Below are 137,926 nucleotides of genomic sequence, written 5' to 3'. Positions count from 1 at the left end.
ATGCCCAACTAATTTTGTATTTTTAGTACAGACGGGGTTTCTCCATGTTGGTCAGGCTGATCTCGAACCTCCGACCTCAGGTGATCTGCCCACCTGGGCCTCCCAAAGTGCTGGGATGCTGGGATTACAGGCGTAAGCCACCGCACACGGCTTTTTCCTTTTTAAAAGATAGGGCTTATTCTGTCACCCAGGCTGTAGTGCAGTGATACCATCAGAGCTCATGCAGCCTCGAATTCCTGGGCTCAAGCAATCCTCCTGCCTAAGCCTCAGGAATAGCTGGGGTTTCAGGCGCCCACCACCATGCCCAGACAGGAGTCTCCCTAGTTGCCCAGGCTGGCCTCAAACTCCTGGCTTCAAGAGATCCTCCCACCTCAACCTCCTAAAGTGCTAGGATTACAGGTATGAGCCACCAAGCCTGGCAGAAGTCATGATTTATTATTATTATTTTTTTTGAGACAGAGTCTCACTCTGTTGCCCAAGTTGGAGTGCAGTGGTGTGATCTTGGCTCACTGAAACCTCCACCTCCCGAGTTCAAACGATTCTCCTGCCTCAGCCACCTGAGTAGCTGGGATTACAGGCATGCACTACCATGGCCCGGCTATTTTTTTTGTATTTTTTGTAGAGATGGGGTTTTGCCATGTTGGCCAGGCTGGTCTCAAACTCCTGGCTTCAAGAGATCCGCCCACCTTGGCCTTTCAAGTGCTGGGATTACAGGCGCAAGCCACCGCCCCTGGTCAGAAATCATGATTTTCTATCTTAGTGTTTCTAGATGAAAGCATGGGAACCATCACCCCTTTCTACTCCCCACTAGTTTGCCAGCTAGGGGTGAAAGCGCTTTGGAACTTGTAGGATATAAATCAGCTGTTTTATCATAAGAAAGTATTTCTCCAGGCTGGACACGGTGGCTCATGCCTGTAATCCCAGCACTTTGGGAGGCCAAGGCAGGTGGATCCCTTGAGGCCAGACGTTCAAGACTTTTTTTGGGACAGGGTCTCACTCTGTCGCCCAGGCTGGAGTGCAGTGGCGTGATCTCGGCTCACCACAGCCTCTGCCTTCTGAGTTCAAGAGATTCTCCTGCCTCAGCCTCCCAAGTAGCTGGGATTACAGGTGTGTGCCACTACTGCCCAGCTTTTTGTATTTTTAGTAGAGATGGGGTTTCACCATATTGGCCAGGCTGGTCTGGAACTCCTGACTTCAAATAATCCACCCACGTTGGCCTCCCAAAGTGCTGGGATTACAGGTGTGAGCCACCATGCCTGGCCAAAAGAAAGTATTTCTCCAGATGTAATCCCAAACCCTCCTACCCTATCTCTAAGCTTTAGTATAAAAAAAAAAAAACCCAACAGGCCAGGTGCAGATCCCCTAAGGTTGGGAGTTTGAGATCAGCCTGACCAACATGGAGAAACCCTGTCTCTAAAAAATACAAAATTAGCCGGGGGTGGTGGCGCATGCGTGTAATCCCAGCTACTTGGGAGGCTGAGGCAGAAGAATCGCTTGAAACCGGGAGCCAGAGGTTGCAGTGAGCTGAGATCATGCCATTGCACTCCAGCCTGGGCAACAAGAGTGAAACTCCGTCTCAAAAAAAAAAAAAGACTGATGTGCTGTGCAGGTAGGTGAACTAGTATAATTGCAGAAACTATGTGAGCTTGGAACTGGAAAGATTGGGTCCTGCTTCTAACTCTGTCTTTTACTATATAACTCTAAACATGTTACCTAACCTTTCCAACTCTGGTTAGTACCTACTGCATGGATTGTTGTCAGTCAGATGAGATAATTCATCTATAGCAGTTGGACTAAACCTTCCTAAAACTCCTTAGGTACATAATAACTGATAAGTGTTATTATGTTAATATGGGCCAGTACTTTTGATAGTAATTTACATAACTTATTCATTTATTCATAGACTATTTATGCAATATTTATGATTAATACATATCAATGACTGCTTTAAGTATTGGGAATACAGATGAACAAAACAGATAAAAATCTGTAGGGAAAAGAGATAGTAAATATTTACTTATTTACTTAGAGACAAAGTCTTGCTCTGTTGCCCAGGCTGGAGTGCAGTGGTGCAATCTTGGCTCACTGCAGCCTCCGCCTCCCAGGTTCAAGCAATTCTCGTCCCTCAGCCTCCTGAGTAGGTGGGATTACAAGCGTGCACCACCAGGCCCAGCTAATTTTTTTGTTTGTTTGCTTTGAGATGGAGTCTTGCTCTGTTGCCCAGGCTGGAGTGCAGTGGTGCGATCTCGGCTTACTGCAACCTCTGTCTCCCAGGTTGAAGCAATTCTCCTGCCTCAGCCTCCAGAGTAGCTGTGATTACAGATGCACGCCACCATGCCCAGCAAATTTTTTTGTATTTTTAGTAGAGACGGGGTTTTGCCATATTGGCCAGGCTGGTCTTGAACTCCTGACCTCATGATATGCCCGCCTCGGCCTCCCAAAGTGCGGGATTACAGGCGTGAGCCACCGCGCCCAGCAATTTTTTGTATTATTAGTAGGGATGGGGTTTCGACACGTTGGCCAGACTGGTCTTAAATTCCTGGCCTCAAGTGATTCACCCACCTTGGCCTCTCAAAGTGCTGAGATTACAGGTGTGAGCCACCACACCTGGCCAAGATAGTAAATAAATAAACAAGGAAAATACATAGTGTACTGTAGAGTAAAAGCAGCAGAGAGAATAGAGAATTTGAAGGAAAGTAGGTAGATTACTGTGCTGGAGGTGGTGGTGTTGCTATTTTAAACAGGAGGGCCATGGAAGGCCCCTCCGATCAGGTGACATTTTAAAAATTTTTATATTTTTTTTTGTGAGACAGAGTCTCACTCTGTCACCCAGGCTGGAGTGCAGTAGCGTGATCTTGGCTCACTGCAACCTCTGCCTCCCGGGTTCAAGCGATTCTCCTGCCTCAGCCTCCCGAGTAGGTGGGATTACAGGTGCCCACCACCATGCCTGGCTAATTTTTATACTTTTTTAGTAGAGACGGGGTTTCACCATGTTGGCCAGGCTGATCTTGAACTCCTGATCGGCCTGTCTCGGCCTCCTAAACTGCTGGGATTACAGGCATGAGCCACCAGGCCCAGCCAAGATCAGGTGACATTTGAGCAGAGAACTGGAGGAGGTGGGGAGGGGGGAACCACGTGGATATCTTGGAGAACTGTACAGGGAACAGTGTGCAAAAGCCCTGGTAGTAGCCAATATAGACGGAGTAGGAGGGAGAGGAGCAGGGGATGAAGTCAGAGGAGTGGCACAGGGTCAGAGGACAGAGGGTCTTGTAGGCCATTATAAAGATTTCGGCTTTTACCCTTAGTGAGATGGGAAGTCATTGGAGGCTCTTGAGGAGATAATACGGAAGCTGTAGAGAGGTTAAATAGTTTTTCCAAGGTTAAACAGCTTGTAAGTGGCAGAAGGTAGGGAGTTAAGCTCCAAGGCTGAAGTTCTTAACCCCATACTGCCACTGAACTTTAGCCTTCTTTATTTGGGCATTGCTCTCCTGTGACTTCAAAGAAACTGGGACACTGGGAAGTTATGCGGCTTGCCCAAGGCCACACAGCTGGTAAGTGACAGGGGCAGGATTGCGCCTTAGTCTGTCTGCAGCCCGACGCCAAGTTCTTTACACCACACCGCCTCCCTCAGGTGTCTGAACCATACTGGCTTCTCTTGCATGGAGGTCACTGTAGTGGGAGAGGAGGCAAACCGAGGAGACCGTCTCGTCTTCGGGCAGCGGTGCTGTTCTTTAGGAAGCTCCAATCCTTGGCTCTACCGGACTGCGGGCATCTTTCCCGAGCACTGCACGGAGGAAAAGAAAATTGGCCTTCATTTCAGGGTGGCCCCGCAGGCATCCAAGAGCCAGAGGAGCAGGTGTCACGGGAAGGCAGCGAGCGAGGCCAGGCCAGGAGGAGCAAACTCAGCTGCCTATTGTCGCCCCTTCCCGACCCACCCCAGGCGTCTGGAGTTCCGCGCCGGGGTAAGGGAAGGACTGCGGACGGGGCGGGGTTTTGGCGCCGCGCCCCCGTCACGTGACGAAGCAATCATGGCGGCGGCCAGAGGCCTGCCCGGCTCCCGGAAGCAGGCTGTGAGGGGCGGGAGCGCTGCTGGAACCCAAGCCGGAGCCGGAGCCACAGCGGGGAAGGTGGCCGGGCGGCCTGGAGCCGGACGTGACCGGGGCGTCCCCGCAGACCGGGGCAGCAGGTGAGACGGAGTCTGGGCGAGGTGCAAGTGGATGTGGCAGGGCTGGGCAGGGGCTAGGGGGCGCAGTGGGGTGCCAGTGACCTGGAGGAGTGGGCATCTGAGATGCACACGCATGAGCCTGAAGCAACTCGAGAGGCCTGCGCGGGTGGGAGGGATGCCCGGGACAGAGGATGAGACACTGAGGGCAAAAAGAGGCTCCGCAGCGAGGAGGGGAGGTAATAGAGGGAAGTGTGCGGGAGCTGCTGTGGGAAAGGGCAGTAGAAATTGCGGGAGAGGGATTATTGAAAGGGACTCCCTCTTCACAGGCAAGGATGGGGTGAGTGCTCAGTCCTCTCTCATCTTCTTACCCCTCCCTGCCCCACAGTGTCCTAGGAGACAGCTTTGGCATGGCCACTCCTCCCACCCACCCAACTGGTCCCTCCAGTCTGAGATCTTGGGGAGTGGAGTTGGCAGCGGGGTTGGGTGGAGCTGCCATCTGCTTAAGACAGTCGGCCCCTTGACCGTGCTGCCTGAAGGATGGATATGACTCTGACTCCCACCTCTCTTCCCAGGTCGTCCGGGGGCTCACCATGCTGGTGACTGCCTACCTTGCTTTTGTAGGCCTCCTGGCCTCCTGCCTGGGGCTGGAACTGTCAAGATGCCGGGCTAAACCCCCTGGAAGGGCCTGCAGCAATCCCTCCTTTCTTCGGTTTCAACTGGACTTCTATCAGGTCTACTTCCTGGCCCTGGCAGCTGACTGGCTCCAAGCCCCCTACCTCTATAAACTCTACCAGCATTACTACTTCCTGGAAGGTCAAATTGCCATCCTCTATGTCTGTGGCCTTGCCTCTACAGTCCTCTTTGGCCTAGTGGCCTCCTCCCTTGTGGATTGGCTGGGTCGCAAGAATTCTTGTGTCCTCTTCTCCCTCACTTACTCACTATGCTGCTTAACCAAACTCTCTCAAGACTACTTTGTGCTGCTAGTGGGCCGAGCACTTGGTGGGCTGTCCACAGCCCTGCTCTTCTCAGCCTTCGAGGCCTGGTATATCCATGAGCACGTGGAACGGCATGACTTCCCTGCCGAGTGGATCCCAGCTACCTTTGCTCGAGCTGCCTTCTGGAACCATGTGCTGGCTGTAGTGGCAGGTGTGGCAGCTGAGGCTGTAGCCAGCTGGATAGGGCTCGGGCCTGTAGCGCCCTTTGTGGCTGCCATCCCTTTCCTGGCTCTGGCAGGGGCCTTGGCCCTTCGAAACTGGGGGGAGAACTATGACCGGCAGCGTGCCTTCTCAAGGACCTGTGCTGGAGGCCTGCGCTGCCTCCTGTCGGACCGCCGCGTGCTGCTGTTGGGCACCATACAAGCTCTATTTGAGAGTGTCATCTTCATCTTTGTCTTCCTCTGGACACCTGTGCTGGACCCACATGGGGCCCCTCTGGGCATTGTCTTCTCCAGCTTCATGGCAGCCAGCCTGCTTGGCTCTTCCCTGTACCGTATCGCCACCTCCAAGAGGTACCACCTTCAGCCCATGCACCTGCTCTCCCTTGCTGTGCTCATCGTCGTCTTCTCTCTCTTCATGTTGACTTTCTCTACCAGCCCAGGCCAGGAGAGTCCAGTGGAGTCCTTCATAGCCTTTCTACTTATTGAGTTGGCTTGTGGACTATACTTTCCCAGCATGAGCTTCCTACGGAGAAAGGTGATCCCTGAGACAGAGCAGGCTGGTGTACTCAACTGGTTCCGGGTACCTCTGCACTTACTGGCTTGCCTAGGGCTCCTTGTCCTCCATGACAGTGATCGAAAAACAGGCACTCGGAATATGTTCAGCATTTGCTCTGCTGTCATGGTGATGGCTCTGCTGGCAGTGGTGGGACTCTTTACCGTGGTAAGGCATGATGCTGAGCTGCGGGTACCCTCACCTACTGAGGAGCCCTATGCCCCTGAGCTGTAACCCCACTCCGGGTCAAGATAGCTGGGACAGACTCTTGAATTCCAGCTATCCAGGATTGTACAGATCTCTCTGTGACTAACTTTGTGACTGTCCTGTGGTTTCTCCTGCCATTGCTTTGTGTTTGGGAGGACATGATGGGGGCGATGGACTGGAAAGAAGGTGCCAAAAGTTCCCTCTGTGTTACTCCCATTTAGAAAATAAACACTTTTAAATGATCATTGATTTGATTTACTCATCCTTACCTGTAGCCTTCTCAGTAGTTTCTGGTGAGTGGGCAGCCAGAGGTTTTTTTTTTTAATTTGTTTTGTTTTGTTTTGTTTTGTTTGTTTTTGTTTTGAGACGGAGTCTTGCTCTGTCGCCCATGCTGGAGTGCAATGGCGTGATCTTGGCTCACTGCAACCTCCGCCTCCCGGATTCAAGCAAGTCTCCTGCTTCAGCCTCCCAAGTAGCTGGGATTATATGTGCCTGCTACCACGCCCAGCTAATTTTTGTATTTTTAATAGAGATGGGGTTTCACCATGTTGACCAGGCTGGTCTCAGAACTCCTCACTTCAGGTGATCCACCCACCTCGGACTCCCAAAGTGTTGGGATTACAGGCCTGAGCCACCACGCCCAGCCCAGCTACAGGTTTTGAGGTGGGATTATCAGCAAAAGTTTTCTGTTTCTAACTTCTCCAAGGCTGTCTCCAGTTTAAACTGAGAACTATGGAATTGCTCTCAGCAGAGCTGTGTGGGAAGGGCCTGAGGCTTCTAGGTCCTCCACATTCCTCTGTTGTGGGACAGGCACTCCCCCAGTTGTCAAGCAGAACCCTTGCTTACATCCAGGGTAAGATGATCTCTGGAGCACATGGAGTAGATGCCCAATATGCCAGGCCACTGAGCAAAGATTTCAGGGGCTTGGGCTGCTGCTGTGACCACCCCTTGGGCAAAGCCAGGGCCTTTCCTACCAAAGTAAGCTTGCAGCTCAGCACAGGCCTGCTGCCTCCCTTTTGCCTCTGTGGCTATGAATGCACCATTTGTCCAGCATCATCTGGGTCTACCAGATCCTGTATCCCTGTGTGAAACCGAAGTGAAAGGCTGCCAAGGGGACAAAGTAGTGCATGGCTGAGGGACTAGGATGTCTTGTCTGTACCTGACTCTCCCCCACCCAGCCTGAATGAGGGTGAGGGAGCCATCAGGCCAGGAAACAGTGCTAGTGAGCCAGTTCTGTGGGTACCTCCCTGCCTCACCTCTGATTGTATCTGCCTTTCCTCCTCCCACCAAAACCTGGGCTTCTCAGGGGAAGCACAGCCAGCTTTAAGAAGGGTGGGGAGGGAAGGAGGGTAGGCTCAAGGATGTGTCCTGGAATGTGCTTGAGATGGGCACGGGGGACACCTACCCCTTCTGGAAAGGGGTTAATGACCTTTCCTTGGGTCCCAGACTACTCAGAAAGATGCAGGATGTTCCAAGACCTGCAGGTCCCAACCTGTGTGGAGAGATAGCATCAGCAGGTGCTGGTGGAATGCAGGGTGGAAGGGCTTCTACAGGGTGAGGCCAAGGGGAGGAATGGGTGGTGGTCTCAGATCCCTACTCAGACGAGGAAAAAACATGTTCCCCCACCCAGGCTTCAGGGAATAGAGGTTAAGTAAGAAAAACACGTATCAGCCAGGTGTGGTGGCTTACACCTGTAATCCCAGCATTTTGGGAGGCCAAGGCAGGCAGATCTTGAGCCCAGGTGTTTGAGACCAGCCTTGGCAACACGGCAAAACCCCATCTCTACAAAAAATACAAAAATTAGCTGTGCGTAGTGGCATGTGCCCATGGTCTGAGTTACTTGGGAGGCTGAGGTGGGAGGATCAATTGAGCCTGGGAGATCGAGGCTGCAGTGAGTGATGATTGAGCCACGCCACTGCGCTCCAGCCTGGGCAACAGAGTGAGACTGTCTCAAGCAAAAAAAAAGAAAAGGTGGCCGGGCGCGGTGGCTCACGCTTGTAATCCCAGCACTTTGGGAGGCCGAGGCGGGCGGATCACGAGGTCAGGAGATCGAGACCACAGTAAACCCCGTCTCTACTAAAAAATACAAAAAAAAATTAGCCGGGCGTGGTGGCGGGCGCCTGTAGTCCCAGCTACTCAGAGAGGCTGAGGCAGGAGAATGGCGTTAACCCGGGAGGCGGAGCTTGCAGTGAGCCGAGATTGCACCACTGCACTCCAGCCTGGACGAAAGAGCGAGACTCCGTCTCAAAAAAAAAAGAAAAGGTATCTTTTCTACTACCCCCCTACTCCTGCCACCCATCATCTCAAGACTAAAGACAGTCTTTTTTTTTTTTTTTTTTTTTTTTGAGACGGAGTCTTGCTCTGTCTCCCAGGCTGGAGTGCAGTGGCGCATCTCGGCTCACTGCAAGCTCCGCCTCCCAGGCTCACGCCATTCTCCTGCCTCAGCCTCCCGAGTAGCTGGGACTACAGGCGCCCGCCAACACGCCCGGCTAATTTTTTTTTTTTGTATTTTTTTTTAGTAGAGACGGGGTTTCACCGTGTTAGCCAGGATGGTCTCGATCTCCTGACCTCGTGATCCGCCCGCCTCGGCCTCCCAAAGTGCTGGGATTACAGGCTTGAGCCACCGCGCCCGACCAAGACAGTCTTGCAATAACTCCACTTCCTCTTTCTGCCCTGTTGGGCTAGACCTAGATATACTTTATAGTTATTTATAGACGTTCCGTCTCTATCATGCTATGATCTTGAGGGGAGGAGGAAACAGTCTTACTCACCTTTATCTCCTGCATATATACACACAATTGGATGCTTTTCCCATGGCTGTGCTCAGTACATATCTGGAGAGGAGAGAGGCTAGCTCACACCTGGCTTTTCAGGAGACACTTGGTGATTTGTTGTTTTGGATGACAATAATTATCATTATTATCGGTTTTTGTTTTATTTTGTTTTTGAGATAGGGTCTCGCTCTGTTGCCTAGGCCAGAGTGTAGTGGCAGGATCACGGCTCACTGCAGCCTCAACCTCCTGGGCTTCAGCAATCCTCCCACCTTAGCCTCCCAAGTAGTAGGGACTACAGGCAGCACCATCACACCCAGCTAATTTTTTAAAAATTTTTGTAGAGACAAGGGTCTCACTATGTTGCCCAGGCTCATCTGAAACTCCTGGGTTCAAGCCATGCTCCCTTCTCAGCCTCCCAAAGTGCTGGGATTACAGGTGTGAGCCACCACACCTGGCCTGACAGTAATTATTAGGGGCCCTCACATTCCTAAGTGATATGGAAATAGAGGAGTAGGGGAGACTAATGAGATTCCTTTAGCTTTGTCCCTGATGAGCTTGCTTCAAAGGGGCTGGTGGCAAATAGAGTGGAGAGGGTTCTTTCCTGTCAGACTCACAGCATGTTAAGAGCTGGAAGGCATCTTAGAGATTATCCATTTGGCCTTAAACATTTTTTATTGAGCACCTGCTATGCCATGTGTTTTACCGCTAGGTACTGGTGATATTTTTATTTATTATTTTATTTTATTTTATTTTTTAAGATGGAGTTTCGCTGTTGTCACCCAGGCTGGAGTGCAGTGGCACAATCTCGGCTCACCACAGCCTCTGCCTCCCAGGTTCAAGCAATTCTCCTGCCTCAGCCTCTCAAGTAGCTGGGACTACAGGCGTGCACCACCACGCCTAGCTAATTTTTGTATTTTTAGTAAAGACAGGGTTTCACCATCTTGGCCAGGCTGGTCTCAAACTCCTGACCTCATGATCCACCCACCTTGGCCTCCCAAAATGCTGGGATTACAGGCATGAGTGACCGCGCCTGGCCTATTTATTTTTTTGAGATGGAGTCTCACTGTATTGCCAGGCTGGAGTGCAGTGGCACCATCTCGGCTCCGGGGTTCAATGATTCTCCTGCCTCAGCCTCCCGAGTAGCTGGGACTATAGGCACGCCCCACCACACCCAGCTAATTTTTAGTAGAGACGGGATTTCACCATGTTGGCCAGAATGGTCTTGATCTCTTGACCTCGTGATCCACCCGCCTCAGGCTCCCAAAGTGCTGGGATTACAGGCGTGAGGCACCACACCTGGCCTTATTTATTTATTTATTTTACCCAAGAGGAAAATCCACTTAAAGAAAGCAAATAACTTGCCTAAGGGCATGTAGCAAGTGAGTGATAAAACTAAGACTAAACCTTGCCTCTTGTTGCCAACCCAGTGCCCCCTCTATGACACATGCTGCCTCTGTCCCATGGGCCTTCACTTATCTGTTTTTTAGCCTCCAGCCCTGCTTCCCCACCTGAAGCTCTGTCCCTGGAGAACAGCAAGAGAGTAGGAGCATTTGGCTGTCTGATCCACTTAGGGGTATCTGTCCAGATTATTCAAATGAGGGGCTGGTTCACCAGGTGCATACTCCCTGCAAAATGCTGCTCATGATGCTCCACCAAGAGGCCCCATAGGGAAGTGATTAAAAATGTGGATCTGAGGGCAGGGTGCAGTGGCTCACGCCTGTAATCCCAGCACTTTGGGAGGCCAAGGCGGGCCGATCATGAGTTCAGGAGATCAAGACCATCCTGGCTAACACGGTGAAACCCCATCTTTACTAAAAATACAAAAAATTAGCCAGGAGTGATGGTGGGTGCCTGTAGTCCCAGCTACTCGGGAGGCTGAGGGAGAAGAATGGCATGAACCCAGGAGGCAGAGCTTGCAGCGAGCCAAGGTTGCGCCACTGCACTCCAGCCTGGGCAACAGAGGGAGACTCCATCTGGAAAAAAAATGTGGATCTGGCTGGGCACAGTGGCTCACTCCTGTAATCCCAGCACTCTGGGAGGCCAAGGCAGGTGGATCACCAGAGGTCAGGAGTCGAGACCAGCCTGGCCAACATGGTGAAATCTGTCTCTATGATAATACAAAAATTAGCCAGGCATAGTGGTGGGCGCCTGTAATCCCAGTTACTCAGGAGGCTGAGGCAGGAGAATTGCTTGAACCCTGGAGGCGGAGGTTGCAGTGATCCGAGATCATGCCATCATGCCATTCATTGCACTCCAGCCTGGGCAACAAGAGTGAAACTCCACCTCAAAAAAAAAAAAAAAAAAAAAGCCCAACTGCCTGGTTTGAATCTGGCTCCACAACTCTGTGCCTCAGTTTCCTCATCTGTGAAATGGGGAGGATAGTATAGTTTCAACCCCTAACGATTCTTGTGAGGATTAAATGCATCATTGTACTTAAGTGCTTAGAACAAGGCCGGGCGCGGTGGCTCAAGCCTGTAATCCCAGCACTTTGGGAGGCCGAGGCGGGCGGATCACGAGGTCAGGAGATCGAGACCATCCTGGCTAACACGGTGAAACCCCGTCTCTACTAAAAATACAAAAAATTAGCCGGGCGTGTTGGCGGGCGCCTGTAGTCCCAGCTCCTCGGGAGGCTGAGGCAGGAGAATGGCCTGAACCCGGGAGGCGGAGCTTGCAGTGAGCCGAGATCGCGCCACTGCACTCCAGCCTGGGTGACACAGCAAGACTCTGTCTCAAAAAAAAAAAAAAAAAAGTGCTTAGAACAGTATTTGGCTCACAGTATAAGCACTACATAAGTGTTTGCTTTTATATTTTATTTTTTAACTTCTCCAATCCAGCTGAGCCTATCTGGATTTGAGTGTGGGAATGAGTGGACAGGACCGTAATGGGGTGTAGAACTTTCCAATGCATCTCAGTGACTGAGGGATTCCCAGCAGCGTTTATCCTCAGTACTGGCCCAGATGGAATTATTGAGCTATTTGAGAAGGCTTCTACTCTGGGATATGTGAGCATCTGAGCTGGGTGTCAGTGTGTTCCACTTGGACTTATTTCCTCTTCCTCTAGTGGGAAGGTCAGCTTGGGGTTAGACTGGATACAACCACCATCTTTCACTAAGAGGCTCCTGATTTTCTGAATTTCCATCCAGCTGGAAACATGATTATTTGATCTGGAGCTTTTAAGCAATCCTGAGGAGAAAAGAGAAACATCCCGGGGACCCAGGAGCCAATGGACGAGGAGGCAGGAGGACTGGGGCAGGAAGACAGTACAGGGTTCTGAGGCCTGGAGGATGACCTCTTCCTGGAAATTCAGTCCCTGCCCTGGGAGGGAGGGGGCTGTTCCCAGCTAATGGTCAGCTGAGTCTAGGTCCTCTCCTCATTGCTCTTCCCCTAACCCCAATCCTGTGGTTTTCTCTGCCCTTTTTATTATTTTCTGTCACCACCTCCCCATAGAACCACAGATTGGAAATGTAACACAAACAAATGTCATGCTTGAGATCAGATCTGATATAAAAATACCTCACATTTACTTTAACTGTTTTTTTTCATAAAGTTATATGGTCTCATTGTAAAATGGTCAAATGCAAATACAGAAATGCATATTTAATATACATATGTGAACATCAGTATGTGCTAATTATGTTATAGTAGTATATTAAAATACATATATTTATATTGCTATATAAATATACAGTTGACACTTGAACAACAGCAAGCCACTGACCCACAGCACAGTTCAAAACCTGAGTATGACTTTTTCTTTTTTTTTTTTTTTTTTTTGAGACAAGGCCTCCCTCTTTCACCCAGGCTGGAGTGCAGTGGCAAGATTTTGGCTCACTGCAGCCTCAGCCTCCTGGATTCAAGCAATTCTCCTACCTCTGCCTCCCCAGTAGCTGGGACTACAGGGTGTGCGCCATCATGCCTGACTAATTTTTGCATTTTAGTAGAGACGGGGTTTCACCATGTTGGCCAGGCTGGTCTCAAACTCCTGATCTCAAGTGAGCCGCCCACCTTGGCCTCCCAAAGTGCTGGGGTTACAGGAGTGAGCCACCATGCCCGGCTTTTTCTTGAGACTGAATCTTGCTATGTCACCCAGGCTGGCCTCCAACTCCTGAGCTCAAGCGATCCTCCCACCTCCACCTCAGCCTCCAGACTAGCTGGGACGACTTGAATACCACCGTGCTTGGCTTTTTTTTTTTCACCTTCTGTTACTGCCTCTGAAAATAATTCATTTTTTTCTTTTTCTTTTTAAGACAAGGTCTTATATCACCCAGGCTAGAGTGCAGTGGCACGATAACAGTTCACTGCAGCCTCGACCTCCTCGGCTCAAGCAGTCCTCCCACCTCTGAGTAGTTGGGACTACAGGTGCACACCACCACACCTAGCTAATTTTTTTTTTTTTTTTTTTTTTGAGACGGAGTCTTGCTCTGTCACCCAGGCTGGAGTGCAGTGGCGCAATCTCGGCTCACTGCAAGCTCCGCCTCCCGGGTTCACGCCATTCTCCTGCCTCAGCCTCTCCGAGTAGCTGGGACTACAGGCGCCCGCCACCACGCCCGGCTAATTTTTTTGTATTTTTAGTAGAGACGGGGTTTCACCGTGGTCTCGATCTCCTGACCTCGTGATCCACCCGCCTCAGCCTCCCAAAGTGCTGGGATTACAGGCGTGAGCCACCGCGCCCGGCTTAATTTTTTTTTTTTTTTGGTAGAGAAGATGGTCTCACTATGTGTCCCAGGCTAGTCTCGAACCCTTGAGCTCAAGCAGTCCTCCCACCTCAGCCTCCCAAAGTGTTGGGATTACAGGTGTGAGCCACTGTGCCTGGCCTGAAGATAATTCTTTAAACTTACTTTAATTTTTCTTTTTTTTTTTTTTTTTTGAGACGGAGTCTCGCTCTGTCACCCAGGCTGGAGTGCAGTGGCGCGATCTCGGCTCACTGCAAGCTCCGCCTCCCGGGTTCACGCCATTCTCCTGCCTCAGCCTCTCCGAGTAGCTGGGACTACAGGCGCCCGCCACCACGCCCGGCTAATTTTTTTTTTTTTTTTTGTATTTTTAGTACAGACGGGGTTTCACCGTGGTCTCGATCTCCTGACCTCGTGATCCGCCCGCCTCGGCCTCCCAAAGTGCTGGGATTACAAGCGTGAGCCACCGCGCCCGGCTAACTTTTGTATTTTTTTTTCTAATAAACAATTTTTTTTATTAATTTTTTTTGCATACAAAAACAATAAACATTTTCTAAAAATACATACAAACAAAAAGATGCGTATCAAACATATTAGGAAGGTTGCACATGGGAAGTCGGGGAATAGAAATGGGGGGTGGGAGTTAAAATAAATGAGAGAGGGACTTTATATGGATCAGTGATAATAACTCAATCCTCTATTTGACAAAGAAGAGGGAGAAGGAAGAGGAAGAAAAAGAAAGTGGGATAAAGGATCAGAAAGGGAGGAAAATAGAAAAAATTAGAGTATGACTCCAGGGTAGACCTGTTTTGTTGTCACTGAGTTGGTTGGTTGGTTTGTCTGTTGTATTCTTCATGTTTCGCCAAGTTGGCCAGACTGGTCTTGAACTCCTAGCCCGAAGTGATCAACCCGCCTCGCCCCCCAGAGTGCCGGGACCACAGGCGTGAGCCACCACGTCCAGCCCCCACATTGCTTCTGGCCTCCGTGGTAGACCTCCCAGACGGAGCGGCCAGGCAGAGGAGCCCCTCACTTCTACCCAGACACGGGGTGGCCGGGCAGAGGAGCTCCTCACTTCCCAGACGGGGCGGCCAGGCAGAGACGCTCCTCACTTCTTCCCAGACGATAGGTGGCCGGGCAGAGGTGCTCCTCACTTCCCAGACGGTGGGCGGCCGGGCAGAGGCGCTCCTCACTTCCCAGACGGGGCGGCCGGGCAGAGGCGCTCCTCACTTCCCAGATGGGGCAGCCGGGCAGAGGCTCTCCTCACTTTCCAGACGATGGGTGGCCAGGCAGAGGCGCTCCTCACCCCCAGACGATGGGTGGCCAGGCAGAGGCGCTCCTCACCTCCCAGACGATAGGTGGCCGGGCAGAGGCGCTCCTCACTTCCCAGACGGTGGGCGGCCGGGCAGAGGCGCTCCTCACTTCCCAGATGGGGCAGCCGGGCAGAGGCTCTCCTCACTTCTACCCAGACACGGGGCGGCCGGGCAGAGGCGCTCCTCACCCCCAGACGATGGGTGGCCGGGCAGAGGCGCTCCTCACCTCCCAGACGATGGGTGGCCAGGCAGAGGCGCTCCTCACCTCCCAGACGATGGGTGGCCAGGCAGAGGTGCTCCTCACCTCCCAGACGATGGGTGGCCGGGCAGAGGCGCTCCTCACCTCCCAGACGGGGCGGCCGGGCAGAGGCGCTCCTCACTTCTTCCCGGACGGGGCGGCCGGGCAGAGGCGCTCCTCACTTCTTCCCGGACGGGGCGGCCGGGCAGAGGCGCTCCTCACTTCTTCCCGGACGGGGCGGCCGGGCAGAGGCTCTCCTCACTTCTTCCCGGACGGGGCGGCCGGGCAGAGGCGCTCCTCACTTCTTCCCGGACGGGGCGGCCGGGCAGAGGCGCTCCTCACTTCCCAGACGGGGCGGCCGGGCAGAGGCGCTCCTCACTTCCCAGACGGGGCGGCTGGGCAGAGGCGCTCCTCACTTCCCAGACGATGGGTGGCCGGGCAGAGGCGCTCCTCACTTCTTCCCGGATGGGGCGGCCGGGTAGAGGCGCTCCTCACTTCTTCCCGGACGGGGCGGCCGGGCAGAGGCGCTCCTCATTTCTTCCCGGACGGGGCGGCCGGGCAGAGGCGCTCCTCATTTCTTCCCGGACGGGGCGGCCGGGCAGAGGCGCTCCTCACCTCCCAGACGATGGGAGGCCGGGCAGAGGCGCTCCTCACTTCCCAGACGATGGGTGGCCGGGCAGAGGCACTCCTCACTTCTTCCCAGACGGGGCGGCCGGGCAGAGGCGCTCCTCACTTCTTCCCGGACGGGGCGGCCGGGCAGAGGCTCTTCTCACTTCTTCCCGGATGGGGCGGCCGTGCAGAGGCGCTCCTCACTTCTTCCCGGACGGGGCGGCCGGGCAGAGGCGCTCCTCACTTCCCAGACGGGGCGGCCGGGCACAGGCGCTCCTCACTTCCCAGACGAGGCAGCTGGGCAGAGGCGCTCCTCACTTCCCAGACGGTGGGTGGCCGGGCAGAGGCGCTCCTCACTTCTTCCCGGATGGGGCGGCCGGGTAGAGGCGCTCCTCACTTCTTCCCGGACGGGGCGGCCGGGCAGAGGCGCTCCTCATTTCTTCCCGGACGGGGCGGCCGGGCAGAGGCGCTCCTCATTTCTTCCCGGACGGGGCGGCCGGGCAGAGGCGCTCCTCACCTCCCAGACGATGGGAGGCCGGGCAGAGGCGCTCCTCACTTCCCAGACGATGGGTGGCCGGGCAGAGGCGCTCCTCACTTCTTCCCAGACGGGGCGGCCGGGCAGAGGCGCTCCTCACTTCTTCCCGGACGGGGCGGCCGGGCAGAGGCGCTCCTCATTTCTTCCCGGACGGGGCGGCCGGGCAGAGGCGCTCCTCACTTCTTCCCGGACGGGGCAGCCGGGCAGAGGCGCTCCTCACTTCCTCCCGGACGGGGCGGCCGGGCAGAGGCGCTCCTCACCTCCCAGACGATGGGAGGCCGGGCAGAGGCGCTCCTCACTTCCCAGACGATGGGTGGCCGGGCAGAGGCGCTCCTCACTTCCCAGACGGTGGGTGGCCGGGCAGAGGCGCTCCTCACTTCCCAGACGGTGGGTGGCCGGGCAGAGGCGCTCCTCACTTCCCAGACGGTGGGTGGCCGGGCAGAGGCGCTCCTCACTTCCCAGACGGTGGGTGGCCGGGCAGAGGCGCTCCTCACTTCCCAGACGGGGCGGCCGGGCAGAGGCGCTCCTCACTTCCCAGACGGGGCGGCCGGGCAGAGGCGCTCCCCACCTCCCAGATGGGGCGGCGGCCGGGCAGGGGCTGCAATCCCAGCACCCTGGTAGGCCAAGGCAGGCGGCTGGGGGGCAGAGGCTGCCGCGAGGCCAGACCACGCCACCGCACTCCAGCCCGGGCAACACCGAGCACTGGGTGAGCGAGACTCCGTCTGTAGTCCCAGTACCTCGGGAAGCTGAGGCGGGCATAACACTCGGCGTCAGGAGCTGGCGACCAGCGTGGCCAAGATGGCGAACGCGTGCCTGCAGCGAAAGGAGAAAAGGCAGGGAGTGGTCGCGCGCGCAGGCAGTCCGCGGCGCGGGCAGCAGCAAGCGGAGTAGATTGTAGCCTGGGCCAGAGAGGGAAAGAGAGAAAGAGAGAAAGAGAGGAAGGAAGGAAGGAAGGAAGGAAGGAAGGAAGGAAGGAAGGAAGGAAGGAAGGAAGGAAGGAAAAATTTTTGTATTTTTAGTAGAGATGGGGTTTTGGAAGGAAGGAAGGAAGGAAGGAAGGAAGGAAGGAAGGAAGGAAGGAAAATTTTTGTATTTTTAGTAGAGATGGGGTTTTGGCAAATTGGCCAAGTGATCCACCTGCCTCAGTTTCCCAAAGAGCTGGGATTACAGGCGTGAGCCACCGTGCCTGGCCTTTCTTTTTTTTTTTTTTGAGAGGGAGTTTCACTCTGTCGTCCAGGCTGGAGTGCAGTGGCACAATCTTGGCTCACTGCAACCTCCGCCTCCTGGGTTCAAGCGATTCTCCTGCCTCAGCCTCCCGAGTAGCTGGGATTACAGGCATGCTCCACCACACCTGGTTATTTTTGTATTTTTAGTTAGTAGAGATGGGGTTTTAGCATGTTGGCCAGGCTAGTCACGAACCCCTGACCTCAGGTGATCTGCCCACCTAGGCCTCCCAAAGTACCGGGATTACAGGCGTGAGCCACCATGCGCCTGACCACGTACTAACTTTTGACTCCCCAAAAACCTAGCTACTAATAGCCTACTGTTGACCTGAAGCCTTACCAATAAATAATATAAACAGCCAATTAATACATATTGCATAATATGTATGATATTCTATATCCTTACAATAAAGTAAACTAGAGAAAAGAACATATATATATATATATTTTTTTTTTTTTTTTTTTTTTTTTGAGACGGAGTCTTGCTGTCACCCAGGCTGGAGTGCAGTGGTGTGATCTCGGCTCACTGCAACCTCCGCCTCCCAGGTTCAAGCAATTCTCCTGCCTCAGCCTCCCGAGTAGCTGGGATTACAGGTGCCCACCACCAAGCCCAGCTAATTTTTGTATTTTTAGTAGAGATGGGTTTCACCATGTTGGCCAGGCTGGTCTCGAACTCCTAACCTCGTGATCCATCCACCTCGGCCTCCCAACATGCTGGGATTACAGGCGTGAGCCACTGCACCTGGCCAAGAACATGTTATTAAGAAAATCATATGCCAGGCAAGGTGGCTCACGCCTGTAATCCCAGCTCTTTGGGAGGCCAAGGTGAGCGGATCACTCAAGGGCAGGAGTTCGAGACTGGCCAACATGACAAAACTCCGTCTCTACAAAAAATTCCAAAAAAATTAGCTGGGCATGGTGGCTGACGCCTGTAATCCCAACTACTTGGGAGGCTGAGGCAGCCAAATTGCTTGAGCCCAGGAGGCAGAGGTTACAGTGTGCTGAGATCGTGTGTGCCACTGCCCTCGAGCCTGGAAAAAAGAGTGAGACTCTGTCTCAAAAAAGAAAAAAGAAAATCATAAAGACTCTTTTTTTTTTTTTTTTTTTTTGAGACGGAGTCTCGCTCTCTCACCCAGGCTGGAGTGCAGTGGCGCGATCTCGGCTCACTGCAAGCTCCGCCTCCCGGGTTCACGCCATTCTCCTGCCTCAGCCTCTCCGAGTAGCTGGGACTACAGGCGCCCGCCACCACGCCCGGCTAATTTTTTGTATTTTTAGTAGAGACAGGGTTTCACCGTGGTCTCGATCTCCTGACCTCATGATCCGCCTGCCTCGGCCTCCCAAAGTGCTGGGATTACAAGCGTGAGCCACCGCGCCCAGCCGTTTTTTGTTTTTGTTTTTGTTTTTGTTTTAAATAGCTTATGGCTTTTATTTATTTTTTATTTATTTTTATTTTTTTTATTTTTTTTTTTTTTGAGACGGAGTCTTGCTCTGTCGCCCAGGCTGGAGTGCAGTGGCACAATCTCGACTCACTGCAAGCTCCGCCTCCCGGATTCACGCCATTCTCCTGCCTCAGCCTCTCCGAGTAGCTGGGACTACAGGCGCCCGCGACCACGCCTGGCTAATTTTTTGTATTTTTTAGTAGAGACGGGGTTTCACCGTGGTCTTGATCTCCTGAACTCGTGATCCGCCCGCCTCGGCCTCCCAAAGTGCTGGGATTACAAGCGTGAGCCACCGCGCCCGGCCAAGACTCTTATCATAAGGAAAATATATTTACTACTCATTAAGTGGAAGCAGATCACCATCTTCGTTGTCTTCACATTGAGTAGAATGAGGAGGAGGAAGAGGAAGGTTGGTCTTATTATCTCGGCAGTGGCAGAAGTGGAAGAAAATCCTCACGTAGGTTCACCTGTGCAGTTCAAGCCCATATTGTTCAAGAGTCAACTGTACTTTAAATATACAGATATGCATGTAGAAATATAAAACGTAAAAAATGACAGACTCCCTTAATCCTGCCCATCAGAGATTACTACTATTAAATGTTTTGGGTCTAGACCAGCAGCAGATTTAATATCAAATCTTTTTTTTTAGACAGAATCTCACTCTACTCACTCTGTCACTCAGGCTGGAGTGCAGTGGTGTGTTCTCGGCTCACTGCAACCTCTGCCTCCCGGGTTGAAGAAATTCTTGTGCCTCGGCCTCCCAAATAGCTGGGATTACAGGCATAAGCTACCACACCCAGTTCATTTTTGTATTTTTAGTAGAGACAGGGTTTTGCCATCATGGCCAGGCTGGTCTTGAACTCCTGGCTTCCAGTGATCCGCTTGCCTTGGCCTCCCAAAGCCCTGAGATTACAGGTGCGAGCCACTACACCTGGCCAGTCTTTTTTCTTTTTTTTTTTTTTAAACAAAAATTGGATCATACCATTCATACTTTTCTGCAACTTGTTTTTTATATATCTTATTTTTGTTTCCTTAAAAGTCCACAGGAAGACTGTAACAGTCATTCATGCATCTCTGACATCTTTATATGATGATACGCTTGATATAGGACATGCTTTTTTATTTTATTATTATTTTATTGTACTTTAAGTTCTGGGATACACGTGCGGTTTTGTTACATAGGTATACACGTAACATGGTGGTTTGCTGCACCCATCAACCCGTCATTTACATTAGGTATTTCTCCTAATGCTATCCCTCCCTTAGCCCCCCATCCCTCAACAGGACCCCGTGTGTGATGCTCTCCTCCCTGTGTCCATGTGTTCATTGTTCAACTCCCACTGTGAGTGAGAACACGTGGTGTTTGTTTTTCTGTTCTTGTGTTAGTTTACTGAGAATGATCGGTTCCAGCTTCATCCATGTCCCTGCAAAGGATGTGAACTCATCCTTTTTTATGGCTGCAAAGTAGTCCATGGTGTATATTTGCTATTATTTATTTATTTATTTATTTTTGAGATGGAGTCTTGCTCTGTCGCCCAGGCTGGAGTGCAGTGGCGCGATGGCCCTCGGCTCACTGCAAGCTCTGCCTCCTGGGTTCACACCATTCTCCTGCCTCAGCCTCCCAAGTAGCTGGGACTACAGGCGCCCACCACCACGCCCAGCTAATTTTTTGTATTTTTAGTAGAGACGGGATTTCAACGTGTTAGCCAGGATGGTCTCGATCTCCTGACCTCGTGATCCACCCACCTTGGCCTCCCGAAGTGCTGGGATTACAGGCGTGAGCCACCGCGCCTGGCCAATTTCTTTTTTTTTTTTTGAGATGGAGTCTCACTCTTGTCACACAGGCTAGAGTGCAGTGGTGCAATCGCAACTCATTGCAAACTCCACCTCTGGGTTCAAGCAATTCTCCTGCATCAACCTCCCAAGTAGCTGGGATTACAGGTGCCCAGCACCATGCCTGACTAATTTTTTTTTTTTTGAAACAGGGTCTCACTCTGTTGCCCAGGCTGGAGTACAATGGCACGATCTCTGCTCACTGCAACCTCTGCCTCCTGGGTTCAAGCGATTCTCCTGCCTCAGCCTCCCAAGTAGCTGGGATTATAGGTGCCCACCACTGCACTGGCTAATTTTTTTGTATTTTTATTAGAGACCGGGTTTCACCATGTTAGTCAGGCAGGTCTCAAACTCCTGACCTCAGGTGATTCGCCTGCCTCGGCCTCCCAAAGTGCTGGGATTACAGACGTGAGCCATCGCACCCAGCAATTTTTATATTTTTAGTAGAGACGCGGTTTCACCATGTTGGCCAGGTTGGTCTCAAACTCCTGACCTCAGGTGATCTGCCCACCTCAGCCTCCCAAAGTGCTGGGATTACAGGCGTGAGCCACCGCCCTTGGCCTCATGCTTTATTTTTTTTGAGCTGGGCTCCTGCTATGTTGGCCAGCCTGGAGTGCAGTGGCTATTCTCAAGTGAGATCATAGCTCACTACATCCTTGAAGTCCTGAGCTCAAGCAATCCTCCTGCCTCAGCCTCCTCCCAGCCTCAGCCTCCTGAGTAGCTGGGATGTTAGGCATGCACCATCACATCCAGCTATTATTTATTTATTTATTTATTATTTATTTTTTTTTTTTTTTTTGAGGCGGAGTCTTGCTCTGCCGCCCAGGCTGGAGTGCAGTGGCGTGATCTCGGCTCACTGCAAGCTCCGCCTCCCGGGTTCACGCCATTCTCCTGCCTCAGCCTCTCCGAGTAGCTGGGACTACAGGCGCCCGCCACCACGCCCGGCTGATTTTTTTTTATATTTTTAGTAGAGACAGGGTTTCACCGTGGTCTCGATCTCCTGACCTCGTGATCCGCCTGCCTCGGCCTCCCAAAGTGCTGGGATTACAAGCGTGAGCCACCGCGCCCGGCGCATCCAGCTATTATTTATTTATTTATTTATTTATTTATTTTTGGTAGAGACAGGGTCTCACTATGTTGCCCAGGCTGCTCTCAAACTCCTGGGCTCAAGGGATCCTCTCACTTCGGCCTCCCAAAGCATTGGGATTATAGGTGTAAGCCACTATTCCTGGCCAAAACATGTTTTTTGTTTGTTTGTTTGTTTTTGAGAGGAGTCTCACTCTGTTGCCCCAGCTAGAGTACAGTGGTGCGATCTCGGCTCACTGCAACCTCTGCCTCCAGGGTTCAAGCGATTCTCCTGCATCAGCCTCCTGAGTAGCTAGGACTACAGGCACGTGCCACCATGCCTGGCTAATTTTTGTGTTTATGGTAGAGATGGGGTTTCACCATATTGGCCAGGCTGGTCTCGAACTCCTGACCTCGTGATCCACCCACCTCAGCCTCCCAGAGTGCTGGGATTGATTACAGGCGTGAGCCACCGCGCCTGGCTTTTTTTTTTTTTTTTTTTTTTTTAAGACGGAGTCTTGCTCTATCGCCCAGGCTGGAGTGCAGTGGCACGATCTTGGTTCATTGCAAACTCCGCCTCCTGGGTTCATTCCATTCTCCTGCCTCAGCCTCCTGAGTACCTGGGACTACAGGTGCCCACCACTGCGCCCAGCTAATTTTTTGTATTTTTAGTAGAGATGGGGTTTCACCGTGTTAGCCAGGATGGTCTCAATCTCCTGACCTCGTGATCCACCCGCCTTGGCCTCCCAAAGTGCTGGGATTACAGACCTGAGCCACCGCGCCACACGTTTTTTAATGACTGCCATGCATCCTTAGGGTCTTCAAGGCTATCTGAGGCCTTCTCCTTCTTTTGAGGCTAAAAGAACTCCTGGAGGTAGTGAGGCTTGATGTTACTGTCACCATTTCACTGAGAAGGAACAAATTAGAACTGGCATTAGAATCCGGCTCCTCTGTCCTGTCTCATTTTCAAAGCTCTTTCCACCATCCTGTGCTGCCTCTATAAGTTTGTGATTCACATGAGGAAATAATGTGACTTAAGTTCGTATTAGTCAGCATTTATTGATCTGTTGATACTTAAAGTACTTCTTGTAAGAAGTAGAAAAGAAATAAAAAAGGAAAAAGAAAACAAAAGCAAAACAAAAAACAAACAAACAAAGAAGAAATAAAAAATAATAAGCTCTCTGCCCTTGAGGAGTTTAGAATTAAGTAGGTATAATAGGCTGGGCGTGGCCAGGCACGGTGGCTTATGCCTGTAATCCCAGCATTTTGGGAGGCTGAGGTAGGTGGATCACTTGAGGTCAGGAGTTTGAGACCAGACTGGCCAACATGGTGAAACTCCGTCCCTACTAAAAATACAAAACATTAGCTCGGCATGGTGGTGAGTACCTGTAATCCCAGCTACTTGGGAGGCTGAGGCAGGAGAATCACTTGAACCCAGGAGGCAGAGGTTGCAGTGAGCCGAGATCACGCCATTGCACTCTAGCCTGGGTGACAAGAGCGAAACTCCGTCTCAAAAAAAAAAAAAAAAAAAAAGGGTGGGCATAGTGGCTCACACCTGTAATTGTGGCACATTGGGAGGCTAAGGCCGGAGGATCACTGGAGCTCAGGAGTTCGAGACCAACCTGGGCATCATTGTGAGACCTCATTTCTATCTTAAAAAAAGAAAAAAAAAGTAGGTATAATAAAATACATTGGGAAAAAGTCCTAGAATGCTTGCTAAACAACAGGTAAATGAACACTGATAGCTAAGGTGTAAGCAAGAGGAACTGAGTACTGTGATGAATAATTTTTTTTTGTTTTATTTTGAGACAGAGTCTTGCTCTGTCACCCAGACTGCAGTACAGTGGCGGGATCTCAGCTCACCGCAACCTCTGCTTCCCAGGTTCAAGTGATCCTCCCAAGTAGCTGGGACTACAGGCCCCCAATACCACACCGGCTAATTTTTGTATTTTTAGTAGAGACGGGGTTTCATCATATTGGCCAGGCTGGTCTCAACCAGCCTGACCTCAAGTGATCTACCCACCTCGGCCTCCTGAAGTGCTGGGATTACAGGCGTGAGCCACCGCGCCCGGCCTTCTTTTCTTTCTTTTTACAAAAATAATCTTCCCTGCTAGATTCTCAACTCATAAAAGAGCTCTATGATGATGGAAAAGGGTGAGTTATCCAGTAGAGTTCATCAGCGACAAGCTGATAACCACTTTTGAGCTGAATTCTTTGGTGGAGGAAGGAAAGAGACAGCTGAATCTGTGTTTGGGGAAGTGGTTAGTACTTAAAAACATAAGCCATTAAAGACTGAAATATCCCAGGGAATGAATTTGCATAGTTGTTCCTGCTACTCACAACTCCCACCCCACCCCACTACCCTCTCTCCCCCATCGAAGAGCACCAGATCTTGTCTTTCTCATACAACCAATGGAAGGAGTAAGGCTGGAAGGCAGAGAGAGAGCCGGAGGTCGCTACGGGTACTCATTTTAGTTCCCCTAGAAAACCATCTTTAAAATAATTTCATAGGAAGTTGGGCGTGGCGGTGCACGCCTGTAGTCTCAGCACTTTGGGAGGCCGAGGTGGGAGGATCACTTAAGCCTGGGAGTTCGAGGCTGCAGTGAGCTGTGATCGCGCCACTGCACTCCAGCCTGTGTGTCAGAGCAAGACCCTGTCCAAAAAAAAAAAATTCATAGAAGTCTAAGCCCTTTTTTTCTAGTAAGCCAAACCGCGTGAGTTCCTAAGTTCTTTTTGTTGTTACTTCTCTTCTCTGGAAACTTAAACTCTTGCCTGAGCTCTGAAGATAAAGGAGGAAAAGGGGTGGCATTACCGATAGCGACTAAGAGACGGGTAGCTGAGAGACTGAGCTCTGACTGGAAAAAAGGGAGAACCTGCACCCCCAAGAGGCCTTAACGCACAGAGCAGCAAGACCCCCCGGGGAGCCGCGGGAGGGCGCAGCGCAGCCGTCAAACTACAACTCCCAGCGTGCCGCGCGCCCGGCGTTGCGCCGCGCCCGCTGATTGGCAGCCGCGGATATTTGAAAGGAGGGGCTGGCGCGGAAAACGAAGGTTACATTTTGGATCCTCGCGGAGTACTGGTCAGGCGGGTAAGTTCTGTACCTAGGAAAGAGGGCGACCTCTGGGGCGGTAAGGCCGGAAGGGACTCGTGAGCGTGGGTACGTGCCGAAATGAAGGGGATCCCCAGCGCTGACGCAAGGAGAGGCGTGGGTGGCTCCTGGAGGGAGTGTCGGGAGGCCTTGGGACGGCCCCGGGCCGCTGAAGGGCTGGGCCGAGGCCTCTGGGGTAGCGCGGCGAGTGGTGTGGTAGTACGGTCGGGGATCTGCCCGGGGGAAGGAAGAGCGGAATCGTCCGTTTATAACGGGAGCACGGCGTCCTGGCGTGGGTTTTCTCCCCGATGAAATTTCTGATGTGATTCTTTGCCTCCTTCCACGACCTTCAGCCCTCTTCCCTTCCTCCAGTTAGCTTCATTAACGACCTTCTCTAATTGGTCTCCTTTTCCCTAGCTCTCCGGTGTCATGAGGAGCTTCAAAGGAGTCAACTTTGGGACTCTGCTAAGCAGCTGGAAGGAGGCTGAAGAGTTGCTGCCCGACTTGAAGGTGGGGGTGCTGCCTGGCTCAGGATACACCTGGCTTTCCAAACTGAGCTGTTTTGTGTTTGCCTTTTGAAGAGATAGATAAGTAGGGGACCCTCTCTGAGCAACCCTATTTCTAGTTACTTTCTCTAACTCTTTCCTGCCTTTGCTAGCCCCATTCATATCTTTCTCTACTCCTAGGAGTTCCTGTCCAACCCTCCAGCTGGTTTTCCCAGCAGCCGATCTGATGCTGAGAGGAGACAAGCTTGTGATGCCATCCTGAGGGCTTGCAACCAGCAGCTGACTGCTAAGCTAGCTTGCCCTAGGCATCTGGGGAGCCTGCTGGAGCTGGCAGAGCTGGCCTGTGATGGCTACTTGGTGTCCACCCCACAGCGTCCTCCCCTCTACCTGGAACGAATTCTCTTCGTCTTACTGCGGAATACTGCTGCACAAGGAAGCCCAGAGGCCACACTCCGCCTTGCTCAGCCCCTCCATGCCTGCTTGGTGCAGTGCTCTCGCGAGGCTGCTCCCCAGGACTATGAGGCTGTGGCTCGGGGCAGCTTTTCTCTGCTTTGGAAGGGGGCAGAAGCCCTGTTGGAACAGCGAGCTGCATTTGCAGCTCGGCTGAAGGCCTTGAGCTTCCTAGTACTGTTGGAGGATGAAAGTACCCCTTGTGAGCTTCCTCACTTTGCTTCTCCAACAGCCTGTCGAGCGGTAGCTGCCCATCAGCTATTCGATGCCAGTGGCCATGGTCTAAATGAAGCAGATGCTGATTTCCTAGATGACCTGCTCTCCAGGCACGTGATCAGAGCCTTGGTGGGTGAGAGAGGGAGCTCTTCTGGGCTTCTTTCTCCCCAGAGGGCCCTCTGCCTCTTGGAGCTCACCTTGGAACACTGCCGTCGCTTTTGCTGGAGCCGCCACCATGACAAAGCCATCAGCGCAGTGGAGAAGGCTCACAGTTACCTAAGGAACACCAATCTAGCCCCTAGCCTTCAGCTATGTCAGCTGGGGGTTAAGCTGCTGCAGGTTGGGGAGGAAGGACCTCAGGCAGTGGCCAAGCTTCTGATCAAGGCATCAGCTGTCCTGAGCAAGAGTATGGAGGCACCATCACCCCCACTTCGGGCATTGTATGAGAGCTGCCAGTTCTTCCTTTCAGGCCTGGAACGAGGCACCAAGAGGCGCTATAGACTTGATGCCATTCTGAGCCTCTTTGCTTTTCTTGGAGGGTACTGCTCTCTTCTGCAGCAGCTGCGGGATGATGATGTGAGTTAAGGACCTGGAGGTAGGGTGGGGACGTGTCTGTGGACTCACTACCAGCCTAGGGTATTTGGCAAGATCTGGAAGTCCTGGCTCCCTCCTTGTTAAGCTGCCCCTGGATGGTGCCTATCGAGCCAGCAAACAGCCTAGTCTATCCTGAGAGGGCAGTGGCCTTTCTGGATGTCCCTCCTCGTGCTCCCTGGGCTCTGTCAGCTCCCCAGGACTCCGGGTCAGTCTTCAGCTTGGAGCCCTCTTTATCTCTGCTCCTCATACCAACCTTCCGCTTCCTTCCTCAGGTGTATGGGGGCTCCTCCAAGCAACAGCAGTCTTTTCTTCAGATGTACTTTCAGGGACTTCACCTCTACACTGTGGTGGTTTATGACTTTGTCCAAGGCTGTCAGGTACTGTCTGGTAATCAAGGAACCTGGACTAGGCTCACAGGATTTGGGGTTGCTCCACTGCCCTCAAACAGCTTTGGGGTTGCTTGGCTTTGGGTGTGGAGTGGGTGGAGGTCATCTTGGACCCAGCATGACTCCTCACTCTCAAACCCTTCTTGTCCCTTCAGACGGTTGATTTGGCTGACCTGGCCCAACTAGTGGAGAGTTGTAAATCTACCGTTGTCTGGATGCTGGAGGCCTTAGAGGGCCTGTCGGGCCAAGAGCTCACGGACTACATGGGGATGACCGGTTAGTGCCCTGGGTCCCAGGCACAGAGTTCGTGGGAGGGTCATCACCCATTAGGCAGGTTAATAGTACTTGCTGCATGGTTCTGACCACTGTGAGGGTTCCTTATGGTTCAAGGAGGCAGTGAGAGAAATGTTGATAAGTATCAGCTACTCTATGTTTAACACCAGTAGAGAAGTGATGAGGCTAACTTATAACAGCAGACACTATTTCCTCGACTGGAATCTAACTTGGCATTAACAGTTATACCTCATATGCAGTCTTATGACCTTTCAATATATTTTTTATTTCCATTTTTTTAATGTTTTTTTTCTTTTTCTTCACTTATCAGAATCCAGAAATCATTACAAATGACCTTTTTGTATATTTAAGTGTTTTTGTTGTTGTTGTTTTTGAGACAAGGTCTTGCTCTGTCACCTAGGCTGGAGTGCACTGGCACAATCATGGCTCAACACAGTCTCAACCTCCTGGGCTCAAGCGATCCTCCCACCTCAGCACCCCCGAGCTCACCTTGCAGGTTCAAGCGACTCTCCTGTCTCACCCTCCCACGTAGCTGGGACTGCAGGCGCGCACCACTATGCCTGGCTAATTTTTGTATTTTTTGTAGAGATGATGTCTGGCCATATTGTCCAGGCTGGTCTTGAACTCCTGGACTCAAGTGATCTGCCCGCCTTGGCCTCCCTGAAACCCTGTCTCTACTAAAAATACAAAATTAGCCAGGCAAGGTGGTGCATGCCTGTAATCCCAGCTACTTGGTAGGCTGAGGCAGGAGAGTCGCTTGAACCTGCAAGGTGGAGGTTGCAGTGAGCCAAGATTGCGCCATTGCACTCCAGCCTGGGCAAGAGGGCACTCCAGCCTGGGCAACAAGAGCAAAACTCCATCTCAAAAAAAAGGAGAATTCTTCCCACAGAGTACTGAAGACTGACTTTATTTTCCCCTAGTCACTATGTTGATGGCCAAGAAGCTGCATAAATAAGTTATTATCATTTATTCAGCAAATATTTGTTGCCAGGCGCAGTGGCTCATGCCTGTAATCCCAGCACTTTGGGAGGCCGAGGCGGGCGGATCACAAGGTCAGGAGATCGAGACCATCCTGGCTAACATAGTGAAACCCCGTCTATACTAAAAATGCAAAAAATAAGCCGGGCGTGGTGGCGGGCGCCTGTACTCCCAGCTACTCAGGAGGCTGAGGCAGGAGAATGGTGTGAACCCGGGAGGTGGAGCTTGCAGTGAGCCGAGATCACGCCACTGCTCTCCAGCCTGAGCGACAGAGCAAGACTCTGTCTCAAAAAAAAAAAAAAAAATTTGTTGAGTACTCACTGTGTACAACGCACTGTTTTTAGTACTTGGATGTGTCAGTAAACAAAACAAAGATTCCTTCCCTCATGCAGCCACGTTCTAGTTTGCGGGGGAGAGATAAACAGATTCAGTAAATAAGTGAATTATCAACATATTAGAACGTGATAAGAAATGTGGGGGAAAGGAAAAGTAGAGCAGGATAAGAAAGGGAATTGGGAGTCTAAGGTGCATGATGGGGGGCAAGTTACCACCTTAAAGGTGGTCAGGGTAGACCTCATTGAGAGGGTGACGTGAGCAAAGGCTTGGAGGATGTGAGGGAGTCAGCCATGTGGGTTCCTGGAAAAGAACATCCCTGGCAGAAGAAACAGCCAGTGCTGAGGCAGGAGGGGTTCTGGTTTGTAAAACAAGTGCAGATGGGTTGAGTGGTGTGGGTTCATCATACTAGAATGAAGGGCATGGGCCTATTTGGGGCAGGAAGGGGAGAGCCGCCCCTTCCTTATTCCTAGCAGTAGGGGTTCCTGTCTGATCTGGAAGCTGCTGAACTGACCACAGATCCAGCTGATCTCTGCTGCCTCTCCAGGAGGAGAGGGTGGTGGGAGCCTTTCCTACGGTCAATTGTGCCTTTTCTCCCCTGCAGCTTCTTACACCAGTAATTTGGCCTACAGCTTCTATAGTCACAAGCTCTATGCCGAGGCCTGTGCCATCTCCGAGCCGCTCTGTCAGCACCTGGGTTTGGTGAAGCCAGGCACTTATCCTGAGGTGCCTCCTGAGAAGGTACAAGGGAATGAGAGGTGCAGGAAAGGAGCTTATGTGGTTGGGGAGTGGGGGGAGCAGGAAAGGGCCTAGCCAGCACCCTGCCTTGGAGTGGGGGGTTAGTGGCAACATGTTGGCACCAGTATCTGGAGCAGTGTTTCCCAAACCTCACTGTACTGTTACTTACTGTTTTTCTTTAGATTGACTCACTTTTTTTTTTTTTTTTTTTTTTTTTTTGAGACAAGTCTTGCTCTGTCGCCCAGGCTGGAGTGCAGTGGCACAATCTCGGCTCACTGCAACCTTTGCCTCCCAGGTTCAAGCAATTCTCCTGCCTCAGCCTCCCAGGTAGCTGGGATTACAGATGCCCACCACCACGCCCAGCTAATTTTTGTATTTTTTGTAGAGATGGGGTTTCACCATGTTTGTTGGCCAGGCTGGTCTCGAACTCCAGACCTCAGGTGATCCGCCTGCCTCGGCCTCCCAAAGTGCTGGGATTACAGGTGTGAGCCACCGCACCCGGCCTGACTCACTTTTTATATTTAGCCTGGTCCTAAGCTACTGGTTTCCAGCCAAGCTGCATATTAGAATCACCTGAGTGACCTTTAAGAAAATTCTAATGCCTGCCCCAAGTTAATTGCATCAGAATCTCTAGTGTTTGCCGGGCGTGATGGCTCACACCTATAATTCCAGCACTTTGGGAGGCTGAAGCAGGTGGATCACCTGAGGTCCGGAGTTTGAGACCAGCCTGTCCAACATGGTGAAACCCCATCTCTACTAAAAATACAAACATTAGCCAGGCGTGGTAGCACGTGCCTGTAATCCCAGCTACTTCAGAGGCTGAGGCAGGAGAATCGCCTGAACCCAGGAGGTGGAGTTTGCAGTGAGCCGAGGTTGTGCTACTGTACTCCAGCCTGGGCTACAGAGCAAGACTCCATCTCGCATCTGAATATTTTCAAAGATCCCCCAGATGGTCCTTTGAGCAAGGAGAGTGAGAACCTGGGTTCTTTTTTTTTTTTTTGAGACGGAGTCTTGCTCTTGCTTTGTCACCCAGGCTGGAGTGTAGTGGTACAATCTCGGCTCACTGCAACCTCTGCCTCCTGGGTTCAAGCAATTCTCTGGCTCAGCCTCCTGAGTAGCTGGAATTATAGGCATGCGCCACCATGCCCGGCTAATTTTTGTATTTTTAGTAGAGACAGGGTTTCATCATCTTGGCTGGGCTGGTCTTGAACTCCTGACCTCATGATCCACCCGCCTCGGCCTCCCAAAGTGCTGGGATTACCGGCGCAAGCCACCGCGCTGGGCAAGAACAAGTGTTCTTAAGCAAGAATACCTGTGAACTGATGCGTTGGCGGGATTGGCAAGCAAGATGGGTCATAGCGGGGCTTGGGTTTCATCTTAACTGAGATGATAAGCCTCTAAAGGATTTAAGTGGAGGCAAGACAGCAGACAGGCATTTTGGATTTCCCTGACTTCGCTGTGATGAATGGAGTGCAGGAGAAAAGACTGGGTAATCAGGCTGCTATAGTATCCTAGGCAGGGAAGAGTGGGCTGAACTGAAGCAGCTGCACGAGGGATGGAATGCAGTGGATGGGTGCAAGAAGCCAAGGATTAACCTGGTAGGTGACTGGCGGGAGGGACAGCGAGAGAAGGGAACATCAGAGATGGCCCCACATTTCTGACTCAGGAGAAGGCAGTGCCATTTGCTGAGAAGGATTACAGGAGAAGCAGGTTTTCAAGGGTGTGGATGATGAACATAGGGGTGGAGTGGATTGCAGCTTCTGAGTTGAAGGCACTCAGTATTTCATTCTTAGGTGTCTCCTGCCTTGGGTGGGGGTGGCTCAGGATGCCCACCTGCCAACCCCGCCCCCCCATGTGGTGTATGTACCTATGCATGCATATCCCCTTCCACCATACACACTTACTGGTTGCTCTCCAGTTTGGTCTGTTCTCTTTCTCTGGTCAGTTGCACAGGTGCTTCCGGCTACAAGTAGAGAGTTTGAAGAAACTGGGTAAACAGGCCCAGGGCTGCAAGATGGTGATTTTGTGGCTGGCAGCCCTGCAACCCTGTAGCCCTGAACACATGGCTGAGCCAGTCACTTTCTGGGTTCGGGTCAAGATGGATGCGGCCAGGGCTGGAGACAAGGAGCTACAGCTAAAGTGAGTTGAGGGCCAGACGCAGTGGCTCATGCTTGTAATCCCAGCACTTTGGGAAGCCGAGGAGGGTGGATCACTTGAGGTCAGAAGTTTGAGACCATGGCCAACATGGTGAAACCCCGTCTCTACTACAAATATAAAAATTAGCTGGGCATTGGCCGGGCACGGTGCCTCATGCCTGTAATCCCAGCACTTTGGGAGGCCGAGGCGGGCGGATCATGAGGTCAGGAGATCGAGACCATCCTGGCTAATACGGTGAAACTCCATCTCTACTAAAAATACAAAAATTAGCCGGACGTGGTGGCAGGCGCCTGTAGTCCCAGCTACTCGGGAGGCTGAGGCAGGAGAATGCCGTGAACCCGGGAGGCGGAGGTTGCAGTGAGCCGAGATCGCGCCACTGCACTCCAGCCTGGGTGACAGAGGAAGACTCTGTCTCAAAAAAAAAGTGAGTTGGGGAGGGGGTCAACCATGTTTCTCCCATGGATAGGGTGGCTTTTGGTACTCATGGTCATGTCCTTTCATCTTTATGTCTGAAAAAGACTAATTCCTTCATTCATTAGTTATTCATTGAGTGCTTACTATATGCTAGCCACTGTGCTACTTGGGGGGTATAGTGGTGACAGTGGTCTTGCTTTCATGGAGCTTATATTCTACTTGAGGAGATATTTTTAAAAAGTACATTTTGTGTCTGTTCTTTTTTTTTTTTAATAGAGACAAGGTCTCACTATGTTGCCTAGGCTCGTCTTAAACTCCTGAGCTCAAGTGATCCTTCCACTTTGGCCTCCCAAAGTGCTAGGATTACAGGCATGAGCCAATGCGCCCAGCCTTCATGTATGCTCTATGAAGACAATTAAACTGATTTGCTAAAAGAGTTAGCAACTTGAGGTGGGTTATTTAGGAAAGCCCTTTTTGAAGAAGTGATAGATGAGACCTGAGGATGTGAAGGAATCTACTCTGTAAAGATCTCAGGGAGCCTGAGCAACAAAGCGAGACCTTGTCTCTACTTGAAAATATTAGCCGAATGTGGTGGCATGAACCTATAGTCTATTTACACTTAGTTAGGAGGCTGAAGTGGGAGGATCACATGAGCCTGGAAGATCAAGGCTGTAGTGAACCGTGATCACGCTATTGCACTCCAGCCTGGGCAACAGAGTGAGACTGTCTTAAAAAAACAAACAAAAAACTCAGGGAAGAGAATTCCTTGCAGAGAGAGTAGTAAATACAAAGGTTGCAAGGTGGGAACAAACTTGGGACCATGCTTGAGAAAGCCAGCATGCTGGGGGTAGTAGAATAGGGGTATAGGATGGGGAACCATATGGAATGAAGGTGGTCAAGGTGGGCAGTGGCCAAGTCACACAGGGCCTTATAGGCCATGGTCAGGGCTTTGGAAATGATTCCTAGTGGGAGCCCACTGCCGTTTGTTAAACAGAGGAGCAGTGCAATCTGATTTAAATTTTTAAAGCCATGACTGGAAACTTACTGAGCAAGCCAAGGCTGGGGCTCCTCAGCATGGGAGCAGAGGCTTTATGCCTCCTGGGATCCACCCTGGTGTTCAGCATGCCCTCTCTCAGGACTCTGCGAGACAGCCTCAGTGGCTGGGACCCGGAGACCCTGGCCCTCCTGCTGAGGGAGGAGCTGCAGGCCTACAAGGCAGTGCGGGCCGACACTGGACAGGAACGCTTCAACGTCATCTGTGACCTCCTGGAGCTGAGCCCCGAGGAGACACCAGCCAGGGCCTGGGCACGAGCCACCCACCTGGTAGAACTGGCTCAGGTGCTCTGCTACCACGACTTTACGCAGCAGACCAACTGGTAAGGAGTAGTAGCTGCGGAGGCCACTCTTGCTCCTTGCCCTAGGTCCTCTCACCCTCTTGAGAACCAGTTTCCCTCTCCACATCCCTGAGTGCTCCCTTCATCTTGTGGCCATGGGAGTGCATGCAAAGGGCGAGGCCAGCTGTTCTGCAGCCAGCCCTTCCCAGGGCACCGTGGCAGATACTCATAGTAGGCCCAGCTAAGCACATCTTCTCCCTGCAGCTCTGCTCTGGATGCTATCCGGGAAGCCCTGCAGCTTCTGGAGTCTGTGAGGCCTGAGGCCCAGGCCAGAGATCAGCTTCTGGACGATAAAGCACAGGCCTTGCTGTGGCTTTACATCTGTACTCTGGAAGCCAAAATGCAGGAAGTGAGTGTGGCTGCTGTGGGGCTCAGCAGAACTGGGTGTGGGAATTATTGTCCTTGGGCCCCCAACAAGTTGGTATCAGCCCTTTTTTTGTTTTGTTTTTATTTTTAGAGATGGGGTCTCTCTGTTGCCCAGGCTGGTCTTGAACTCCTGGGCTCAAACAATCCTCCCACCTCAGCCTGCCGAGTAGCCAGGACGATAGGCCCGCACCACTGTGCCCTGTTTTATACCCCGATCCTCCCATCCAGGGTATCGAGCGGGATCGGAGAGCCCAGGCCCCTGGTAACTTGGAGGAATTTGAAGTCAATGACCTGAACTATGAAGATAAACTCCAGGAAGATCGTTTCCTATACAGTAACATTGCCTTCAACCTGGCTGCAGATGCTGGTGAGGGGTAAATGGAGTGTGGCATGGGCATCTCCATGGCTTCCTAAGAGTGGAACAGGGACCCCTGGTGAGGGAAACCCTGACCTTGTAGGGTAGGAGGTTGTGGAAGCAGTGGGAGGTTGGCGTAAAGGGCAGAGGATGTTATGGAGGAAGGCAAGTTCTCTCCAGATGGCCCATGCTGAGACAGCAGTCATTGTCTTCTGGCTTAACAGCTCAGTCCAAATGCCTGGACCAAGCCCTGGCCCTGTGGAAGGAGCTGCTTACAAAGGGGCAGGCCCCAGCTGTACGGTGTCTCCAGCAGACAGCAGCCTCACTGCAGATCCTAGCAGCCCTCTACCAGCTGGTGGCAAAGGTAATGGGGTGGGGCATTGAGGGGGACCCATATAAACAAGGACTAAACCAGAAACAGCTCCTTTGCCTTCTTTGGCCTGTGACCGTGCTGAGAAGCCATGAAAGCCAATGATGGAGGCGCAGGGCTGTATCACCAGTGTTATTTTAAATCCAAGCTCCCTCATTCATTAGTGTATGGCCTTGGGCAAGCTGCTTAACCTTCTAAGCCCAAGTTTCCTTATCTCTAAAATAGGGGCCATGCTACTGCCTCGTGGCGTTATTATTCAGTGCGGCAGTGCATGGAAGAGGTATTGTGTAAATTGTGTGCTCAAATATTAGCTTTAGTCTGGGCAACATGGTGAAACCCCGTCTCTACAATAAATAAAAAAAATATAGCCCGGTGCGGTGGCATGTGCCTGTAATCCCAGCTACTCAGGTGGCTGAGGCAGGAGAATCCCTTGAGCCAGGAGGTAGAGGTTGCAGTGAGCCAAGATCGCGCCACTGCACTCTAGCCTGGAGGACAGAGCAAGATGCTGTTTCACTCTATTTCATTAAAAAAAAAGTTAGCTTTAATTATTAGATGATTTGTTACCTATCAGAAAAATACATAGATGCCTTTAGACACAATTTTACATTCTTTTTTTTTTTTTTTTTTTTTTTTTTGAGACAGAGTCTTGCTCTGTCGCCCAGGCTGGAGTGCAGTGGCGCAGTCTCCGCTCACTGCAAGCTCCGCCTCCCAGGTTCCCACCATTCTCCTGCCTCAGCCTCTCCAAGTAGCTGGGACTACAGGCGCCCGCCACCACGCCCGGCTAATTTTTGTTTGTTTGTTTGTTTGTATTTTTAGTAGAGATTCACTGTGGTCTCGATCTCCGCCCGCCTCGGCCTCCCAAAGTGCTGGGATTACAAGCGTGAGCCACCGCGCCCGGCCCACAATTTTACATTCTTATGTGTGCCTTCTTTTTTTTTTTTCAAGATGGAGTCTCGCTCTGTCACCCAGGCTGGAGTGCAGTGGCACAATCTGGGCTCACTGCAACTTCCGCCACCTGGGTTCAAGTGATTCTCCTGCCTCAGCCTCCTGAGTAGCTGAGACTACAGGCGCGCAACCACACCTGGCTACTTTTTTGTATTTTTAGTATAGACAGGGTTTCACCATATTGGCCAGGCTGGTCTCGATCTCCTCAGGTGATCCACCCGCCTCAGCCTCCCAAAGTGCTGGGATTACAGGCGTGAGCCACCACACCCAGCTTTCCCCCCCGCCCCCTCCCCCAACCCCGAGATAGAGTCTTGCTCTTTCACCCAGGCTGGAGTGCAGTGGTGTGATCTCAGCTCACTGCAACCTCCACCTCCTGGGTTCAAGCGATTCTCCTGGCTCACTCAGCCTCCTGAGTAGCTGGGACTATAGGCACATACCACCACACCCTGCTAATTTTGTATTATTGGTAGAGATGGGGTTTCACTATGTTGGCCAGGCTGGTCTCGAACTCCTGATCTCAGGTGACCCGCCTGCCTCAGCCTCTCAAAGTGCTGGGGTTATAGGCATGAGCCACTGTGCCTGGCCTATAAGGCCATGTACATTCTTATTTCAGGGAGTTTCACAAACTTCCTGAAGCTCTACCCTAGACTCCACATTAGGAAACAAACAAACAAAAAAAGCCTTTATACATGCTGTTAACTACGAGCTATTAGACCATATTTCTAGCAGGGGAAGCTACCTCAGCCCTAGATTTGAGACTTGGTTCTGCCACATACCTTTTATGTGAACTTAGACAAGCAACTTAACCCATGTGAGTCTTAGCTTCCTGTACTGTAAAATTGGGATTAGACTTGTTATGAAGGTTAGATGGCACTGATGCATGTAAGCCTGGGCACAGTGCCTGGCACATAGTAAGAACTCAGAAAATCCTGGCTATTGATGATGAATGGCATCTAGGCTTTAAAACAGTAGGGGCAGGGTGATGATTGCTTCCTCTGGGTAACCACATTCCACCCAGGCCCTGAGGTCAAACTAAAGTCCAAGGTCCCAAAGGGCTGGGGAGCAGAGGGTAGAAATAGAGGCTTGAGCAGGGGTGGAGTAAACTTGGCTGCTTCTGCTGACCAGCCCATGCAAGCTCTGGAGGTCCTCCTGCTGCTACGGATTGTCTCTGAGAGACTGAAGGACCACTCGAAGGCAGCTGGCTCCTCCTGCCACATCACCCAGCTCCTCCTGACCCTCGGCTGTCCCAGCTATGCCCAGGTGAGTGCCCAACCAGCCTAGTCTGGGGACTGCAGGGGGCCTGTAGCTTTAGAGGCCCACCTCTTCTCCGAGAAGACAGGATATCAAAGGGGCAGCTTCTCGGCCTTTTACCACCACAACTGACTGGAGAATTGTGGAGTGTGGAGCAGTTGGAGGCAGCTGTAAGAAGGGGAGTCATCTTTGTCCTTCCTGCAAAACCAGTTGTTCATTAAGTTTACAGACTGCTGCAGGAACCTACCGCCAGTCTTGTATTTCCTAACTGGTTCTGTTGCCCCAGTTGATGCTTCATTGCTCATGTAAAGCTATCACGGTGTCTCCTTGTTGGTCTCCTTGCCTCCAGTTTCTCCCTTTTCTACTTCATCTTCTTAAGGACCACTGGTAGGCACAGGTGTGATCTAATCTCTTTCCTGCTTAACCCTGTTCCCTTTTGCCCCAATAATACTTGCCAGCGCTTACGGCTGCAGTGTTTACCCCTGGATAACTTTGCCACAAAGTATCTCACTCTTACTATTTTTGCATCACTCTAGTATATTGACTTTGGAAACAGAAGACATCATTCTGTTTATAGCATTCTGTTTTTAGTGGTGTCATTTCCATTTACAAAATATAGTAATTCTTTTCTTTTTTTTTTTTTGAGATGGAGTTTCGCTCTTGTTGCCCAGGCTGGAGTGCAATGGCGCGATCTCGGCTCACTGAAACTTCCACCTCCTGAGTTCAAATGATTCTCCTGCCTCAGCCTCCCGAGTAGCTGGGATTACAAGCACCTGCCATCATGCCTGGCTAATTTTTGTATTTTTAGTAGAGACGCAGTTTCACTACGTTGGCCACGCTGGTCTCGAACCCCTGAGCTCAGGTGATCCGCCCGCCTTGGCCTCCCAAAGTGCTGAGATTACAGGCGTGAGCCACCACATCTGGCCAAAATATAGTAATTTTTTTTTTTTTGTGATGGAGTCTCTCTCTGTCGCCCAGGCTGGAGTGCAGTGGCTCAATCTCGGCTCACTGCATCCTCCGCCTCCCGGGTTCAAGCAATTCTCCTGCCTCGGCCTCCCAAAGTGCTGGGATTACAGGCATGAGCCACTGTGCCTAGCAGCCTGCTTATTTTTTAAAATTTATTTTATTCATTTTTTGAGACAGGGTCTCACTGTGTTGCCCAGGCCAGAGTGCAGTAGTATGATCATGGCTCACGGCAGCTTTGACCTTCTGTGCTCCAGTGATCCTCCCACATCACCCTCCCGAGTAACTGGGACTACAGGTACATGCCACCACACCTGGCTAATTTTTAAATGTTTTGTAAAGACAGAGTCTCACTATGTTGCCCAGGCTGGTCTTGAACCCCTGGGCTCAAGTGATCTCCCACCTCAGCCTCCCAAAGTACTGATAATACAGGCATGAGCCACCGTGCCCAGCTATTGTTGACTCTCTATATAGCTTTAATCTAAAAGTGGTTAACCAGGCTGGGCGCAGTGGCTCACACCTGTAATCCCAGCATTTTGGGAGGCCGAGGTGGGCAGATCACCTGAGGTCGGGAGTTGGAGACCAGCCTGACCAACATGGAGAAACCCCGTCTCTACTAACAATACAAAATTAGCCAGGTATGGTGGCACATGCCTGTAATCCTAGCTACCTGGGAGGCTGAGACAGGAGATCACTTGATCCCAGGAGGCCGAGGTTGCGGTGAGCCAAGATCACACCATTGCACTCTAGCCTGGGCAACAAGAGCGAAACTCCGTCCTAAAAAAAAAAAGTGGTTAACCAAGTGTTAAATGGACATTTTAGAGAGTGAATCAATAACTCCTATGCAGATTATAATATCTGAAATAATGTATTATTTATTGGACATGTTGAACATTTTGCTTGTAAATGCTTTACTCCACTTTTTTTTTTTTTTTTTTTTTTTTTTTTTTTTTTTTTTTGAAACAGAATCTCACTCTGTTGCCCAGGCTGGAGTGCAGTGGCATGATCTCCATTCACTGCAACCTCTGCCTCTCGGGTTCAAGTGATTCTCATGCCTCAGCCTCCCAAGTAGCTGGGATTACAGGCGTGTGCCACCATGCCCGGCTAATTTTTGTATTTTTAGTAGAGACGGGGGTGTCATCATGTTGGCCAGGCTGGTCTTGAACTCCTGACCTCAGATGATCCGCCCACCTTGGCCTCCCAAAGTGCTGGGATTACAGGCGTTAGCCACGTGGCCACCCTTATTTACTCCACTTTCATTTGAAGAGCCTGACTGCCTTTCCTCATGTGCCCTCTGATTGCTTCCTTAGTTACACCTGGAAGAGGCAGTGTCGAGCCTGAAGTATCTCGATCAGACCACTGACACATACCTGCTCCTTTCCCTGACCTGTGATCTGCTTCGAAGTCGACTCTACTGGACTCACCAGAAGGTATTTCTCACTTTCTTAATCTCCGAAGGCCCTGGGTATTAGAAAGAATTTAGGATTTTCTTGATGTTTGCCTGGCTTTTGAGATTTCCCTGGAGCTAGGCAGTATGTTCCTGACCCTGAGAGGCAGGCATATTTCCTAGCCTTGCCCTCGCCAGCGATTTGCTCACCAGTCCTCCTCTGGTAGCGATACAGTCCTTTTCCTTCTTCAGGGGCAAGGGGGAAAGTCTGTCCTGTGATGAAAAGCTGGGACATCAGTGATCCTGGGAAGGCATGGGAGCTCTGGACTAGAAATCCAGGGGATCGCAAAGACTTAAGTTTTCTCCCAAACTAGTTGTGTGACTTGGGCACGTCTTCTGCCCTCTCATGCTCTAGTTTCTTCTCTACGTTTTTATCATTCCTAAATTGGCGGACAAGTCACTGGTGAGGGCAAAGCTAGGAACTGTTACTGCTTCTCAGGGTCAGGAACATTATGCCTAGGTCCCGGGAGATCTCGAAAGCCAGGCAAATATTCAGAAAATTCTAAAATCTTTCTAATACCCAGGGCCTTCAGGGATGGGGCCACGTAATCTCCAGGGCCTCTCAAGTTCTGGAGTGCCTGACTGCACTTACTGCCTCCTCTGGCCCCTTCTCTCCTTCAGGTGACCGAGGGTGTCTCTCTGCTGCTGTCTGTGCTTCGGGATCCTGCCCTCCAGAAGTCCTCCAAGGCTTGGTACTTGCTGCGTGTCCAGGTCCTGCAGCTGGTGGCAGCTTACCTTAGCCTCCCATCAAACAGCCTCTCACACTCCCTGTGGGAGCAGCTCTGTGCCCAAGGTGAAAGAATAGGGTGGATGGCCCCCCTTGGATGACGTGTATGGTTTGTCTGCTGTCAGCTCTTCTCAAACCTCATCCCCTCTGCCGGCTAACTGTGTGGCCCAGCCTACCTAGAACCTGCACAGAGTACGCCTGGGGTAGCAGATGGGTTTCAGTTTGCCTGCTGACTCTAAACAATTGGTGACTGCCTGGAATACTAGGCTGAAAGGATTTTTTTTTTCTTTTTTTTTTTTCTGAGACGGAGTTTCGCTCTTGTCACCCAGGCTGGAGTGCAATGGTGCAATCTCAGCTCACTGCAACCTCTGCCTCCCAGGTTCAAGCGATTCTCCTGCCTCAGCCTCCTGAGTAGCTGGGATTACTGGCATGCGCCACTACGCCTGGCTAATCTTTGTATTATTGGTAGAAATGGTGTTTCACCATGTTGGCCAGGCTGGTCTCAAACTCCTGACCTCCGGTTATCTGTCTGCCTCAGCCTCCCAAAATGCTGGGATTACAGGCTTGGGCCACTGCGCCCAGCCAGCTGAAAGGATTCTGAGACCCCATGGGATCTCAGAGGGAAGGAGTTATGAGATTGATTAGCTCTGCCTGCCTTAATGCAGAAGGAAGCATGGGAAGCAGGCTTTGCTGCCTTAGTAGCTGAAGGTGGTGAAGTTCTGGCTGCATCCTCTCCCTTTTTCACCCCACCCACCACAGGCTGGCAGACACCTGAGATAGCTCTCATAGACTCCCATAAGCTCCTCCGAAGCATCATCCTCCTGCTGATGGGCAGTGACATTCTCTCAACTCAGAAAGCAGCTGTGGAGACATCGTTTCTGGACTATGGTGAGTCTGGGGAGGACAGCAGGGCCCTGTTGGAATGGACAGGCTATATAAGAGGGCTGCGGTTTTTTCTCCAGAGGATCCACACCGTGGCTGAGGGATGGTGGTCTTGTCTCTTTTGCTACAGGTGAAAATCTGGTACAAAAATGGCAGGTTCTTTCAGAGGTGCTGAGCTGCTCAGAGAAGCTGGTCTGCCACCTGGGCCGCCTGGGTAGTGTGAGTGAAGCCAAGGCCTTTTGCTTGGAGGCCCTAAAACTTACAACAAAGCTGCAGATACCACGCCAGTGAGTACAGGGCCAGAGGATACGGCAATGATGGCACCAGAGTGCCATGCACCCTTGAAAATGGATTCCAAACTGTTCCACAGATTACATGCTATGTTTAGATGCATTCGTAGAAAAAGGCATTCCACGGCTAAATAAGTGGGAAATGCTGAGTTAATCAAGGTTAGATGTTTTTATTTCCTATAGGACTCTCATGTCCTTCAGTATGCGGATATGCCTTGCAAATCTCCAAAAGGGAGATCTAGTGTAGTGTTTCCCTAAGAATGTTTTCCCACAGGATTCTTTTATTGAGGAATGCAGTTTGGGAAATCCTGTCCCAAGGCACAAGGAAAGTTGGGATTAGAGAGAAGTGTAGAGGGTTTTCCCCAGGGAGCCTTTAAGTCAGCTTAAGGGAGTGAATGCCTTTTGGAGGCAGGGAAGGACTGAGGTAGCTCAGCCTGGGAAAGAGGCAAAGAGAAAGACTCTCCAGGAAAACAAAGGATTCCTCTGATTGGTTCTCCTCTCCTCTCTCAACAAGGTGTGCCCTGTTCCTGGTGCTGAAGGGCGAGCTGGAGCTGGCCCACAATGACATTGATCTCTGTCAGTCGGACCTGCAGCAGGTTCTGTTCTTGCTTGAGTCTTGCACAGGTGAGCAGCCATGTCCCCATAACCATAGGCGGTGCTGAAATGACACACACTACAGCACATCTTTCTGTGTAAAGGTTTCGTTGCCTTTTTTTATTTTTGAGACAGACTCTCGTTTTATTACCCAGGCTGGAGTGCAGTGGCGTGATCTTGGCTCACTGCAACCTCTGGCTTCTAGGTTCAAGTGATTCTCCTGCCTCAGCCTCCCAAGTAGCTGGGACTACAGGCATGCACCACCACGCCCAGATAATTTTTTTTTATTTGTAGTAGAGACGAGGTTTCACCATGTTGGCCAGCTTGGTTTTGAACTCCTGACCTCAGGTGATCCACCCGCCCCGGCCTCCTAAAGTGCTGGGATTACAGGCATGAGCCACCGCGCCCAGCCTTTGTTCCCTTTTTAATCAGATACTGACTTCTGGTCCCAGGGCAACATTCCTTTGACTTTAGTCCAACTGTTGGTCTCCCTCTTTCAGAAAGCCTGTCCCAGACTTACCCTAGTTCTAGTTTTCAGTGCTTCCTAATACATTTTGGCTATTTAAATTTGATTTAGATAATACTTAGGGCCAGGCTCGGTGGCTCACGCCTGTAATCCTAGCACTTTGGGAGGCTGAGGCAGGCAGATCATGGGGTCAGGAGTTCGAGACCAGCCTGGCCAACATAGTGAAACCCCATCTCTACTAATAATACAAAAATTAGCCAAGCGTGGTGGCAGGCACCTGTAATCCCAGCTACTCGGAAGGCTGAGGCAGGAGAATCACTTGAACCCGGGAGGCGGAGGTTGCAGTGAGCGAGATCGTACCATTGCACTCCAGCCCGGGTGACAGTGTGAGACTCTGACTCAAAAAAAAAAAAAAAAAGGAAAGAAAGAAAGATAATATTTAGAATTCAGGTCCTCAGTCACACTAGCCACACTTCATGTGCTCAGTAGCCACATGGCTAGTGGCTACTATATTGAGTAGCACAAACATATCCTCAGGAGGGCTGAAGCTAATAATAAAACATTGCATTGATGGCACATTTTGTTTCCTCAATCACATATACTTCTAGTACTTCATTTGTCCCACACTAGACCCCATAAAGCTGCGTGGGAGCATAGATTAAATGAGAAAGTTGAGAAGTCAATGTTTGGGGCCAGGATCACAGGGTAGGAGGCAGGATTCAAGTGTGGGCTTGCTGGGGCCAGCCTGCTTTTCTCAGCCATGTGGCCCCTGAGCTGCAGGTGTGGGGGCTTTGTGGCCTGCATTTGATCCACTGTTGGTTGGAAAGAAAACAGATTTTTACCTCCGAGGCAGGTGGATCACGAGGTCAGGAGATTGAGACCATCCTGGCTAACATGGTGAAACCCCGTCTCCACCAAAAAAATACAAAAAATTAGCCGGGCGTAATGGCGGGCGCCTGTCGTCCCAGCTACTCGGGAGGCTGAGGCAGGAGAATGGCGTGAACCCGGGAGGCGGAGCTTGCAGTGAGCCGAGATCGTGCCACTGCACTCCAGCCTGGGCGACAGAGAGAGACTCCGTCTCAAAAAAAAAAAAAAAAAAAAGGATTTTACCTAAAAAATAATAAGCCATACTAATATTTGATGTTATACATTAATACATATATATACACATATATATACATGTACGCATATAAAACACATATATTAGAGAATTGGGCCCCAAGGTTGCTCAGGAAGTGCTTGATGCCATTTCTCCCCGTTTTGTAATTCTTGTTCTGCCTTCTCCCCAGAGTTTGGTGGGGTGACTCAGCACCTGGACTCTGTGAAGAAGGTCCACCTGCAGAAGGGGAAGCAGCAGGCCCGGGTCCCCTGTCCTACACAGCTCCCAGAGGAGGAGCTCTTCCTAAGAGGCCCTGCCCTAGAGCTGGTGGCCACTGTGGCCAAGGAGCCTGGCCCCATAGCACCTTCTACAAACTCCTCCCCAGTCTTGAAAACCAAGCCCCAGCCCATACCCAACTTCCTGTCCCATTCACCCACCTGTGACTGCTCGCTCTGCGCCAGCCCTGTCCTCACAGCAGTCTGTCTGCGCTGGGTATTGGTCACGGCAGGAGTGAGGCTGGCCATGGGCCACCAGGCCCAGGGTCTGGATCTGCTGCAGGTAGTGCTGAAGGACTGTCCTGAAGCCGCCGAGCGCCTTACCCAAGCTCTCCAAGCTTCCCTGAATCATAAAACACCCCCCTCCTTGGTTCCAAGCCTCTTGGATGAGATCTTGGCTCAAGCATACACACTGTTGGCCCTGGAGGGCCTGAGCCAGCCATCAAACAAGAGCCTGCAGAAGGTTCTAGAGTCAGGGCTGAAGTTTGTAGCAGCACGGATACCCCACCTAGAGCCCTGGCGAGCCAGCCTGCTCTTGATTTGGGCCCTCACAAAACTAGCTGGCCTCAGCTACTGTACTACCCAACTTTTTGCAAGCTCCTGGGGCTGGCGGCCACCATTAATAAAAAGTGTCCCTGGCTCAGAGCCCTCTAAGACTCAGGGCCAAAAACGTTCTGGACGAGGGCGCCAACAGGTAGCCTCTGCTCCCCTGCGCCTCAATAATACCTCTCAGAAAGGTCTGGAAGGTAGAGGACCGCCCTGCACACCTAAACCCCCAGGCCGGATCAGGCAAGCTGGCCCTCATGTCCCCTTCACGGTGTTTGAGGAAGTCTGCCCTACAAAGAGCAAGCCTGAAGTTCCCCAGGCCCCCAGGGTACAACAGAGAGTCCAGACGCGCCTCAAGGTGAGGTGGGACTGTCGCGAGGTGGTGGTGATGGTGTTGGATGGGGTTAGTCCTGGAGGAGAGTGTTTCATAGAGCAAGTGTCCCTGTGGAATAGCTCCCCAGGGCCTAGTGGAACTTTAATCTCCTGCTATCTGCAGTACCCCAACATCTTGCTTTTTTGTTTGTTTTTTGTTGTTTTTTCGAGACGGAGTCTCGCTCTGTCGCCCAGGCTGGAGTGCAGTGGCGCAATCTCAGCTCACTGCAAGCTCCGCCTCTCGGGTTCACGCCATTCTTCTGTCTCAGCCTCCCGAGTAGCTGGGACTACAAGCGCCTGCCACCACGCCCAGCTAACTTTTTGTATTTTCAGTAGAGACGGGGTTTCACTGCGTTAGCCAGGATGGTCTTGATCTCCTGACTTTGTGATCCGCCCGCCTTGGCCTCCCAAAGTGCTGGGATTACAGGCATGAGCCACCACTCTCAGCCTTTTTTTTTTTTTTTTTTGAGACGGAGTCTCACTGTGTCGCCCAGGCTGGAGTGCAATGGTGTGATCTCGGCTCACTGCAACCTCCACCTCTCGGGTTCAAGCAATTCTGCCTCAGCCTCCTGAGTAGCTGGGATTACAGGCAGGTGCCACCACACCCAGCTTATTTATGTATTTTTAGTAAAGACGGGGTTTTACCATGATGGCCAGGCTGGTCTCGAACTCCTGACCTCAGGTGATCCGCCTGCCTCAGCCTCCCAAAGTGCTGGGATTACAGATGTGAGCCACTGCGCTAGGCCAACATCTTTCACAGCAAGACCTAGTTCCAAGTCTCCCTTTGTTTCAGACAGAGACATTTTCCTTAACTCTAATGTTCCTTTTACCTTTTCATCCCACCTTCTGTTCCCTCATTTTCTCCCTCCTTCCACACCCAAGAGTCGCTGCCCCTGATCTAGAGTGTTGGGTGTCACGTGAGAAGTTAGTTCTGAAATCTTCCAGGGTCCTGTGCGATGGTGCCTGATGGTGCCTCCACTGCGCCACCTGCTGTCACAACGTGTCTTGTCACTGAAGACCTCTTAGCCCTTCACCCTTTCACTCTGATCTCAGGTGAACTTCAGTGATGACAGTGACTTGGAAGACCCTGTCTCAGCTGAGGCCTGGCTGGCAGAGGAGCCTAAGAGACGGGGCACTGCTTCCCGGTGCCGGGGGCGAGCAAGGAAGGGCCTGAGCCTAAAGACGGATGCTGTGGTTGCCCCAGGTAGTGCCCCTGGGAACCCTGGCCTGAGTGGCAGGAGCCGGAGGGCCAAGAAGGTGGCATCAAGACATTGTGAGGAGCAGCCTCCCCAGAGGGCCAGTGACCAGGCCAGGCCTGGCCCTGAGATCATGAGGACCATCCCTGAGGAGGAACTGACTGACAACTGGAGAGAAATGAGCTTTGAGATCCTCAGGGGCTCTGACGGGGAAGATTCAGCCTCAGGTAGGACAGCAAGGGTGGGGTGGAAGGTGCATGTTTTGGGGGTTTGTTCTGGGGCAAAGCACAAGCAGTAAGTGCTGCCAAGGAAGTAAAGGAAGAATGTTCTTTTGCTGACTCTAAGGGAGTGGATTACAGAAGGAAGAACAAAGAGAATGGCAGGGGGAGGGAGCACTGTGAAAAAGGCCTGCTCTCTCCCCAGGTGGGAAGGCTCCAGCGCCGGGCCCTGAGGCAGTTTCTGGAGAATGGGAGCTGCTGAGGCTGGATTCCAGCAAGAAGGAGCTGCCCAGCCCATGCCCAGACAAGGAGAGTGACAAGGACCTTGGTCCTCGGCTCCGGCTCCCCTCAGCCCCCGTAGCCACTGGTGAATATGCAACCCCTGACGTTGGTCACTTGGATAGGGCTGAGCTTCTAGGGCTTTTGACCCCTCTGTCTTTCCAGGCTGGATTCTGATCTGGATCCAGTAGCCTCAACCTGTGTTTGAACCCCAGCACTCTATGAGCTATGTGCAGGTCACTTAACCTCTCCAAGCTTCTATTCCTTCTGTAAAAATGGGGTTTAGGGGGCATGGTGGAATAAGTTGATGCCTGTTAGTTGAATGGCACCCCACTTGGCATGCTGCCCTTCATAAATGGTAGTTGCTGTTTGCCATGTGGGAGATGAGATAGGGACTCTTCCTTCTTGGAAAGTTCCTATCAACTGTGAAATAAGGAATTCAGCTGTACCAAGTGTCCTGATATTCCTCTAGGTCTTTCTACCCTGGACTCCATCTGTGACTCCCTGAGTGTTGCTTTCCGGGGCATTAGTCACTGTCCTCCTAGTGGGCTCTATGCCCACCTCTGCCGCTTCCTGGCCTTGTGCCTGGGCCACCGGGATCCTTATGCCACTGCTTTCCTTGTCACCGAGTCTGTCTCCATCACCTGTCGCCACCAGCTGCTCACCCACCTCCACAGACAGCTCAGGTGGGTGCTGACCATCCCCAAGACTCCTGCTGGGGCAGACTAGAGAGAAGGTCCAGACTTTGAAGGAATGGGACCTCACCCCTCCCTGTGTTGCTTGCAGCAAGGCCCAGAAGCACCGAGGATCACTTGAAATAGCAGACCAGCTGCAGGGGCTGAGACTTCAGGAGACACCTGGAGATGTCCCCCTGGCCCACATCCAGCGCCTCTTTTCCTTCAGGGCTTTGGGATCTGGCCACTTCCCCCAGCCTGAAAAGGAGAGTTTCCAGGAGCGCCTGGCTCTGATCCCCAGTGGTAAGCGGGCAGGCTTCTGGCTGGCTCCTCTGTCCTCTTCTGCATCTTCTTACTAAGGAGCTGGGTGAAGGAGTTTTAGGCATTGGTTAGTTTACATAGATGTATTACATAAGGTATGACCCTTACGTCATACCTTTTCACCTGTTAGCCTCTTAAATCAGGAAGGTTTTTTTTTTTTTTTAAACCTCAACTTTGAATTACCAGCAAATTCAGTGTCTTTCCTCAGAGGTGAGTTCAGATGACTGGGGTCTTCTGTACTAACATGAAACATATTCACATGATTTGAGTGCCTCACTTTGTTAGTTGCTGTGAGGGACACAAAGTACAAGTCATGGTCTCTGTGCACAGGGAGCTATTAGAGCAAGGGAGAGCACCTTGACCTCTAGTGACCAGGGAAGGCTTCTTGATGCTGTCTTGAGTGATGAATAGGGATTGAGTGCCCAAGACAGGGAAGGGAATTCCTTTAACAGCTGAATGATTCTGGCTGTATCTTGTGTGTCAGGGGTGACTGTGTGTGTGTTGGCCCTGGCCACCCTCCAGCCCGGAACCGTGGGCAACACCCTCCTGCTGACCCGGCTGGAAAAGGACAGTCCCCCAGTGAGTGTGCAGATACCCACTGGCCAGAACAAGGTAGGATTCCTGGGCCATGGAGCAAAGTTGAGCTGGATTGGGCTTCGGGTCAAGCTGCTCACATTCTGTGTTGAGGGAGGGAGAGATGGTGATCACGTGGACAAGCAGAGCTCTCACAGCCCCATCTCCCAAAGCTTCCTCTGCGTTCAGTCCTGAATGAGTTCGATGCCATCCAGAAGGCACAGAAAGAGAACAGCAGCTGTACTGACAGGCGAGAATGGTGGACGTGGCGGCTGGCACTGGACCACAGGATGGAGGTGTGTGCTCCTGGGGTGGGGTCAGGCCTGCCCTAGGAATGACCCGGGGGGTCCCACTGTCTTCTCTACCAGAGGGCCTGGGTCAGTGCTAAAGCCACTTCAAATCCTTTCTGGAAGTGTAGACCTAAATTTAAAAATATGTCACCTGGGGAGAACTTCAGAGCCCAGAACTTGAAGAATATATGGGAATGGATATTTAAAGATACGCAGAAAAAAAAGGACTTAAACCCAACTATCAGATTCCTAGTTTTAGCTTTCACTGCCACCTGTTCATATTTGTCACAACAGAAGGATAGATAATAGTCTATACTCTCCCAGTCTCAGAAAATGAAAAAAGTTTCTAGATTCTTGCCTTCTATGACTAACAGAAAGATACGTAAGACAGACATGCACATTGGAAAACGCGTTTTCTCATCTCCAAAATGTCAGTGCCTGTGAGAAAGAAGCTCGGTTTCCTCTCTGACTGAAGGGTCTGCCCTCTGCATTCAGGTTCTCATCGCTTCCCTAGAGAAGTCTGTGCTGGGCTGCTGGAAGGGGCTGCTGCTGCCGTCCAGTGAGGAGCCCGGCCCTGCCCAGGAGGCCTCCCGCCTACAGGAGCTGCTACAGGAATGTGGCTGGAAATATCCTGACCCCACTCTGCTGAAAGTGAGTGAGGAAAGCAGGGAAGGGGGCCAGGCCCAGTGGCTTGCACCTGTAATCCCAGCACTTTGGGAGGCCGAGGCAGGTGAATTGCTTGAGCTCAGGAGCTCGAGACCAGCCTGGCCAACATGGTGAAACCCTGTCTCTACGAAAATACAAAAATTAGCTGGGCGTGGTGGCAGGCACCTGTAATTCCAGCTACTCGGGAGGCTGTAGCAGGAGAATTGCTTGAACCTGGGAGGCGGAGGTTGCAGTGAGCTGAGATCACAGCACTCCAGCCTGGGTGACAGAGCGAGACTCCATCTCAAAAAAAAAAAAAAAAAAAAAAGAGGATAGGCGCCATGGCTTACGCCTGTAACCCCAGCACTTTGGGAGGCCGAGGCAGGTGGATCACAAGGTAAAGAGGTGGAGACTATCCTGGCCAACAGGGTGAAACCCCATCTCTACTAAAAATACAAAAATTAGCTGGGCTTGGTGGCACATGCCTGTAGTCCCAGCTACACGGGAGGCTGAGGCAGGAGAATCGCTTGAACCCGGGAGGTGGAGGTTGCAGTGAGCCTAGATTGCGCCACTGCACTCCAGCCTGGGCGACAGAGCAAGACTGTCTCAAAAAAAAAGAAAGCAGGGAAAGAGAAGAAACTGGACTTAATCCTTTCCCAGCAGCCATCATGAATGAAGATGGTGCTCACCACCACTGTTCCCCTGCAGATCATGCTCAGTGGTGCCGGTGCCCTCACCCCTCAGGACATTCAGGCCCTGGCCTATGGGCTGTGCCCAACCCAGCCAGAGCGAGCCCAGGAGCTCCTGAATGAGGCAGTAGGACGTCTACAGGGCCTGACAGTACCAAGCAATAGCCACCTTGTCTTGGTCCTAGACAAGGTAAGGAGCTGGGGCAGAGGGGCAGTGTCTAGTGGGGAGTGAGTACCAACTCATCCCCATGCCCCTTCTGACTTCTGCATATACCTGGCTGGGGACAGTAACCTCTTAGTGCTTTTTGCCCAGGACTTACAGAAGCTGCCGTGGGAAAGCATGCCCAGCCTCCAGGCACTGCCTGTCACCCGGCTACCCTCCTTCCGCTTCCTACTCAGCTACTCCATCATCAAAGAGGTGGGGTTCAGTGAGTGGTGTCTGGGGATGACTGGCGATTGGGGAAGACCTCAACAAAGAAGGGCAGAGAAACCTGAGAAGATAGGAGAGGGTCCTAGGAATGGCTCAGACATGGAAAGGGGCTGAGATTGTTAGAGCTTGGGCCTCTTGGTGAGACAAGCATCCTAATTGCCAGTGTCTCCTCCTCAGTATGGGGCCTCGCCAGTGCTGAGTCAAGGGGTGGATCCGCGAAGTACCTTCTATGTCCTGAACCCTCACAATAACCTGTCAAGCACAGAGGAGCAATTTCGAGCCAATTTCAGCAGGTCAGGGGAGCAAAGACAAGAAGAGGAGTGGGGAAGGGTAGACAACATACAGGGGCAACAAGCCTTTTCTCCAGAAACAGCTGTTGCAGCCCACCTTCTATCTAATGATCCCACTGCCATCTTTGCCACCTGACCCCTGCCATGCATTTCCCTATTCTCACACCCGCCTTCTCCCTGCAGTGAAGCTGGCTGGAGAGGAGTGGTTGGGGAGGTGCCAAGACCTGAACAGGTGCAGGAAGCCCTGACAAAGCATGATTTGTATATGTGAGTGCTTAAGGCAGGAATGTGGGGAGAGGGGCAGTCCTGAGGATGGTGTATCATCATGGGTTGCTTTGGGACTTGAGAGCCTCTGGAGACACAGGCAGAGGCCAGGTACTGCTAGCTCAAGACTCATCTCACCTCCTTCTGCCTTAGCTATGCAGGGCATGGGGCTGGTGCCCGCTTCCTTGACGGGCAGGCTGTCCTGCGGCTGAGCTGTCGGGCAGTGGCCCTGCTGTTTGGCTGTAGCAGTGCGGCCCTGGCTGTGCATGGAAACCTGGAAGGGGCTGGCATCGTGCTCAAGTACATCATGGCTGGTTGGTGAGTCTCCAAGGGCAAGACCCATCCTAGGGCATTAAGACTCCTGCCCTCACCCCAGGTTCTTTCCCAGGTCTGAATCCTGCCTCTCTTGTGCCCCATTTTCCTCCTATCCTAGTTCCCTGGCATGTCTGAACCATTAACCCTTAGCTCCCTTCTGTTTTCGTCTTGTAACCAAGGGCCAAGGGACTTTCTCATTGGTTCAATCCTCTCCACTCACCCACCCCCACCACCAATGGTGTTTTCCTATGTATTCTGTTTTAGAGCCCTTACTTTGTATTTCTCCCTTTTCTTTTCCCAGCCCCTTGTTTCTGGGTAATCTCTGGGATGTGACTGACCGTGACATTGACCGCTACACGGAAGCTCTGCTGCAGGGCTGGCTTGGAGCAGGCCCAGGGGCCCCCCTTCTCTACTATGTAAACCAGGCCCGCCAAGCTCCCCGACTCAAGTATCTTATTGGGGCTGCTCCTATAGCCTATGGCTTGCCTGTCTCTCTGCGGTAACCCCATGGAGCTGTCTTATTGATGCTAGAAGCCTCATAACTGTTCTACCTCCAAGGTTAGATTTAATCCTTAGGATAACTCTTTTAAAGTGATTTTCCCCAGTGTTTTATATGAAACATTTCCTTTTGATTTAACCTCAGTATAATAAAGATACATCATTTAAATCCTGTTTTGCGTAGTTTATCTGAGAACATTTAAAGACACGGCATGACTGCCCCCTTCCTGCTATGTGGTGACAGGAACAGGTTACAGGAGATCAAATTTGAGTGCCTGGGGAAGAAAGGCAAAGACACAGGACAAAGCCTGGCTGGGCCTCAGCAGACAAATCTGGAGGAGAAAGGGGCATCCAAATGCTAAGTAGAGACAGGCCCAAGGAAGGGTAGTGATAGACCCTTTGAGAGTGTTTTGGCCAGGTACCATCCGTCCGTCCTGTCTTCCTGCCTCAGGTATCCTTGGAGTGGCACTAGTGTTTTGTTTTTTGTTTTTTTTGAGACAGACTCTTGCTCTGTTGCCCAGGCTGGAGTGCAGTGGCGCAATCTCGGCTCACTGCAACCTCTGCCTGCCGGGTTCAAGCGATTCTCCTGCCTCAGCCTCCTGAGTAGCTGGACCTACAGGCACATGCCACCACGTCCCACTAATTTTTGCAGTTTTAGTAGAGCCAGGGTTTCACCATATTGGCCAGGCTGGTCTCGAACTCCTGACTTCGTGATCCACCCTCCTCAGCCTCCCAAAGTGCTGGGATTACAGGCGTGAGCCACCGTGCCCGGCCATGGCACTAGTTTTAATGCCTCAGTTGCCCTGCCTGCCTCCTAAGTAGATGTTAAAGGCTACTGCTGTCTGCCCATGTACATCTGTTACACTTACCAATGTGTAACTTTAGCAGTAGAGTCTGTGGATCTGTGGAGTTCCAGTGTGGTTTTTCTCTGCAATTGTTAAGCTCAAGGGAAGCAAGTATCTTACACTCTCACGTATCCCTCACATATAGCACATGGTAAAACCTTTTTTTTTTTAAGAGACAGAGTCTAGCTCTGTTGCTAGAGTGCACAATCACAGCCTACTGCAGCCTCCAACTCTCCAGCTCAAGCGATCCTCCCACCTCAGCCTCCCGTGTAGCTGGGACTACAGGTGTGTGCCACCAGCCCGGCTAATTTTTGTATTTTTTGTAGAGATGGGGTGTCACTGTGTTGCCCAGACTGGTCTCAAACTCCTGGGCTCAAGCAATCTGCCCTTCTCGGCCTCCCAAAGTGCTGGGATTGCAGGCGTGAGCCACCATGCCCGGCCAAAACATTTTATTGATTAATTTGTGCTCTACTTGGTTGACAATGGCGCTTCCTTGCTGTTCTCCCACCACCTCACTGGCAACGGGTTATAAACCCTTTTTCAGATCCTACTACGTGTCAGCCTACTTCCGGCTGGGGGAAGATGGTTATAGCGAGAGGGGAAGAATTGGTTCAGTGATGAAAACATGGTTGGTTCCTGCCTTCGACGAGCTTTCAATCTAATGCCTGTTTTTTTCAAGGACAATTCAGAACGGTCTGACAAGGGATTTCTTTTTATTTTTTAATTTTTCCTGCCTTTCGGCCTCAGAGGCCATCCGGGAAAAAGAGTTTAGAATTTCCCTACCATTTCCATGCCGTGCAGGGCGGAACATTTGAAATCGGGCCTGGCGGGATACCAGCAGGCAGCAATAGCAAGCGGGGTGGATAGAGGCAGGGCTAGGCCCCCGAGCCGTCACCATGGCAATCCAGCCTGCTTTCCAGTAGCTTATACCACCCACGTGGAATAGCATACACTACTTTGTAATATCGTGGTTGTGTCGTGAGAACTTTAAGATTTTGCAGTTCCTTGTGGGCAGGAGTCCTGTTTGCTGCTACTTTACTGTACTAGGCTTAGAATATTTTATAAAAACAACTCACAGAACAGCCTCTTAGAGGCTCAAGCCCCTCCTTCCCTTCCGGGACGGAGGATCATAGAGCTGTCTGGCGCAGCGAGGCCTCCTGACGCCATCGAGACGCGCAGAGGATGGCTAGAGCGTTGCTCGCCGAGGGACTTCCTCTTCATTAACTCTTCCTTCCCAACATGGCGCAGTCTATTAACATCACGGAGCTGAATCTGCCGCAGCTAGAAATGCTCAAGAACCAGCTGGACCAGGTGGGGACGGGCCTTAGAGGCACCTCTTTCCCGCTGTACATGCCCCCTGCCCACGCGTACTTCTTGCGCCCGGTTCCAAGTTGGGAGCCTACCTTTCCCAGGCGAAACCTCTATCCTGTCTGAGGACCCGCCCCCTCCCCTGCCGCGCTCCCTTCTCCCTTTAGCCCTCTCTTGACCCGCTATCCCCGACCTCTGTAGGAAGTGGAGTTCTTGTCCACGTCCATTGCCCAGCTCAAAGTGGTACAGACCAAGTATGTGGAAGCCAAGGACTGTCTGAACGTGCTGAACAAGAGCAACGAGGGTATGGGGTAGGCGGGTGAGGGCAACCTGAAGTGGCGAGCCTGCTTCTCTCGTCCCACCTCTTAACCCAGTTTTTCTTACCTGAAACGAGAAAATCCATTACATATCGTATACCGCTTCGTGAATCCTTTGCATGTTGCCTACCTAGAATTGAAATGTACAGGACATTCCTCTGTTCCTATTGCCCCTGTTTCCGTTCTTTTCACACTGTCTGTGGGTGCTGTGCCCTGTTGGAACTCTAACGTCTTACGTTGGAGCCGCTAACCTTCCCCAGGTGTTTGTCTTCATTGCTTTCACAGGGAAAGAATTACTCGTCCCACTGACGAGTTCTGTATCCTTTCCACAGGAACGGCTACCTGCTGCCTTCTCCCGTTCTCCCTCACTCCCCCAAAAAGCGGGGAGGGGGATTGTTTTGATTACTTCAGTTTACCCTCTCGCCACAATGATTTTGAGGATACCCCCCTTTTTTTTTTCTTTTTTGAGACGGAATTTCGCTCCGTCGCCCAGGCTGGAGTGCAGTGGTGCGATCTCGGCTTACTGCACCCTCCGCCTCCTGAGTTCAAGAGATTCTTCTGCCTCAGTCTCCCGAGTAGCTGGGACTGCAGGTACGCGCCACCACGACCGGCTAATTTTTGTATTATTAGTAGAGATGGGGTTTCACCATATTGGCCAGGCTAGTCTCGAACTCCTGACCTCGTGATCCGCCTGCCTCGGCCTCCCAAAGTGCTAGGATTACATTACAGGCGTGAGCCACTGCCCCCGGCCAAGAATACTCTTACTACACACTTAGTAGCTCTTCTATCTAACTTCACACCAACATCCAGCTAATGTCTTGTGAACACCAAGGAGTATGTATAAGTTGAGATGTAATATTTCCCTTTGCTGTTTGAGAACATTAATATGGAGATAAAGCTGGTGGTTTACACTTTGCTAAATCTTAGAAGATACAGGCAATAGACAAAAATAGGATATAGAAACAGGGAGCTTGGCTCTGTTAATTAATCTTCAACTTCAGCTTAATTATGGCTCATTTCTAAACTGTCACTAAGAAACCTGGATTGTGTTCACCTGTTCAACGTTTTACTTGGCTCTGTTAATTAATCTTCAACTTCAGCTTAATTATGGCTCATTTCTAAACTGTCACTAAGAAACCTGGATTGTGTTCACCTGTTCAACGTTTTACTTGAATGAGCAAGTTATGGCAGTAGGGCACCTTTAATCTGTAGTCTGAGAACTGACAGGCTAAAAGGAACACAGGAATACTGGTGTAGTAGGGAATGGTTAAAAAAAAAAAAAAAAAAATTAGCCAGGCACGGTGGTTCACGCCTGTAATCCCAGCACTTTGGGAGGCCAAGGCTGGCAGATCACCTGAGGTCAGGAGTTCGAGATCGGTCTGGCCAACATAGTGAAACCCCGTCTCTACTAAATATACAAAAATTAGCCAGGCGTGGTGGCTCATGCTTGTAATCCCAGCTACTCCGGCGACTGAGACAGGAGAATCACTTTAACCCGGGAGGCAGAGGTTGCAGTGAGCCGATAGCGGGCCATTGCACTCCAACCTGGGTGACAGAGTGAGACTCTGTCTCAAAAAACAAAAAACAAACAAAACATTGACTTTGTCAGGAATTAGCTACTTCATGATTGAGGGTGTTAAGGGAAGTGAGGCTGGCTTTTTACTTGTAGTACTCTACAACAGTAGGAAAACATTATCTAGTCTTTCTGGAGGGGCTAATGGGAAGAATTGCAAGAACTGCTTAAAGAACCAACTTCTCTGTCTTCTTTCCATTTGGAGTTATAGGTATTGTTCTAAGGCCTCCAGATTATTCAGTCCTTATGCCTTGTAGCTTTTTGGAAAAGGAGGATCTTTGGAGGCCAAGCAGGCTGGCTGGCGGAATCATGTCTCATGCTGGGCTAGTTTTTCCCTTAATTCTTGCTTCTCAGATGTATGTCCCTGGGAAGCTGCATGATGTGGAACACGTGCTCATCGATGTGGGAACTGGGTACTATGTAGAGAAGGTGAGTGAGAGCATGTGGATGCCCCTCTGAACAGGGAAGGGAAATTTAGGGGAAGCTCTAGAGTGCAGCATGGCCAGAGGGAGTCTCCTTTTAGCCCCTCATTCACCTCTGATCTTGTAGACAGCTGAGGATGCCAAGGACTTCTTCAAGAGGAAGATAGACTTTCTAACCAAGCAGATGGAGAAAATCCAACCAGCTCTTCAGGAGAAGCATGCCATGAAACAGGGTAAGTTTTTCATGGGGCACCTCTTGACCCGATCTCCATGATAAAGAACATGGATTGCAGTGTGAACCATGGGGGTGTCCCCTTTGCTGGAGTAAAACTATGTCTTAGTTTCTCTTTGGCATCTTTAGAATCTGTGTATTGCATAATCACTATCTGTAGGTTGAGCGTTTGAGAAATTTAAAGGAAATCATGTTTGTGCTTTGGCGGAGCTCCTATTTAATGAGGATGGAATGGGGGAATGAGATGAACACACAGGAAGGGATCATGATCCAAACGAACTAAATACCAGCAATTATAACCCCGACTGCACATGAGAATCACTCAGGAAGTTTAAAAAGAAAGCTTGGGCCCATTCCAGATTGACTAAATCAACTTGGAAGTCAAAGGAGGGGAAGTTGTACCAAGGTCTGTTTTTTTTTAAAAAAGCTCCCCTCTGTAACAATCAGGATTCAGAACCAGCGTTCCAAAGGTAAAAATCTTTCCACATCGTAGTTTTCTGATTATGTCAGACTCATTTAATACCATACTGTGTTCGTTTTTATATCTTTGGTTAGCAGTTTTGTTTTTTTTTCCGAGGCAGAGTCTCATTCTCACCACACCCAGCTGTGTTAGCATATTGACTGATGCATTGTAGACCCTGAATTTGTGTTAGTGACCCCACAGTGGATCACTGAGTTGAAGTTTTATTAACAATGCCAGGTGCGGTGGCTGACTCCTGTAATCCCAGCACTTTGGGAGGCCAAGGCAGGTGGATCACTTGAGGTTAGGAGTTCAAGACCAGCCTGGCCACCATGGTGAAACCCCGTCTCTACTAAAAAGACAAAGTTAGCCTGGGCATGGTGGTGCATGCCTGTAATCCCAGCTATTCGGGAGGATGAGGCAGGAGAATCGCTTGAACCCGGGAGACGGAGGTTGCAGTGATCCAGGATCGGTGCCACTGCACTCCAGCTTGGGTGACGAGCAAGATTCTGTCTCAAAAAAAAAAAAAAAGTTATTAACAAACTGTAGTTAGTTGTCCGCCTGTCCTTAAACTTGCCTGTCACTTCTCCTTAACTCTAGGTTCTCCTTTTTGCTCCTAACCTTTGACTCTTATTTTTTTCCACAGCCGTCATGGAAATGATGAGTCAGAAGATTCAGCAGCTCACAGCCCTGGGAGCAGCTCAGGCTACTGCTAAGGCCTGAGAGTTTTTGCAGAAATGGGGCAGAGGGACACCCTTTGAACGTGGCTTCCTGGTGCTGGGAAGGGTCTTGTGTTTTAATGCCAATAAATGTGCCAGCTGGGCAGAATGTTGGTCTCCTCTTGGATTAAGCAAGGGACTGGTGATGAGATGGGGGGGTGGTCGAGAGTGTGGGCCCCGTCCCAGAGCCTGTGCGCAGGGCTGATGCGATGCCCCTCTTGGAGGCTCCACCGCAGGGCCCTTTGACCAGCTGGAAGAAATCCTAGGCTGGGAGTGTACTGCTGCTCACTCTGCGGAGCTGGTTGCCAAGGGAACGATTGGCAAGCGGAAGTGGGGCTGCGCGGCGCTTCCTCTTCCGGGTCGGCGCTCCTGCCTCCCTGTAGGGAGCGTCTTATGAGACACTGCTTCTTGCGCGGCCTCTTTGCACTGCTGCTGCCGCCGCCACTCCTCTATACCCGGCACCGCATGCTCGGCCCAGAGTCCGTCCCGCCCCCAAAACGACCGCGCAGCAAACTCATGGTACCGCCCCGAATCGGGACGCACAATGGCACCTTCCACTGCGACGAGGCACTGGCATGCGCACTGCTTCGCCTCCTGCCGGAGTACCGGGTACGGTCAGCGAAAAGTGACCCTGAGACTGCGTGCATGCATGCCTCCGGGGTGGATGGCATTTCGCCAACAGGGTCCCTCCGATAGCGCCCGGCAGCCCAAGCACCCTTCCCTACCCTCGCTACCTCCCTGAAGTCCAGCATTAATCCCCTACCCGGCGACACCCGGCAGCCCCTTCACCCCTGTGTACCTCGCAGGATGCAGAGATTGTGCGGACCCGGGATCCCGAAAAACTCGCTTCCTGTGACATCGTGGTGGACGTGGGAGGCGAGTACGACCCTCGGAGACACCGATATGACCATCACCAGAGGTAGGTTCTCAGATACCATTTATTTAACTTCCTTGACCTCAGCTTTCCTCTGTGCTCCAATTCAGCCATCCACTGCCGTGGTCCGCGCCAGCGAAAAGAACTGCCTCATCATAGAAATCAAACTCCCACTAGGACTACACCATCCTTCCGGCCCTGCCTGTTCTTCACCCATCTCCCTGGCCTGGGACCTCCCTTGGTTCCCAGGGAGTCCCTCAGGCCTCTTGTCTCATCTCCTTCCTTAGCCAAGGCTTTTTTCCCACCAGCAACTTCATCACCCCAACTAAATAAACCCATCTGTGATTAATCAATCCATTCTGGTGCCCTTGCTGCTGCACCTAACTGCTGGGCCCACATGATTGTGGCAGTTGGTGACAGTTCAGATGTGTGAAGTTTTCTACTTCATTTACACCCTTCCAAAGGGAAATCCTTCTCGCTCAAGGGTAGCCCATTCCAATCCTTTTCTTCCCCCTCAAGCCTCTACCGCATCAAACTGAGCGTCCCTGCCTCTTCTCAAAAGAGAACTTCTCAAAAGTTGAGCATTTCCTCAGTCTCCCACCTCAAACATCCTCAGCTCCCTCCTACCAATTAAGGGAACTTTCTTCCTTTCTATTGGAGGTTAATCCTCTGTCATGTTTCCAGTCTATTACTTTCTTCTCTGGGATTCTTTTTTCTTTCTTTTTTTTTTTTTTTTTTTTTTGAGACGGAATCTCCCTCTGTCGCCCAAGCTGGAGTGCAGTGGCACGATCTCGGCTCACTGCAACCTCTGTCTCCCAGGTTCAAGCGATTCTCCTGTCTCAGCCTCCCGAGTAGCTGGGACTACAGGCGCCCAGCACCACACCCGGCTAATTTTTGTATTTTTAGAAGAGACGGGTTTCACCATGTTGGCCACACTGGTCTCGAACTCCTGGCCTTGTGATCTGCCCCCCTTGGCCTCCCAAAGTGCTGGGATTACAGGCGTGAGCCACTGTCAGCCTATCCTCTGGGATTTCCTGTCACAGTTCCACTAGTGTCTCTGCCTCTCCTTCCCTACAGCCTAAAACCCTTCTCAAGTATCTTCCATCTTGAAAAGAATCAAAGGTATAAAAACAAAACCCTCCCTCAATTATACCACACCACGAAAAGTAATTGTCTTGGAGAGAGGGATTATGATGTTTCAAGTCTCTCTCCTTTTTTCTTTTTTTAGCATACATGTTATAAATGATGTCAGGAGGAAACCCTCCCAATATTTACAGCCTAAGCTCTCACGCTCACTTCTCAGCTACCCTTCAAAAAACAGCTGACCGTGGCTTCACCTCTTTCTTTCCAGTTCATTTCCCTCAAGCCCACTCTCCCAGTATCTCCTCTGGAACTGCTCAACCTCAGCACCAAACCAGGGAGCTGGTAAAGGGTCTCAACTGATCTCTTTAGCACTTGGCATTATTGACCACTTCCTTTTATCAAATTGTTTTTAAGACGGAGTCTTGTCTGTCACCCAGGCTGGAGTGCAGTGATGCAATCTCGGCTCACTGCAACCTCCGTCTCCTGGGTTCAAGTGATTCTCCTGCCTCAGCCTCCCAAGTAGCTGGAACTACAGGCTCCTGCCACCATGCATAGCTAATTTTTGTATTTTTAGTAGAGACAGCATTTCACTATGTTGGCCAGGCTGGTCTTGAACTTCTAAACTCAGGTGATCCACCCGCCTCAGCCTCCCAAAGTGCTAGGATTACAGGTGTGAGCCACCATGCCCAGCCTCATTTTTTTTATTTTTACTTTTTTTGAGACGGAGTTTCGCTCTTGCTGCCCAGGCTGGAGTGCAGTGGCACTCAGCTCACTTCAACCTCTACCTCCCAGATTCAAGCAATTCTCCTGCCTCAGCCTCCCAAGTAGCTGGGACTACAGGCATGCGCCACCATGTCCGGCTAATTCTTACGTTCTTAGCAGAAACAGAGTTTCACCATGTTGGCCAGGCTGGTCTCAAACTACTGACCTCAAGTGATCACCTGCCTTGGCCTCCCAAAGTGTTGGGATTACAGGTGTGAGCCACTGAGCCCAGCCTGTATTTACTCAATATTTAATAATAAAAGTCAGTTAACAAATGGAGCTCCCTAGGTAATTCTGAGATGGACTGGTATTTAGAAATCATGGCTGTAGTTTCTGCTTCCCTAACATCTGTTATATCTTTTCTCTATTTTCTGCCCCACTGCTGTTCAAATTCTTGCCTTCTTTATTCACCTGAACCATTGCAGGTAATCTCTTTGCATCTGTTCTCCATGCTGGCTGGTGCAATGCTGTAACATGCACCTGCCTGCTTAAAAATCCCCCAATGACTTCGATTACCCACAGATAAAGTCCGATGGTCTGGCCCTGCTTGCCCTTCCAGCTTTTTCTTTTGCCATTCACTTCTCACACCTGAGCTGCCTTTCCTGAAGTTCCATCAAGACACTTGTCTCTCAGCTATCATTCATGTTGTTCCCTCTGCTTGGAATGCTTTTTCTCTTTCACCCCTTGTCTGTCTGGTGTACACCCACTAATTCATCTTTCAGAACTGACCTGAAGGCTCTCCTCTGAACCCTTTCCTCATCCCTTCCTTCCTTTCCCTTGTCTCGTCTAGTGAGAGTACTCAGGGGGTTGTGTTTGTCGGCCTCCGGCAGATGAATCTGAAAGCGAGGACGGTGTCTTAGTTTTTTATCCTTAATGTCTAATAACACATAAAATGTGGCAGATAGGAAGCATTGAGTTAACCATTGAATGAATGCATGGAGACTCTAGCCAAGGTGCCTCACCTCAGCCCCACCTCCCTGTGCTCCTCAGGTCTTTCACAGAGACCATGAGCTCCCTGTCCCCTGGGAAGCCGTGGCAGACCAAGCTGAGCAGTGCGGGACTCATCTATCTGCACTTCGGGCACAAGCTGCTGGCCCAGTTGCTGGGCACTAGTGAAGAGGACAGCATGGTGGGCACCCTCTATGACAAGGTGGGGACCTGAGGACAGAGATGCCCCCCACATGCATTTCCAGCAGGCTGCCTGGGAGCAGTGCTCACACAGCACTCAGCACTGGGCCTCGGGTCAGGGTTCCTGGCCTATAGCAGGCCCAACACTCATCCTCTCCCTCAGTCAGGCTCATCTCACAAGGGAATGGTGATACCTCCCCTGCCTACATCCTGGGGTGGTTGTGAGAAGTGGATGCTGTAATATATGGGGAAGGGTTTTGAAAACCATAAAGCAGCATGGCCCCATCTTTTTCTTGACACACACAAACAGCAATTGTTCAGCACCTTTGGGTAAACAGAGGGGAGGCTGCTTATGTAGAAGCAGATGGCTCAGAGGTTCTGGCTGCCCTGAAGGTTGAGGGGAGCGTGTGTTAGGCACCACTGTAGTTCACTAGTGGCACATAAATTGAGAAGCTCAGCTGAGAAGAGTTTTATTATGAAACTGTCGGCCGGGCGTGGTGGCTCACACCTGTAATCCTAGCACTTTGGGAGGCCGAGGTGGGCAGATCACCTGAGGTCAGGAGTTTGAGACCAGCCTCAACATGGAGAAACCCCATCTCTACTAAAAAAATACAAAATTAGCCGGGCATGGTGATGCATGCCTGTAATCCCGGCTACTCGGGAGGCTGAGGCAGGAGAATTGCTTGAACCCGGGAGGCAGAGGTTGCAGTGAGCCGAGATCGCGCCATCCACTCCAGCCTGGGCAACAAGAGCAAAAACTCCATCTCAAAAAAAAAAAAAGAAACTGTCGGCCGGGCACGGTGGCTCACGCTTGTAATCCCAGCACTTTGGGAGGCCGAGGCGGGCGGATCACAAGGTCATGAGATCGAGACCACGGTGAAACCCCGTCTCTACTAAAAATACAAAAACTTAGCCGGGCGTGATGGCGGGCGCCTGTAGTCCCAGCTACTCGGAGAGGCTGAGGCAGGAGAATGGCGTGAACCCGGGAGGTGGAGCTTGCAGTGAGCTGAGATTGCGCCACTGCACTCCAGCCTGGGCGACAGAGCGAGACTCCGTCTCGGGGAAAAAACAAAAAACTGTCTTTGGATTCCACCAGTGTCCCCTGCAAGCAGCTTCCTGCTTTTGGGGAACGAATATGGCTAGTGGCCCTGGCATGCAAGTCAGGTCGCACAGTACTGAGGACACTTACTTGTTTTTTTTTTTTTTTTTTTTTTTTTGAGACGGAGTCTCACTCTGTCACCCAGGCTGGAGTGCAGTGGCGCAATCTCGGCTCACTGCAAGCTCCGCCTCCCGGGTTCACGCCATTCTCCTGCCTCAGCCTCTCCGAGTAGCTGGGACTACAGGCGCCCACCACCACGCCCGGCTAATTTTTTGTATTTTTAGTAGAGACGGGGTTTCACCGTGGTCTCGATCTCCCGACCTCGTGATCCGCCTGCCTTGGCCTCCCAAAGTGCTGGGATTACAAGCCTGAGCCACCGTGCCCGGCCGACACTTACTTGTTTACAAGTCAAAGCTCAGGTTCAGTCAGCTGTATTTCTTGAAGGTAGACTGTTGAATTCAGTTCTCAGGTTTTTTTTGTTTTTTTGTTTTTTTTTTTGAGACGGAGTCTCGCTCTGTCGCCTAGGCTGGAGAGCAGTGGCACGATCTCGGCTCACTGCAAGCTCTGCCTCCAGGGTTCACGCCATTCTCCTGCCTCAGCCTCCCGAGTAGCTGGGACTACAGGCACCTGCCACCACGCCCAGCTAATTTTTTGTATTTTTAGTAGAGATGGGATTTCACCATGTTAGCCAGGATGGTCTTGATCTCCTGACCTCGTGATCTGCCCGCCTCAGCCTCCCAAAGTGCTGGGATTACAGGTGTGAGCCACTGTGCCCAGCCCATTAGTTCTCAGTTGTAGCTTGCCCATCTTCTGCCCTCTGTATAGAGTTTTTGGAATATCAAGATTTTAGACTGCCTGGGTCAGTTTTCCCTTCCACTGCTGAAGGGTTTCTAAACAACTGACTAAATTTTTGTTGTTGTTTTTTTTGTTTTTTTGAGACGGGGTCTTGCTCTGTCATCCAGGCTGGAGTGCAGTGGCACGATCTCAGCTCACTGCTACCTCCGCCTCCTGGGTTCAAGCGATTCTCCTGCCTCAGCCTCCCAAGTAGGTGAGATTATAGGTGCCTGCCACCATGCCTGGCTAATTTTTGTATTTTTAGTAGAGACGGGGTTTCACCGTGTTAGCCAGGCTGGTCTCGAACTCCTGACCCCAAGTAATGCACCCACCTTGGCCTCCCAAAGTGCTGGGATTACAGGCATTAGCCACTAATCCCAGCAACAACTGACTAAATTTAACCCGTGTTTGTTTTTTTGAGAGACTGTTGCCCAGGTTGGAGTCCAGTGGTGCCATCATGGCTCACTGCTGCTTTGAACTCCTGGGCTCAAGCAGTCTTCCCACCTCAGCCCCCTAAGTAGCTGCGACTACAGGTGCATGCCACCATGCCTGGCTAATTATATATCTTAATTTTTTGTAGAGAGGGTCTTGCTGTGTTGCCCAGGCTGGACTCAAACTCCTGGGCTCAAGTGATCCTCCCACCTCAGCCTAAACCCATGTTTAGCATCAGGTTGGGGCCCAAACCAAGAAGTGCTGGGCATAGGAGTTACTTTCTCAGTGCTCCAAGAGTAGCACTTTTCTACATACCACAGGTGTACTGTTATGGAGGCCTATTTTGTAGGGTAATTTTGCATAAAGTTTCTACCCCGAGACTCTTGAGACATTATCCTACCATTTATTCAGACCCAGGAGACAACTGCTGATGTCATGTGGCACATTATGGGCTTCCCTGGAACCCTAACCCAGCAACCAGCTTTTGGTGTCCAGTCTCACACTCATTTTCTCCCACTTGACTTGTGTTCTCAACCAGAGCCCCTCCTGCACCTCATTAACCATGTCACTGAATACCTACTCACCCCACCTGGAGATTTACCAGCCTTCAGCCACAGGGACCCACTCCCACAGAGAGCCTCTAGCACCTGGAGACCTTCCTTGTTCAAAAGTTAGCAGTCCCCTCCCTACACGTGTTGGCTTTGGTTTGGGCTTTGTGCAGCAGAATGAGTATGGATTAGCAGTCAGGTGATCTGAATTCCAGTCACAGCACAACGAGCTGTCTGAGCTTCAGCAAGCTGCTGAACTTGCCAATTCTCCCTTTTCTCATCCAGTTAATGTTGAGAGATCCTCACAGGGCTGAAAGAGTGTATGAACATACTTTGAATCATGTAACATTTCACGTAAGTAGCAGGTAGCCTCAAGAATGTTTCCCCTGCTGCTGCCTTAGATGTATGAGAACTTTGTGGAGGAGGTGGATGCCGTAGACAATGGGATCTCCCAGTGGGCAGAGGGGGAGCCTCGATATGCGCTGACCACTACCCTGAGTGCACGAGTTGCTCGACTGAATCCTACCTGGAACCACCCCGACCAAGACACTGAGGTAACGTGGCCTGGGAGGAGACCCTGAGACCTGTAAGAACCTTGGGTGGGGGGAAAATGGGAGCATTTGCTCCTCCTCCTAAGCCCTAGCAAATTCCAAGTTTGGGCCAGCACCATGGTTCTAATTCTCATCATTCCCAGGCAGGGTTCAAGCGTGCAATGGATCTGGTTCAAGAGGAGTTTCTGCAGAGATTAGATTTCTACCAACACAGCTGGCTGCCAGCCCGGGCCTTGGTGGAAGAGGCCCTTGCCCAGCGATTCCAGGTATAGGCCTTGGAGGAGGCATTGTGGCTTGGGGATTACTGACTGCCGATCAACAGGAGCTCCTGCTTCTTCCACTCTAAACCTTTTTTTTTTTTTTTTTTTTTTGGAGACGGGATCTCTCTCTCTCTCTCTCTGTTGCCCAGGCTGGAGTGCAGTGGCAGACAACCTCAACCTCCTGGGCTCAAGCAGTCCTCCCACCTCAGCCTCCTGAGTAGCTGGGACTACAGGCACACACCACCTCACCCAGCTAATTTTTGTATTTTTTGTAGAGACACAGGGTCTTACTTTGTTGCCTAGGCTAGTCTCAAATTCCTGGGCTCAATGGATCCTCCCACCTGAGCCTCCCAAAATGTTGTGACTACAAACATGATCACCATGCTCAGCCTACCTTAAACCTTCTAGCTATGCTCTCCCTCTTTCAGGTGGACCCAAGTGGGGAGATTGTGGAACTGGCGAAAGGTGGATGTCCCTGGAAGGAGCATCTCTACCACCTGGAATCTGGGCTGTCCCCTCCAGTGGCCATCTTCTTTGTTATCTACACTGACCAGGCTGGACAGTGGCGAGTACAGTGTGTGCCCAAGGAGCCCCACTCATTCCAAAGCCGGTGAGGCCCTAGGGAACCACCCTGCAGACCTTCAGGCCTGTCTCAGCCTTGTTAAGAGAAGGCTGCCAACTCTGACCCCTGCTCTACTCCCTCTTTCTGCCCACTTATAGGCTTCCCCTGCCAGAGCCATGGCGGGGTCTTCGGGACGAGGCCCTGGACCAGGTCAGTGGGATCCCTGGCTGCATCTTCGTCCATGCAAGCGGCTTCATTGGCGGTCACCGCACCCGAGAGGGTGCCTTGAGCATGGCCCGTGCCACCTTGGCCCAGCGCTCAAACCTCCCACAAATCTCCTAGTCTAATAAAACCTTCCATCTCATACTGACCCAGTCCTTGACTCATTCTTGCCCTACGCCATTCCGGAAACTTGTGAAAAGTGAAACAACTATTTATGTGTAAGACCCTGTGCTAGATATATTTTCTTCACAGTAACTTCTCAGCCTTGCTTCACAAATCATTTGAAACCATAGTTTCTAGGGTTAAATAACGTGACCAAATTCACAAGTGGCTAAAAGGTGACAGAACAGGGCCTTAACCCAAAGTCCATGCTTTCTTCCCATACTGTACCCCAATGCAACTCCCTGGAAAAGACAGACTGGTAACTGAGTAGAAAACTTTTATTATTAGAGGTGGGAATGTGGGGAGTGGGGCAGAACAGGTGGTGGCCCTGGGAGAGGGTCCCAAGGGGCAGAAGTTGGGCATGTCTCAGTAAAGAGGGGCAGGTCATGAATAGAGCCTCCACCCCCAGCGGGGGGTTCCTGGGCCCGGCCAAGCACTGGGCTGAAACGTGGAAACTGGGCATTGACAAAGTACAGCGGGATGTGGGCAATTCGGCCTGTGGACCAGCCCTGCAGAGAAGGGAAAGAAAAGGATCAGAGTCTGGGCCCAAAGAAGGGCCACCTGGCAGAGCCATACAGCAGCCAAGGCCCTCAGCTTCTCCATCCAACTCCTGGAAGCCCCAGCAGCCTGGCACACTCACCACACTGAGCAGGGCCCCTTTGTTGAAGGAAGGATGGAAAGTGATGAGCTGGGGCTGGGCTCCTGGCTCCCCCTGGATAACGCCACTAGAAGAAAAGGTGAGCAGGCAACCGGAGGCGAGAAGGGAGCTGAATGTAGTGGGATGTGGGTTTTGTGCAGGAAGGCTGGTGAGAAGTCCAGACCTAAGGGCCCACATGGCACTTACCAGGGAAGGAGCTCAAACACAGGGCTGTTTCGAGTGCGAAAAAGGAGGATGACTGGTTTACCATCCTGTACCCTTGGGTTTCCTGTAAGAAATGGATCCAGGGATAGGGGAGGAACTCTGAAGGCAGAGTCCCAGGACAGGGGCAGAGGAGAACTCCAGGCCAGGGCACAGCCTCACTAGATTAACTGGGAAGATGGCTGTGGGCTGAGCCCTTCATCCTTGCCTCTTACCTTTCATAAGCACAGCCAGACGTTCCCCACTGGGGTCCCAGACCATGGAGTGAGCCTCTCCCCCAAGCCTGTGGGTAAGGACAGGTTAGGAGAGTTTCAGTGTGGTCCCTTCCACCTGCTTTTCACTGCCACTCCCTCAACCACTCAGCTCACCTCTCCTCACCATCTGGTGTCTGTATTGTTGTCTCAGACAGATCTGCCACAATCGTTGCTGACTTTGCACCTCCAACGCGCCCCTTTCCCTCACCTGTGGACGGATAAGAGCAGAGAGGTTCTTGCAACAAACAGGCCTCTCACTGGTCCCCCGCCAGCTCACCAAAGGCATCAACACCTCGAAATCTCCTAAGCTTCTATATTTCCCTTTATCCCTCAGAGCTGCATCTTACCAAAGGTTGCTGCCTCCCTCTGACCACCCCAAATACTGAAGTGTTGCCCTAACTCACCACAACGTTCTGGAAAAGACAGGGAGTAAATCAGTGGCTCTCCCAATACAGTGAACAGCAGTCGGCTGCCATCTGGGCTCCAGCAGCCAGTCTGGGGTCAGGGAGCAAAAGGCAGGAGAAGGTATGTCTATAGTAGAATGCAGGAGGGAAAGTAGAGGTGGCTGGGCTTGGGAGCATCAGGGGCCCATTGGAATCATCTCCTCCCCAGTGTCTGTGAATCAAGAGTCCCCTCTTACCTGACAGCGCCCTGATAGAGTAGGCCACCTCTCACAAGTCCACATCTGGGCCTCCCAGACTCTGAGCCAGAGAAAAGCAAATTACAGCTCAGGACCTCTAAGTTCCAAAACTTGGACCTACCTCCCTTGACAGAGCTTCCAGGAGCTAAATGCCTTTCTCTAGGTCCTTGCCCTCCCTCCATCCTTCTCCCACTCACCGAAAGACAGCTGAAGGAGTGGTAGCCAGGATTTTGCTGCCATCTGGGGACCAGAGCAGGTTGGTCACCCCACCTCCTCGAAACCAGGGAAGGGGGACACAGGTCTCTGTTGAGACATCCCATACCTAGGAGAGTGGGGCAGGAGATAAGGGAAAACTCAAGCACCCTATCATCTCACAGTGGGCTGGCCTCTCTAATGTACAAAGAGCCAGAAACGAGAGGAAGCGGGAGAGGGACTGTGAAACATGAGGCACGGGTTCATGCTGACAATTACAGACAGCGGAATTTTAAACCTCATGAGTCTGATGGCAAAGCTCCTCTCTGGGTAAGTTTAAGACTGAATGGACCAAGGTCCCTCCTCCTGCCCCCAAGATGTTTCCACCACCGAGTGAGGAACACTTTTGCCAGGACTGAAATGCGCATGAGGGGCAGGGACCCACTCACCCGGATAGCAGCATCCACGGGTGAAGCTGAGAGCAGCCGCCCCCCACTGGGGGCCCAGGCCAAGCTGGTAACAGGTGTATGCCCAGGGTGAGACAGCACTTGGGCACATCCAGAAGAGGGTCTGGAGGGGAACACAGGATGTGGAGTCAGAAGACAACAAGAAGCCATCCCCAAAATTCTATTTCTTTGCCTCCTGCTAAAACCTCCTATTCTGATGGCCCACTCTGGGCTCAAATCTAGGTTGTGAAAAATGAGTAAGGATTGTGGAAGTTAAAAGAAAAAAACAGCGAAGGGGAAAAAAGACCAAGTCACCATGAGCAGGTCAACAGAGAAGAGGTAATCTGCAAGGTCTCAGGCCAGGGTGAAAGAGAGTGCTTTCACGAGATAGGCCATGAGAAGGCAAAACCTAACCAGTAACCTAGAAGGTATTGCCCTGGGGCAATATCAGGTCCCACCCCAGAACACAGCTGTCTGCCCACAGGCCATCCAGCCTGGCCATCCATCCATCCAGGATTAATAATCTATGACATTACTTCAAGGTTCCAACCTTTTCTCTCCAGAGTTATCTAACACTCCTCAGAACACATCCTGTGCTCCCAAACAGCCCTCCTGCCTTGCCTTATCAAAGTGCCTCCCAACTCTGCAGCTCCCGCATTTGCTGCTTATCATAAAGATGCTGCAGGCCGGGTGCGGTGGCTCACGCCTGTAATCTCAGCACTTTGGGAGGCCGAGGTGGGCGGATCACTGGGTCAAGAGATCGAGACCATTCTGGCCAACATGGTGAGACCCCATCTCTACTAAAAGTACAAAAAAATTAGCTGGGCGTGGTGGTGCTCGCCTGTAGTCCCAGCTACTTGGGAGGCTGAGGCAGGAGAATTGCTTGAACCCGGGAGGTGGAGGTTGCAGTGAACCGAGATCGTGCCACTGCACTCCAGCCTGGCGACAGAGCAAGACTCCGCCTCAAAAAAAAAAAAAAAGATGCTGCATGTGGCTCGGCCTCCATCACCAGCAGGGAACTACCTGAGGGCGCCTGCCATGTGTCTGCAGCTGTGTATTTCCAGAGCCATGTGCCTGGCCTGACAGATGAAGGCTACTACCTGAATTAATGCCACCTTCTCTTTCCACTTAACTATAACCACCTTCAGCTCCAGTGAAGGCTTAGTCACGGATGTACAATTTAATTCTCTTGAACTTTACGATAAATCACAGCTGCCTTTGCAGGTGGGTTCAGATTCATCTCATTCTTTTCAGTGGCTCCATTGTATACCACTCAAAAGATGAACTATAATTTATTCAGTCATGCCTCTGCAAATGGACATTTGACTTGTAATTTTTTATTATACATAATGCTGTAAAAAATATTTCCTGGGCCAGGCATGGTGGTTCACACTCCAGGCTGGAGTACAGTGACAGTCATAGCACACTGCAGCCTCAAACTCCTGAGGCTCCTGCCTCAGCCTCTAAAGTAGCTAGGACTACAGGCGTACACCCCACGCCCAGCTAGCTTTTTTATTTTTATTTTTTGTATAGACAGCATCTATGTTGACCAAGCTAGTCTCAAACTCCTAGGCTCAAGCGATCCATCTGCCTCAGCCTCCCAAAGTGCTGGAATTACACGCATGAGCCATCACGCCTGGCCTTGTTTTTTGTTCATTTATTTAAAAAAATATTTTTAAATCGAGTTTTGCTCGTCACCCAGGCTAGAGTACAATGGCATTATCTCAGCTCACTGAAACTTCCACCTCCTGGGTTCAAGCGAATTCTCCTGCCTCAGCCTCCTGAGTAGCTGGGATTATAGGCACGCGCCACCACACCCAGATAATTTTTGCATTTTTAGTAGAAACAAAAACAAAAAACCAACGACCTTCCAGGCACGGTGTACACACCTGTAGTCCCAGCTACTTGGCAAGGGGCTCACTTGAGCCCAGGTGTTCAAGGCTGTAGTGTGCGATGACTGAGTCTGTGAATAGCCACTGTATTCCGGCCTAGGCAACATAACGAAACTCCATCTCTAAAAAAAAACAAAAAACAGGCCAGGTGCAGTGGCTCATGCCTGTAATCCCAGCACTTTGGGAGGCCGAGGCAGGCGGATCACCTGAAGTCAAGACTTTGAGACCAGCCTGGACAGTATGGTGAAACCCCCGTCTCTACTAAAAATAAAAAATTAGCCGGTGTGGTGGCACGCACCTGTAGTCCCAGCTACTTGGGAGGCTGGGGCAGGAGAATCACTTGAACCCAGGAGGCAGAGGTTGTTGCAGTGAGCTGAGATAGCACCACTGCACTCCAGCCTGGGCGACAGAGTGAGATTCCATCCCCCCAAAAAAAAATCTGTGATCACGTATTTTTTTCTTATAGTACCTATTGTCAAGGTTTAGGTATCAGGGTTACATTAGCTTTATAAAAATAAATCAGGGAGATCCTGCAACAAAAAGAGGGAGGACAGGCCAGGTGTGGTGGCTCACGCCCATAATCCCAGCACTCTGGGATGCTGAGGTGGGCGGATCAGGAGGTCAAGAGGAGAATCGCTTGAACCCGGGAGGCAGAGGTTGCAGTGAGCCGAGACTGTGCCATTGCACTCCATCCAGCCTGGGCAACAAGAGTGAAACTCCATCTCAAAAAAAAAAACAAAAAAAACGCATTATTTTCTTCTACAATCCACTTTGGTAACTTATATTTTGCTAGAAAATCAAACATTTCCACAGGCCACGGTGGCTCACTTCTATAATCTCAGCACTTTGGGAAGCCAAGGCAGGCGGATCACAAGGTCAGGAGTTCAAGACCAGCCTGGCCAATATGGTGAAACCCTATCTCTACTAAAAATACAAAAATTAGCTAGCGCATGCCTGTAGTCCCAGCTACTCGGGAAGCTGAGGCAGAAGAATCACTTGAACCCGGGAGGCTGAGGTTGCAGTGAGTAGAGACCATGCCACTGCACTCCACCCTGGGCAACAAGAGTGAAACTCCTTCTCAAAAAAAAAAAAAGAAATCAAACATTTCCTTCAGATTTTCAAATCTGTTGGCCTAAACATGTCCACAATATTCTTTTATAATTCTTCTATTTTCTACCGTATCTTTCCACTTCTAAAAATAGTATACTTTGGTTTTCTTTTTTTTTTTTTGAGACAGTCTTGCTGTCACCCAGGCTGGAGTGCAGTGGCGCGATCTCGACTCACTGCAGGCTCCGCCCCCCAGGGGTTCACGCCATTCTCCTGCCTCAGCCTCCCGAGCAGCTGGGACCACAGGCACCCGCCACCTCACCCGGCTAATTTTTTGTATTTTTAGTAGAGACGGGGTTTCACTGTGTTAGCCAGGATGGTCTCGATCTCCTGACCTCGCGATCCACCCGCCTCGGCCTCCCAAAGTGCTGGGATTACAGGCGTGAGCCACCGCGCCCGGCCTATACTTTGATTTTCTTTTTCTCCTTAATTAGACTGACCAAAAGGTTTACTTCTTTATTCATATATCTATGTGCATACACGTATATATATAACATATATATACCTGTGTGTGTGTGTGTATATATACATATATATGTTTTGTTTTTTTTTTTTTTTTTTTGAGACAGAGTCTTGCTTTGTTGCCAGGCTGGAGTACAGTGGCGTGATCTCAGCTCACTGCAACCTCCGCCTCCTGGGTTCAAGTGACTCTCCTGCCTCAGCCTGCCGAGTAGCTGGGACTACAGGCGAGCGCCACCACACCCGGCTGATTTTTTGTATTTTTAGTAGAGACGGGGTTTCACCGTGTTAGCCAGGATGGTCTCGATCTCCTGACCTCATGATCCACCTGCCTCAGCCTCCCGAAGTGCTGGGATTACAGGCGTGAGCCACCTTGCCCGGACTTTTTTTTTTTTTTTTTTTTGAGACAGGGTCTCACTCTGTCGCCCAGACCAGAGTGCAGCTGTAGTGGCGTGATGTCAACTCACTGCAACCTCTGCTTCCCGGGTTCAAGTGATTCTTGTGTCTCAGCCTCCCAAGGAGCTGGGATCACAGGCATGCACCACCACATCCAGCTAATTTTTTTGTATTTTTAGTAGAGATGGGGCCACGTTGGCCAGGCTGGTTTCGAACTCCTGGCCTCAAGAAATCCACCCACCTTGGTCTCCCAAAGTGCTGGGATTACAGGCATGAGCCACTGCACCTGGCCTAATTTTTGTATTTTTTTTTTTTTTTTTTTTTTTGAGACGGAGTCTCGCTCTGTTGCCCAGGCTGGAGTGCAGTGGCGCAATCTCGGCTCACTGCAAGCTCCGCCTCCCGGGTTCACGCCATTCTCCTGCCTCAGCCTCTCCGAGTAGCTGGGACTACAGGCGCCCGCCACCGCGCCCGGCTAATTTTTTGTATTTTTAGTAGAGACGGGGTTTCACCGTGGTCTCGATCTCCTGACCTCGTGATCCGCCCGCCTCGGCCTCCCAAAGTGCTGGGATTACAAGCGTGAGCCACCGCGCCCGGCCTAATTTTTGTATTTTTAGCAGAGACGGGTTTTACCATGTCGGCCAGACTGGTCTCAAACTCCTGACCTCAGCTGATCCTCACGCCTTAGCCTCCCAAAATGTTGGGAATACAGGTGTGAGCCACTGTCCCCAGCCTTTATTCATAATTTTTTTTTTTTTGAGACAGAGTCTCACTCTGTTGCCCAGGCTGGAGTACAATGGCATGATCTCGGCTCACTGCAACCTCCGCCTCTCAGATTCAAGCGATTCTCCTGCCTCAGCTTCCCGAGTAGCTGGGACTACAGGTGTGTACCACCACGCTCAGCTAATTTTCATATTTTTAGTAGAGACAAGGTTTCGCCATGTTGGCCAGGCTGGTCTCGAACTCCTGACCTCAGGTGATCCACCCGCCTCCACATCCCAAAGTGTTGGAATTACAGGCGTGAGCCACCGCGCCCAGCTTATTCATAATTTAAAGAACCAGGCCGGGCGCGGTGGCTCTGGCCTGTAATCCCAGCACTTTGGGAGGCCGAGGCGGGCGGATCACGAGGTCAGGAGATCGAGACCATCCTGGCTAACACAGTGAAACCCCGTCTCTACTAAAAATACAAAAAATTAGCCGGGTGAGATGGTGGGCGCCTGTAGTCCCAGCTACTCGGGAGGCTGAGGCAGGAGAATGGCGTGAACCCCGGGGGGCGGAGCCTGCAGTGAGCCGAGATCACACCACTGCACTCCAGCCTGAGCGACAGCAAGACTCTGTCTCAAAAAGAAAATAATAATAATAATAATAATTTAAAGAACGAGTTTCTGGTTTTATTTTTAGTTAGTTCTCACAGGCATTTTTTCTAATTTCATTAGTTTCTGATCTTATCAGTACTAATTTTCTTCACACTTCCTTTAAGTCTCCTGATAGTCCTCTGAAAGACAGTCTTTCCACCCCGTAACCCATAGACACATTGTCCCCATAATCCAAAAAGCCCCTAGTTCTCTTTCTCCAGATTATTCTCAGCAACCCACCTTGATCTTACATCTGCTTTTCCCATAGCCCTGGGAAGTGCTGTGAGGACAAAGAACTTCTCCTTTCAGACCTCCTCACCACCCACCATGCTTAGCATTGCACAACTCTCAGGCCAAGGTAAGACAGGCTACTAGGACTCACCGGGTAGACAAGGAGGTAGGGTCCAGGGTCCAGATGAGAATGCAGCTCTGGCAGGCCACAGCCAAGACAGAGGCACTAAGGGGCTTCCAGGCCAGAGCCGCCACATTTCGCTGCAGCCGGTGCTTCAGGGAGGGGACTATGGTGCTAGGGTGAAGGGGCAGGAAACTGAGTCAAGGCAGGAACACTAAGGCTCCAGGGACCAGAGTGCAGTTAAAGAGGGAAAGCCACAGAGAAGAAGGATGATCCATCCAGGGGCCAGGGGCACTATAGGACAGGAGGGGATAAAGGTTAGGTTTAGAAAAAGCACACATCCAGTTATGGAGCTTCTCTGACCCCAGTTCTGGACGGAGCCCTATGAATCAGGTTCAAGAACTACAGGACTCCCCGGAACCAAGGCTGGCAAGGGAAGGTGATATTGACAAGTCAGAGCCCACCTGGTGTCCCCACACACACCTGCTGGCATTATATACACGGACTGAGTCATCTAGCAGGGCCACTGCAAACTTGTTGGTGTGGGGGTGCCATGCAAAGACACGCAAGCAGCAGCTGGACCTAAGGAAGGGGTTAACATAAAGAGTTCCTGCACCTATCCCTACCCAGGCCCAGAAGCTCACATTCATTTCCAGTAAGGACATGGTTTTTTTTCTACTTTTTCTTGTATTCTTTTTTGGGGGAACAGGAGGAATGAGAATATGGTGAGCAATCAGAAAAGGAGTAGGAGTCTTTGCCTTCTCCCCAAAGGAAGTTTCGAGGTTCAGGACTTCCTTCCCACAAAGCTCCAGGGCTTGTGCACTCACCAATTTGTGACTTGGGCAAATTCAGCAATCAGATCTTCGCTCCTGAGCTGTAAGAACAAAGTAGACACAGGACACACTGGGGCAAAAGGAGCCCATCTCCTCAATATTCCTACAGGGGAGGTGGACCACTCCTACCCTCTGAAGTCATCACACCCAACCCTGACCTGCAAGGATAGGAATGGGGGCAGAGTAGGATGGGGACACAGCAAATGCAGAGGGCTGGGGAGGAAGCCAAACTTACAGACAGATGGGGGAACAGGGACCCATGGAGGGAAGAGGCCCATCGACAGAGTGCCAGGGCCCAGCCGGATGCCGTCTTCACCCACTCAAACACTGTAGGGTTGAGGAAGCAGCTCTGATTAAACCATTCACAGGCCTCTTACCAGGTACCCTCTAGGTGAAAGACAAGGAAGGACAGGCACTCCCCAGGTCCTTCTGCCCAGTAAGTGCTCTCAACACCTCACTCTGGACACCCACTCTGGGTTATTTGGGTAGGGAGAGGAGAGGACAGGAAAAATAGGGCTAAAAGAGGCTGAGCCAACAGGTGTTGGGGTGAGTTCAAGAATATGGAGGGGAGATAACCACAAAACTAAGGAAGCCTGGAGGGAAAAATACTTACCCTCTTCTTCTGAGTTTGCAATTTCATTTAGCACCCCAAAAAGGCCCATATCACGCCTGATAAGGGAGGAAAATGTAGGTCAGGTTACTCTGATCCCCTCTGTCCCTCTCTACCAGTTTCATTCATTCATTCAATATACATGCATTAAAAATATGGGCACTCACATTTAATGAGTGCCAACTATGTACCAGGCACTCTACATGCTGTCCTTTCATTTACATATCTCACAAATCTGAACGAGATTCTACCCATTTACGGATGAGACAACCAAGGCTCAGAGGACTTTTGGGGCTTTGTGAGCAGGTTAAGGAATTGGGACTTGCTCTAAGACAGTGAATGGAAAGCCATGGAAGGGTTCTAAGGAGAAGAATAAACAGATCACACAGCAGCATTTTAGAAAGTGCAGTCTGGCTGCAAATTAGAGAGTGGTAAGAATAGAAAAGGCCAGGCTGGCCGCGGTGGCTCACACCTATAATCCCAGCACTTTGGGAGGCTGAGGTGGGCGGATCATGAGGTCAGGAGATTGAGACCATCCTGGCCAACATGGGGAAACCCCGTCTCTACTAAAAATGCGAAAATTAGCCGGGCATGGTGGTGCGTACCTGTAGTCCCAGCTACTCCGGAGGCTGAGGCAGGGCAGGAGAACCACTTGAACCCAGGAGGCAGAGGCTGCAGTAAGCCGAGATCATGCCACTGCACTCCAGCCTGGGCGACACAGTGAGACTCTGCCTCAAAAAAGAAGAAGAAAAAAAAAAAGAATAGAAAAGGCCAGGCGCGGTGGCTCACACCCGTAATCACAGCACTTTGAGAGGCCGAGGTGGGCGGAACACGAGGTCAGGAGATTGAGACCATCCTGGCCAACATGGTGAAACATGTTGAAAAATATGAAAATTAGCCGGGCGTGGTGGTCCATGCCTATAATCCCAGCTACTCGGTAGGCTGAGGCAGGAGAATCGCCTGAACCAGGGAGGCGGGGGTTGCAGTGAGCCGACATCACGCCACCACACTCCAGCCTGGGCAACAGAGCAAGACTCCATCTCAGAAGAAAAAAAAAAAAAAGAGAAAAAATAGAAAAAGTCCAGGTGCAGTGGCTCAACCCTAGCACTTTGGGAGGCCAAGGCAGGTGGATCGCCTGAGCTCAAGAGCTTGAGACCAGCCTAGGCAACATAGAGAAATGCTGTCTCTACAAAAAAAATACAAAACTTAGGCAGGTGTGGTGGCACATGCCTGTAGTCCCAGCTACTTGGGAGGCTGAGGAGGGAGCATCATTTGAGCCCTGGGGGCTGATGATGCAGTGAGCCGTGTTCCATGTTTGCGCCACTGCACTCCACGCTGGGCAACAGGCCAAGATGCTGTCTCAAAAAAAAAAAGAATAGAGAAAAATAAATCAGTTAAGAATCTACTTCAGGGCCGGGCGCGGTGGCTCACACCTGTAATCCCAGCACGCGGGGAGGCCAAGGCAGGTGGATCACGAGGTCAGGAGTTTGAGACTAGCCTGGCCAAGATGGTGAAACCCCATCTCTATTAAAAATACAAAAATTGGCCAGGTGCGGTGGCTCACACCTGTAATCCCAGCACTTTGGGAGGCTGAGGCGGGCGGATCACAAGGTCAAGAGATCGAGACCATCCTGGCTAACACGGTGAAACCCCGTCTCTACTAAAAATACAAAAAATTAGCCAGGCTTAGGCCGGGCGTGGTGGCTTATGCTTGTAATCCCAGCACTTTGGAAGGCCGAGGCAGGCGGATCACGAGGTTAGGAGATCGAGACCATGGTGAAAATCTACTAAAAATACAAAAAAAATTAGCTGGGCGTGGCGGCGGGCGCCTGTAGTCCCAGCTACTCGGAGAGGCTGAGGCAGGAGAATGGCGTGAACCCGGGAGGCGGAGCTTGCAGTGAGCCGAGATTGCGCCACTGCACTCCAGCCTGGACAACAGAGCGAGACTCCGTCTCAAAAAAAAAAAAAATACGTAACAAAAAATTAGCCAGGCTTGGTGGTGGGCGCCTGTAGTCCCAGCTACTCAGGAGGCTGAGGCAGGAGAATGGAGTGAACCTGGGAGGCGGAGCTTGCAGTGAGCCGAGATTGCGCCACTGCACTCCAGCCTGGGCAACAGAGCGAGACTCCGTCTCAAAAAGAAACCAAAAAAATAAGCCGGGCGCGGTGGCTCACGCTTGTAATCCCAGCACTTTGGGAGGCCGAGGCGGGCGGATCACGAGGTCAGGAGATCGAGACCACGGTGAAACCCCGTCTCTACTAAAAATACAAAAAAATTAGCCGGGCATGGTGGCGGGCGCCTGTAGTCCCAGCTACTCGGAGAGGCTGAGGCAGGAGAATGGCGTGAACCCGGGAGGCGGAGCTTGCAGTGAGCCGAGATAGCGCCACTGCACTCCAGAGCGATACTCCGTCTCAAAAAAAAAAAAAAAAAAAAAGAAAAGAAACCAAAAAAATAAAACAAAACAAAAATTAACCGGGCGTGGTGGTGTGCACCTGTAGTCCCAGCTACTCAGAGGCTGACGCAGAAGAATTGTTTGAACCTAGGAGACAGAGGTTGCAGTGAGCTGAGATCACGCCACTGCACTCCAGCCTGGGCGACAGAGTGAGACTCAGTCTCAAAAAAAAAAAAAAAGAATCTACTTCAGGAAGCTAGGAAAAAAGTGAAAGTGGCCTGAACTGGTGGGGATGAAGAAAAAGAGACAGATTTGAGAGATTTAGGAATTAGCATAAACAAGATATGAAGACTAATCAGACATTAGTGAAGGAAAGAGCAATACAACAGAAACACCTAGGTAATAATTACATCAGCTAATACGCTTACAATGTGCCAGCTCTGGACTAGGTGCCTCACATTAACTAATCAAGCCATTATGACAATCCTACAAGATAGGTATTGTTATAACTGCATTTATTTTTATTTTATTGAGACAGGGTCTTGCTCTTTGACCCAGGCTGGAGTGCAGTATCACCATCACAGCTCGCTGCAGCCTCAATCTCCTGAGCTCAGGTATTCCTGCCTCAGCCTCCCGAGAGCTGAGACTACGTGCGCACACCATCATGCCCAGCTAATTTTTAAATTTTTTGTAGAGATGGGGTTTCAGAGTGTGTGTGTGTGTGTGTGTGTGTGTGTGTGTGTGTGTTTTAAGACGGAGTCTCACTCTGTCACCCAGGCTGGAGTGCAGTGGTGTGAACTCGGCTCACTGCAACCTCTACCTCCTGGGTGCAAGCAATTCTTGTACCTCAGCCTCCTAAGTAATTAGGATTACACACGGAGTTTCACCACATTGGCCAGGCTGGTCTCAAACTCCTGACCTCAGGTGATACACCCGCCTCGGCCTCCCAAAGTGCTGGGATTACAGGCATGAGCTTCCGTGCCCAGACTATCACTGCATTTTTTTTTTTTTTTTTTTTTTTTTTTTTTTTTTGAGACAGAGTCTTGCTCTTTCACCCAGGCTGGAGTGCAGTGGCGCGATCTCGGCTCACTGCAGGCTCCGCCCCCCGGGGTTCACGCCATTCTCCTGCCTCAGCCTCCCACGTAGCTGGGACTACAGGCGCCTGCCACCTCGCCCGGCTAATTTTTTGTATTTTTAGTAGAGACGGGGTTTCACCGTGTTAGCCAGGATGGTCTCGATCTCCTGACCTCGTGATCCGCCCGCCTCGGCCTCCCAAAGTGCTGGGATTACAGGCGTGAGCCACCGCGCCCGGCCCACTGCATTTTTACATGAGAGAACAAAGGTGTGAAGAGGTTAATTAATATGAACAAGGTAATCTAAGTAGAAAGTAGCAGTCAGGATTCAACCATCTATCTACCCCAGAACCTATACTCAAACCACTTTTTCCTGAATGAGTAATTTGATCATTCCGTAAAGTGAACCATCCAGAGGAGCAGATTTGGAGAGAGAAATAAAGAGACTGGATTTGAGCATGCTGAATATATGAAGTCTGTGAAATATTCAAGCAGGATAATTTGGCAAACACGTGAACACCAGGTCTGGTGCATCAACTGGAAATCTAGCACCAAAAACACCAACATTTAAGGGACATCAGGAAGAGGAGCCACCAAAAAGCCTGAGAAGCAGCAGCCGCAGAAGTAGGAGACAAGAAGGAGCCTGGGAACGAATGGCTTTTCAACAAATTGATATTCAACTTCACACACACAGGCATGCCCATTAAACTGTACTGAAGTACCAAAGATCAAAGCTTGACAGCACATGTGTTGGAAAACAGGCACTCCCATACACTGCTGGTGGGACCATATACATGTACAATTTTGACAGAGGACTATTTGGAACAGCTCACAAAATTACAGATGAACATACCCTCTGAGCCAGCAACTTAATTTCTAGGAATTTATCCTACAAATGGTAATGATATTAATAAAAATAGTAACCCTTTTTTTTTTGAGACAAGGTCTCACTCAGTGTCACTGCACTGGCACAATCTTGGCTCACTGCAACCTCCACCTCCCAGGCTCAAGCGATCCTCCTATACATAAGCCTCCCGAGTAGCTGGGACTAAAGGTGCATACCACCATACCCAGCTAGTTTTTGTACTTTTCTTGTAGAGAAAAGAACATGGTTTCACCATGTTCCCCAGGCTAGTCTCGAACTACTAAGCTCAAGCAATCTGCCGGCCTCAGCCTACCAAAGCGCTGGGATTATAGGCGTGAGTCACTGTGCCTGGCATAAATAACCCTTAAAGGAATTAATATGTGCCATTAATAGGTCTAGGTGCAGTAGCTGTAATCTCAGCACTTTGGGAGGCCAAGGCAGGCAGATTACCTGAGGTCAGCAGTCCAGACCAGCCTGGCCAACATGGTGAAATCCCATCTCTACTAAAATACAAAAAGTTAGCTGGGCGTGGTGGCACATCCCTATAGTCCCAGCTACTCGGGAGGCTGAGGCAGGGGAACTGATTGAACCCAAGAGGCGGAGGCTGCAGTGAGCCGAGATCGCACCTCTACACTCCAGCCTGGCAACACAGCAAGACTCAGTCTCAAAAAAATAAATAAATAAATAAATAAAATGAGCCGGGCACGGTGGCTCACGCCTGTAATCCCAGCACTTTGGGAGGCTGAGGTGGGCACATCATCTGAGGTCGCAAGTTCAAGACCAGCCTGACCAACATGGGGAAACCCTGTCTCTACTAAAAATACAAAATTAGCTGGGCTTGGTGGCGCATGCCTGTAATCCTAGCTACTCGGGAGACTAAGGCAGGAGAATCGCTTGAACCTGGGAAGTGGAAGTTGCAGTGAGCTGAGATCGTGCCACTGCACTCCAGCCTGGGCAACAAGCGTGAAACTCCATCTCAAAAAAAAAAAAAAAGAAAAGAAAATGAAACCAGGTAGTGTAGCTCCACTCCTACAAGTGCAAAGTGGAAGACCTATGTAGGAGATTATTCAGTGCAACCTTATATCTGATCTTGCTGAGCTTTAGGTAAAAGCTCAGAAGTGCTAATGACATGAGGTGGGGGCAGGGAGCAGGTTCACCTAATCAAGCCAGAAAGCAAGGCAAGTTATTAGAGATGAAATGGAAGTATTTTTTCCATAGTGTTCCTGGGAAGGGCAAGGAAGCCTCCTGCCTCAACCTGACATTTATTGAGCATTTGAGTTCTACAATAAGGACTAAAAATTTCGTATGATTTAGGATATACAGCTCTCATGGAGACAGCCTGAATAAGTCTTTTGAAGAACACCCCAAGGTAAAGGGGTGGTGACTCATTTTCCAGGATCTGCAGACTATGACCCAGGAAACCCTTTGCCATGCCTCACCAAATGTTGATGCATCTCTTCCACACTTGCTCCCGGTGATGGATGAAGGCAGTTCTTGTGCCATGGTCCAGCCTTCCAGGGGTCTTTAAGGGATCCTTGGTCAGGTGTAGGACAGGAAGATTGATCCACTATAGCACAAAAGTGAGGGGTGTGACGGTGAGTCAGTCTCTTCCCAAATCTTTAACTCCTTGCCATCTCCGACCCACCGCTGGGCTAAGTATAAGAGATTCCAGAGGTCTGTTTCCCATTTCTACAAAGCTAACACTTGTGAGAATGGGAAACAAGTCTTAGCTCCCGTATCTAAGATACGGGAATAATATTTTAGCGCAAGTAGAATAGTATTTCATAGGGTTGCTGTGATTATGAAACCATATAACATTTTTAGAAAACACCTGACTCAGCCGCTTACATAGCAAACGCTCAATAAATGTCAGTTTCCCTTCCTTGTCCTTCCCAGGAACACCACGGAAAAAAGTTCCAGGTTGTATCTTTCTGATCCTTCCCAGATACTGTCCCCAACTTTTAGATAGTTCTCCCGCATCCTCACACTCCCTAGATTCTCCCTCATTCTCTCCATTCCCTCTAGGCCTCCTCCACAGCTCCTTAACCCCCCGTTAGACTCCAATCCCAGTCCTAAAACAGATTCCAGCCCTTCTATTCTCCTGCCGGGGCCAAGCTATTTCCAGTCCGCCAGACTCTGCGACCCTGCCCCTGTCACACTGCCTCCCTTCCCCAGTTGTTCCCGACTCCGCCCCCACGTCTGTAGGTCCCCTCCCTCCTCGCCCTGGCCACCTGGCCCCGGAAGTCGGGGGGCGGGCTCTCATAGCTACTGCCCGTCACCAGCTCGTTATTGTGCTCGTATAGCGTGACTTGACCCCGCGGCGGTGGAGGAGGGAACAACCCCAGGGAGCACATCTTGCCGGTGCGCAGGACGTCTGCAGTCCGCAAATCTCCTGGCCGGAACGGCACAGACCGCACTCCCGCAACTCGGTTCCCGGGCTAGATTTGTATGCGGACGGGTAGCCGCAAGGGACAAACGGCGAGGCGGCACTCAACGGAAGTGAAGAAAAGACTAATGCGAAAGAAGGACGAGTACGCGGTCCCGGGACAGACCTCCAAAGCTTCTTCCTGCGCCCCCTGGCGGCCGGAGGGGGAGCAGCGCGGACACGTCCCGGGGCCAACCGTTGGTTACCAGGCTGGAGTGGGGTTTTTTTCTGTTGTTTTCCATGAGACTACTGTTTTTCCCAGCTCCGAATTCCCGAACACCTTCTCCCACTCACTATCTTAGCGCTTAGAAAGCCCGAAATAAGCCACATTCAGGGAAGTACCAAATTAACCCTCCCAGGCCTGTGGATCACCCAGAGGAAAATACAGGCTATGTCACAGGCAGCTGGCTGGAAAGCTGAGGGAAAAGCCTCAGAGAGGAGGAACAGTGCTGCACCCACAAGGTTAGGAGTCCTGGAAAGGGAGGTGGGGACGGTTGGAAAACTAACATTTCCTGCCAGGCGCGGTGGCTCACGCCTGTAATCCCAGCACTTTGGGAGGCCGAGGTGGGTGGATCATCTGAAGGTCAGGAGTTTGCAGACCAGCCTGGCCAACATGCTGAAAACCCCATCTATACTAAAAATACAGAAATTACTCGGGCGTGGTGGCGGGCACCTGTAATCCTAGCTAATCGGGAGGCTGAGGCAGGAGAATCTCTTGAACCCCGGAGGGGGAGATTGCAGTGAGCCGAGATCGCACCATTGCACTCCAGCCTGGGTAACAAGAGGGAAACTTCGTTTCAAAAAAAAAAAAGGAAAACTTTATTTTATTTTTTTTTTTGAAAGACAGGGTTTCACTCTATTGCCCAGGATGAAGGCAGTAGCGCTATCTCAGCTCACTGCAACCTCTGCCTCCCCGGTTCAAGCGATTATCCTGCCTCAATCTCTGGAGTAGCTGGGATTACAGGCATGCGCCACCACGCCCAGCTAATTTTGTATTTTTAGTAGAGATGAGGTTTTACCATGTTGGCCAGGCTGGTCTCAAACTCCTGACCTCAAGTGATCTGCCCGCTTTGGCCTCCCAAAGTGCTGGGATTACAGGCCTGAGCCACCTTGCCGGGCTGCAAAACTATCCTGAGCACTTATTACAATAAGTGCTTTTATAATCTTACAGCCCCATAAGGTGGGTGCTGTTCTGTCACCACGAGGAAAGTGAGTCACAGAGAAATTGAACCTAGATACACCCAAACCAGTTATTCTCACTTAAGAATAAAAGTGAGGCTGGGTGTGGTAGCTCACACCTGTAATCCCAGCACTTTGGGAGGCCGAGGCTGATCTTGAGCCCAGGAGTGCAAGACCAGCTTGGGCAACATAGCAAGACCCTGTATCTACAAAAAATTCAAAAGTTAGCCAGCGTGGTGGTGGCAAGCATCTTTAGTCCAGCTACTCAGAAGGCTGAGGTGGGAGAATCGAGACTACAATGATCCAAGATAGCACCACTGCACTCCAGCCTGGGTCAAAGAGCGAGACCCTGTCAAGCAAGCAAGAGAGAAAGAAAGGGAGAGAGAAAGAGCCTGGCGCGGTGGCTCATGCCTATAGTCCCAGCACTTTGGGAAGCTGAGGTGGGCTGATACCTGAGGTCAGGATTTCGAGACCAGCCTGACCAACATGGAGAAACCCCATCTCTACTAAAAATACAAAACTAGCCGGGCATCGTGGTGCAAGCCTGTAATCCCAGCTACTCGGGAGGCTGAGGCAGGAGAATCCCTTGAACCTGGAAGACGGAGGTTTCAGTGAGCAGAGATCGCGCCACTGCACTCCAACCTGGGCAACAAGAGCGAAACTCCGTCTCAAAAAAAAAAAACAAACAAAAAAAAAAACGGGAGGGAAGGGAGAGGGAGAAAGAAAGGAAAGAAAGAGAATGGGGGCCCCTCTTACAGACTTTGGAAAAAACATTGAATTCTTTGAGTCTCACTTTTCTCATTTGCAGTGTCCTAATTATTTCATATGGTTATTTTCCATACAAAATAATAAAGTGAAGCTATTTAATAAATTTTAAAGTGCTAAACAAATGTCAGAGGTTAATAGCTATAACCGTGCCATCAACTAGGTGACCTTGGTCATAGTTCATTAACAAATGTTAAGTGATTTGAAGATGTAGAAGGCAGTCCCCACTCCCAAGAGCAACCAGTCTCATTGAATAATCTAGGGGGCATTTAGTTCTATTCTGGATTCCATGTCTGCCCTTCTTTTTCACCTGAAAAATTCCCCCCGAGAGAGTTATTACCAGGTCAGAAAACAAAGGGCTCCAGAGTCTCCTGAAAATGCACTTCACCTGAGAAGGCAAGTGGATCTCTAATCTCGTACTTCTCAACTGTTAAGGGACATAGGAATCACCTGAGCATCTCCTAGGGTGGTGCTCAGAGGCTATAGTTCCAAAAAATTCCCAGCTGATACTGCACAGGCCACATTTTAAGTAGCAAGGCTCTAACCTAGTGGTCCCCAACGTTTTTGGCACCAGGTTTAGTGGAAGACAGTTTTTCCACGGGGAGCGGGGGAGGGAATGGTTTTGGGATGAAACTGTTACACCTGAGATCATCAGGTATTAGTTGGATTCTCATAAAAAGCGGGCAACCTAGGTCCTTCACGTGCGCAGTTCACAACAGGGTTCGCGCTACTGTGAGAATCTAATGCCGCTGATCTGACAGGAGGCGGAGCTCAGCTTGCTCAGCTCGCCTCCTGGTGTGCGGTTCCTTTACAGGCCACCTACACTACGGGCCGTGGCGGGACCCCTGCTCTAACCTTTTCCCATAGCCCCATTTAATTTCCTATATGAGTTCACCGTCACCTGGGAAGTGACAGAAAGCTTGAAGAGCATAAGGTATACACTGGGGATGGTTTGGGGAACCTGGCTGGGAAAGCTCTCCCTGAGGACGGGAAGTGGCCAGGTTTGAGGGAGAGAGAGTCGGTGACTGACAGATTAGTGGAGAGCACTGAGGACCCACGATAGTTTCCGTTTGTACCTCAGTCGTAACACCATCCAAACCCAGATACCCCTAGGAAAAATCACTCTGGCCTGCAACTTGCATCCTTAGATGAAACCTCGATTTTCACCAACAGGTTATAATGATCGGTTAGGTGCCTGCATCTTACCCTGTAAGGTGAACTGGAGAGAAGAACAGTGCTGTTCCGCCCGCTGCCCCCGCACTGGCCTGGCACAAGTACTGTCCCCTCCCCCATACTGCTTACTTAACGTTTGTGGAACGCTTTTCACCATTTGCGGGTTCTAGAAAGGCCCAAGTCCAGGCCCAGCGCGTTCACCCAGTAACTTCACCAGGGGGCGCGGCTGGCCCGGCGACGCAGCGACCGTGACCCACCGCCCTATGGGCTCCGAGCGCTTAGCGGGCGGTCTCCGCCGGCCCCTCCCTACGACCTGGGCGGGAACCGAGATAGCGCGCAGGCCGCTTCTAAAAGGGGCCCCCTACTTTGGGAGTCGTCGCCGGAGTCTGGGTGCCTGGAGCTCCGCCCGCTACCCCTTCCCGGGCCCGCTGGAGCCCAGCGTCCCGACCCGGGGCCGGTAACCAGGCGCACATGGCCCGCCCGGCCCTGTTTGTCCTGGCAGCGCGCCGCCGCTATTTGAAGCGGTTTTTATCTCCCAGAAACCAGCAAAACCCCAAGCGGAGTCTAGGGAAGATGAAAGGGGCCGAGGAGTTGGGGAGGGGAGGACCGCGAGGCTGCGGCGGGCGGGAGCTGGCACCGGACAGGCGGAGACCGGGAGGCGAGAGGGCCAGACTCTGGGGGGTCCGGAGGAGCCCGCCTGGCGGGGTTGGGGCGGGATCCCAGGGGTCCACTTCAGGCCGCCGCCTCGCTCAGACCAGCTCCAAGGCGCCCCCCGCCCTTCCTCCGCCCCAGCCCCCTCTCCCGGGTCTCTTCCGTCACAGCCCCCAGCCCACTAAAGAAGTCTTCGGAACTCGGATTTCTTCAAAGCGCCTTTGAAGCCGCGCGCCCAGCCGGAGGGCAGGAGATTTCGCACCTGGGCGGGGGCGGGAGTGGCGTCAGGGTGGGGAGGGGGCTCATAATCCGAGCCCGCCCAGGATCGCCTGCTCCCTCCCACCCGTAGCAGCGCCTCTTGCGACCCGCACGGTGGACAGTCCGAGGCGGGGCGCAGCTGGGAGTCGGGCCCAGGCCGGGGGGAGCGGCCTGTGAGCCCCCTCAGCCCAGCGGGGTAACCTTCGGAGGGGGGCCGCACAAAGCCCTATTGTGGCTCAGAGATGCTGCCACAGAGTGGCTTTTGTTCTTCGGCTAACTCCGTGGCGGGCACGACTGATTGCAGGCCCGGGGCAGGGGGCGGGTTACGTGCCAGGCCCAGTCTGCCCGCCGGGAGCCGCACCACCGCCCGACTGGGGCCGCGCAGGAGTCCGCGCTGCAACCGCGGTGCCGGCGCTCGGGTCGCGTCACTGCCCTGACCAGGCTCAGTTGGTGCAGTCCAGAAAGGGCCAGGGTAGAAACCAGTGAGTCTTCCCAGCTCTGCAGAAAGCACTGCACTCCCAAAAACTGAACACCGCTGGAGGATTTGACCGAGAAACAATTTTGTTTTGTGTTTTGTTTTGAGACGGAGTCTCGCTCTGCCGCCCACGCTGGAGTGCAGTGGCGCGATCTCAGCTCACTGCAACCTCCGCCTCCCAGGTTCCAGCGATTCTCCTGCCTCAGCCTCCCAATCAGCTGGGATTACAGGCACCTGCCACCACGCCCGGCAGATTTTTGTATTTTTAGTAGAGACAGGGTTTCATCATGTTAGCGAGGATGTTCTCGAACTCCTGACCTCAGGTGATCCGCCCTTCTGGGCCTCCCGAAGTGCTGGGATTACATGCGTGAGCCACCACTCCTGGCCGATAAACTATTTTACCGCGAGCATAGGTAAGCAAACGTGCACAATAGAATATTCGCCCATGAGTAGTCCCCAATTTGCTAAGGAAAAGAAACCATTGGCTCTCGCTTCGCCCTTCCTCTTCTCCTTTTCTCACCAGGACAAAATTTCAAATCCAACTTTTATTTATTAAATTAAAAAAAAAAAGACTCCACAAAGGGCATGATCCCTTCTATTCCACAATGTTCTCTCCCCAAGCTCCAGCGGCTTTAACCCTTTAACTTGGGGCCTTGAGACAGCAAGGGATAGAAAAGGAGGATCCAAAGTTACAGGAAAGGCACGAAGCGGCTTTAAAAGTCACTGGAGGTGGAGATGGGAGCATCCGAAGTCCCAGGGTGAGGGTTCGTGGATGCACCCCCAGATCAGCTTGGGGGCCTCTGTCCTCCTAGCTCTGTAAGTTCTTTCTCAGGGCTTCTAGACACCAGATCTAGCATAGTGCCTTGCACAGAGTAGGCACTCAATACATACTTGATTTATTTGAATCTGATCCCAGAGAAAGCCTTCCCCACCCATTCTTCAGGAGGTGCACCCCCAAACCAATGTCCTCCTGTTAGATGGGCTTCCCCAAAGAGCACGTCTAAGATGGCAGCTGCAAGCTCTCCATAACCATGGCAACAGGGGATTAACCTGATGGGGTCATGGTGTCTAAGGGGAGGGGCAGTGGAGGAATCTGCTCTGGGGTCAAGGAAGATGGGGTACATTCCCGTCCTTCTCCCCTCCATAGGACTTAAGGTTTCACAGCTTCTGGCTGGGGCTGGGGATATTATGGATCCCCCTAATCAAAAGATACCCCATCAACTCTTTAGCAGAGATCTAGCTAACCCAATTTGTAGAGACTTCATTACAAGAGAAACCCTATCAACTGAGATTCTGATGATAGACATTCTATTAACAAGATCTTCTCCACTAACATTTTGTCTATACAGAGATGCATTTGACTAGAATTTCCTTAGCAGAAATGGATCCACTTCCCTCCCCAGCTCACTCTACCTGACCCGTCATCATAACTTACATAAATAGAATTATTACTATTCATTACTCCTGGTACATAGGGGTTAAATATACAGGCCTGGGGGCAGCCTCCCTGACCCTGGGGTCACCCCATCTTTGGGATCAGATCCCCACTGGTCTGCCCCCTCTTGGCACCCTGCCTCTGGCCAGGTCACTAACCCCAATACCCCAACCATGGTCCCTGATGAAGAGGCCACCAGGGGGCAATAAATTATCATTATCATTGTGTTTGTAAAAAGGAAAAAGAGTTCTGGAGAATGGAAAGCAATGGTGTAAGAAGTTGGGAAGACTGAAGCCTGGAGGCTGAGGGACAGCAGTAAATAAGCTTGAGAAGCAGAAAAGGTACATGTCAAGGAGTGAGTTGGAGAAATAGTGTTGGAAGCCCAGATAGAAAGTGTGTTGGTGTGGCAGGGCCAGAGTCTAGGAAGCCGGAGTGCAGGAATCAGGCACAAGGGGAGGGCCTGAGATGAGAGTTTGCAGAAAGCCAGTCTCATGGTGAAGAGAGAACGTGAGCTGAGGAGGCATGCAAGGAGATACCCAAGCCCAGAATGGCCAGGAGGGAGACAGAGGGAGAGAGCCCTGAAGGATGGCATGCATGGGGTAAAGAGAGTGATTGGCAAGCAGTGGTCTAGAGAGCCAAGAGAGACTGGCAGGGCAGCCCTGGGGTGGGAGACCTTCCACCCGGCTCAGATCTCCAGCAAGTTGCTCTGCTCGGGGCTGCCTCCAGGGGCTTTCTCTGGGGTTGCTGGCGAGGCAGAAGGTCGGGGCGTCTGACTGGCCTCCTCTTCCCCCGTGCTGCGGCCCTCCCCCAGCTCCTTGGGGCCACTGGGAGGGGGACCCGGGCCTGGTTCTCCGTGGGTGCGCTGGTGTTTGCTCAGGTGGTCGCTTCGGGTAAAGCGCTTGGAGCAGAGCAGGCAGGTGAACTTCTTCTCCCGGGTATGAGTGCGCACGTGACGCTCCAGCTCATCCGAACGAGTGAACCTCTTGCCGCAGAAGAGCCAGTTGCAGACGAAGGGCCTCTCGCCTGTGTGCCAGCGCAAGTGGGCCTTCAGGTGCGAAGCCTTGCCATACACCTTGCCGCAGCCAGGGATGTGGCAGCTGTGGATGGGCTTCTTCCGCAGCCCAGCCGCTGCTGCTCCCAGCCGCTCTAGCTCCTGGCAATTAGGGCAGTCGCAGGAGGAGCGCCCTGCCCCACTGCCCCCATATCCACCACTGCCCCCGGTGCTTGCACCCCGTGGGGGTTTGGCTCCACCACTCCCCTCCAGCTGCCCACTATTTCCCACTGGCTTGGGTTTATAGACATCTTGGGGCAAGACATGCTGGGGCCCTGGTTGCAAGAGGTGGGGAGCTGGGTAGGGGGCTGGATTAAGGGGAGCAAAGTCGGATGGGTAGGTGGGCAGCTGGGGGTTCAGTGGAGGCTGAGCTGGACCTGTGGGCAGTGTCCCTTGCAGCCCATCACCCTGGCCCTGCCCACCACCTAGCCAGTTGCCTCCAGGGTGCATATCCCACCATGGAGTAGGAGCGTTGCCTGGGCCTGGTGAAATGCCTGCATGGATGCCTGCCTTGTACCAGGAGCCATAGGGGTGTGTCATGTCCAGAGAGGTGTAGACACTGGGCAGACAGTCAGAAGAGCTGTGCCCCTTGGGCACTAGTAGCCCAGGGTCCTGGGTGCCCGTGGGCCCAGGGAATGAGTGGGAAAAGGGAGGGTAGTCATTGGCATAGCCTGAGGTGGGTGCTGGAGGACTGCCTGCAGGTGAAAGGAGCCCATTAGTGCTTGTAAAGGGGGCTGGATAAGCATCCCCCATGGTTTTGGAGGCTGAAAAGTCACTGCCCACAGAGTACGGCTTCTTTGTGCCTGCTTTGCCCAGAGTTGAGTCCCGCAGAGGGCTGGAGCCACCAAATTTGCTGCACGCTGCCGTCAGCATGGCCAGAGGACTGGAGCCATAGTGAACTTCCTCCTGTGGAAAGAGGGACGCACTGCTTAGGGAGAGGGGAGGAGAAGTGCAGAATGAAGGGCAACACTTTAGGACTGAGACCTAGAGACATCCACAACAGAACAGAGGGGTCAGGGAAGAGTTGAAGAGGGTGGAGAATTACAGGTAAAAGAGGTTACACAGTGAGAACTGGACCTCAGGGCAGACTCACATGGAGTCATGGGAAGAAGAACAGAGGCCCAAGACTGCAGCTCAGTATCCCAACCCAGGAGGCAGGAAGCAGAGCTCATTCTGGAGTTGCTAGGGGTGTACTAGGGGCCTCCAAGGAACAGGAGGTTCTTTTTCTTTTTTTTTTTTTTTTTGAGATGGAGTATTGCTGTTGTTGCTCGGGTTGGAGTGCAGTGGTGTGACCTCGGCTCACTGCAACTTCCGCCTCCCGGGTTCAAGAGATTCCCCCGCCTCAGCCTCCTGAGTAGTTGGGATTACAGGCACCCACCACCACACCTGGCTAATTTTTTTGCATTTTTAGTAGAAATGGGTTTTTGCCATGTTGACCAGACTCCTGACCTCAGGTGATCCGCCCACCTTGGCCTCCCAAAGTGCTGGAATTACAGGCATGAGCCACTGCACCCGGCCTTTTTATTTAAAAAAAAAAAAAAATTATTTTTTGAGACAAAGTCTTGTTCTGTCACCCAGGCTGGAGTGCAGTGGCCCAATCTCGGCTCACTGCAAACTTTGCCTCCCAGGTTCGAGCAATTCTCCTGCCTCAGCCTCCCGCATAGCTGGGATTACAGCCGCACGCCACCACACTATTTTGCATTTTTAGTACAGACCCGGTTTCACCATGTTGACCAGGCTGGTCCTGAACTGATGACCTCAAGTGACCCAAAACTCCTGACCTCAACTTCCCAAAGTGTTGAGATTACAGGTGTGAGCCACCGCGCCCAGCCAAAAAAATATTTTTAGAGACAGGGTCTCGCTCTGTCTCCCAAGCCGGATGGAGTGCAGTAGCACCATTACAGCTCACTGTAGCCTCAAACTTCTTTCTGGGCTCCAAGCGATCCTCCACCCTCAGGCTTCAGAGTAGTTAGGACTACAGGCACATGCCAGGGGCTCTTTTTAAATGGCCGTGAGAAGAACTGGGGATAGAGACAGCAGCTAGGTGAAGTGAGAATTAGGGATCCTGACCATTGGAAGTAGGTTTGGAGCAGACCGAGGCCATGGTCAGGGCCTTGGAGAGGAAAGATGAGGCTCAAAGTACAATGTAGGGAGAAGGTCAAAGTATTACGGGACTATATTTGCTCCCATGACAGATTTTCCCAGCTTCATCCCATACCCCATATTCCATTTCCTGTCGCTGCTTCAGCTCCTGACTAAGGCAGTGGTCTTGTCTCCCTGAGGTCCAATCCTCATGTCCCTGGTAAGGAATCTCTTGGCAGAGACTCCGGCTGGGGAGCAAGAGGAAGTGATGGTGGAGACACTGGGACATTGAGAGGGAACAAGGCTGCCGCCAAGCCCGAACTGTGGCTGAGACAAGAATGCCTTTCAAGCAGGCAGTGAGCACCTCCTGCTTTGTGGTGCTAGCTGGTACCCCTTTGAGAGGGCTGGAAGAGCCCAAAGGCATCATACCCTTCCAAGGCAAGGAATGGGGTGACTAAGATACTGGCCTACAGCCACACTGCTTCATGCCTCAGTGTCCCCTAACATGTAGTCCTTCTAGCACCGTGAATGAAGGAAGACATGGATGTAGTGCATGGGAGTCTTTTAGAAATGCAAGGATAGCCGGGCGCGGTGGCTCATGCTTGTAATCCCAGCACTTTGGGAGGCCGAGGCGGGCGGATCACGAGGTCAGGAGATCGAGACCACGGTGAAACCCCGTCTCTACTAAAAAAATACAAAAAATTAGCCGGGCGTGGTGGCGGGCGCCTGTAGTCCCAGCTACTCGGAGAGGCTGAGGCAGGAGAATGGCGTGAACCCGGGAGGCGGAGCTTGCAGTGAGCCGAGATTGCGCCACTGTACTCCAGCCTGGGTGACAGAGCAAGACTTCGTCTCAAAAAAAAAAAAAAAAAAAAAAAAAAGAAATGCAAGGATATCTTCTAGCTAGGCGCGGTGGCTCACATCTGTAATCCCAGCACCTTGGGAAGCCTAGGTGGGTGGATCACTAGGTCAGGAGTTCAAAACCAGCCTGGCCAAGATGGTGAAACCCCATCTCTACTAAAAATACAAAAAAATTATCTGGATGTGGTGGCGGGCACCTGTAATCCCAGCTATTCGGGAGGCCGAGGCAGAGAATTGCTTGAACCTGGGAGGTGGAGGTTGCAGTGAGCCAAGATGGTGCCACTGCACTCCAGCCTAGGCTACAGAGCAAGACTCCATCTCAAAAAAAAAAAAAAAAAAAAAAAAAGAAATGCAAAGGTATCTTCTTAATGCCCACCATGCTGCTGCTACCAGGCCAAACCACTCTCAAGATCTTCACCTCTCGCCGGGCGCGGTGGCTCATGCCTGTAATCCCAGCACTTTGGGAGGCCGAGGTGGGCGGATCACCTGAGGTCGGGAGTTCGAGACCAGCCTGGCCAACATGGAGAAACCCTGTCTCTACTAAAAATACAAAATTAGCCAGGCATGGTGGCGCATGCCTGTAATTCCAGTTACCCAGAAGGCTGAGGCAGAAGAATAGCTTGAACCCGGGAGGTGGAGGTTGCAGTGAGCAGAGATCGCGCCATTGCACTCCAGCCTGGGCAACAAGAGCGAAACTCTGTCTCAAAAAAAAAAAAAAAAGATCTTCACCTCTCAGGAACTCATGGTTCCTGATGGTGCCTCTCCCTGGGTGAGGCATCCAAGGAGGAAATGCCCTACAGCATCCTTGGCTGGCATAGACGGTCATTCATTGCTGGGAATCCCACCAAAAAAGATGCCCTCAAGATCTACCCCTATACAGTTATATGGGTATGAAAGGGCTAGAAGAACAGTTTTGAGGATTGAGTTCTTCATAAACTGATATGCCTGATCCTTTCCCAGTAAAGCTGAGAAAAGAACTCAAGAATCCAGAGTTCTCACACCTGCCTGGTAGCTCTTAGCATGTAGTATGTGTACGATGCCAATCCGAGAGGTGGGCCTGGGGCCCTGGGGTTGCAATGAGGCATGCGTGCAGTCCCCACTCCTGCGTGCTGCTCCCCAAGTGCAAATCTGCTGCTCCTCCTGCGCAGTTGCCTCTCTCTAAGGTCCCGTTGACTCCCAAACTGAGCCACCAAAAGCTTTCTCCAGTCTAACCGCAGTGAACACTCATGGTTCCTCCTAGTCAGGGTTTCCCGGGAACCCCTGATCTTCCAAGCAGCGGGTGAGCTATGGCAGGGTAGCTGATGGGGAGGAGTCAAATCCTAGCAGAAAGAAGAGGTAGAAACATGGAGTTCAAAGCAGAGAGGCAGATACCCAGAGACATGGGGCACAAAGGACCTGTGTAGGGTGAGGGATTGACAAAAAAGACCCATAGCTATGGGGGAAGGAGGACCTGAGAGGAAAAACTGGCATTGAATAGCAGAAATAGCTGTAATTCCAGTGCTTTGGGAGGCCAAGTGGGGGAGGGTTGCTTGAGGCCAGGAGTTTGAGACCAGCCTGGGCAACATAGTGAGACCCCATTTCTATAACAGATTTTAAAATTAGCTGGGCTTGGTAGTGCATGCCTGTAGTCCCAGCTCCTCCGGAGGCTGAGATGGGAAGATCACTTGAGCTCAGTAGTTAGAGGCTGCAGTGAGCTATGACTGTGCCAGTGCACTCCAGCCTGGGCAACACAGCAAGACCCTGTCTCAAAAACAACAGCAACAACAAAAAAGAGGCAGAAATAGGCAGGGACCTAAAAGAGCAGAAAGGTAAAAAGACACAAACTAAGAAGGAGAGATGATGGAAAAGAGACTGGGCTAGAAAAGCAAAGGAAAGCAGAGAAGAAAAGAAAGGAGCGGAAAAAAGAAAAGGGGGAGGAGGAGGAAGAAGGCAGCCTTCCTACCTAAGAGAAAACCACCATGGTGCTGGGCCCCAGAAAACCCCCAGACCAGGCCACTCCTCCCTTCTTCTCCCCCCTGACCGCCCCCTCTCCCTCTGCCCAGCCCGGCTCCGATGGTTTCCCTGCGGTCGGTTTATTTTTAAAAACGCCGACGCCGTCCCCCGCCCGGCCCTCACACTGCGGCCACAGGGGCCTCAGCCAAGCCCAGGGACCCCACCCAGCTGTGGGGAGGGAAGGAGGGGTAAAAGAAGGCAGCCAGCCCCAGGCCAACAGGAGACCCCAGCCCTGGGGAGTGGAGGCCCAGAGGGCCCTCGAGGGCAGGGAAGGGAGAGCGAGGAACCAGACCCACTCAGAATGCTCTGGGGGCTACGGGCTGACCATGTGGCTAAGTTTCACCACAGCCTCAGTTTCCTTCTCCTGCTGATTGTTTTCTCCTGAGAACTTGGGGAAAGAGTACTGGTTAAGAATTCTAAGCATGTGTCCCCATACCTGATCAGTTGTGTTCCCTTTCCAGGGCCCAGCAGTCCCACCTTCGAGTTGTTCCCTCCCGACCTCCACCCCACCACCCTTAAAACAAAACAAAACAAACAGAATTAAAGTACTGAAGTGGGAGTGTTCGGAAAAAGAACAAGATAGGAGCTGTCCCAACTCTCCCACCCAGATGTGGAGCAGGGGAGCGGGACCCCCTCCTCCCAGGGAGCTCGTGGTGCAGTGCCCAGCCTGGCCTCCCAGTGGAAGTGCTCACTAGACATCTCAGGGCTGACTGGCCTTAGGTTCGGAGCAGTCAAGGTCCCATTTTCCAGTTCTCAACTTTCTCAGCCTTCTCCCAAGTTTCTTCGTTCCCCCAGCTTCCCAATTCTCCTTTCCCACCTAGGCCCCCAACCATTTCTTCCCCCTCCCTGTTCCCCTGAATCTCACTTGGCCGAGGTGAGCCCCCCATCAAGCAGCAGCTGCATCCCTCTCTGAACCCCACGTTCTTCCCACTGCCAGATAACCCACCCATACAAGGCAGAGGAGTTCCTGGGGAGGTGGGGAGGAAGTTGAGGGACTAGGTACCCAAAAACTAGGTGCAAGTGGTCAAGGGACAGGAGGGACTGGTGTGCCTTTGTGTTGCAGGCATCTCCAGCTCACAGGAGTGAGCAGACATGAAAGTCTAGCTTCCACGACACTCTCCTTTCGCCATGCACTATCCCAATCCCATGTCTTTCCAGCAGGCCTCTGGGCCAGTCCCTCCCAAGCCACCAGCGCCACGTTGGCAACACTGGCATGATGCCCACGCCCACTGACACTGTCCCTGCCCTGGGTGGACCCAGGATTTCCATGCATCTTATTCCTCAAGACCACAGTGTTTCAATGATGGCTCAAAATAGAGTCTGTTGGGGAGGTGGCAGGACGACAGTCTGCCCCCATTGCAGCTACGGGTAGACCCCTGGCTGATTACAGAGTGTGACAACGGACGTGGTGTCCATCTGGTTGGCTTGCATGCTATTCCCCCAAACTCAGCCACAAACTCACTATCTCACAGCCTTGTGCACACACCATTTATCACTTGGACTCACAGCACTCAGATGGCCCAGCTTACACACACACACTCTCAGAGCCTATGGCACACTCGACTGCACCCTAACGATTACACTCAGGCCAATGAACACAGGTGTTAAAAGACTCCTGCCCCATCTCACAAACACACACCTCTCCCACAGGTTGAGTGAGTTGGCTTCCTGTTTGGCCCAGCAACCCTGGGCCTGAGCTAGGGCACTGGAAAGAGAGATGTGGGACCCAAGAATAGGGAAGAGTCAAGGCTGCTGAAGGGGACTGACTTTCGGGGAGGGCCCTCTGGCCCTAAATTCCTGCAGAGAGACCCAGAAAGCAGGACAGAGATGGTGACAGAGGAACAGTGTCAGAGACCCAGAAGCAGGGAGGAGTCTGGCCCTGAGTGGCTGTGAGCCCTCCCTTCCCAACTCAGTGCCTTGGGTCCCCCAGAAGCCACAGTAGAGTCAGAAATTTCTCAAGACCCCAAACGCTAACCCCAGTAGTACCCCAATTCCCTTTGTCCCCAGCGCCAGAGGCAAGGGATGCTGGGGTCCCAGCCCGGAGGGGAAGTGGCCCAGTCCGCCCTGGAGCCTCCCACTCCCAAAATAGAGCTGAGTTTGTCTTTGGCTGAAAGCTAAATATTTGTGAGCCGGGCAAGCGGCCTCAGACCCCGTCCCTCCTCCTTGGTTCCCTCTCAGGCCTGGGCTCAGTTCCCCTGGTCAGCCCCCCCACATGCACAGGCTGGCCTCCTCCTTTCTCTCATAGCCTACCTCCTCTCCTCCACACACCAGCTCACAGGCCCAGCCCCCTCCCCACACAACCAGGCAAGATCCTGCCTGGGCTACCAGTCCCAGGAGACAGGACCCCTAAAGAGCTATACCCAGTTGCTGCTCTGTGCCCACTCAGTCAGTCCTCTCTGCCTTCTATCTCTGCTGCCAGCTTATGTATTTCCCACCCCTCTCTCCTCACTCCCCCTCCCCCCCTCCCCCTCCTTTCTCCATCGCTTTTCCACTCCTCACAGTCAGTGTGCTTAGCTGACCTTAAGTAGGGGGTCCATACCTTCTTCTGACCTAATCCCCTCTCACCCTCTTTTCATTGCCCTCTGACCCCTGGCCCTATTCTTCCCTCCCTTTTCTCCTGCCCTCTGCTTCCCCTTTCTTGGACCCCACTCCTCTCTCCTCATCAGAAGGACCCCTGGAATTGACAAGCACCACAGCTACTATCTATGTGAGTTGGAGGAGGTGGGTGGGCAAGGACTAGGACCATTAAGGTTGTGGCTGGTTTCCTGGGGGGAAGAGGGGACAGTTACCTCAAGCAGGGAGGACGCCATCCTGAGGCTGGGGAACGGGTCCCAAGGAGCCAGGCAGATGGAGAGAGCTGAGCCAGGGGGAGAGAGAGAAAAGGGAAGGGGAGGGAGAATGGGAGAACGGGAGAGAAGAGATCTAAAGTTAGAAGGGACCGGGGTGGGGGGTGGGGGGTGGGGGGCTGCTCTCTGTCTGTAGGGATCCACCCTCTAATTACAGCTTTCCCAGCGGAGAAGGCTCCAGATCCAATGAGGAGGGTGAGAGAGGGAGGCAGAGGGTCCAAATTTCCTGCTCCATTTGCTGAGCTCCCCAAAGAAGGGATCAGGGAGGGAGAGGAGAAAAAGGGGCACCCATGGAAGGGGTGGGAAGCAGGAAGAGGGGAGAGCAACACGGGCAAGTTGTCAGGGCTTCCTCGGGGGACTGCTGAGGGGAGAGGTTAAAGGGATGGTGGGCCCCGGTGTCCTACACGCAGCAGCAGTCCCATAGGCATCTGTGGGCACCCCTCCCAGAGCTCCCCAGTGTCATGTACCTGGGGGAACCTGGGGCTGGCTGTCCCGAGTCTCTCCTCTCTGGAGGTCTAGCAGGGAGAGTGCAGGCAACGGGTGGCCTGAGGGTGCTGGGAGGGATCCGCTCTCTCCCAGGCCAGCTCCACTCCTGTTCCACTCAGGCTCCGGTCCTACAGTCCTACTCTGACTGCAGAGTCCTTGCTGCTGCTCGGCGGCTGCTGCTTCTGCTACTGCTGCTGCCTAGGCTGCTGCCGCCCGCCGCTGCTGAGGGAAGGAACAGGAGGGAAAAGGAACAAACCCCAAACCACTAATTAGAGATCCAGGGGGGGGATGGGGGGTTGGGGACGACACTCACACAGAGAGACTGGAACGCACTGACATACACACTCATGGCCAAACACAGGGGTGATGCATGCACACGTACACACAGTACCACTCACACGGGTACAGTCACTATCATGAATGAACACAGACGGACACACGCAAATGCACACAGTGACGCACTGGAGGGACACGCACCACACCCGCCCCAGCTGACCGTGGAGAGGCTTGCTTCCCCAGTCACCCACCTGCCTCTAGATCAGGAGAGCAGTGTGTACGTGCCCCTGTGTGTGTGTACGTGCCCGTGTGTGTGTGTGTGTGTGTGTGCGTGTGTGTGTGTATGTTGTGTGAAGAGGCATGGAAGGTTCTGAGGTGGAGGTTTCTGCTGCCTAAACTTTTAGTGTCACTGAGGTTGGTTCCAGAGCAAGGCCTGGAGGAAGGGTTGAAGAGTTGGGGAAGGCTTGGTATTGGCTTGGGGTCCCTCAGTCTTCCTCCCAGTGCCTCAGTTTCACTTTTTGGAGGTGATACCTAGGCCTACCTCACTTTGTGGGGCAGAACCTGGGTCTTCTGATGAAGAGAAAATTTAAGACAAGCAGGAGTGAGGGTGGCAGTAGAAGGTCATTGGGTCAACTCATTCATGCCGACACCTAACCTCTTTGGATTATTTCCCCCAAAAAGAAATGTCCTAACCTCCATCATTCCTTGTCAGTTACCATCCCTGGGTAACCAAGTTACCATCTCTTAGAGACCATGGGTTTAATCTCCATCCTTTGGTGGACAGTTCTCCAGAGTGATCTGAATTTCCTGGGAACTCCCGGTTTCCTTTCTCATTGCCATGCATCAATTCCCTCTTCCACAGAAAGAACTGAAGTTAGAACTTAATAAGGACTTCCCAACTTTGATTTCCCATCAAAATAGGAAATAAGAGAAGGAAGGTCAGCCAGGTTAGGAGGGAAACTCAAAAAGGCTATTACCTGAAACCTGGACCATGGGCCCTGAGGTGTTTATGGGAGAGAGGACTGGGCAGCTAAGTGGTGGAACCAGCAGCTCTCCCACAGGGGGGCTTAGCCCGCTGGGGTTGTTTTGCAGGTTATTCCTTAACACACACTTCTTCCTCTCCCAGCTCTGCCTGTCAGGGGAATAAAGCCCCATCCTTTATCCTTTCCACTCTCCTCACTCCACAACACCATCCCCTCACTTTCTCGGAGTGCCCACTTCCTTGCTCCTTTTGCTCTCCCACTTCCTTGCTCCTTTTTCTCCAAAGAAAAAGCTGGGAGGTGGCAGGAGCAGATGGAGGTCCACGGAGGGTTGCACAGCAGTTTCGCTAGCAGGCAAGCACCAATTTCAGGGTAGGGCCCAGGAGTTCTGGATTCTAGCCCCATGATTTGATTTACCCCAAGGAACTCTGGGAACCCAAGGTTTAGGGGAAGGGTTTGGGAACCCTTCCTGATAGACAAAGAGAAAGCAGCAAAAGAAGAAACAGAGCAAATGAAACAGTCCAAGAGATATCACCAGGTATAAGAAAGAGAGAGGAAACAGGAAAACAGAAGACCAGATGTGTGGCTTTAAACAACAACAACAACAACAAAACAGAGCAGGAAAGAAACTAAAAAGATAAAAAAACAGGCCCAGAGGAACAAAGATGGGGAGACAATGGCTTGGGAAGGACAGAGAAAATAGCCTGAGGCATAGCCAGGTCCAGAGGAGGAGGAGGAGGAGGAGGAGGAAGAGGGTTGTGTTGCCAGGCAGGTGGGGGGGTGGGGATGGAGTATAAATAGCACATAATTGTGTCCGATGATTACACGGGCCACCCCACCCGTCTGCCTGAGAGGAAGTGCCCGTGGTGGGGTGTCCCTGTGACCTTGCGGTCTCCCCCTTGTGGGGGGAGTCTGAGACTGAGGTGCCAGATGGATTTCCGGGGCCCCGAACTGAGAAGTTGAGAAAGAGAAGCTTTAGAGAAATTCCTGTATCACCAGCAGAAAAGCCCGAGCCCAGTTAGATCAGGCAGGAAAGTGAGGCAGAGAAGGAGAAAGTCTAGATTCTAAAGAAGAGATAGCAGGTGAGGAGGGGGTTGGGACTCAGATTAGATGAGAGAAGAAAGGAAGAAACTGAAGGGGAAAAGGAGGAAGGATGGCAAGATAAATGGACAGACAGGGCTGGGGGGAGTAGTTGGAAGGAAGGGTCACCTTCTCACTCCCCGTGTGGGCTTTAATCCCTAACCCTACCCGGGAAGGGGCAATCCTACGATTGCTTGGGGAAATAAAAAGGAGGAGCAGAGTCCCAGGAAGATGTGAGCCAGTGCCCCTGATGTGTCAACACAGGACACAGAGCCTCTTCCCCACCAGAGATCAGTGCCAAAGATAGGCAGAGGGGCTGCCTGAATCCCCCAGCTGCTGCCCTCAGGACCCCCCTGGGTTCTGACTTCTCCACGTCCTTTTTAAAAATAGTCCTGCAGCCCAGCTGAGGCTCTGGTGTTCCTGGGTCCAGCTCCCCAGTCTCCTTCCCAGTGCCCTGAGGGGCTGGGGGCAACAATTGGAAGCCCTAACCAAGGACCTACCTCCACCCTCTCAGGCCTCCCTCAGCCCAGCCTCCCAGGGGGTGGGGCAGCCCAGGCAGAGGCGCCATGTGGCAGGGGCGGGTAGAGGCTGTGGCTCTGGTCCTTCCAGTATAAACCCCCTAGGCATCTGGTTTCTATCCACCACCCCCCACCACCCTGGGGGCCCCTCAGCCTCCGCCCATGGCCACCCAGACGCTGAGCTCCAAGGGATGGATGCCCCAGAGGAAGGGGTGGGATGGTGCCTTTCTGATATCCCAATGCCAGGACTGGGCTGAACCACAGGAACCACTCCCTTCCCACCCTCCCCTAGGAGAATCAGGGTGGGCTTTCTAGGTTAGAGGGGGTTGAATCTGGCACCTGCCTCAGTTCTCCAAATGATTTTGGATCTTTTGGGAAAGATCAGTGGGGTGAAAACAGAATGAAAACTGGGGAGAGTGGGGCCGGGTGCGGTGGCTCACACCGGTAATCCCAGCGCTTTGGGAGGCCAACGTGGGTGGATCACCTGAGGTCAGGAGTTTGAGAGCAGCCTGGCCAACATGGAGAAACCCTGTCTCTACTAAAAATACAAAAGTTAGCTGAGCGTGGTGACGGGTGCCTGTAATCCCAGCTACTTGGGAGGCTGAGGCAGTAGAATCACTTGAATCCAGGAGGTAGAGATTGCAGTGAGCTGAGATCACACCATTGCACTCCAGCCTGGGCAACAAGAACAAAACTCCGTCTCAAAAAAAAAAAACTGGGGAGAGTAGGAGACCTGTACCCCCTACTCCCAAGGGATGCTACCTCTGTCGTCCACACCATCACCCTCTACCACCTTTCTAGGCTGGGCTGTCTCTAAGAGCCTCGTCCAAAGGGACTCCCAGCTCTTCATTGTTGCTGTTATAGAAGGTTTGACTACCCTAGGGAGAATCACCAGAGAATAGTGAACAGAGCCCCTTAAATAGAGACTGACACATGCCCTAATACATACCTGATGAGGGACACATTCAGATCTGCATACTTGCACACACACAAGGTGACACACATAATTCATACACATTTGTACTATGCAGGCATCCATATTGACACACACTGATATGTACATATACAGATAATGCTTACCCCAAGACACCCTAACCCCCAATCATAAAAATGCACACACCAGTATATATACATGCATACAGACTCACAGCCACCTAGAATACTCCCCACATGGACTCACAGACTCCCATCAACACACGTATCTACACATGTGGCAAATGTCACATACATATACCCAGGGCTACCATTACAACTTTACAGCCCTGGAGATCTCTGAGGTCTCCTAAGGGGCATTTGGGAACCCCTCTCCCTATAAGGATCTGGGGATAAGGGTGATATGGAGGCCACTGCCAGTCCTGCAAATTGCTGCCTCCAACTCCTACCAGTATAAGAAGCTCCAGTGTACCTTTAGGTACTTTTGATCCAATACTCCACACACACACACGAGTTCAGAGACCCAGAGGGCCCCAGCGAACTCCCTCGCCCTGGGGAACCCCAGCATCCCTACCCCTACCCAGGCCCTTGCTGCTCTGCGGCCCCGCTGACTCATCTCTCCCTCTGTGGAGCTCCCCAACCACAGGGGCCTGGAAGAGAAGCTTGGAAAGTTGCGCTCATGTCCCGGGCCCCTGGTCTGGCCACTACCCGCCCATGCACCCAGCCCAGCCCTCGTCTCCAGTGGATACTCCAGCGACAGAGAACATACAGGGGACAGGAAAGAAGAAGGCACCCAGAGACAGGGAAACAGAAAGACACAGGAGAGACAAAGAGGAAACAACAAATGGTGGGCATACAGACGAGAGACCCTGAGGATCAGCTACTAGTCTGTTGGGTCCTCTAAGAGCAATGGGGCTGATGACCAGGAAAGCTTGCTCTTTGGGTTGAAGGAACATCCATTCATGGCCTCGGGATTTAGAGACTGCCGAGTGCCTTGACCCAGCATTTCTGACACTAGGCTCAGGGTACTTGGGGAAGAGAATCCAATTTTAGGAGGCAAAGCTGAGGACACGGGGTAGAAGGGAAGCTTTTAAGAGGCTGGCAACCTTTGTATAGGACAGCTTGGAAAAGGAGCTCCTCACTCCAACAAATATGTACACAAATTTACAGGTATAGACAGACTACAGCTTCCCTCCCTCTCTGCTAGTTCTCCCCATACCCTCTTCCAGCACCAGGGCTACAAGGCAGGACTTCTGGGACTGACTCTGGCTCCCCTCTTCCGTGAGCCTTGGGTTCCTTCACTGACATTGAGCCCTGATATAATTCAGCAGCTTTAGGAGAGGCAGATCAGAATCAGAAACAGAAGTGCCATGGAAGGAGCAGGAAGGAATCTGGATGGCAGGGGACAAAGAGGAAAATGAAAGGAGGAGGAAGACTGGGGTCTGATTCTGAAAAAAGGGGACCTGTCCTGGATGCCCGTGTCTAAAATGGGACAACATTGAATTAAGAACCTGGTCATCTCTAGAAAATGACCCTTTGTAAAAACGATACCCTAATCTGATCCATGAAATACACTAGTGTCTTTCATAAGAAGAGGTTGGGGTGATGGGAGTTCTGATCACATCATCCCTAGGAGTGAGGCTGAGCAACTCAAGGGGATGGTCCTTCAAAATCCTAAATACAGGCCAGGTGAGGTGGCTCACACCTGTAATCCCAGCACTTTGGGAGGCCAAGGTGGGTGGATCACCTGAGGTCAGAAGTTCGAGACCAGCCTGGCCAACATGGCAAAACCCTGTCTCAGGCTGGGCGCGGTGGCTCACGCCTGTAATCCCAGCACTTTGGGAGGCTGAGGAGGGCGGATCACGAGGTCAGGAGATCGAGACCATCCTGGCTAACATGGTGAAACCCCGTCTCTACTAAAAATACAAAAAATTAGCCGGGCGTGGTGGTGGGCTCCTGTAGTCTCAGCTACTTGGTAGGCTGAGGCAGGAGAATGGCGTGAACCCGGGAGGTGGAGCTTGCAGTGAGCCGAGATCGCGCCACTGCACTCCAGCCTGGGTGACAGAGCAAGACTCCGTCTCAAAAAAAAAAAAAAAAAAAACTCTGTCTCTACTAAAAATACAAAAATTAGCTGGGTGTGGTGGTGTGTGCCTGTAATCCCAGCTACTCTGGAGGCTGAGGTAGGAGAATCACTTGAACCCAGAAGGCAGAGGTTGCAGTGAGCCAAGATTGTGCCACTGCACTCCAGCCTGGGAGACAAGCGAGACTCCATCTAAAAAAAAAAAAAAAAAAAATCCTAAATACACGTCTCCCAACTTTCTCTGGCCTGCTGCGTTCTTCTTGGGAGCCCAGATTTTTGAGATGTGGAATGAACCTAAAGAACATTTTTTCATTCAACAAATGTTCAGAAAGCACCTACTTTGTGCCAAGCACACTGGGCTAGACTTAGGCATGCAATAACAAGCAAGACAGACCCATCCCTTCACCTCACAAACTAACCAGCAACTAATACAAAAAAGAGTAGGAAGTATCTCAATAGAATAAGTACCGGAGGGCCGGGCGAGGTGGCTCACGCCTGTAATTCCAGCACTGTAGGAGGCCAAGGTGGGTGGATCATAAGGTCAGGAGTTCGAGACTAGCCTGGCCAAGATGGTGAAACCCCATCTCTACTAAAAATACAAAAAACTTAGCCGTATGTGGTGGCAGATGCCTGTAATCCCTGCTACTTGGGAGGCTGAGGCAGATAATTGCTTGAACCTGGGAGGCGGGGGTTGCAGTGAGCCAAGATTGTGCCACTGCACCCCAGCCTAGGTGACAGAGAGAGACTCGGTCTCAAAAATAAATAAATAAATAATAAAAATAAAATAAAATAAAAAATAAGTACTGGATGTTATAGGAGACAAAAGAGTAAATCTAAGCCAGTGTTGGGGGGGAATTAAGGAAGGCTTCCTGGAAGAGAGGATGACTAAGTAAAGAAACTGAAGGACGAATAAGAGTTATCAAGTAAAAAAAGGAAGAGTGGTGCCAGTGCAGTGGCTCATGCCTGTAATCCCAGCACTTTGGGAGGCTGAGGTGGGTGGATCACTTGAGTCTAGGAGTTCGAGACCAGCCTGGGCAACATGACGAAACCCCATCTCTACAAAAAATACAAAAAAAAAAAACATAGTCTGGGTGACAGAACGAGACCTTGTCTGAAAGAAAAGAAAAAGGAAGAGTGTTGTAGGCAGGGGGAAGAGTATATGCAAAGGCTCAGAGGTATGAGGGATTAACAACTTTTGAGAGGCCGGGCACGGTGGCTCACGCTTGTAATCCTAGCACTTTGGGAGGCCGAGGCGGGCGGATCACGAGGTCAGGAGATCGAGACCACGGTGAAACCCCGTCTCTACTAAAAATACAAAAAATTAGCCGGGCGTGGTGGCGGGCGCCTGTAGTCCCAGCTACTTGGAGAGGCTGAGGCAGGAGAATGGCGTGAACCCAGGAGGCGGAGCTTGCAGTGAGCCGAGATCGCGCCACTGCACTCCAGCCTGGGTGACAGAGCGAGACTCCGTCTCAAAAAAAAAAAAAAAACAACTTTTGAGATGCTGAAAATTGAGTGTGATTGCAACACAGAGTGGAGGCTGATGGAGAAGGTCTAATCAGCTATGCAAGGGGCCTAGACTTGATCCAAAGGCAACATATAAGAATACTTGCATATTAGAGAAATGACTGACTTCAGAGAGGAGAATGAAATAAGGGCTTAGAGCCAGGCGGTTCTGCGCAAATGAGGCATTTACAATGGTGCAAGCTTGGGAGAGCTATTAAACCTTTGGGGCCTAAGATTCCTCTCCTGTTGAAAGGGGCAATCTAATATGGTAACCTCCCAGGGTTGTTACAAGGATTAGCAATAATATGTGTAGAGTACTTAGCACAGTGTCTGGCACTTAGTAGTTGCTCCATAAATGGTGCCAGTTGGGAGAAGGGCAAAATTGGAGGCAAGGAAACAATCTGTTGCAGCAGTCCAAGCAAGATGTGGGAAGGTGTGGCCTGCAGTAGCAGAGAGGATGAGCAGTAGTCAATGGAGGGGGCCAGCACGGTGGCTCATACCAGCACTTTGAGAGGCCAAGGTGGGCAGATCACTTGAGCCCAGGAGTTTGAGACCAGCCTGGCCAACATGGTGAAACCCCTTCTCTACTAAAAATACAAAAATTGGCTGTGCCAATTTTCGGCACATGCTTGTAATCCCAGCTACTTGGGAGGCTAAGACATGAGAATCGCTTGAGCCTGGGAGGCGGAGGTTGCAGTGAGCTGAGATTGTGCCACTGCTCTGCAGCCTGGGTGACAGAGCCAGACTCTGTCTCAAGAAAATAAAAATAAAAAAAATAAATCGGCCGGGCGCGGTGGCTCACGCTTGTAATCCCAGCACTTTGGGAGGCCAAGGCAGGCGGATCACGAGGTCGGGAGATCGAGACCACGGTGAAACCCCGTCTCTACTAAAAATACAAAAAATTAGCCGGGCGTGGTGGCGGGCGCCTGTAGTCCCAGCTACTCGGAGAGGCTGAGGCAGGAGAATGGCGTGAAACCCGGGAGGCGGAGCTTGCAGTGAGCCGAGATCGCACCACTGCACTCCAGCCTGGGCGACAGAGCGAGACTCCGTCTCAAAAAAAAAAAAAAAAAAGTCAATGAAGGGGTGATATTGAGGATGTGAGGTGGAGAGGACTTGGTGTCCAATCAGATGTGAGGGGTGAGTAGTCACAGATGACTTCCCTTGATCTGTGTGTTGATGTGTGCACTTGCACACAGGACATGCAGGCATTTTAGAGGTATCTACTCAGTTCTGAGAATGGCTCTTGACAGTTGCTGGATCCGGCCAACAGAGTGAAGGGCCAGGGCAGTATCTGAGGACCTGGCCCTCAGTCTCCCAGAAGAACCCCTGCCTCTGCCCTCTGCCCCAATCCCTCCTGAACTATTTCCTTTCCCCCTTTTCACCCATTTCTCCCTCTCCCCACCTTCCATCACCTCCCCTACATAGGAACCCGCTGTAAGTTCTAAGCCTACCTAGGCCCACTCTTTCCCATCCTTCCTTTTTCCACTGCCTCAGTTAATGAGGGTCCTTGGGACTCAGCTACCAACATTACCACCTCCTTCCCACACAGCCTCAATGGGACGCCCCCCTCTGGATTTCAAAGCAATGTTCAACGCCCCCCATCCACCCCCACCCCGCGTGGACGTGTGAGGCAAGAAGGACGGTTGAAGCTGAGGCAGGATTGGGGGGGTCTTAGCCCCCAGCCAGAGCTGTGGGGGAGATAGGCACTCTCAGACAGGCAGGACAGGTCGTGAGCTCCGGGGCTGCTGGGAGGTCTCTCGTGGCCTAGGCCAGGCTCAGGGCCGCCGGGGATCTCGCCTCCCTCCCGTGCCTCAGTGTCCCGGCACGGCCGAGGGGCGGGCGGCCGGGGGGCGGGGCGCGGGCGGGGCCGGCCGGGCCAGGCGCCCGGGCAGGAGGCAGCTGCATATCTGCGGTCCCGACCACAATTGCTGGGAGTCGCGTCCCGGAGACTGGCGGCGCTGACTCTGCCCGCTGCGGCCGCCGCGCCGATTAGAGCCCGAGAGGGAGCGCCAGCCCGGGGGAGGGGGCGGCGGCGGGGGAACTCCGGATGCCCCTTCGCCTCCGCCCAGCCAGCGCCCCCCGCTGCCCGGCCCAGTCCTTTCTCAGCCGCCCGAACCCAGGACCGGAGTACTGCCTCTTCCGCCGTAGCTTTCTCGAGGCTGCATCCAAACTTCTTCCTCTGGATCTTGCAGTGCCCGAGGTCCCGACGGTGCTAACATCCAGTTGACCCCCAGCCTGCCAGTCTCTCACGCCCTTTCTCTTCCCCATCAACCCACACAGAGAGGAGTAGGGATCTCAGAGCTCCCCCATTCTCTTTTCCTCTGCTCCCCAACGCACTCTCTAGGCAAAAGCCGTTCCAAGCGAAGAAGGAGGTCAGAGACTCAGAGGATGGGCTTTCCAGGGCCAGAGCACCCCCTGCTGGCTGGCCCGAAGCCCCTACCCCTCCCCCTCCAGCTGTGACCTCCAGCTGTGGTGGCTGGGAGGAGCTGGCCCCTTTGATCTAGGAGCGTGGCAACCCCCTCCAGGCGCCCCATTAACCTCCATTATCCCAATTAGGCAGGCCTCCCAGTCCTGGATCCAAGCTTCAAAGCCCCCTCAGTTGGGAGAAAAGGGAGCTGAATGGTATGCCCCCTGCCTCCCCACCAAGCCACAGCACTTTCAGACAAGACCCAGGTGCTCTGGTCTCCAGCTTGTGTACATGATAGCAGGGCCAGAAGAGGGACCCTCAGGGGCCACCCTCGTCCCAATACTGAAACTTCATTAAAAAGAGAAGCAGATAGGCAAGGGGACCCTCTTTTGCTGGCCCATTTTCCTGCATTCAATGATTTCAGTGACAGCATCCAGGTTCCTGGCTGACCTGAACTTCCCATCAACTTATCCAGCTTTATCCTGTGGAAAGGGGAGCCAAGAGCCAACCCCCTCCTCCCTTAATCCTATCTCAACACTCCCTTCCTCCCTCCCTCCTGGAACAATTTCCGCTGGGGGAGCCAGAGCAGGGCCCAGCACAGTGGCCGCTTCCTGGAACATTTTCCTGTATCCGAAACCGCGGCTCCCTCCCCAGGGACCGGCTGATCAAGGCCAGATGGGAGCAGGGATGGGGGAGGAGGAGAGGGAGCCAGGCTCTCACCATCACCCCCTCCCAACACATAGGCACACCACAAGAGCCCCTGCCCTGACACACAGAGGCTGACACAGACACACACCACATGTCATAGTCACACCATGGGCATTCATGGGGACACATGAACCACAGAGGCCAGGTCTTAGAAGAAGTTAACACACCCATAGATGATCACACTCTCTCTCTACCTCACCCTCTAAAGGACCCTAGGCCTTCCTTGCAAGATAAGGAGACCTTAGGAATCCAAGAACACTGGCACAGGATAGCAGAAGGACCTCAATTAACAGAGGAGACAGACAGAGACATCTAATGTGCCCTGCCAGACAACACCCACCATCCCATTCCACTTCTAGATGGTGCTCAGGCCTGCTTAACCCATCTCTCCAGGATCCTGGGAACTGGGGTAGAGGAGGGCTGTGGGAGCTTCTTCTCAAGTGCTACCTTCAGAGCACTTTCTAGTTGCTTCCAGATTCTTGGAGAAGATGCATACAATGTCTAGTGGGCTCACTCATGGCAGCCAAGGGACAAAGAAAAGGGAAGAATGTGTGCAGCTTCAGGGAGCTCTGGGAGCCTAGAGGAGGAAGGAGAACACCAGAATAACTCTGGGAGACAGACAGTAACCCTAGGAATTTTGTGGCCTTACTGGTGACATACTGCCCCCAGCACTGCTCCTCCTGATCTCTTCTATCTCAGCCTTGGTGATTGAGAAGAAGAGGGTAGGGATTGTGCCCCCATCTCAGCCCATTCTTCAACCATATTATCTTCTGCCCATCACATTTCCAGTACAACACCCTACTTTTTTTTTTTTTTTTTGAGACGGAGTCTTGCTCTGTCACCCAGGCTGGAGTGCAGTGGCATGATCTCAGCTCACTGCAACCTCTGCCTCCTGGGTTCGAGCGATTCTCCTGCCTCAGCCTCCAGAGTAGGTGGGACTACAGGCATGCGCCACCACTCCTGGCTAATTTTTGTATTTTTAGTACAGATGGGGTTTCACTATGTTGGCCAGGCTGGTCTCAAACTCCTGACCTCAGGTTATCCACCCACCTTGGCCTCCCAAAGTGCTGGGATTACAGGCGTGAGCCACCACACCTGGACCTGAAGACCCTAATTTTTTTTTTTTTTTTTTTGAGGCAGAGTCTTGCTCTGTTGCCCAGGCTGGAGTGCAGTGGCGCGATCTCGGCTCACTGCAAGCTCTGCCTCCCGGGTTCACGCCATTCCCCTGCCTCAGCCTCCCGAGTATCTGGGACTACAGGCACCCGCCAACATGCCCGGCTAATTTTTTGTATTTGTATTATTATTTGTATTTATTATTATTATTATTTTTTTTTTTTTTTGAGACGGAGTCTCGCTCTGTCACCCGGGCTGGAGTGCAGTGGGGCTATCTTGGCTCACTGCAAGCTCTGCCTCCCGGATTGACACCATTCTCCTGCCTCAGCCTCCCGAGTAGCTGGGACTACAGGCGCCCGCCACCTCGCCCGGCTAATTTTTTGTATTTGTATTATTATTTGTATTTATTATTATTATTATTTTTTTTTTTTTTTTTGAGACGGAGTCTCGCTCTGTCACCCGGGCTGGAGTGCAGTGGGGCTATCTTGGCTCACTGCAAGCTCTGCCTCCCGGATTGACACCATTCTCCTGCCTCAGCCTCCCGAGTAGCTGGGACTACAGGCGCCCGCCACCACACCAGGCTAATTTTTTGTATTTTTTTAGTAGAGACGGGGTTTCACCGTGTTAGCCAGGATGGTCTCGATCTCCTGACCTCGTGATCCACCTGCCTCGTCCTCCCAAAGTGCTGGGATTACAGGCGTGAGCCACCGCGCCTGGCCTTATTTATTTATTTTTTGAGACGGAGTCTCACTCTGTCGCCCAGGCTGGAGTGCAGTGTCATGATCTCGGCTCACTGCAAGCTCCGCCTCCCGAGTTCACGCCATTCTCCTGCCTCAGCCTCCCGAGTAGCTGGGACTACAGGCGCCCACCACCACTCCTGGCTAATTTTTTTTTTTTTTTTTTTTTTGTATTTTTACTAGAGACGGGGTTTCACCACGTTAACCGGGATGGTCTCCATCTCCTGACCTCATGATCCACCCACCTCGGCCTCCCAAAGTGCTGGGATTACAGGTCTAAGCCACGGCGCCCGACCTGAAGACCCTAATTTTTACATCCCTCATTTGTCTTTTGCTGGAAAGGGCACAGATTTGTGCATGGATACAATATGGGACAGAACTATGGAAAAGCTGAGGATGGAGATACATAGTCTTCTCTTTCCTGGAACATATTACTGGTTTAGGGAAATATTTCAAATTGGAAAGTTCCAGAAAATCTGAGATGCATGGTTACCATAAACGGATGAAGGACTGACTATATAATCATCAGAACCAAAGCTAATCTGGATGGCCAAAAGTCCTTGTGTTCTTTCTTCAGTTTTGTGGCCCAGTTAGAAGGTATATCTTCCTTTCCCAAGCTCACCTGGGGAGGCAACACATCAAGCCATCTTTACTCACATGTTTAATGGTTTGCCTCCAACTATCCAGAAGTTATTTATTTATTTATTTATATTTTTGTAGAGACAGGGTCTCCCTATGTTCTCCAGCTGGTCTTGAACTCCTGGGCTCAAGCCATCCTCCCACCTCGGCCTCCCAAAGTGCTGGGATTACAAGCGTAACCCCACCATGCCTTGCCCAGAAGTCCTTTATGTGGTATAACCATCATCGTCTATCTTCCTTTTAGCTTGTAACTTTTTGCTCTAGCTCCAATACAAAAGACTATTCGTCAATTTGGTAGTCAATGGCATTTATTGAGTGGCCTCTTGGGTGAAACACTGCAGAGAAAATGCTGTATACAACCCTCAGTCCTTGCTCTTTAGGAATTTAGTAGTGTGGTTGGGGAAAAGAGATACAGGAGAAAACTAGGGGCCAGGCGCAATGGCTCCCGCCTGTAATCCCAGCACTTTGGAAAGCTGAGGTGGGCAGATTACCTGAGGTCAGGAGTTTGAGACCAGACTGGCCAACATGGTGAAACACCGTCTCTACTAAAAATACAAAATAATTAGTCAGGCTTGGTGGTGAGTGCCTGTAATCCCAGCTACTCAGGAGCCTGAGGCAGGACAATCGCTTGAACTCAGGAAACAGAGGTTGAAGTGAGCCAAGATCGTGCCATTGCACTCCAGCCTCCAGCCTGGGTGACAAGAGCAAGACTCCGTCTCAAAAAAACACACACAAAAAAAAAATAGAAAGAAAAGAAAAAAGAAAAAACTAGGGACCATATTTGAAGGCATAGATGACTCACTTTACTTCTCAATGCCTCTATTTCCTCATTCAAAAATGAAGGAATTTGCCGGGCGTGGTGGCATGTACCTGTAATCCCAGCTACTCAGGAGGTTGAGTTACGAGGATGGCTTAAGGCCAGGAGTTCCAGACCAGCCTGCATAACATGACATTTTTTTTTTGAGACAGATCACCCAGGCTGGGGTGCAGTGGCGCAACCTTGGCTCACTGCAACCTTTGAGAAGGCCATCTCTAAAAAAAAAAAAAAAAAAAAAAAAAAAAGAAGTAGTAATTTGGCTATGCCTAATTGAGAACCACTAGTCTCCACGATCTCTAAGGTCCCTTTCTGATTTACCACAGGAATGAATGGAATTAGTTAATAAAGAACACATCGGCCGGGCGCGGTGGCTGACACCTGTAATCCCAGCACTTTGGGAGGCCGAAGCGGGCAGATCACCTGAGGTCAGGAGTTCGAGACCAGCAGGGTGTGGTGGTGCATGCCTGTAATCCCAGCTACTCGGGAGGCTGAGGCAGGAGAATTGCTTGAACCCGGGAGGCGGAGGTTGCAGTGAGCCGAGATGGCGCCATTGCACTCCAGCCTGGGCAACAAGAGCAAAACTCCATCTCAAAAAAAAAAAAAAAAAAGAACACATTAGGCCAGGTGTGGTGGCTCACGGCTGTAATTCCAGCACTTTAGGAGGCCCAGGTGGATGGATCACCTGAGGTCAGAAGTTCAAGACCAGCCTGGCCAACATAGTGAAACCCTGTCTCTAATAAAAATACAAAAATTATTCAGGCATATTAGCACACACCTGTAGTCCCACCTACTTAAGAGGCTGAGGTAGGCCGGGCGCGGTGGCTCACGCCTTTAATCCCAGAACTTTGGGAGGCTGAGACGGGCAGATCACGAGGTCAGGAGATCGAGACCATCCTGGCTAACACGGTGAAACCCCGTCTCTACTAAAAAAATACAAAAAATTAGCCGGGCGTGGTGACGGGCACCTGTAGTCCCAGCTACTCGGGAGGCTGAGGCAGGAGAATGTCGTGAACCCGGGAGGCGGAGCTTGCAGTGAGCCGAGATTGCGCCACTGCACTCCAGTCTGGGTGACAGAGAGAGACTCCATCTCAAAAATAAATAAATAAATAAATAAAAATAAAAATAGGCCAGGCACGGTGGCTCACGCCTATGATCCCAGCACTTTGGGAGGTCCAGGCGAGCGTATCACTTGAGGTCAGGAGTTCGAGACCAGCCTGGCCAACATGGTGAAACCCCGTCTCTACCAAAAGTACAAAAATTAGCCAAGCTTGGTGGTGAGCACCTGTAATCCCAGCCACTCATGAGGCTGAGGCAGGAGAATTGTTTGAACCCAGGAGGTGAAGGTTGCAGTGAGCCCAGATCACACCACTGCACCCCAGCCTGGGCGACAAGAGCAATACTCCATCTCAAAATAAATACATAAATAAATAAATAAATAAAATAAAAAGAACACATTAATATGTTAAACAAGAAAAATCAATCAGGTGTGGTGGCTCATGCCTGTAATCCCAGCACTTTAGGAAGCTGAGGCAGGTGGATCACCTGAGGCCAGGAGTTCGAGACCAGCCTGGCCAACATTGCAAAACCCCATCTCTACTAAAAATACAAAAATTAGCTGGGCATGGTGGCAGGCACCTGTAATCCCAGCTTATCTTCTCAAGGAGAATCGCTTGAACCCGGGAGGCAGAGGTTGCAGTGAGCTGAGATCACATCACTGCACTCCAGACTGGGGGATAGAGCGAGACTCTGTCTCCAAAAAAAATAAATAAATAAAAGAAAAGAAAAATCACATCATCAATTCAATGGATGCTAAGAAGACATTTGACAAAAGTCAAGATGGCTATTCTTAATAAAACGCATTTAAAAAAACAGTATTCAACAAATGATAGAGATTACCATTTTAGGATCCTTCTTTGAAGCTGAAATGTGTTTTCTTTTTTTTTTTTTTGAGACGGAGTTTCACTCTTTTTGTCCAGGCTGGAGTGCAATGACGCGATCTCGGCTCACCACAACCTCCACCTCCTGCGATCAAGCCATTCTCCTGCCTCAGCCTCCTGAGTAGCTGGGATTACAGGCATGCGCCACCACGCCTGGCTAATTTTGTATTTTTAGTAGAGATGGGGTTTCTCCATGTTGGTCAGGCTGGACCCAAACTCCTGACCTCAGGTGATTCACCCGCCTCAGCCTCCCAGAGTGTTGGGATTACAGGCGTGAGCCACGGCGCCCAGCCTGAAATGTGTTTTCTTAGAGTTGGTGAGAGTGAGGGATAAGAAAGTGGGTAGGGAGGCCGGGCGCGGTGGCTCACGTCTGTAATCCCAGCACTTTGGGAGGCCGAGGTGGGTGGATCACGAGGTCAGGAGATTGAGACCATCCTGGCTAACACGGAGAAACCCCGTCTCTACTAAAAGTACAAAAAAATTAGCTGGGCGTGGTGGCGGGCGCCTGTAGTCCCAGCGACCCGGGAGGCTGAGGCAGGAGAATGGCGTGAACCCAGGAGGCGGAGCGTGCAGTGGGTAGGGGCCTGATTTTTTTTTTGAGACCGAGTCTCTCTGTCGCGCAGGCTGGAGTGCAGTGGCCGAATCTCTGCTAACTGCAAACTCCGCCTCCCAGGTTCAAGCAATGCTCCTGCCTCCGCCTCCCGAGTAGCTGGGACTACAGCCGCGCGCCACCCCTCCCAGCTAATTTTTGTATTTTTTTAGTAGAGATGAGGTTTCACCATGTTGGCCAGGATGGTCTCGATTTCTTGACCTCGTGATATGCCCGCCTCGGCCTCCCAAAGTGCTGGGATTACAGGCATGAGCCATCGCGCCAGGCCCTTTTTCGTTTTGTTTTGTTTTTCTTTGAGACGGAGTTTTGCTGTCGTTGCCCAGGCTGGAATGCAGTAGCACCATCTCAGCTCACTGCAACCTCCACCTCCCGGGTTCAAGCTATTCTCCTGCCTCAGCCTCCTGAATAGCTGGGATTACAGGCGCGCGCCACCACGCCCAGCTAATTTTTTCTGTATTTTTAATAGAGACGGGGGTTTCGCCATGTTGGTCTCGATCTCTTGGCCTCAGATGATCCGCCCTCCTCGGGCTCCCAAAGTGCTGGGATTACAGTCGTGAGCCACCGCGCCAGGACAGCTTTTTGTATTGTTTCTGTCTTGAAGCTCTCATGGTAGAGGTGTGCACCACAATCTTTTCCGAGCTTAGGATCTTTAAGGGTCTTAACTCTATCCAATTCAGCGTATTGGAAAACAGGAATGTCAAGGCGTGCTGCAAATGAGAAAGGATTCCACAAAAAGAAAACCCTCAGGGGAAAGGGCAGTGTGCAAAGAGCTTCTTTTACTCTTTTCTAGACAAGACCTTCCCTTGGGTCCACTGCCCTGGAGAATGAGGAAGGCTTATTACTACCACCAGGTGGCAGAAGTGAGCCGCTCAACAACACCTATCACCGACTACTTGGGGCTCATGGCTGGAGGCAGAGTTTTGCCACCTTTTTTGCAGGGGACAGTGGCAGAGTTGTCAGAGCTTAAGGCAAGGGCTGAGGTGGGAAAAAATCTCAGAGTTATGGTGCTTATTCTATCGTTCCCTACAGTCTTGGTACAGAGAGGGCAAACACAAGGTATCCTGACTCCTAGTCAAGAGTTCAGCAAGTGCCGGTCTATTTCTTGCCCCACTAGCCTACCTGATTGCTTTTCACAGACATTTCCTAAGCATTTGCTGTGTGCCAGGTATGTGCTAGAAGTGTACAATATAGCATTTAACAAGAAGTGTGCAACCTAGTGGAAGAGAGCTTGGTAAACACTACACTTGTATGATACTGAGAGGCAGTTTGAGTAGCGCTTAAGTACACTCCCTTGGAAGTCAGAGGAGGGTGTGAATTAAAGTACCAACGCTTGCTAGTTGCACCATCTATCTGAGCCTCAGTCTCCTTGTGTATAAAATGGGGGTAGAAGACCCTCATAGTAGACTAAGATGATATATAAAAATTCACTGCGTAAGGAAAAATACATAAAGGTCATTGCCCGCCGGGCGTGGTGGCTCACGCTCGTAATCCCAGCACTTTGGGAGGTCGAGGCGGGCGGATCACGAGGTCAGGAGATTGAGATCACAGTGAAACCCCGTCTCTACTGAAAAAAACACACACAAAAAAAATTAGCCGGCCGTGGTGGCGGGCGCCTGTAGTCCCAGCTACTCGGAGAGGCTGAGGCAGGAGAATGGCGTGAACCTGGGAGGCGGAGCTTGGAGAGCTGAGATTGCACCACTGCACTACAGCCTGGGCGACAGAGTGAGACTCCGTCTCAAAAAAAAAAAAAAAAGGTCATTGCCTGCCACATGGCAGTTATTACAAAGGCCGATGCTGAGGTAGCAGTTCCCAGCTCAGTCTTGAGGAGACTTCCCAGAGAAGGGAACCACTGTGTAGAACTGTGAGGGATGAGTCCGGGCACGGTGGCTCACGCCTGTAATCCCAACAGGTTTAGAGGCCAAGGTGGGCGGATTGTTTGAGGTCTGGAGTTTGAGACCAGCCTCATCAACATGGAGAAACCCCGTCTCTACTAAAACTACAAAATTAGGCTAGGCACGGTGGCTCACGCCTGTAATCCCAGCACTTTGGGAGGCTGAGGCGGGCGGATTGCCTGAGGTCAGGAGTTCAAGACCAGCCTGGCTAACATGGTAAAACCCCGTCTCTAATAAAAATACAAAAATTGGCCGGATGCGGTGGCTCATGCCTGTAATCTTGGCACTTTGGGAGGCCAAGGCGGGGCGGATCACGAGGTCAAGAAATCGAGACCATCCTGGCCAAGATGATAAAACCCCTTCTCTACTAAAAATACAAAAATTATCTGGGTGTGGTGGCACGCACCTGCAGTCCCAGCTGCTCGGGAGGCTGAGGCAGGAGAATCTCTTGAACCAGGGAGGCAGAGGATGCAGTGAGCCGAGATCGCGCCACTGCACTCCAGCCTGGGCAACAGAGCAAGACTCTGTCTCCAAAAAAAAATAATAAGAAATACAAAATTAGCTGGGTGTGGTGGTGCATGCCTGTAATTGCAGCTACTTGGGAGACTGAGGCAGGAGAATCTCTGGAACCAGGGAGGCAGAGGGTGTGGTGAGCTGAGATTGTGCCATTGCACTCCAGCCTGGGTAACAAGAGTGAAACTCCATCTCAAAAAAAAAGAACTGTGAAGGATGAATGACAGATGCATACAGTACGGTGGGGAAAAGATGGCAGTAGGGGAAAGTGGGCCAGGAGGAGTAAGACAGACAATCTCTGAAGAACATGAATGTACAAGCCCTGCTTCACCAGCACAGGGACAGGACAGGCCCAGCTTCCCACAGTGGAGGCTAGCATGGTCTGGATTCTCTCCTCAAATCAACATGCATTTGGTGAATACCTGTTAGGAACTTCTTTCAAGAGTTATAAGAGTTGGCTGGGCACAATGGCTCATGCTTGTAATCCCAGCATTTTTGGGAGGCTGAGGGGGCAGATTACCTGAGATCAGGAGTTCAAGACCAGCCTGACCAACATGGTGAAACCCCATCTCTACTAAAAATACAAGATTAGCCAGGTGTGGTGGCACACGACTGTAATCCCAGCTACTCAGGAGGCTGAGGCAGGAGGATCACTTGAACCCGGGGTGCAGAGGTTACAGTGAGCCAAGAGCGCACCATTGCTCTCCAGCCTGGACAACAAGACCAAAACTCTGTCTCAGAAAAAAAAAAAAAAGTTATAAGAGTTAATGAAGATAAGGCTGGGAGCGGTGGCTCATGCCTATAATGCCTCTGCTTTGGGAGGCCGAGGTGGGTGAATCACCTGAGGTCAGGAGTTCGAGACCAGCCTGGCCAACAAGATGAAACCCCGTTTCTACTAAAAACATACAAAAAATTAGCTGGGCATGGTGGCACATGCCTGTAATCCCAGCTACTCGGGAGGCTAAGGCAGGAGAATCACTTGAACCCGGGAGGTGGAGGTTGCAGTGAGCCGAGATCGCGGCACTGCACTCCAGCCTGGGCAACAAGAGCAAAAACTCCATCTCAAAACGGAAAAAAAAAGAGTTAATGAAGATAAATAAAGAGCCAGGAGCTAAGCACAGTGGTGCACACCTATAGTCCCAGCTACTCTGGAGGCAGAGGCAGGGGGGAGACCTTGGGCCCAGGAGTTCAAACATGCAGTGAGCTATGATAATGTCATTGCACTCCAGCCTGGGTGACAGAGCAAGATGGATGGAAGGAAGGGAGGGAGGGAGGGAGGAAGGCAGGAAGGAAGGCAGTAGGGAGGGAAGGAGAATGGAAGGAAAAGAAAATAAAAGAAAAAACAAAAGAAGAAACAAAAGAAAAGAAGGGCTGGATGTACTGGCAATGCCTATAGTCCCACAGGAGGGTCCCTGGAGTCCAGTTTGAGCCCAGTTCCAGATCAGCAACATGATGAGACCTTTTTTTTTTTTTTGAGATGAGGTCTCATTCTGTCACTGAGGGTGGAGTACAATGGCTTAATCTTGACTCACTGCAACCTCTGCCTCCCAGGCTCAAACAATCCTCCTACCTCAGCCTCCTGAGTAGCTGAGACCACAGGCGTACACCACCACACCGGGCTAATTTTTTTGTATTTTTGGTAGAGACTGGGTTTCGCCATGTTGCCCACGCTAGTCTTAAACTCCTAAACCCAGGTGGTCCACCCACCTCAGCCTCCCAAAGTGCTGGGATTACAGGCATGAATCACTGCGCCCGATGAGACCCTGTCTTAAAAAAGAAAGAAAAAGAAAAGAAGCTGGGCACAGTGGCTCATGCCTGTAATTCCAGCACTTTGGGAGGCTGAGGCGGGTAGATTGCTTGAGTTCAGGAGTTCCAGACCAGCCTTGGCCTCTGGAAGGCTTTGTGAAACCCCACCTCAGGTAAAAATACACACAGACACACAAAATTAACCAGGCGTGATGGCATCCACCTGTAGTCCCAGCTACTTGGGAAGCTGAGGTGGGAGAGTCACCTGAGCTTGGGGAGACTGAGGTTGCAGTGAGCTGACGTCCTACCACTGCACTCAAGATCTAATCTTTGTTCTCAGAAAGCCCACAGAAACTTAAAAGAAGAAAAAGGAATGAAGAGTTATTGAAGGATGTGGAGTAGGGAGGTGAAATGACCAGACTTTTATATTAGAATCTTCATCATGAGAAAGTATTACACAGAACTGTAAGATAACATGTTTGAGAATATTCATGACAGCTTTCTGGTTCAAGAAGCTAGTTCTTGGCCAGGAGTGGTGGCTTCACACCAGTAATCTCAGCACTTTGGGAGGCCGAGGTGGGTGGATCACCTGAAGACAGGAGTTCGAGACCAGCCTGGCCAACATGGTGAAACACCATCTCTACTAAAAATATAAAAACTAGCCGGGCGTGGTGGTGGGTGCCTGTAATCCCAGCTACTTGGGAGGCTGAGGTAGGAGAACTGCTTGAACCCAGGAGACGGAGGTTGCAGTGAGCCAATATGGTGCCACTGAACTCCAGCCTGGGCAACAGAGTGAGACTATGTCTTAAAAAAAAAAAAAAAAAAAAAAAAAAAAAAAAGAAGCTAGTTCTCCGTCTTGCAGGGAATACTATGCAAAAGTTAGAAGTGATAAACTAGGCCATGTGCAGTGGCTCACACCTGCAATTCCAGCATTCCAGCACTTTGGGAGGCTGAGCAGGAGGATTGCTTGAAGCCAGTAGTTAGAGACCAGCCTGCTCAACATAGGGGGACTACATCTCTACAATAAAAAATGAAATAAATGGGCCGGGTGCGGTGGCTCACGCCTGTAATCCCAACACTTTGGGAGGCTGAGGGAGGCGGATCACCTGAGGTCAGGAGTTTGAGACCAGCCTGGCCAACATGGTGAAACCCCATCTCTACTAAAAATACGAAAATCAGCTGGTTGTGGTGACGGGTGCCTGTAATCCCAGCTACTTGGGAGGCTGAGACAGGAGAATCGCTTGAACCTGGGAGGTGGAGGTTGCAGTGAGCCGAGATCGTGCCATTGCACTCCAGCCTGGGTGCGAAGAGTAAGATGCCGTCTCAAAAAAACAAACAAACAAAAACAAATAAGCAAAAATAAAATAAAATAAATGAAGTGATAAACTAGATATACCTATAGAAACACGGATAAATCTTTTTTTTGCTGGATGAAACTTTTTTTTTTTTTTGAGATGGAGTCAAGTCTTGCTCTGTCACCAGGCTGGAGTGCAGTGGCGCAATCTCAGCTCACTGCAACCTCCACCTCCCGGGTTCAAGTTATTCTCCTACCTCAGCCTCCCGAGTAGCTGGGACTACAGGCAGCACATGCCACCACGCCCAGCTAATTTTTGTATTTTTAGTAGAGACAGGGTTTCACCTTGTTAGCCAGGATGGTCTCAATCTCTTGACCTCATGATCAGGCCCCCTCGGACTCCCAAAGTGCTGGGATTACAGGCGTGAGCCCCCGCAACCAACTGAAACATTTTATTTTATTTTTATTTTTGTATTTTTAGTAGAGAAGGGGTTTCACCATGGTCTCGATCTCCTGACCCCGTTATCCGCCTGCCTCAGCCTCCCAAAGTGCTGGGATTACAAGCGTGAGCCACCACGCCCGGCCTTTATTTTTATTTTATTTTATTTATTTTTTTTTTTTGAGACGGAGTCTCGCTCTGTTGCCTAGGCTGGAGTGCAGTGGCACAATCTCGGCTCACTGCAACTTCCGCCTCCCGGGTTCACGCCATTCTCCTGCCTCAGCCTCTCCAAGTAGCTGGGACTACAGGCGCCCGCCACCACGCCCGGCTAATTTTTTGTATTTTTAGTAGAGAGGGGGTTTCACCGTGGTCTCGATCTCCTGACCTCGTGATCCGCCCGCCTCGGCCTCCCAAAGTGCTGGGATTACAAGCGTGAGCCACCGAGCCTGGCCTATTTTTATTTTTTTGAGACGGAGTCTCACTCTGTCACCCAGGCTGGAATACAGTGGCCCAATCTCGGCTCACTGCAAGCTCCACCTCCCGGGTTCAGGCCATTCTCCTGCCTCAGCCGCCCGAGTAGCTGGGACTGCAGGCGCCCGCCACCATGCCCAGCTAATTTTTTGTATTTTTAGTAGAGACGGGGTTTCTTTTTTTTTTTTTTTTTTTTTTTTTTTTTTGAGACGGAGACTTGCTCTGTCGCCCAGGCTGGAGTGCAGTGGCGCAATCTCGGCTCACTGCAAGCTCCGCCTCCCAGGTTCATGCCATTCTCCTGCCTCAGCCTCTCCGAGTAGCTGGGACTACAGGCGCCCGCCACCACGCCCGGCTAATTTTTTTTTGGTATTTTTAGTAGAGACGGGGTTTCACCGTGGTCTCGATATCCTGACCTCGTGATCCGCCCGCCTCGGCCTCCCAAAGTGCTGGGATTACAAGCGTGAGCCACCGCGCCCGGCCGAGACGGGGTTTCACTGTGGCCTCGATCTCCTGACCTCGTGACCTCCCAAAGTGCTGGGATTACAAGTATGAGACACCACACCCAGCCTCAACATTTATTTTTAAAGGTGGGATCTCATGCTGGGCACTGGGGAAAGAAGGGTAAAGACAACAAAATCACTGCCCTGATGGTGCTTAAAGACCTGCACATCACATTGTTGGGTTCTGTACACTGTCCTGGGGGTAACAGGAGAGACGAGCAGGAATGCTTCACAGAGCACAGGATGCTTGAGCTGTGTCTTAACTGAGCAGGAGTTTCCCAGGAGCATGTTCTTGTCCCTTCCTGTGACCCAGCTCTCATCCACATCCAGTCAGTTCTCAAGTCCCACTGAGGCAGCCTAGGCAGGGGCTACTTCTCCTTTTTCTTTTCTTTTCTTTTTTTTTTTTTTTTTGAGACGGAGTCTCGCTCTGTTGCCCACACTGGAGTACAATGGCGGGATCTCGGCTGACTGCAACCTCTGCCTCCCAGGTTCAACTGATTCTCCTGCCTCAGCCTCCCAAGTAGCTGGGACTACAGGCATCAGCCACCTTGCCCCTCTAATAACCAGCATTAAAACAGAGATCTTGGCCAGGCACAGTGGTTCACGCATGTAATCCCAGCACTTTGGGAGGCCGAGGCGGGTGGATCACCTGAGGTCAGGAGTTGGAGACCAGCCTGACCAAGATGGAGAAACCCTGTCTCTACTAAAAATATAAAATTAGCCAGGTGAGGTGGCACATGCCTGTAATCTCAGCTACTCGGCAGGTTGAGGCAGGAGAATTGCTTGAACCTGGGAAACGGAGGTTGCGTAGGCCAGGAGCAGTGGCTCATGCCTATAATCCCATCACTCTGGGAGGCTGAGGCAGGTGGATCTCCTAAGGTCAGGAGTTCAAGACCAGCCTGGCCAACATGGTGACCCCATTCTCTACAAAAATACAAAAATTAGCCAGGCATGATGGCAGGTGCATGTAATCCCAGCTACATGGGTGGTTGAGGCAGGAGAATCGTGTGAACCCGGGAGGCAGAGGCTGCCTTGAGCTGAGATCAAGCCACTGTACTCTAGCCTGAGTGACAAAGTGAGACTCTGTCTCAAAAAAAATAAAAAGGCAGGGCGTGGTGGTTCACACCTGTTTAATCCCAGCACTTTGGGAGGGCGAGGCGGGCGGATTACCTGAGGTCAGGAGTTCAAGACCAGCCTGGCCAACATGGTGAAACCTCGTCTCTACTAAAAGTATAAAAAAATTAGCCAGGCGAGGTGGCAGGTGCCTGTAATCCCAGCTACTTGGGAGGCTGAGGCAGGAGAATCACTTGAACTCGGGAGGCGGAGGTTGCAGTGAGCTGAGATTGCACCACTGCACGCCAGCCTGGGTAACAAGAGAGAAACTCTGTCTCAAAAAAAAAAAAAAAAAAAAAAAATTAGCCACATGAGGTGGTACATGCCTATAATCCCAGCTACTCGGCCGCTTGAGGCAGGAGAATCGCTTGAACCTGGGAGGCGGAGGTTGCAGTGAGCCAAGATCATGCCACTGCAATCCAGCCTGGGCAACAAGAGTGAAACTCCATCAAAAAAAAAAAAATTAGCTGGGTGTGGTGTCACCTGCCTATGGTCCCAGCTACTGGGGAGGCTGAGGCAGGAAGATCACTTGAGTCTGGGAGGTTGAGGCTGCAGTGAATCGTGATTGCACCACTGCACTCCAGTCTGGGCGACAGAGCAAGACCGTCTCAAAAAAAGAAAGAAACATTTAACAGGGACTTACAAACAGAAGCCATGTTTGTGTCTCTGGCAGTGGTGAGACAAGACAGTGTATCCCTGTGCCATTAATCTCCAGATCCAGAATTTATATACCATAGGGAAGGAATGTGTAGGACAATTGAAGTCGACCTCTATGGGAAAGGCAAGAATGTTCTGTGAATCTGCCTAAGGGCAAGATTCATGGTCAAGGTGGTCTTGACCTAAGGGCAGGATTTATGATAAGTACATGCTCTTACCCAAGGATCAGTAGATAAAATACAAATTTTAGAGGCATTCCTGGAGCTGGGGTTATTCAGAAGTCAACATAGCAGATTAGCATCCAAGATGGAGTTGCTTCAGCCTCCATTCTGTAAAACTCTAGAAAAAAACAAATCTAGGCCGGGCGCGGTGGCTCACGCTTGTAATCCCAGCACTTTGGGAGGCCGAGGTGGGCGGATCACGAGGTCAGGAGATCGAGACCACGGTGAAACCCCGTCTCTACTAAAAAGTACAAAAAATTAGCCGGGCGTGGTGGCGGGCGCCTGTAGTCCCAGCTACAAGGAGAGGCTGAGGCAGGAGAATGGCGTGAACCCAGGAGGCGGAGCTTGCAGTGAGCCGAGATTGCGCCACTGCACTCCAGCCTGGGCGACAGAGCGAGACTCCGTCTCAAAAAAAAAAAAAGAAAAAAACAAATCTAGGGGCCAGGCACGGTGGCTCATGCCTATAATCTCAGCACTTTGGGAGGCCGAGGCAGGTGGATCATGAAGTAAAGAGATTGAGACCATCCTGGACTCCATCTCAATTAAAAAAAAAAAAAAAATTAGCCAGGCATAGTGGCAGGCAACAAGACCAAACTCCTGTCAAAAAACAAAACGAAACAACAACAACACCTGCAGCATGTGTAGAATTTTAAAAAAGGCAATCCATAGGGATAAAATATTTGTCATATTTTAAACAAATAATTAATATCTAATACACATAACAAGCTTCTTTAAGTCAAACAATTCAATACAAAAATATAGCCTGAGCCAGGCGTGGTGACTCACGCCTGTAATTCCAGCACTTTGGGAGGCCGAGGTGGGTTGATCACTTGAGGTCGGTAGTTCAAGACCAGCCTGACCAATACGGAGAAACTCCGTCTCTACTAAAAAATATAAAATTAGTTGGGCATGGTGGCGCATGCCTCTAATCCCAGCTGCTCGGGAGGCTGAGGCAGGAGAATCACTTGAACCTGGGAGGCAGAGGTTGCCGTGAGCCGAGATAGCGCCATTGCACTCCAGCCTGGGCAACAAGAGTGAAATTCCATCTCAAAGAAAAAAAAAAAAAAAATGTAGGCTGAGCACAGACTCCATCTCTACAAAAAAGAAAAACATTTGGCTGGGCACTCACAGTGGCTCATGTCTGTAATCTCAGCACTTTGGGAGGCCAAGGCAGAAAGATCACATGAGTCCAGGAGTTTTGAGTCCAGCTTAGGCAACATATTGGGACTCCATCTCTAGAAAAAAATTTTAAAAATTAGCTGGGTGTGGTAGTCTGCGCCTGTAGTCCCAGCTACTTAGGAAGCTGAGAGAAGAGATCACTTGAGCCCAGGAGGTCGAGGCTGCAGTGAACCATGATTGTACCACTGCATTCGAGCCTGGATGACACCTAAGATCCTGTCTCAAAAATTTATTTTAAGATTGGGCAAGGTGGCTTATGCCTATAATCCCAGAACTTTGGGAGGCCAAGGCGGGAGGATCCCTTCAGCCCAGGAGTTCGAAACCAGCCTGGGAAACATAGTGGGACCTTTTCTCTACAAAAAAAAAAAAAAAAAAAAAAAAAAAAAAAAAATTAGCCAGGTATGGTGACAGGCACCCATGGTCCCAGCTACTTGGGAGGCTGAGGCAAGAGGGTTGCTTGAGCCCAGGAGGTGGAGGCTGCAATGAGATCCCGTGACTGCACTCCAGGCTGGGTGACACAGTGAGACGCTATCTCAAAAACAAAAACAAACAAATTATTTATTTTTTATTGTTTTTGTTTTTATTTATTTTTTGTTTTGTTTTAAGACAAAAGCCCTGTTGCCCATGCTAAAGTACAGTGGTACAATCTGGGCTCACTGCAACCTCTGCCTCCCAAATTCAAGCGACCCTCCGACATCAGCCTCTGGAGTGGCTTAGGACTTCAGGTGTGCACCACCATGCCCAGTTAAAAAAAAAAATTGTTTTTAATAAAAATAAAAATATGGCCAGGCTCAGTGGCTCATGTTTGTAAGCCTAGGACTTTGGAAGGCAAAGGCAGGTGGAATGATTGAGCCCAGGGGTTCAAGACCAGCCTGGTAACATGGCAAAACCTCTTCTCTACAAAAAATACCGATGATTGAGCCACTACACTCCAGCCTGGGCGACAGAGTGAGACCCTGTCACAAAAATAAGTGAAATTCACGCCTGTAATCCCAGCACTTTGGGAGGTTGAGGCGGGTGGATCATGAGGTCAAGAGATTGAGATCATCCTGGCCAACATGGTGAAACCCCGTCCCTCCTAAAACTACAAAAATTAGCTGGGCATGGTGGCATGTACCTGTCATCCCAGCTACTTGGGAGGTTGAAGCAGGAGAATTGCTTGAACCCAGGAGGCGGAGATTGCAGTGAGCCGAGATCATGCCACTGCACTCCAACCTGGTGACAGAGCAAGACTCTGTTTCAAAAAAAAAAAAGAAAAGAAAAGAATTGGTTGGGCACGGGGGCTCATGCCTATAATCCCAGCACTTTGGGAGGCCGATCCAGGCAGATCGCAAGGTCAGGAGTTTGAGACCAGCCTGGCCAATATGGTAAAACCCTGTCTGTACTAAAAATACAAAAATTAGCCAGGGGTGGTGGTGAGCGCCTGTAGTCCCAGCTATTCCGGAGTCTGAGGCAGAAGAATCGCTTGAAACCGGGAGGGGGAGGTTACAGTGAGCCGAGATCATGCCACTGCACTCCAGCCTGGGCAACAGAGCAAGACTCCATCTCAAAAAAAATCCAGGGAGGCTGAGACAGGCAGATCATGAGGTCAGGAGTTCGAGACCAGCCTGGACAATATGGTGAAACCCTGTCTCTACTAAAAATACAAAAAACTTAGCCGGGCATGCTGGCGCGCACCTATAGACCCAGCTACTCGGGAGGCTGAGGCAGGAGAATCACTTGAACCCAGGAGGTGCAGGTTGCAGCGAGCCGAGATCGTGCCACTGACTCCAGCCTGGGCAACAGAGCTAGACATTGTCTTAAAAAAATAAATAAATAGGCTGAGTGTGGTGGCCCATACCTGTAATCCCAGCACTTTGGGAGGCCAAGGCGGGCGGATCACGAGGTCAAGAGATTGAGACCATCCTGGCCAATGTAGTGAAACCCCGTCTCTACTAAAAATACAAAAATTAGCTGGGTGTGGTGCACGCCTATAGTCCCAGCTACTCAGGAGGTTTTTTTTTTTTTTTTTTTGAGACGGAGTCTTGCTCTGTCCCCCAGGCTGGAGTGCAGTGGCGCAATCTCGGCTCACTGCAGGCTCCACTCCCCGGGGTTCACGCCATTCTCCTGCCTCAGCCTCCTGCGTAGCTGGGACTACAGGCGCCTGCCACCTCGCCCGGCTAATTTTTTGTATTTTTAGTAGAGACGGGGTTTCACTGTGTTAGCCAGGATGGTCTCGATCTCCTGACCTCGTGATCCGCCCGCCTCGGCCTCCCAAAGTGCTGGGATTACAGGCATGAGCCACCGCGCCCGGCAACTCAGGAGGTTAAGGCAGCAGAATCACTTGAACCTGGGAGGCCGAGATTGCAGTGAGCCGAGATCACATCACTGCACTCCAGCCTGGCGACAGAGCGAGACTCCGTCTCAAAAATAAATAAATAAATAAATAAATAAGCTTGGATGTGAACCTTGACCTGTGGCCCCACCACCCAGATTCACTTCACTCCACTGTGTGCTTTTTATTTTTTTATTTTTGTTTTGTTTTTGTTTTAAGACAAAAGCCCTGTTGCCCATGCTAAAGTATAGTGGTACAATCTGGGCTCACTGCAACCTCTGCCTCCCAAATTCAAGCGACCCTCCCACATCAGCCTCTGGAGTGGCTTAGGACTTCAGGTGTGCACTCTGTCTCCAGGTTGGAGTACAATGGCACGATCTCAGCTCACTGCAACCTCCGCCTCCCATGTTCAGTAGATTCTCCTGCCTCAGCCTCCCAAGTAGCTGGGATTACAGGTGCCCACCACCACTCCCAGCTAATTTTTGTATTTTTAGCAGAGACTGGGTTTCGCCATGTTGGCCAGGCTGGTCTCCAACTCCTGACCTCAGGTGATCCACCCACCTCGGCCTCTCAAAGTGCTGGGATTACAGGCATGAGCCACTGTGCCAAGCCTCCACTGTGTGTATAAAGGTACTGACTAGTAAGTGCAACAAAGTGTTAATAGCTGCATGCTTAAAGACAGTAGAGGTTGCAATGGGGGCTCCTGGAGTAGTGTGGCCAATTCAAAGAGAAAAGGGATGTTTTTGGAAAGGACTCCGGAGCTGAAGCTTAATCTAAGACTTGAAAAGTGAGTTCTTCCCAGCACTTTGGGAGGCTGAGGCGGGCAGATCACCTGAGGTTGGGAGTTCGAGACTAGCCTGACCAACATGGAGAAACCCCGTCTCTACTAGAAATACAAAATTTATCAGCCGGGTGTGGTGGCTTACACCTGTAATCCCAGCACCTTGGGAGGCTGAGGCGGGTGGATCACGAGGTCAGGAGATTGAGACCATCCTGGCTAACACGATGAAACCCCGTCTCTACTAAAAATACAAAAAAAATTAGCCAGGTGTGGTGGTGGGCGCCTGTAGTCCCAGCTACTCGGGAGGCTGAGGCAGGAAAATGGCATGAACCCGGGAGGTGGAGCTTGCAGTGAGCTGAAAATGCGCCACTGCACTCCAGCCTGGGCTATAGAGCGAAACTTCACCTCAAAAAAAAAAAAAAAGAAAAAAAGAAAGGTGAGTTCTTGACCTACAGGAGAAGGGCACTCCAGAAGGGCAACCTGTGTGTGTATCAGTGCAATGCCACAGAGGAAGGTACTTGGTCTATTTATTTATTTTTTTTAAGAGACAGAGTCTCACTCTGTTGCCAGGCTTGAGTGCAGTGGTGCTATCTCAGCTCACTGCAACCTCTGCCTTTCGGGTTCAAGCGATTCCCCTGCCTCAGCCTGCTGAGTAGCTGGGGCTACAGGTGTGCACCACCATGCCTGGCTAATTTTTTGTATTTTTACTAGAGACAGGGTTTCACCATGTTGGCCAGGATGGTCTCGACCTCCTGACTTCGTGATCCACCCGCCTTGGCCTCTCAAATTGCTAGGATTACAGGCGTGAGCCACCATGCCTGGCTGGCACTTGGCCTATTTTGTGACTGATAAGTAGTTGACTGGGCAAGACTAGGAATTCTACTCACACCTCTAGGTGACAGGTAGGGCCTGGAAAGACTTTTATTTTTATTTATCTATTTTTGAGACCAGAGTCTTGCTCTGTTGCCCAGGCTGGAGTGCACTGGCACAATCTCGGCTCACTGCAAGCTCCGCCTCCCAGGTTGAAGCAATTCTCCTGCCTCAGCCTCCTGAGTAGCTGGGACTACAGGTACCCGCCACCATGCCCGGCTAATTTTTGTATTTTTAGTAGAGACGGGGTTTCACCATATTGGCCAGGCTGGTCTCAAACTCCTGACCTTGTGATCTGCCCGCCTCAGCCTCCCAAAGTGCTGGAATTACAGGCGTGAGCCACGGCACCCAGCCGAAAGATTTTATTTCATTTATTTGTTTGTTTGTTTGTTTGAATAGAGTCTAGCTCTATCCCCCAGGGTGGAGTGCAGTGGCACAATCTCACCTCACTGCAACCACCGCCCCCTGGGTTCAAGGGATTCTCCTGCCTCAGCCTCCCCAGTAGCTAGGATTACAGGCACCCACCACCACGCCCGGCTAATTTTTGTATTTTTAGCAGAGACAGGGTTTCCCCATGTTGACCGGGCTGGTGTCAAACTCCTGACCTCAAGTGATCTGCCCGCCCTGGTCTCCCAAAGTGTTGGGATTACAGGTGTCAGCCACTGCGCCCGGTCTTGATTTCATTTATACCATATGATGAAGTCTATGTTCAGGTGTTCAGTAAGAGTCCCTGAGGCCACAATGTGGTGCCTATTTTCATGAAGATCAACCGGGAGACAAGGAATCTGTTAAATGCATATACAGTAGCAATGCAAGTAAGCAATGAGGGGGTTGGGGCTTGTGGATAACTAAGGCAGTGCCTAGGGGTATGGAGAGAGTGGAAGAGTTGGGTCTGAAAGATATTCGTGGAATAAAATTTTTTTTTTTTTTTTTTTGAGATGGAGTCTCTGTTGCCCAGGCTGGAGTGCAGTGGCGCGATCTCGGCTCACTGCAAGCTCCGCCTCCCGGGTTCACGCCATTCTCCTGCCTCAGCCTCTCCAAGTAGCTGGGACTACAGGCGCCCGCCACCACGCCCGGCTAATTTTTTTGTATTTTTAGTAGAGACGGGGTTTCACCGTGGTCTCGATCTCCTGACCTCATGATCCGCCCTCTTCGGCCTCCCAAAGTGCTGGGATTACAAGCGTGAGCCACTGTGCCCGGCCTCGTGGAATAAAATTGATGGAACTTTTTTTTTCTTTTTATTTTGAGATGGAGTCTCACTCTGTCGCCCAGGCTGGAGTGCAGTGGCACGATCTTGGCTCACTGCAAGCTCCGCCTCCTGGGTTCATGCCATTCTCCTGCCTCAGCCTCCCGAGTAGCTGGGACTACAGGTGCCCACCACCACACCCGGCTAATTTTTTGTATTTTTAGTAGAGACAGGGTTTCACTGTGGTCTCGATCTCCTGACCTCGTGATCCGCCTGCCTCAGCCTCCCAAAGTGCTGGGATTACAAGCGTGAGCCACCACATCCAGCTCTTTTTTTTTTTTTTTTTTTTTTGAGATGGAGTCTCGCTCTGTCACCCAGGCTGGAGTGCAGTGGCGCAATCTCGGCTCACTGCAAGCTCCGCCTCCCGGGTTCACACCATTCTCCTGCCTCAGCCTCTCCGAGTAGCTGGGACTACAGGCGCCCGCCACCACGCCCAGCTAATTTTTTGCATTTTTAGTAGAGACGGGGTTTCACCGTGGTCTCGATCTCCTGACCTCGTGATCCGCCCGCCTCGGCCTCCCAAAGTGCTGGGATTACAAGCGTGAGCCACCGCGCCCGGCCTTTTTTTTTTTTTTTTAAGACAGAGTCTCAGTCTGTCACCCAGGCTTGAGTGCGGTGGCGTGATCTCGGCTGACTGCAACCTTTGCTGCCCAGGTTCAAGCGATTCTCCTGCCTCGGCCTCCCGAGTAGCTGAGATTACGGGCACCTGCCACTGCACCCGGCTAATTTTTGTGTTGTTAGTAGAGATGGGGTTTTACCACATTGGTAAGGCTGGTCTTGAACTCCTGACCTCATGATCCACCCCGCTCTGCCTCCCAAAGTGCTGGGATTACAGGCGTGAGCCACCACGCCTGGCCGCTGGCTAAATTTTTTGTATTTTTAGTAGAGACAGGGTTTCACCGTGTTAGCCAGGATTGTCTCGATCTGACCTCGTGATCTGCCTGCCTTGGCCTCCCAAAGTGCTGGGATTACAGGCATGAGCCACCACGCCTGGCCTCCTTTTTCTTTTTTAGACAAAGTCTCACTCACTGTTGCCCAGGCTAGAGTGCAGGGGCACCATCTCAGCTCACTGCAACCTCCACCTCCCCGTTCAGCGATTCTCCTGCCTCAGCCTCCTGAGTAGCTGGAACTATGGGCACATACCACCATGCCTTGCTAATTTTTGTATTTTTATTATGGACAAGGTTTCAGCATGTTGCCCAGGCTAGTCTCCAACCCCTTGGCTCAAGTGATCCGCCTGACTCGGCCTCTCAAACTGCTGGAACTACAGGCATGAGCCACCACACCCAGCCTTCTTTTATTTTATTTTATTTTAAATTGAGATTTGATGACTAATTACATATGCTGTGACAGGGGATGATGGAAGTTTGAGAGGGAGAGAGTAGAAGTTTGTTGGGGAGTAAACTAGACAGAAGTTCCCTGAAAAAGGGCTAACTTGTGTATGTATGTCCTTCATTGCAAGTAGGACAGTATATTATAATTACCTGTGTATGCATCTGCTTCCTCTAGCAGGCCATGAGTCAGGGCCATGTCTCATCCCCCTCATCTTCCCCAGTGTCTAGCACACTGTCTCGCACACAGCATGTTCAACACTGATGAAAGAACATCATTAAAGAGTGGCCTTAGTCTGGGGTGGGAGTAAGGAGAGCAGAGAATGGTGGGGGTATAAATAATCACACCAATTGGAAGATAGGAAGTTCTCCAGGCTACTCCCTCCCTCCTCAGCCTTAGTCAAAAGTCTGACCCAAGGAGGATTGCTCAATTTTCTCTGAGTCCTTTCCTTTTCTGGACTAGCCACACAGTGTGATAGATGCTGACTAGCTGGGACATGGATGTCTTCAGTATGAGGGAGAGGGTCTCACCCAAATTCTACTACTACTGCCCAGAAACCATCCTTTTTTTTTTTTTTTTTTTTTTTTTTTTTTTGAGACGGAATTTCACTCTTGTTGCCCAGGCTGGAGTGCAATGGCACAATTTCGGCTCATCGCAACCTCTGCCTCTCGGGTTCAAGTGATTCTCCTGCTTCAGCCTTCTGTGTAGCTGGGATTACAGGTGCCTGACACCATGCCCGGCTAACTTTTTGTGTTTTTAGTAGAGACGGGGTGTCACCATGTTGGTCAGGCTGGTCTCAAACTCCTGACCTCAGATGATCCACCTGCCTTGGCCTCCCAAAATGCTGGGATTACAGACGTGAGCCACTGTGCCCAGCCCAGAAACTGATTCTAAAAAGGCACTGTGTGGGAGAAGCCTGGGACTTCTACTTCCCTTCTCTAAACCACTAAGCCTTGAGATACATGGCAAAAGGTGACATGTCCTTGGCCCTGTGTCACAGGCTCATTTGGCAAGGGGAAAAGAGAAAAAAGCAGCTGAGAAGGTGCTGAACTCCAGCAAAAAGGAAAGGAGGCCATGGGCCTGAGGCTTGTGATGTGAAAGGAGAAAGGAGCCAGTGGGGATTTATATTGTTAGGATTATTATTATTTAATTTAAAAATTTTGGGCCGGGCACGGTGGCTCATGCTTGTAATCCCAGCATTTTGGGAGGCCGAAGCAGGTGGATCATGAGGTCAGGAGATCCAGACCATCCTGGCTAACACGGTGAAACCCCGTCTCTACAAAAAATACAAAAACATTAGCCGGGCACAATAGCGGGCACCTGTAGTCCCAGCTACTCGGGAGGCTGAGGTAGGAGAATGGCATGAACCCGGGAGGCAGAGCTTGCAGTGAGCCGAGATCACGCCACTGCACTCCAGCCTGGGCAAAAGAGAGAGATTTCGTCTCAAAAAAAAAAAAAAATTGGCTAGGCGTGGTGTCTCAGACCTGTAATCCCAGCACTTTGGGAGGCTGAGGCAGAAGGATGGCTTGAGCCCAGGAGTACATGGCTGTAGTGAGCTATGATCATGACACTGCACTCTGGCCTGGGTGACAGAGCAAGACTCTGTCTTAAAATTTTTTTTAAATGGGTTGGGCGCGGTAGCTCACACCTGTAATCCTAGCACGCTGGGAGGCCGAGGCCGGCAGATTGCCTGAGCTCAGGAGCTCAAGACCAGCCTGGGCAACACAGTGAAACCCCATCTCTACTAAAATACAATAAATTAGCCGGGCGTGCTGGCATGCACATGTAGTCCCAGCTACTAGGGAGGCTGAGGCACGAGAATTGCTTGAACCCAGGAGGCGGAGGTTGCAGTGAGCCGAGATCATGCCACTGTACTCTAGCCTGGGCGACAGAGCGACTTATCTCCAAAAAAAAAGAAAAAAAAATTAAAAATGGCCGGGTGCAATAGCTTACACCTGTAATCCCAGTACTTTGGGAGGCTGAGGTGGGCGGATTAACTGAGGTCAGGAGTTTGAGACCAGCCTGGTCAACATGGTGAAACCCTATCTCTACAAAAAAGTACAAAAATTTGCCCAGCATGGTGGTACGCACTTGTAGTTCCAGCTACTCAGGAAGCTGAGGTAGGAGAATGCCTTGAACCTGTGAGGTGGAGGTTGCAGTGAGCCAAGGTGGTGCCACTGCACTCCAGCCTGCGTGACAGAGTGAAACTCTGCCTCAAAAAATAAAAATTAAGGCCGGGCACAGTGGCTCACGCCTGTAATCCCAGCACTTTGGGAGGCCGAGGCGGGTGGATCACCTGAGGTCAGAAGTTCAAGAAACCCCCATTTCTAGTAAAAATACAAAATTAGCCGGGCGTAGTGGTGCATGCCTGTAATCTCAGCAACTAGGGAGGCTGAGGCAGGAGAATTACTTGAACCTGGGAGGCGGAGGTTGCGGTGAGCCGAGATCGTGCCATTGCACTCCAGCCTGGGCAACGAGAAAGAAACTCTGTCTCAAATAAAATAAAATAAAATAAAATAAAAAATTTAAAAAGTAAATAATAAAAAATAAAACTAGGGGCCAGGCACAGTGGCTCAAGCCTGTAATCCTAGCACTTTAGGAGGCTGAGGCAGGTGGATCACGAGGTCAGGAGTTCAAGATCAGCCTGGCCAAGATGGTGAAACCCCGTTTCTACTAAAAATACAAAAATTAGCCAGGCGTGGTGGTGGGTGCCTGTAATCCCAGCTACTAGGGAGGATGAGGCAGAGAATTGCTTGAACCCAGGAGGGGGAGGTTGCAGTGAGCCAAGAATGTGCCACTGCACTCCAGCCTGGGTGACAGAGTGAGCCTCCATCTCAAAAAAAAAAAAAATTAAAGTGGCCGGGCGCGGTGGCTCACGCCTGTAATCCCAGCACTTTGGGAGGCCGAGGCGGGCGGATCACGAGGTCAGGAGATCGAGACCATCCTGGCTAACACGGTGAAACCCCGTCTCTACTAAAAATACAAAAAATTAGCCAGGCGAGGTGGCAGGCGCCTGTAGTCCCAGCTACGTGGGAGGCTGAGGCAGGAGAATGGCGTGAACCCCGGGGGGCGGAGCCTGCAGTGAGCCGAGATCGCGCCACTGCACTCCAGCCTGGGTGAAAGAGCAAGACTCTGTCTCAAAAAAAAAAAAAAAAAAAAAAAAAAAAAAAAAATTAAAGTTAAATAAAACTAATACTGTTGGGGCCAGGCATGGCAGTTCACACCTCTAACTTTAGTACTTTGGGAGGCCAAGGCGGGAGGACATCAAGGCCAGGAGTTGAAGACCAGCCGCAGGGCAACAGAGCCAGACCTCATCTCTACAAAACTTAGAAAAATTAGCCGAGTGCAGCCAGGCGCAGTGGCTCACGCCTGGAATCCCAGAACTTTGGGAGGCCGAGATGGGCAGATCACGAAGTCAGGAGATCGAGACCATCCTGGCTAACACGGTGAAACCCCATCTTGACTAAAAATACAAAAAATTAGCCGGGCGTGGTGGTGGGTGCCTGTGGTCCCAGCTACTCGGGAGGCTGAGGCAGGAGAATGGCGTGAACTCGGGAGGCAGAGCTTGCAGTGAGCTGAGATCGCACCACCCCACTCCAGCCTGGGTGACAGAGCGAGACTCCGTCTCAAAAAAAAAAAAAAGAAAAAGACAAATTAGCCGAGTGCAGGGGCGAATGCCTGTAGTCTCAGCTAGTTGGGAGACTGAGGTGTGAGGATCACTTGAGCCCAGTAGTTGGAGGCTGCAGTGAGCTATGATCATGCAACTGCACTCCAGCCTCGGTGACAAAGTGAGATCCTGTCTCAGAAAAAAAAAAAAAAAAAAATTGAAAAATTTACCCAGGCCGGGCACAGTGGCTCACGCTTGTAATCCCAGCACTTTGGGAGGCTGAGGCGGGCAGATCACGAGGTCAGGAGATCGAGACCACGGTGAAACCCCGTCTCTACTAAAAATACAAAAAATTAGCCAGGCGTGGTGGCGGGTGCCTGTACTCCCAGCTACTCAGGAGGCTGAGGCAGGAGAATGGTGTGAAGCTGGGAGGCGGAGCTTGCAGTGAGCCGAGATTGCGCCACTGCACTCCAGCCTGGGCAACAGAGCGAGACTCGTCTCAAAAAAAAAAAAAAAGAAAAAGAAAAATTTACCCATTTGTACTGTTAAAAATTCATTTAGGGCTGGCTGGGTGCAGTGGCTCACGCTTGTAATCCCAGCACTTTGGGAGCCCGAGGCAGGTGGATCTCGAGGTCAGGAGTTTGAGACCAGCCTGACCAACATGGAGAAACCCGTCTCTACTAAAAATACAAAATTAGTCGGGTGTGGTGGCACATGCCTGTAATCCCAGCTACTCAGGAGGCTGAGGCAGAAGAATCACTTCAACCCGGGAAGCAGAGGATGCAGTTACCCAAGCTTGCGCCATTGCACTCCAGCCTGGGCAACAAGAGCGAAACTCCATCTCAAAAAAAAAAAAAAAAAAAGAGTGAGTTGTTTTTGTTTTGCTTTGTTTTTTGTTTGTTTGTTTGTTTTTGAGACAGAGTCTGGCTCTCTTGCCCAGACTGGAGTGCAGTGGCGCGATCTCGGCTCACTGCAAGCTCCACCTCCCGGGTTCACACCATTATCCTGCCTCAGCCTCCCAGGTAGCTGGGACCACGCCCGGCTAATTTTTTTTGTATTTTTAGTAGAGACGGGGTTTCACTGTGTTAGCCAGGATGGTCTTGATCTCCTGACCTCGTCATCTGCCCGCCTCGGCCTCCCAAAGTGCTGGAATTACAGGTGTGAGCCACCGCGCCCGGCGGGTGAGTTCTTGACCTGTGGGAGAAGGGCATTCTAGAAGGCCACAACTGTGTGTGTATTAGTGCAATGTCACAGAGGAAAACACTTGGCCTTTTTTTTTTTTTTTTTTTAAGACGGAGTTTCACTCTGCCGCCAGGCTTGAGTTCAGTGGCGTGATTTTGGCTCACTGCAGCCTCCACCTCCTGGGTTCAAGCGATTCCCCTGCCTCAGCCTCCTGAATAGCTGGGACTACAGGCATGCACCACCACACCCGGCTAATGTTTCGTATTTTTAGTAGAGACCGGGAAACTCCGTCTAAAAAAATAAATAAATAAATCATTTAAGGTCGGGCGTGGTGGCCCATGCCTGTAATCCCAGCACTTTGGAAGGCTGAGGCGGGCAGATCATGAGGTCAAGAGATGGAGACCATCCTGGCCAACATGGTGAAACACCGTCTCTAGCATGGCAACAGAGGGAGACTCTGTCTCAAAAAAAAAATTATAATAATAATCATTTAGGCCGGGCGCAGTGGCTCACGCCTGTAATCCCAGCACTTTGGGAGGCTGAGGCGGGCGGATCACGAGGTCAGGAGATCAACACCATCCTGGCTAACACGGTGAAACCCTGTCCCTAATAAAACACAAAAAAATTAGCCGGGCCTGGTGGCAGGCGCCTGTACTCCCAGCTACTCGGGAGGCTGAGGCAGAAGAATGGCGTGAACCCAGGAGGCGGAGCTTGCAGTGAGCCAAGATCACACCACTGGACTCCAGCCTGGGCGACAGAGTGAGACTCCGTCTCAAAAAAAAAAAATAAATAATAATAATCATTTAAATCAGAAGAGAAGAACATGAACCTAGAACACCCATCATCTGACCTTAGCAATTATTATTGTTATTATTATTGTTATTATTATTATTATTGTTATTATTATTATTTTGAGACGGAGTTTCACTCTTGTTGCCCAGGCTGGAGTGCAATGGCGCGATCTCAGTTTATGGCAAACTCCGCCTCCTGGACTCAAGCGATTCTCCTGCCTCAGTCTCCAGAGTAGCTGGGACTACAGGCACGTGCCACCTCACCCGGCTAATTTATTTTAGTAGAGAGGGGGTTTTGCCCTGTCAGGTGTGGTGGCTCACGCCTGTAATATCAGCACTTTGGGAGGCCAAGGTGGGCGGATCACTTGAGGTCGGGAGTTCAAGACTAGCCTGGCCAACTTGGTGAAACCCCATCTCTATTAAAGATACAACAATTAGCAGGGCATGGTGGCTCATGCCTGTAATCCCAGCTACTCTGGAGGCTGAGACAGGAGAATTGCTTGAGCCCGGGAGGCAGAGGTAGCAAGGAGCCGAGATCGTGTCACTGCACTCCAGCCTGGTCAACAGAGCAAGATTCTGTCTCAAAATAAATAAATAAGTAAATAAATTCCATCAGTGGTCACTGCACACTTAGGGAAATGCTAAAGAAGGAAGTGGAATTGTAGTCAGGGAGTCCTGCCTGACCTGTCTTGAGACCTTGGTCGGGCACACTTCTCAAGCTCTGTTTATTTCCTACCTTTGGAAAGGGATAATATATCTACAGATGTTAGTTATGAGTTTGTGAGTGACTGGAGAAATTCTTCCTGGGACACTCCCAGGGACCTTTGCCCAGGCACCTCTGATCGCCTACAGCGGCGGGGGAGGGCAGCGCAGAGCGCTGGCAGGAGGCGGTGAAGTTTAGTGCTTCTAAGCAGGGCATCTGGGGCGCAGGCAGTGGTGCGGAAAACCCCTCTTGGAGACAGAAGTCTGTGGCGCTCCTGTCCTCTCCCTCCTTCTTCTCTCCACTATTTTCCTGGTCATACCAAGAAGGAACTAACATGGTGTTCCAGGGCCTTTCCCCTGCAGGAGCCACCCACTCGCCCAGTTTTTCTCCCTGGGGGCAGTGAAGGCTTCCGGAAGAAGCGCTGAGAAGTCAGGTGTCAGGCCTCCACGAACTTCAGCTAGCTTCTTGGGCTGGAGGGAGGGAAGCCGGGCAAAGCAGGAAGGAGGGGTTTGCGGCTGGGGAGAGCCAGAGGGCCCACCCCTACCCGGAAACTGGGGGTGGAGAGGCCCCAGCCCAGCTCACGCCAGTCTTCCAGCTCCGGGCTGGGCCTGAGGCCGGCAAGCCCCACCCCATTCCTCTGGGCACCTCGTGGCCCGGGCGGGTTTGTTTACGAATCCGGCTCCCTCCTCCTCCAGCCCGGCCCTCCGCCCGCCCCCAGGGTGGCCCCATTTCCGTGGGAGGGGGAAACAGAGCCAGCCCCTGGTCTGCTGCCCTCCTCTCGCCTCCTCTTCCCTTCCTTCTTCCAGCCTCTTCCTAGAATGCCCACGGAGGGCAGGTCCTTTTCCCACACCTGTCTGGGCCATGCTCCTTTTCTGGGAATGGGGTGGTGTCCCTTTCTCCTCAACTCTGGACTCTGGAGTGGACTCAGGGCTACTTGTCTCAGGAGAGGAAGGAGAAAAGGAAACTGCTTCACTTTTGGTTAAAAGAGGAACTTTTTGTTTTTTTAAATGCTGAGCTGAGCTGGGCCGGGCCGGGCGTGGTGGCCCACGCCTGTAATCCCAGCACTTTGAGAGGCTAAGGCGCGAGGACCACTTGAGGTCAGGAGTTCGAGACCAGCCTGGCCAACATGTTGAAACCCTGTCTTTACTAAAAACACAAACATGAGCGGGACGTGGTGGCACGCACCTGTAATCCCAGCTACTGGGGAGTCTGAGGCAGGAGAATCGCTTGAACGCTGGAGGCAGAGGTTGCAGTAAATGGAGATCGTGCCACTGCAGTCCAGCCTGTGCAACAGATTGAGACTCTATCTCAAATAATAATAATAATAATAATCTAAATGCTTAGCTGCCAGGCAGGACCTCATCCCACTTGGGGTGCAGGGGTCTGGGTTTGTGTGGGTACCACAGGGGTTAGTTGACATTAAGCACACCTTCCTCAGGGGTGTGGCAAGCCTAGGCTCCCTGAGAAGCTTTAGGGGGTTGGGTATTTGGGGAAGGGAAGGGAAATGTTTTAATGATGTATTTGTTCCAAACTGGAATCCCTAGGGGTCAGATTTAAATGTTCAGGAAAGCTCTATGTTTGATCTATTTGGGGTATAAGCCAGTCTCTGACCCTCCTCAGTTCCCTGAGCCTGCCTTCTCCAGTTCTCAAGAAAGTAGATGGATTGTGAACCTTCCAGTCTCTCAGAAATCTCTCTTCCTCTTCCTCACCATGCCTCCAACTGCTGTTGGTTTTATTTGGTAAAGGATCTTCCAGCTCCAGAGACCATTAGCTGGGCTTACTGTCAGAGAATATTAAAAAAGGTTGAGCCAGAGTTCAGCTCCAACAATAACTAAATTGTGTTCCTGACCATGCCTCCCAACCCTCAAACAAAAATTCTTATTTTACAACCAGCCTTTCTCCTTCAGGGCCTTCAAGACCACCAGAGCCACAGACTGCAGAACTGAATGAATGCCTTCCTAGTATTACTAGGTGCAGCCTAGGCAGGGATGAAT

At 51.4% G+C, this 137,926-nt stretch overlaps 6 protein-coding genes across 23 annotated transcripts; 4 read left to right on the top strand and 2 right to left on the bottom strand.

Moving 5' to 3' along the window:
• The first annotated feature begins 2,047 nt into the window (after positions 1-2,047).
• On the top strand, positions 2,048-6,326 carry MFSD5 (major facilitator superfamily domain containing 5). Of its 2 annotated transcripts, none has more exons than XM_055249151.2 (2): positions 2,048-3,962; positions 4,738-6,326. In XM_055249151.2, the coding sequence occupies exons 1-2, from the start codon at positions 3,660-3,662 to the stop codon at positions 6,106-6,108; spliced, it is 1,674 nt and encodes a 557-aa protein (XP_055105126.1). In that variant the 5' UTR covers positions 2,048-3,659; the 3' UTR covers positions 6,109-6,326. The 2 variants fall into 2 exon arrangements, with proteins under 2 accessions (XP_055105126.1, XP_055105127.1); XM_055249152.2 differs by having other exon boundaries at positions 3,939-4,186.
• Positions 6,327-24,566: 18,240 nt separating this feature from the next.
• Positions 24,567-51,123, top strand: ESPL1 (extra spindle pole bodies like 1, separase). Of its 5 annotated transcripts, none has more exons than XM_055248529.2 (31): positions 24,567-24,864; positions 25,282-25,374; positions 25,551-26,612; positions 26,903-27,007; positions 27,172-27,292; positions 29,226-29,362; positions 31,305-31,498; positions 33,067-33,306; positions 33,529-33,673; positions 33,919-34,057; positions 34,270-34,409; positions 36,486-36,620; positions 38,885-39,004; positions 39,643-39,814; positions 40,508-40,636; positions 40,761-40,917; positions 41,435-41,544; positions 43,270-44,258; positions 45,326-45,695; positions 45,892-46,053; positions 46,438-46,651; positions 46,752-46,942; positions 47,445-47,572; positions 47,707-47,829; positions 48,319-48,474; positions 49,177-49,347; positions 49,471-49,575; positions 49,765-49,880; positions 50,061-50,144; positions 50,295-50,459; positions 50,758-51,123. In XM_055248529.2, the coding sequence occupies exons 2-31, from the start codon at positions 25,294-25,296 to the stop codon at positions 50,957-50,959; spliced, it is 6,363 nt and encodes a 2,120-aa protein (XP_055104504.2). In that variant the 5' UTR covers positions 24,567-24,864; positions 25,282-25,293; the 3' UTR covers positions 50,960-51,123. The 5 variants fall into 5 exon arrangements, with proteins under 5 accessions (XP_055104504.2, XP_063477528.1, XP_055104506.2 ...); XM_063621458.1 differs by having other exon boundaries at positions 24,825-24,904; XM_055248531.2 differs by having other exon boundaries at positions 24,855-24,933.
• Positions 51,124-52,941: 1,818 nt separating this feature from the next.
• PFDN5 (prefoldin subunit 5) lies at positions 52,942-56,939 on the top strand. 2 transcript variants are annotated; one of them, XM_055248611.2, is made up of 6 exons: positions 52,959-53,110; positions 53,309-53,411; positions 53,710-53,741; positions 55,352-55,426; positions 55,547-55,652; positions 56,758-56,939. In XM_055248611.2, the coding sequence occupies exons 1-6, from the start codon at positions 53,039-53,041 to the stop codon at positions 56,832-56,834; spliced, it is 465 nt and encodes a 154-aa protein (XP_055104586.1). In that variant the 5' UTR covers positions 52,959-53,038; the 3' UTR covers positions 56,835-56,939. The 2 variants fall into 2 exon arrangements, with proteins under 2 accessions (XP_055104587.1, XP_055104586.1); XM_055248612.2 differs by lacking the exons at positions 53,309-53,411; positions 53,710-53,741 and having other exon boundaries at positions 52,942-53,110.
• A 224-nt stretch (positions 56,940-57,163) lies between these two features.
• On the top strand, positions 57,164-65,333 carry MYG1 (MYG1 exonuclease). The gene is made up of 7 exons (XM_055248610.2): positions 57,164-57,439; positions 57,637-57,749; positions 60,540-60,699; positions 63,992-64,144; positions 64,285-64,407; positions 64,830-65,011; positions 65,122-65,333. Exons 1-7 carry the CDS (start codon positions 57,224-57,226, stop codon positions 65,303-65,305), a joined length of 1,131 nt encoding a protein of 376 aa, XP_055104585.1. The 5' UTR covers positions 57,164-57,223; the 3' UTR covers positions 65,306-65,333.
• A 278-nt stretch (positions 65,334-65,611) lies between these two features.
• AAAS (aladin WD repeat nucleoporin) lies at positions 65,612-84,880 on the bottom strand. 8 transcript variants are annotated; one of them, XM_055248503.2, is made up of 16 exons: positions 84,643-84,880; positions 80,507-80,634; positions 74,743-74,798; positions 74,365-74,456; positions 74,124-74,170; positions 73,780-73,878; positions 73,327-73,470; positions 67,742-67,862; positions 67,298-67,422; positions 67,101-67,161; positions 66,865-66,955; positions 66,575-66,668; positions 66,422-66,489; positions 66,192-66,273; positions 65,988-66,072; positions 65,612-65,856 (listed from the first exon to the last, which is right to left on the bottom strand). In XM_055248503.2, exons 1-16 carry the CDS (start codon positions 84,727-84,729, stop codon positions 65,632-65,634), a joined length of 1,605 nt encoding a protein of 534 aa, XP_055104478.1. In that variant the 5' UTR covers positions 84,730-84,880; the 3' UTR covers positions 65,612-65,631. The 8 variants fall into 8 exon arrangements, with proteins under 8 accessions (XP_055104478.1, XP_055104476.1, XP_063477545.1 ...); XM_055248501.2 differs by lacking the exon at positions 84,643-84,880 and adding an exon at positions 81,299-81,615; XM_063621475.1 differs by lacking the exon at positions 84,643-84,880 and adding an exon at positions 81,427-81,581.
• Positions 84,881-86,523: 1,643 nt separating this feature from the next.
• Positions 86,524-105,693, bottom strand: SP7 (Sp7 transcription factor). Of its 5 annotated transcripts, none has more exons than XM_055248508.2 (4): positions 97,271-97,332; positions 96,725-96,965; positions 96,201-96,268; positions 86,524-89,385 (listed from the first exon to the last, which is right to left on the bottom strand). In XM_055248508.2, the coding sequence occupies exons 3-4, from the start codon at positions 96,219-96,221 to the stop codon at positions 88,114-88,116; spliced, it is 1,293 nt and encodes a 430-aa protein (XP_055104483.1). In that variant the 5' UTR covers positions 96,222-96,268; positions 96,725-96,965; positions 97,271-97,332; the 3' UTR covers positions 86,524-88,113. The 5 variants fall into 5 exon arrangements, with proteins under 5 accessions (XP_055104483.1, XP_063477597.1, XP_055104485.1 ...); XM_063621527.1 differs by lacking the exon at positions 97,271-97,332 and adding an exon at positions 97,142-97,161; XM_055248510.2 differs by lacking the exons at positions 96,201-96,268; positions 96,725-96,965; positions 97,271-97,332 and adding an exon at positions 105,565-105,693.
• Positions 105,694-137,926: the final 32,233 nt, after the last annotated feature.

This window comes from Symphalangus syndactylus, chromosome 17 (assembly GCF_028878055.3).
Source record: "Symphalangus syndactylus isolate Jambi chromosome 17, NHGRI_mSymSyn1-v2.1_pri, whole genome shotgun sequence".
Taxonomy (NCBI): Eukaryota; Metazoa; Chordata; class Mammalia; order Primates; family Hylobatidae; genus Symphalangus; species Symphalangus syndactylus.
Note: the sequence above shows the minus strand (reverse complement) of the source record. Positions and strands in the feature narration are given on the sequence as shown.

What these genes read in the sequence shown, in the direction of transcription:
- MFSD5 (XM_055249151.2), top strand. Translation starts at nt 3,660, where the DNA reads ATGGAGGTCACTGTAGTGGGAGAGGAGGCAAACCGAGGAGACCGTCTC. An exon ending in GTCTGGAGTTCCGCGCCGGG is followed by an intron (nt 3,963 to 4,737) that starts GTAAGGGAAGGA and finishes CTCTCTTCCCAG; the next exon opens with GTCGTCCGGGGGCTCACCAT.
- ESPL1 (XM_055248529.2), top strand. Translation starts at nt 25,294, where the DNA reads ATGAGGAGCTTCAAAGGAGTCAACTTTGGGACTCTGCTAAGCAGCTGG. An exon ending in CTTGCTTGAGTCTTGCACAG is followed by an intron (nt 41,545 to 43,269) that starts GTGAGCAGCCAT and finishes CCTTCTCCCCAG; the next exon opens with AGTTTGGTGGGGTGACTCAG. An exon ending in ACAAAGCATGATTTGTATAT is followed by an intron (nt 50,145 to 50,294) that starts GTGAGTGCTTAA and finishes CTTCTGCCTTAG; the next exon opens with CTATGCAGGGCATGGGGCTG.
- PFDN5 (XM_055248611.2), top strand. Translation starts at nt 53,039, where the DNA reads ATGGCGCAGTCTATTAACATCACGGAGCTGAATCTGCCGCAGCTAGAA. An exon ending in TCGTCCCACTGACGAGTTCT is followed by an intron (nt 53,742 to 55,351) that starts GTATCCTTTCCA and finishes CTTGCTTCTCAG; the next exon opens with ATGTATGTCCCTGGGAAGCT. An exon ending in GAAGCATGCCATGAAACAGG is followed by an intron (nt 55,653 to 56,757) that starts GTAAGTTTTTCA and finishes TTTTTTCCACAG; the next exon opens with CCGTCATGGAAATGATGAGT.
- MYG1 (XM_055248610.2), top strand. Translation starts at nt 57,224, where the DNA reads ATGAGACACTGCTTCTTGCGCGGCCTCTTTGCACTGCTGCTGCCGCCG. An exon ending in GCCTCCTGCCGGAGTACCGG is followed by an intron (nt 57,440 to 57,636) that starts GTACGGTCAGCG and finishes TGTACCTCGCAG; the next exon opens with GATGCAGAGATTGTGCGGAC. An exon ending in CCCCACTCATTCCAAAGCCG is followed by an intron (nt 65,012 to 65,121) that starts GTGAGGCCCTAG and finishes GCCCACTTATAG; the next exon opens with GCTTCCCCTGCCAGAGCCAT.
- AAAS (XM_055248501.2), bottom strand. Translation starts at nt 81,421, where the DNA reads ATGTGCTCCCTGGGGTTGTTCCCTCCTCCACCGCCGCGGGGTCAAGTC. An exon ending in AAGAGATGCATCAACATTTG is followed by an intron (nt 74,799 to 80,506) that starts GTGAGGCATGGC and finishes CTCCCTTATCAG; the next exon opens with GCGTGATATGGGCCTTTTTG. An exon ending in CTCTATCAGGGCGCTGTCAG is followed by an intron (nt 66,956 to 67,100) that starts GTAAGAGGGGAC and finishes CCCTGACCCCAG; the next exon opens with ACTGGCTGCTGGAGCCCAGA.
- SP7 (XM_063621526.1), bottom strand. Translation starts at nt 92,504, where the DNA reads ATGCCTCATTGCAACCCCAGGGCCCCAGGCCCACCTCTCGGATTGGCA. An exon ending in TGCTAAGAGCTACCAGGCAG is followed by an intron (nt 89,386 to 92,420) that starts GTGTGAGAACTC and finishes CTCTTTCCACAG; the next exon opens with GAGGAAGTTCACTATGGCTC.